The sequence below is a fragment of the Alnus glutinosa genome, chromosome 13 (genome assembly GCF_958979055.1).
Source record: "Alnus glutinosa chromosome 13, dhAlnGlut1.1, whole genome shotgun sequence".
Classification (NCBI taxonomy): Eukaryota; Viridiplantae; Streptophyta; class Magnoliopsida; order Fagales; family Betulaceae; genus Alnus; species Alnus glutinosa.
Genome location: NC_084898.1, coordinates 1,622,590 through 1,765,376, shown reverse-complemented (window position 1 = coordinate 1,765,376; position 142,787 = coordinate 1,622,590). Strand labels below are relative to the sequence as shown.

The 142,787-nt window shown below is 35.3% G+C and overlaps 14 protein-coding genes and 1 non-coding gene across 18 annotated transcripts in view; 10 read left to right on the top strand and 5 right to left on the bottom strand.

Annotated features, from left to right (window-relative positions):
• Positions 1-8,923: 8,923 nt before the first annotated feature.
• On the bottom strand, positions 8,924-9,313 carry LOC133854543 (uncharacterized). The gene has a single exon (XM_062290778.1). It carries the CDS (start codon positions 9,311-9,313, stop codon positions 8,924-8,926), a length of 390 nt encoding a protein of 129 aa, XP_062146762.1.
• A 12,458-nt stretch (positions 9,314-21,771) lies between these two features.
• On the bottom strand, positions 21,772-30,133 carry LOC133854646 (uncharacterized). Its single transcript, XM_062290889.1, has 2 exons — positions 29,823-30,133; positions 21,772-22,330 (listed from the first exon to the last, which is right to left on the bottom strand). The coding sequence occupies exons 1-2, from the start codon at positions 30,033-30,035 to the stop codon at positions 22,097-22,099; spliced, it is 447 nt and encodes a 148-aa protein (XP_062146873.1). The 5' UTR covers positions 30,036-30,133; the 3' UTR covers positions 21,772-22,096.
• A 22,372-nt stretch (positions 30,134-52,505) lies between these two features.
• On the top strand, positions 52,506-56,087 carry LOC133854759 (uncharacterized). The gene is made up of 3 exons (XM_062291029.1): positions 52,506-52,689; positions 55,053-55,204; positions 55,878-56,087. Exons 1-3 carry the CDS (start codon positions 52,614-52,616, stop codon positions 55,893-55,895), a joined length of 246 nt encoding a protein of 81 aa, XP_062147013.1. The 5' UTR covers positions 52,506-52,613; the 3' UTR covers positions 55,896-56,087.
• LOC133854757 (NAD(P)H-quinone oxidoreductase subunit S, chloroplastic) lies at positions 56,053-56,996 on the bottom strand. The gene has a single exon (XM_062291028.1). The coding sequence runs from the start codon at positions 56,933-56,935 to the stop codon at positions 56,213-56,215; it is 723 nt and encodes a 240-aa protein (XP_062147012.1). The 5' UTR covers positions 56,936-56,996; the 3' UTR covers positions 56,053-56,212.
• A 3,428-nt stretch (positions 56,997-60,424) lies between these two features.
• On the top strand, positions 60,425-72,914 carry LOC133854542 (uncharacterized). The gene is made up of 16 exons (XM_062290777.1): positions 60,425-60,523; positions 61,658-61,790; positions 61,887-61,997; positions 62,086-62,168; positions 62,641-62,704; positions 62,822-62,939; positions 63,608-63,762; positions 64,523-64,602; positions 65,231-65,339; positions 68,226-68,526; positions 69,181-69,318; positions 71,170-71,207; positions 71,322-71,372; positions 71,615-71,782; positions 71,883-71,995; positions 72,561-72,914. Exons 1-16 carry the CDS (start codon positions 60,516-60,518, stop codon positions 72,682-72,684), a joined length of 1,794 nt encoding a protein of 597 aa, XP_062146761.1. The 5' UTR covers positions 60,425-60,515; the 3' UTR covers positions 72,685-72,914.
• Positions 72,915-74,324: 1,410 nt separating this feature from the next.
• LOC133854059 (uncharacterized) lies at positions 74,325-79,002 on the top strand. Its single transcript, XM_062290090.1, has 6 exons — positions 74,325-74,492; positions 75,738-75,866; positions 75,979-76,068; positions 76,161-76,300; positions 78,062-78,116; positions 78,544-79,002. Exons 2-6 carry the CDS (start codon positions 75,738-75,740, stop codon positions 78,730-78,732), a joined length of 603 nt encoding a protein of 200 aa, XP_062146074.1. The 5' UTR covers positions 74,325-74,492; the 3' UTR covers positions 78,733-79,002.
• A 3,503-nt stretch (positions 79,003-82,505) lies between these two features.
• Positions 82,506-83,282, top strand: LOC133854541 (uncharacterized). The gene has a single exon (XM_062290776.1). The coding sequence runs from the start codon at positions 82,506-82,508 to the stop codon at positions 83,280-83,282; it is 777 nt and encodes a 258-aa protein (XP_062146760.1).
• A 4,191-nt stretch (positions 83,283-87,473) lies between these two features.
• On the top strand, positions 87,474-88,293 carry LOC133854539 (uncharacterized). The gene has a single exon (XM_062290775.1). The coding sequence runs from the start codon at positions 87,526-87,528 to the stop codon at positions 88,291-88,293; it is 768 nt and encodes a 255-aa protein (XP_062146759.1). The 5' UTR covers positions 87,474-87,525.
• A 6,042-nt stretch (positions 88,294-94,335) lies between these two features.
• Positions 94,336-94,408, top strand: TRNAA-CGC (transfer RNA alanine (anticodon CGC)). Its single transcript has one exon. It is a non-coding gene; the product is annotated as a tRNA-Ala (tRNA).
• A 65-nt stretch (positions 94,409-94,473) lies between these two features.
• On the top strand, positions 94,474-101,804 carry LOC133854029 (uncharacterized). Of its 2 annotated transcripts, none has more exons than XM_062290053.1 (12): positions 94,474-95,037; positions 95,940-96,103; positions 96,441-96,518; positions 96,691-96,770; positions 97,156-97,240; positions 97,575-97,994; positions 98,730-98,837; positions 99,761-99,828; positions 99,976-100,063; positions 100,181-100,252; positions 100,336-100,389; positions 101,521-101,804. In XM_062290053.1, exons 1-12 carry the CDS (start codon positions 94,605-94,607, stop codon positions 101,599-101,601), a joined length of 1,731 nt encoding a protein of 576 aa, XP_062146037.1. In that variant the 5' UTR covers positions 94,474-94,604; the 3' UTR covers positions 101,602-101,804. The 2 variants fall into 2 exon arrangements, with proteins under 2 accessions (XP_062146037.1, XP_062146036.1); XM_062290052.1 differs by having other exon boundaries at positions 96,438-96,518.
• A 115-nt stretch (positions 101,805-101,919) lies between these two features.
• On the bottom strand, positions 101,920-108,578 carry LOC133854030 (RNA pseudouridine synthase 3, mitochondrial). 2 transcript variants are annotated; one of them, XM_062290055.1, is made up of 9 exons: positions 108,091-108,578; positions 106,922-106,984; positions 106,284-106,442; positions 105,923-105,970; positions 105,746-105,826; positions 104,266-104,382; positions 104,029-104,130; positions 103,766-103,924; positions 101,920-102,472 (listed from the first exon to the last, which is right to left on the bottom strand). In XM_062290055.1, exons 1-9 carry the CDS (start codon positions 108,406-108,408, stop codon positions 102,098-102,100), a joined length of 1,422 nt encoding a protein of 473 aa, XP_062146039.1. In that variant the 5' UTR covers positions 108,409-108,578; the 3' UTR covers positions 101,920-102,097. The 2 variants fall into 2 exon arrangements, with proteins under 2 accessions (XP_062146039.1, XP_062146038.1); XM_062290054.1 differs by having other exon boundaries at positions 106,922-106,990; positions 108,091-108,574.
• A 3,680-nt stretch (positions 108,579-112,258) lies between these two features.
• LOC133854765 (ankyrin repeat-containing protein BDA1-like) lies at positions 112,259-114,327 on the top strand. Its single transcript, XM_062291040.1, has 2 exons — positions 112,259-113,050; positions 113,153-114,327. Exons 1-2 carry the CDS (start codon positions 112,400-112,402, stop codon positions 113,849-113,851), a joined length of 1,350 nt encoding a protein of 449 aa, XP_062147024.1. The 5' UTR covers positions 112,259-112,399; the 3' UTR covers positions 113,852-114,327.
• A 3,176-nt stretch (positions 114,328-117,503) lies between these two features.
• Positions 117,504-123,951, bottom strand: LOC133854031 (RNA pseudouridine synthase 3, mitochondrial-like). Of its 2 annotated transcripts, XM_062290057.1 has the most exons (8): positions 123,517-123,951; positions 122,364-122,432; positions 121,726-121,884; positions 121,365-121,412; positions 121,188-121,268; positions 119,753-119,869; positions 119,450-119,617; positions 117,504-118,005 (listed from the first exon to the last, which is right to left on the bottom strand). In XM_062290057.1, exons 1-8 carry the CDS (start codon positions 123,871-123,873, stop codon positions 117,631-117,633), a joined length of 1,374 nt encoding a protein of 457 aa, XP_062146041.1. In that variant the 5' UTR covers positions 123,874-123,951; the 3' UTR covers positions 117,504-117,630. The 2 variants fall into 2 exon arrangements, with proteins under 2 accessions (XP_062146041.1, XP_062146040.1); XM_062290056.1 differs by lacking the exon at positions 119,753-119,869 and having other exon boundaries at positions 123,517-123,950.
• A 4,828-nt stretch (positions 123,952-128,779) lies between these two features.
• On the top strand, positions 128,780-134,326 carry LOC133854288 (UDP-glucose 4-epimerase GEPI48-like). Its single transcript, XM_062290408.1, has 9 exons — positions 128,780-129,209; positions 130,346-130,395; positions 130,840-130,975; positions 131,565-131,666; positions 132,060-132,287; positions 132,516-132,594; positions 133,015-133,097; positions 133,653-133,744; positions 133,973-134,326. The coding sequence occupies exons 1-9, from the start codon at positions 129,027-129,029 to the stop codon at positions 134,064-134,066; spliced, it is 1,047 nt and encodes a 348-aa protein (XP_062146392.1). The 5' UTR covers positions 128,780-129,026; the 3' UTR covers positions 134,067-134,326.
• Positions 134,327-139,067: 4,741 nt separating this feature from the next.
• The window catches only part of LOC133854125 (dynamin-related protein 5A-like), an 8,543-nt gene continuing 4,823 nt past the window's right edge, over positions 139,068-142,787 (top strand). Inside the window, 6 exon segments of the mRNA XM_062290171.1 lie at positions 139,068-139,389; positions 140,306-140,369; positions 140,469-140,576; positions 140,875-140,976; positions 142,032-142,082; positions 142,411-142,472. Coding sequence (XP_062146155.1) covers positions 139,261-139,389; positions 140,306-140,369; positions 140,469-140,576; positions 140,875-140,976; positions 142,032-142,082; positions 142,411-142,472 — 516 coding nt within the window. The 5' untranslated portion in view covers positions 139,068-139,260.

The window sequence follows — 142,787 nt, the reverse complement described above, 5'->3', positions numbered from 1 at the left end:
ATCACATATTTTTAATCGAGCACATACGTGTTCTGACATGTTTGGTTAAAAATACATGTAAAAATTAAAAACGCACATGAAATTAACATCTATTTTCAACATGTGTCAACTTAATAAATTAGGTTAGATGAAATTAGATATAAAAATTAAAAAAAATATATGAAAAATAATTATTCCCTAGAGTCAAATTTCATTCACTGTCTTAACAGATTTCGATAGTGTGACACGTCAAGGCAATAAAATTATGACACATGTCATATTTAAAACAATGTCACATTAACGGAATTGTTAAGTTAGTGGACAAAATTTGACTGTAAAGAGTAAAATATTTTTTTAGCATACCGTAAAACTTTTAAATTTATTTTAATGCCACATGAGGCTAAATGCAAATCAGTAAATCATGGACTAATTTTTATTTTTCCCGACAGTTTAATCATAAAGAACCTTGAGTTTGGACAGACAAGATGTTGGAATTATTGAGGTAGGTGCACTAAAAGCTACGATGAAAACAAAGGATTGTCACACCTAACAGAGAAAAGGAGAAGGTAAAAAAAAAAAATTAAAGTCACATTTTCTCTAATTTTGTTCCTTTCATCCAACATCGTGTTACATCAATGGAGACTTTTCTCTGGTGGGGGCATTAAGAGAGAATTCTGATATTCATGGATCCACCCGACAGGACCCGACCAAATTAATGGACCCATTAGGGCAGGGAGCTAGGCCGAAAACCACAAGCCTCCATGGGCCAAGTGGGTAAGCCCGCCAATGATTTAGAGAACGAAGAAACGTGTGTTGCAGAAAATAACCGCTATGTCTCTATCATATTATTAACTTGGTAGGATGGAGGTGTAGTATTTAACATTACTCTTCTAAGCAAAAAATTAAGCAACGCCCTTAATGCAACTAATAGACACGTAGCACTACCCAGTTTGAAAATAGAAGCTGAAATATTATTTCAAAAACTTAAGATTTACAATGTGTATTGTTGCCTATATATATACAGGCTTGCTAGAGGCACAAAAGGAAATAGTTTAACAATTACAAGATACAAAAGGGAATGATTGAGCTGAGCGATATCTTCATTAGTGTGATGGAATGTTGCCTTGTATGAAATTCTGCATTGTCTGCACTTTCCTTCTAGGACTTAGCATATCACAGGCTGTACATTAGAGTGCTGTACTTTCCTTAGATGCTTTATATGCTGTCTGATCCTCATTATTGGCAGCATGATCTGCTGCTTGAAGCTCTCGGCTGAATGACTTGATTGGCGGAGTGGAGATCATATCAGTATCCTTAACATCCCCCCTCAAGTTGATGGGGAGGGAAGTGACCATTAACTTGCCACGAAGGAGCAGGAATCGGGCTTTAGAGAGACCCTTGGTGAAGATATCTGATGGTTGAGCTGCAGTGGAGATATAATGAGCTTGGATGTCACGATTGAAGATCTTCTCACGGATGAAGTGGTAATCGACTTCAATATGTTTTGTGCGGGCATGGAACACGGGATTAGAGGAGAGGGAGAGAGCACCAAGGTTGTCAACCCATAAACAGGGGACATGCAGTAGAGGAACCCGAAGTTCTTGGAGAAGCATGCGGAGCCAGTACATTTCAGCCACTGCAAGAGCCATCGACCTATATTCAGCTTCGGTGCTGGACTTAGCCACAACAGATTGCTTCTTGGCAGCCCAAGAAATAAGGCAGGGGCCAAGGTACATGCCATAACCGGTGGTAGACCTTCGATCATCAGGGCTGCCAGCCCAATCCGAGTCACAATATCCATTAAGACGCAAGGAACCCCGAGTGTAGCATAGACCAAAGTTGAGAGTACCCTTTAAATAACGTAAGACTCGCTTAGCTGCCGCCATGTGGACAGTAGTGGGCGAGTGCAAAAATTGGCAGAGTTGGTTGACACTATACGCAATATCCGGTCGCGTAAGAGTGCAATATTGTAAGGCGCCGACAATGTGACGGTACTCGGCAGGGTCACCAAGGGGTTCCCCATCAAAGCGAGACAGTTTCCCAGCCGTGGTGCATGGTGTGGAGGCCGGCTTGGCTCCATCCATGTGAGTCCGGTGCAGCAAGTCAGTGACATACTTGCTTTGATTGAGGTAGAGAGATTGGGGCTGCCGAGTTGCTTGAATGCCCAGAAAGTAGGATAATGGCCCCAAATCTTTGACAGCAAAGTCACGATGTAGATGGTTGATGAGACCTGAAACAGCAGCAGGAGAGTTGCTGGAGACTAAAATGTCATCCACATAAATTAGAACAAAAATATGTATTGAGTGCTGGTGAAACAGAAATAAAGATGTGTCCACAAAAGAGTTTGAGAAGCCAAGTTCCAGCAGAGCTTGGGATAGGCGCATGAACCAAGCTCGGGGAGCTTGTTTCAAGCCATAAATCGACTTATGGAGGCGACACACATGATCAGGAAATGTCGGATCTTCGAAGCCTTTAGGTTGTTCCATGAAGACTTCTTCCTCAAGGTAGCCATGTAGGAAAGCATTGGAGATGTCTAGTTGATGGACAACCCAATTGAAATGAACTGCAAGAGCCAGGACTAACCGAATAGTTGCTGGCTTAATAACCGTACTAAAAGTCTCATGAAAGTCCACCCCAGCCTCCTGATCAAAGCCCTTAGCAACGAGGCGAGCTTTGTACCTGTCAATAGTGCCATCAGCCTTCTGCTTAAGTTTGAAGACCCACTTGTTGCGGACAACTTTCTGATGGAGTGGTCGAGGAACCAAGGTCCAAGTGTGGTTGGACAGTAAGGCAGTGAATTCAGCCTGCATTGCATCAAGCCAACATGGATGTTTGGCTGCCTGGAGATAGGTCCGAGGCTCAACAGGGAGGGTGAGAGAGCTTAGGGCCATGAGAGGATACTTGGTGGAGGAAAATAATTTATAGTCAGGGAAGGTTTTGGGAGTGAGGGAATTGGTTTGGGAACGGGTGAGCATTCGGGTAGGGGGCTGTGGAGGAGGTGAAGAGCTAGTGGGAATCTCCGAGGGAACATGAGGAGCTAGTTCAACGGCTAGGGAGGGGTGGTCAGCAGGGGCAGGTTCTATAATGGGGTTGGATGAGGGAAGAGGGGAAGGTGTGTCAGGGGTAGGTCTAGGCTCAGTTGGGGAAGAAGGGAGACCATCAGGAAGAGGGTCCAACAGAAGAGGGGCAGGGGAGGAAGCCTCAAACGCAGGGGGAGAGTCCGGGCAGGGCAGGGGAGAATCTGGAGATAAGATAGCAGTAGGTGGAGAGATGAAAGAAGAGATACCTGAGGGAATGGAGATAGCAACACCAGGACTTTCCACTGCAGCGGGCTTGGAGGCAGGTACTTCTTTTGCTGGAAACTGATTCTCATCAAAGATGACATGGCGAGAAGTGTAGACACGGTTGGTTTGAAGGTCAAGGCACCGATAGCCTTTTTGAGTACTGCTGTAGCCAAGGAAGACACACTTCGAGCTTCTAAAGGACAATTTGTGAGGGATGTAAGGTCGGAGGAGAGGGTAGCATGCACACCCAAAGGTCTTCAAGAATGAGTAATCTGGTTGTTTTTGGAGGAGCTTGAAGTAAGGAGATTGATGCTGTAACACAGGAGTAGGAAGGCGATTGATGAGGTAGACTGCTGTGAGGAATGCATCTACCCAATAGTGAGGAGCTAAGTGGGACTGAGCAAGAAGTGACAGTGCTGTTTCAGTGATGTGTCTGTGTTTGCGTTCGGATATGCCATTCTGTTCGGAGGTGTATGGACAAGTAAACCGATGCAAGATGCCATGAGTAGCAGTGAAATGTTTAAAGGCCATGGAAGCATACTCACCTCCATTATCGGTTTGGAGTTGCTTTATGGAACAGGAAAACAGATTTTCAACAAGGATTTTAAATTGGGCAAAGCATGAGAGAACATCACTTTTAAGCTTCAAAGGATAGAGCCAAGAGAACCTAGAATAATCATCAACAAATAGGACATAATATTTGCAGCCTCCAAGTGACAAAATGGGAGAAGTCCACACATCCGAGTGAATGAACTCAAGTGGATGTGTGGAGATTCTGTGTGAATCAGGAAATGGGAGTTTCTTACTCTTGGCAATTTGACAAGAATCACAAATTTTATTAATTTTATGAGAGCCATTACATGAGATGAGGGCATGCTGTAGCAGCTTATTCATGACAGATTGGGAGGGATGGCCTAATCGGGTATGCCAAATGTCTAGGGGTGCTGTGACTCCAAGGAAGGCAGTGAAGTGAGACAGGAAAGCTGAAGAGGAGAGAAAGGCAGCTCGGTGCTTGACTTTATTGGATTGAAGCTGCTTGAGATAAATCGGGTAGAGACCTGCTTCACTCGGCCCTTGCAGTAGAATGTCCTTGGTCTGCATGTCCTTAATGGTAAAGTGAGTGGATGTGAGAATAAAATAGCAATTGTTATCTCTACAAAATTTCTGTATAGATAATAAATTAGCAGAGGCATTTGGGCAATGTAAAACTTTATGAAGGTAAAATTGAGAGGAAGGTGTAGTGAGAAGAGAGGAACCAGTGTTGGCTATCTGCAGACCGCCGCCATTGCCTACTGTCACCTTGTCATTGCCTTGGTAAGGTTGCTGAAGGCTGAGTTTCTCAAGTTCAGATGTGACATGGTGGTTTGCACCACTATCCAGATACCATGGTTGTTCATCTTCGACAGTTTCAGGGGAATAGGCAGCCATGGCTGCCAGCTGAGCAGGTGGGTGACGCCCTTGGAATGCAAAGTCCATTCTGTGATAACAATCCAGCGCTTGGTGGCTCAGCTTTCCACAGATTTGACAAGGAGGTTTAGTGCTGGGGGAGAAAGGTGCAGAGGCATGTGGAGCTTTCCCATAGGAAGATGTGGTAGGAAACTTGGGCTGCTGAGGTGCGGGTTGCTGTGAGGAGGAATACTGAGGAGGTGGAGGCCTCCTGGGAGATTGCCTACCATGTTGAGGGGCTCGGTACTTCTTTGGAAAATTGTTGGACTTTTGTCTATTGAGGTGAAAAGCAAACTGACCTCCATCAGTGTGCTGAGGTTTCTGATGTGCCTCAAGGAGTTGCTCATAGTTTAGCAATTCTGTTTGAAAATCCTCAAATGGGATTGTTGTGTCTCGGTTGCCATAGCTGAAAGTGGTAACAAATGTATGATAGGAAGGGTGAAGTCCTCCTATGACATATGAGATAAGATCTTCATCATCCACACCTTTGCCAATTGCTGCAAGGTTATCAGCAAGGTTCTTAGCTGTAAGGAGATAATCGGTGCAATTCTTGGAGCCTTGACTGATGGTTTGCAGCTGCCTTCTGAGATTAGAGATCCTGGTTCGAGAGGTTGGAGTGAACCTTTTTGCTAGATGTGCCCACACCTGTTGGGCTGTGGTGAGTCCATAGACCATGGACAGCACTTTTTCAGAAAGGGTGGCATTTAGCCAGGCCAGCACGAACTGGTCCTTCTTCTGCCATACCAGAAAATCTGGATTGATGGTGGAAGTTGATTTGCCCTCTGCATCAACAGTAAATTTAGAGGGACAAATGTCTGAGCCTTCAACAATGCCTAATAGGTCATGTGTGCTCAGAGCTGGTACAAACTGAGAGGTCCAACTCATGTAGTTGGGACCCTCCAGTTTAATTGTCACCAAAGAGGTGATGTTGGGGACAACAAAGTTGGGTGCTGAAGCAGCCGATGAACTTGCAGAAGCCATTGAAACAATGGAGAGGAAGGTTTTGGATCAAGGAGATGGTGTTAGCCGAATAGGCTCTGATACCAAGTTTGAAAATAGAAGCTGAAATATTATTTCAAAAACTTAAGATTTACAATGTGTATTGTTGCCTATATATATACAGGCTTGCTAGAGGCACAAAAGGAAATAGTTTAACAATTACAAGATACAAAAGGGAATGATTGAGCTGAGCGATATCTTCATTAGTGTGATGGAATGTTGCCTTGTATGAAATTCTGCATTGTCTGCACTTTCCTTCTAGGACTTAGCATATCACAGGCTGTACATTAGAGTGCTGTACTTTCCTTAGATGCTTTATATGCTGTCTGATCCTCATTATTGGCAGCATGATCTGCTGCTTGAAGCTCTCAGCTGAATGACTTGATTGGCGGAGTGGAGATCATATCAGTATCCTTAACATGATAAAGTCCATTGAACCTTACTCTTCCACAAAAGGCACCTTAAGGGAAGAGGTTTGCTCAAGGTTTATAAAGCCCACAACCCAAGTATACCTTGGCAATGTGGGACTCTTAACACGCCCCCTCACGTGTGGCACTATTGTCCAAACACGTGTACAACGGGAGGGAAGGCCCAACATTGTCCAAGGCCCTGAAGCTCTGATACCATGATAAAGTCCATTGAACCTTACTCTTCCACAAAAGGCACCTTAAGGGAAGAGGTTTGCTCAAGGTTTATAAAGCCCACAACCCAAGTATACCTTGGCAATGTGGGACTCTTAACACGCCCCCTCACGTGTGGCACTATTGTCCAAACACGTGTTTGGCGCGTAGAGGACACGCTCAGCAAGTAGAGGTGGCGCGTGGAGGCGCGTGGTTGATGCATACCGCGCATGGTTGAGAGGGTTAGATGGATCGGTGGATTCTGATCCCGGAACTGGTCTGTACTGCGGAGGATGAATGGAGAGGTGGCGCGTGGAGCGCGTGAGAAACCTGCAGGAACTTCTGGAGGCGCGTGGATGGTTGGAAGGAGGTTTTCTGGGCATATTTGGGACGAACGGAGGAAGATCTGTCTGATGGAGTGACTTTCGATGTGGTTGGAGGACTGTGGTGGTGCTTGGCTGAACGGACAGAATTTTTTTTTTTTTTTTTTTTTTTTTTTTTTTTTTTTGTTGTTGTTGTTGGGTTCCTCTGATTGAACAGACACCTAATAACGGTTGTAGCAAGTAAATAATTACTGTTTTATTTAATTTTGGCAATATTGTGTGTGGTTGCAATATTTTTGTTGGTTGGAATTATTAGAAAACACATATTCACCTTCTCTGAGTGTTGTTTGGGGCCGGTTGTGGTCCTTGTGGATGGAGGATCCTATTTCTATTTGCAAATATATTTTCACATTATTTAAAATTTTAAATTACATGTAATTATGTATACATTAGTTAGATGCAACAAAACAAAATTTAAACCGATAAAATAAATCCTCCAAAACACACTAGTGACCACGAATTTCTGGGACAACTTAATGGCTACAAACCAATTATCTGTACTGGGAAAGGCAGTTAACAAGATATTTTATTATTATTCTTATTAAAAAAAAAATTAAGTGAACATATTTTCTTGACTAATTCTTGAGCAAGCGAAATCCAAATGCAAAGTCATCCACTAGCTTGGTCAGGTGACTTTAGAACACAACTTTCCTTTGAATTTCAAAGAAAATCACTAGCTATATAAAATATTTCAAACCTTAAAAGGTTCGTAGTTTAGCTTAGAACCACACTTCCAAAAACAAAAGACACTAGGTTGAATATGTCCATCTCCTTTCACTTACCTTTAAAAAAAAAAAAAAAAAAAAAAAAACCTTGTACGGTATAGCTCAAATTGAAAATCACTTGGGAATTGTAACGGGTGTTGATAAGACTATTACAACATTGAGTACAAGTTATTTACAAATTAAAGTAGTACTCTTATGACGTTTATAATGTCAGCTATTAAACTGATATGGTAGTCCATAGGGCACTAGGGCTTCTACTCTGTCCCCACAACTCGCCTTCTGTGTTACTTCTTCTGCACCCGCACCGACAATGTCAACCACCTCATTTTGTCCTCCCCATTTGGGCTATTAAGGTCTCAGAATGGAAAAAAAGGTTTAGAGCAATACATGTGTTTAAATCTAGAGTTAGCGTAAAATATAGTAAATGTTACGTAGACTACCATGTGAGCCTATATAAGGCCTTAGCTTGTCGTCACCTACTTGATTAAGAGATGTTAAAACAAAACTTTTCGTTTAGAAATTGATCAAAAAAGGACTGAAATTTTTTCAAACCTTAAAAGGTACGTAGCTTAGCTTTGAACCATACTTCAAAAATAAAAGTCGCTAGCTAGCTAGTTTGAATATCTTCGTGTCCTTTCCTCTAGGGCTTACTTATTAAAAAGGAAAAGAAAAATAACTTGTAGGTTGTGGCTCAAATTGGAAACCACTTGCGGCTACATCAAATTTAATTCCCTCTAAAGAATAATAAATTATAATAATGATAATTCATCTAAAATTCTTTTGGGATGCTCTTAAGATCAGGATAAGTACTGCTAGTAATTTTTGTCTGTTAATTTTTTTTTTTCTTCTCAAAATAAAAATATTAACAAATAATTTAAAACACAAAATATTTTTTAAATTATTTTTATTTTTATATCACATCAAAATACTTTTTTCAAATAAAAAATTTAAAAAGCATTAACAAATTGAGCTACGTTTTGATAGTAACAAGCTCACACACGACGTCCATGAATTCGAGGGACCCTCCATCTTTGCACTTGGATAGCTTTTGAGTGGACAAAAAACACTTCCACTCACGTAAATATTCTAAAATGAAAATTTAATTATTTAATTAATATTTTAATAGTTCATGTTGATGCTTCATTTAAAATGTTAAATGACCTGACATTTAAATTTAACAAAATAAAAATCTTGACCAATCTTCTTGGTTGAATATATAAGTGATGTTATATATATATATATATTGGAATTTGCCTTAATAAACCGTCAAAAACTTCCTATCTAGCTGATGTTTTGACCAAGGGAGACGAAAGGGTCCATTAATTGTATCATCAAGAGAGCAGCGAAATAGCTAGTATTATGGATTGTTTTATCAGTTCTTTTACTGAAAGAGAAAAGAATAGATTGAAGATCAGGGAAAAAGAAGGGAAAATAAAAGAGAATTCTAGCTTGCAATAGTAAGAATAAGAAAAAAGATTAATACATCTCTAAAGCTCTTCTGGGATGCTCTTAAGCAATACTTGACCATCAATTGTAGCTTGATCAGCTGACACAACAGTAACACGATTTGGTGGTATGAGCACAAGCTCATGCGCTACGTCCTTGAAGTCAAGGAACCCTCCACCTTTGCATTTGGACAACATTCGAGCTGCTTCTTGCTTTGTCATCTTCACCTTTACTGTCATCACCTCCTTCTTATCAATACTACTGCCACCATAGCTTTTCTTCTCTGAATTCTTCTCCACCTTCTTTTTGGATGCATTCTTCTGATCTAACTCATCTCTGTATATGGGTTTTGCATTAAGGGCAGGTTTCCTAGTTTCTTCTACTTCATCGAACCAAAGTTTGTTGAAGGAGGTAACAAAGGATTTCCACATATTTAGAGAGAGAGAGAGAGAGGAGTGTTGGTGTGTATAACTGTGATGAGAGGAAGAGAGAATGGATCGAGTGTGAATTTATAGAAGGTATGTAGAGAAGGGGAATTAGATATAAAGTGATTGGTAGAAAGAGCATGGAGTGTCATCTGGGCATAGAGAAATGAGGTGGTTGATTTTGAGAGGATGATCGAACATGGGCGTCGAATACACGACATGGAAAATCTTTCAAAATTGGCCTATCAGTCAGTCGAGGTCTACGGAGTGACTATAGATATATTGAAAATGACAAATCTTACCCAAGACACATCGGTAGTATTCATGCATGTGGGTCTCTATTCGTGCATGCGGGTGAGACCCACATGCATGAATACCTCTAATCTCACCCACATGCATGAATACCATCGGTAGTATTCATGCATGTGGGTCTCTATTCGTGCATGCGGGTGAGACCCACATGCATGAATACCTCTAATCTCACCCACATGCATGAATACCACCAATGTATCTTGAATTGTGTAACAAACATATTTCCTATATATTAGTGGAGCTAGCCCTTTGTTTGTTGGTTAATTTATTATACTTTTGTTCAGGAAATTACGTTGTCATGGTCAAGGTCACGTGGATGAAAAACGCGAGGGACTAATATAATATAGTTGAACTTAAATTTATAGGCTTATAAGCTTTTAGATTGAGTGGTGTCTCAACATACTATATTATAAGCTTATTAAAAGACTTTTTAATATATCAATTTTTTTAACAAGTAGTAGCAGAGTCGATTATAGCGTGCGGCATGTTGGAATGGCACATGTATAGACAAAGATATTTGGAATAGGAACAAAGGTGCAAAATGCGGGTAAAAATGGGGGTCTTTGGAGTAAGGAGCAAAGGTTCATGGCATAAATACAAATGAAAGTCCCTGAATTAGGGAAAAAGATGTGTAGCTTTGACAAACCCACATAACACACAAGTGATCTTAGAAAAAGTCGGTAAGATTTCGTATGGTGATGAATTCACACGTAAGAGAGAGATTATTAAGCATGCATACACATGTACGTGAATATATAAATATTTGAGTCTTATATTGAAAAAATATCATTAATGTGAGTGATTGATATAACATAGTTGAGCGAATAAACCTATAAACTTAAGCTTTTGATTAGTTAAATGGTATTTCAACAAACTATATCATGGTTCACTAAAAAAAACTTTCCAAAGTATCAATTTTTCTAACAATTTATTTATTATTTTTTCATGAAGAAACTATCAATTCTCTTTCTGTAGGTAGACTTAAAATCTGTCTTTTGTAAAGATGAGGAGTTGAGCAACAATACTTGGTAATTAGCCAACAAAAATGGAATGACCTAATTAACCTGCGATCCTCAGATGCCCTAAGAAATGACGATCATAAGATCAAGGCTAATTCCGGTCCCTGCAGTCTTTTCTCCGGCAAAGTCTAATAATTTCTCTTTTTTGTCTTCCCTTGCTTTTGTCGAAGGTGGTCATTTTCTTTTCGAAAAATGATTGGTGGGAGATAAACAACCGTCTCCCATCACTCTCTTTGTGATTTTTTTTTTATTAAAAAAGTAAAAAAATGGTGATGGGAAACGGAAAACCGTCCCCGTGTATCAGCCCTCTTCCTTTCCTCGATCATGTGGTCCTATCAAGTGTTGTCCTCCAATTAGGTCCTATGTGGGTTGTCAATATATATATATAGAGAGAGAGAGAGAAATTAGGGCATTACTTTTTTACAGCTTTAATCAATAGCTTATTGCTCCAACTTTTCCAAGTAATTAATAATACTTGACCAAACACTCCAACACTTTGATGATTAAATAAAATTTGCTCCTACATAAATATTTTTGGATAAAGTTTTCTTTAACCTAATCTATTAAACTGATATGTGTTTGAAATGAATATAATTATCATATATATTTTTAATTGAGAACATACATTTTCGGTTAAAAATACATGTAAAAATAAAAAATGCACATAAAAATTGTTGGGTCTTGGTGATTTGGTCTCCATCAAGTTAGTGTAGGTCCTAGCACTAGCTGTCCTTGTCTAATTTGTTTTGGAGATGTCTCTCCAATACGTTGTTGTATTGGTTTTATTCACCGGCTTGTATTGTCTTTTTAAGTTGACTGACTCAGCCTTCTTATAAAAGGACATACAACAGCCTTCGGTAAAGAGAGAGAAAAACGTGAGCATCGGGTGAGGAGAGAGCAAAAATGGAGAGAAAAAGAAAAGGTAAGGCTCCATAAAAATAGAGGTTTTTTATTTTTTGTTATTTTTTTGGGGGGTTAAAGTGAGAATTGAATATATTAAGACTTTGGATTTGAGTGATTTTCTCGCCCTGTTACTTTCTTGTACTCACCTTTTGTTAGTAAATTTTATCTGGGGTTTCTTCCGCCGATAAACATACCTCAGATTGAGGGAACCACTTAAATTTTTGTGTCGTGTGTAATTGCTTATCTTTGTTATTTCACATTCTTCTTATTTTTTGCATCTCACATGTCTTGAGAAATAGGATATATTTCCTAACAAAAATAACATCTATTTTGAACATGTGTCAACTTAATAGATTAGATTGGATGAAAATTCCTCCAACTTAATTTGCATAAAAAAAATATTCAATCCAATTTAAGGAAGAAAAAAAACATTATATTTTTGTTTACTTTTATTAAAGTTATTACACAAAAATCTCAAGATTACTTTCACATTTATATCACATGTCATCCTAGCTTCACTCAAGCTCTTGGAAAGTAAGGTCTGTTTGGATGCAAAACAGAATCTGATTTTTTTTTCAAATTCAGATATTTGAATATCAATCCAGTTTCAACTCGAAAAATTACCCATTTCTCATCTGATTTCAAAAACCATCCAAACTCCAAGGCAGGATCCACGTTAGTCTGACGCACGGAGAAAATGGGTTACTTTTGCAACCCATTGGTACAAGTTAATAATTAAATAATAATTATTTAAATTAAATAATATTCATAATTTTTTATAATAAATAATTATTATTTCAATCATTATTTCACACTAATTTTCATAACACCAATTATTATATGCAACTTTTTAAATTTTTAATTATTTCTTACCATGTTTATCTTTGAAACAATAATCCCATATAACTCTCGTTTAAACACAATTTTAAATAGAATTGGAATTCTACTCATTACCTAAATATGTTTTTTTTACCTCAAAATTCGCCAACTAAACACCCAAACAAATGATAAATGTTTTGCCGGCAAATGATGATAAGCTTCTTTACAGTACACGGTAATGCTCCTGGGTCCCACTGCAGAGGGCTGCAGTCGTCTTTATGTCCAGCCCACGTGATGCAGCTTCTTTTGATTTTCTTGCAACTGTCAACCACGAATTGTTCCAACTTTGCCCCTGATTTTGCTGCAACGGCACCAATTGTTCCAATTATTCCACAAGAGAGAGGTTTTGAAATCAGGGGCAAAATTGGAACAATTCGTGGTTGACCGTTGCAGGAAAATTAAAAGAAGCTGCATCACGTGGGGTGGACATGAAGTGGACTGCAACCCTCTACGGTGGGACCCAGGAGCATTACCGTGTAATGTAAACTAACTTAACAAACAAGATAAACACGACAAGTTTATAAGTGTTTTGTTTTTTTTTTTTGGAAAAAACGCCAAGATTATGTTAGCTCTGTCACTTTGATGTACATCGTGACGTAGTTTACTGATAAATAATTTACTTTAATTGATTCACTTTGCCCCGTAAGACCAGAACTCTGTTTGAATTTCGGGACAGTCCAAACATGGTCTAAGAAAACGAAATGGTTGATTTGATAACCAAACTAACCACGCGTTTTGAATTAGTCAATATTATCATTTATTTTTTTTATTTTTTTTATTTTTTATTTTTATACTTCAACCCATCTTGTCATTAGGTATGAAAATCACCCAAATCATGTTCATGCTGAAATCGAAGTATTTTGAAGACTTCAACCCATCTTGCCCATCGGGCTCAAAATCAAGGAAAACATAAACAGAGAAATTGATTGACTCGATTTTGTTTAACAATGCTTTTTACAAGTTTTTGTTGTGAGGTGATCTAATAGTGAAAGTAATTTTAAATATTTTGTCAAGGTTTTATGTTTATAGTTGTTTGTAAATAATTTTGCTTGTTATGCTAAAAAAATAAATAAATAAATCATTTATTTAAATAAGAAAAAAATAAAAACAACAACAACCTAAAAGGCGTATGTGAGACTCGAACTGGTGTTTGGCAATCCACTCTTTCTTGATTTTAATCAAACTCCTTTCTTCAAATTACCAAACAAGTTTTTTGGTTGTGTTTGATAAACCATTCTCATATAGATTTTTTATTTTAGTTATATATGTGTGCATATTATTCTTTATCATCAAGCGTACATGTCATATAATTGTTTTTTAGCCATCAAAAAGCATATGGTTTTAGCTTCCAATAGTCCCAATAGATGATGGAGTGTGACACATACTCGATCTGTATATAAATTACATACGATGTCTTTTTAATATATTGAAATATGTATTTTGGCCTATATATTTTTATTTTGACATAAAGATCACGAAATATAAAGAATAACTTATATAAGATTGGTTAGGGTTTGTATGGGTTTGTAATTTCAAAAAATACGATTTGAAAACGTGATTTTTAAAAGTGAAGTTAAGCGTTTGACAAAATTGCAGTTGAAGCTTTAAAATTGTGCGTTTTCAAAAAAGTAGTCATTGACCTGCGATTTGAAAAGACAGATTTTCTGTGCTTTAAAAAACGTAATTCTAAACAATTCATTTTCTACGATTTGGTCTAAAACCGTACTTTTTATCTATGAAATAGCTTTTCCAAACGTGCCTTTTTTGAGACATTGAGACTGCAACTTTGAATCATAATAAGTTTTCATTTGAAAACTTAATTAAAGAGGGTCAATAATGAATCAGCACAATGCATACTTATCACATTTAAGTGTGCTATTTTCATGTATACTACAATATTATTGGTTAGAGATCCATGTCCACATATAATGGGGTTAATATTTGTAATTGTGGAATGACATGGCAACTTCCGTGTTTGGATGTTGATATTCTTATTGGATCGAATGTTCATGAAACTAAGGTTTTATCATATATATGTGTGTGTGTGACCACATAAGTTAATGTGACTTGAGATTTGTTTTCAAAATAAAATATCTTAAAAATTGATTATGCTACCAATCAAGTGAATCAACTGAGCCGACTATGTGACACCTCTGAAGTTAAGTACCACTTGGGTGTGTGGATTATGATGGTATCATGTATAGGTGCATGTCACTTGTAATTTTGAATTGATATTGCGGATATAGATAAGATAACGTTTTATTCTAATCTTGATAAATGATATCAGAACAATTTAGTAACATCGATCATATGATGCTTGTCTACTGTAGCATGAAACGGACACTAGCCAAGGTGTAAAGAATTTGAGTAAATCAAAAATTGTGGCACCTTGAAAAGTAATCTCACATCAGGTGAATTGATTGTGATGATATTATGTAGGATATCATATATAATATTAAGTTAAGTTGAAATTTATAATTGATTTATGTTAACCATATATAATATTGTCACAGTTGAAAGTAGTATTTCAATTCAGGAAACTTCAATTGTCATTTTTATAATCTGGGTTTCATTGACTGCAAGTCTTTGTTTACCAAAACAGATTTCTCCCATGAGATGAACAGTACTGCAGATCCTTCATTGAGTTTAGCGTTCATCACTTCTCCCACTAAAAAAATAACGAATATGTTCAGAAACAAAAGGGAAAAGAGAAGAATTCTAGCTAGCAATAGCAACAATATTAATACATCTAAAGCTCTTCTGGGATGCTCTCAAGAACTGGACGAATTGAAGCTTCAGAGGACACAAGATTAACACGATTTGGTGGGATGTTCACAAGCTCACGTGCTACGTCTTTGAAGTCAAGGAACCCTCCATCTTTGCACTTTGACAACATTCGAGCCGCTTCTTCCTTTGTCATCCTCAATTTTACTGTTATCACCTTCTTTTTGTCAGCACTACTACTGACGCCATAGCTTTTCTTCTCAAACTCCTTTTTGTCAACAGTACTACTGACATAGCTTTTCTTCTCTACCTTCTTTTTCGATGCCTTCTTCTCTAACTCATCTCTGTATATGGGTTTTGCATTAGGAGCCGGTTTCCTTGGTTCTTCTACTCCATCAAACGAACGTCTGTTTACAAAGGATTTCCACATATTTAGAGAGAGAGAGAGAGAGAGAGAGAGAGGTGTTTGTGAATATGACTGTGAGAAGAGAAGAGGAAGGGAGCTAGGTAGTGATATGGAGAAAAGGCAGTGGATTGTGAATTTATAGAAGAGCGTGGAGTGTCACGTGGGCTGTGGGCACAAACAAGTGACCCACCTTCTCAAGTGGGTTTCTTTGGCGTCTGCTACACGACATTAATTCAATTTCTATTAACTTCTTAACAGTCAAGCTCTCTAGCTATATAGTTGCTGACTGCAATGAGTGGATCCCTTTATTTGTGATTTTAATAGTATTTTTGTGGAGGAAAATTATCATGGTCCTTCCATTTATTTCTTCACGAAGAAACTGTCAAAATGGAGCCTACAAGTGACCACTTGGAGAGACAAAGACTGACACGTCACACGAAGTTGTTTTTTTTTCTCTTGAAAGAGTCAAAATTTTCTTTCTGCATTATGGTTTAATATATGCCTTTCGTAAATGAGATGAGTTGGGGAACCTCAGACGCATTAAGAAATGACGATTGGAAGAGGCTGATCATTCCTCTTACAGGTTAAAGTCTATTATTATGGCATTTTAAGGTTCTATATTTGAGATGATTTTGTGCTTGTATTTTGTTAAATGTTTGGCAATCTTTTTTGCTGAGACACACACACACGCGCGCGTAAGAGGGAGATTATTGAGCATACACATATAAATGTAAAAAGATTTGAGTCTTATATTAAAAGAATATCATAAGTGTGAGTGATTGATATAACATGTTGAACAATTAAGCGATCAAACATATAAACTTAAGCTTTTGATTAGTTAAATGGTATCTCAAGAGATTATATGATGGCTCACTACAAAGAACTTTCCAAAAGTATCAATTTTTCTAACAATTTATTTATTATTTTTCATAAAAAAAAAAAAAAAAAAAAAACTGTCAATTCTCTTTCTGTAGGTAAACTTAAAATCTGTCTTTTGTAAAGGTGATGAGTTGAGCAAAAATACCCGGTAATTAGCCAACAAAAAAGGAATGGCCTAATTAACCCGCAATCCTCATTTGCACTAAGAAATGATAATCGTAAGATTGAGGCTAATTCTCCTGACGTCTTTTCTCCGGCAAAATCTAATAATTCTCCTTTTTTGTTTTGAAAAATGTTAAAAATATAATTAGTGTACAACTCCAAAACACATTGAGATGACCCCCACACACACACATATATATATAGTAGGACCCAATTGGAGGACAACACTTGATAGGACCATACAAGAAAAGCAAATGACCACTTCAACAAAAGCAATGGAAGACCAAAGGGAAATGCTAAAAATACAATTAGTGCACAAACCTAAGATATATTGGGGTGGAAGTGGAACCCATATATAGGTTGTGATATATATATATATATATAGAGAGAGAGAGAGAGAGAGAGAGAGAGAGAGAGAATAGGGCATTACTTTCTTACAGCTTTAGTCAATAGCTTATTGCTCCAACTTTTCCAAGTAATTAATAATAGGGATAATTACATTTTCCCCCCATGAACTACTAAAAAATGCGCGATGCCCCTATGAACTACCAACTCGACCAAAATAGAGCATTCAACTACCAAAGACAACCATTTTCCTCCCTTCCGTCAGTTAGAAGGGTTAAAATAAACAGTCAACGGGTCATGTGCCGTTTTACATGGGGGCATGTTGGAAGATGGTGGTAGTTCATGGGGGGAAAAGATGAAGAAAATGAGGGTAAAACGGCTTGTGACGGTCACGTGACCCGTTGACCGTTTGTTTTAACCCATTTGACTGACGGAATGGGGGAAAAGGGTTGTCTTTGGTAGTTGAATGCTCTATTTTGGTTAAGTTGGTAGTTTGTGGGGGTTTTGCGCAAAAATTGGTAATTCATGAGGGGAAAATGTAATTACCCCTTAATAATACTTGATCAAACACTCCAACATTTTGCTGATTAAATAAAATTTGCTCCTACGTAAATATTTTTGGAGGAAGTTTCCTTTAACTTAGTCTATTAAATCGATATGTGCTCAAAATGCATGTAATTATCGATCACATACATTTTTAATCGAGCACATACGTGTTCTCACATGTTTGGTTAAAAATACATGTAAAAAATAAAAAACCCACATGAAAATAACATCTATTTTGAACATGTGTCAACTTAATAGATTAGGTTGGATGAAAATTCCTCCAACCTAATTTGGATAAAAAAATTCCAACCCAATAAAAAAAAATATATTTTTATTTACTAATTTTATTATAGTTATTATACAAAAATCTCGAAATTACTTTCACATTTATAACACATATCATCCATGGGCGGCTTGAGCCTTAGGCGACTTAGGTGATCGCCTAAGGCCTCAACTAATAATTATACAGTATATTTATATATATATTTAAAAAGAAAATTAAGGCTCAAAAAAACATTTCAAGGCTCTAATATAGTAAAAAGTTAATAAAATACTCTTTAATTAAGGCCACCACTTAATAATTGTACAATACAGGTTATTTCCAAAACAAATTTTAAGACTCTAATATGGTAAAAATTTAATAAATAATTTCTAATTAAGACCCTCAATCATGGTAAAAGTAGTTATAAATTGAAAGTCTCAAAAAAATTCATAAATTATTGGAAAGTCCCACTTATTTACTCTTTTTACAATCCCCGTTTTTACATTCATGAAATTAGTCCAACGTGCATAATTTTTTTTTCCAACGTTTATTTGAATTGAATGTTTAGAAAAATATGAAAAGATTTCAAAATGCATAAATTCTCACTGTTTGTATTGTGCATAATCAGTGGTGGAGCTAGAATTCTTGTTTAGGGGGGCATAATTAAAAAATAAATTTAAATAAAATTTGATTAAAAATATTAAAAAAATATAACTACCAAATGAAAAAAAAAATTAATTATAACAAAAATGAGATATATTCATAAACAAATATATATCGTAAGTTCATTCAATAAATTCATTTTTAAAATAAATAAATTTTGTTTTGTGTAAATTAAATTCTATTATATAAAAAGAATTATATGTAACTCAACATAAAATATGTTATTTGTTGAAATTAAATGTCTAGTGACATAGATGAATTCTGCATATCATTTGGAAAACATCGAAGAAAAAAAAAAAAAAAAAGATAAATCATTTAAAATTAAAATTATTTAATTACTAATTTAAATAAAAAAAAATCACCTAAATTTGTTACCTTAAGCTTTAAAATATATTAAGCTGGCATGATAATAAATGCAAACATAAACATAAGATGTGCAGTCCAAGACAACCCCTGAAGACCGTACCCTACTTTGTGGCACATGAGCCCTCCCTCCATGGCTCCATTTAACATGTAAGAGGTCAGAGGATGAAGCTTTCATTTAGTGGACAATTAGCAGTAAATAAAAGCTGAAATTTTTTAGATGATTTTTATTATTATTATTTTAATGTAAAAAACGAAATTTTGATACCTGCTATATTATTATCATTAACTCCATTAACAACTTTTTAAGTCTGAAGTCTTCCATTGGGAGGACGGACTCCAAGGGCCGGTGAGAATTGTTTTTTCCTCCTAGCCCTTCTGGCTATGGAGGCTTTTGTTCTCTCCTGGTTGTTTTAGGGGAGTTTTGTTCTCCCTAGTTTTTGTCTCCAGTGGAGCTGATCTCCTCCTAGTTCTCTGGGACTATGGAGCTTTTCTTTGGTTTGTTTTCTTTGTTTTTTTAGTTGTTATGGTAGAAAAACTCATCTAGAGTTGGCTCTTGGGGAAGTTTTTCTTCTTGTGTCTCTAGCGTTCCAAGTCAGATCTACAGTTTGTTGCCGGTTTCTTCACGACACGTGCCCCTCCACTGGCCTCCCAGTCTTCTTCCGGTCCAGTCGCCGCCAACCACGGCCGTGTGGGTCCTCCTTGCTCGGCTCGTGGCTTGCACGCGTCAGGGTGGTTTCCGCCTTGGGCCGCTCGTGTGGGCCACGTTCTGCTTTTCCGGCTGTGTTCGGTGCTGTCCGGTGTTCTCTGAAGGTCGGTCGTGCAGGGATAACTCCGGGGATGGCGTGTGGCCTCCACGCACTATCTCTCCGGCGTCGGAATTCCTCCCCGACGGTGGCTTTGTTGTTTTGAGTTTTTTCTGTGCTGTTTGTATATTCCCTTGTCGATTGTGTGTCTCACAGTGTCTTTGTAGTGCACAAATACTTACTGGACTTATTTGTAGTGGTGGTGCTTAAGGGTTGTTCATGTAATATTTGTGTATTGTTTAGATAACTGCTTTGTCAGATTTGTGTCTGACTGAATGTTGGGGTGTCTTGTACCTCACATTCTATCTCTGTAATGCCTCTGGGCTTTTAGAAATGAAAGGAGCACATGCTTCTTTGTTAAAAAAAAAAAAAAAAAAAACAACTTTTTAAGTCTATTTTCTTTAGATGTACGTCAGTCAACACTATTGAGGATCAACTTTTTAAGTCTATTTTCTTTAGATGTACGTCAGTCAACACTATTGAGGATTTTCTCTTTCCACAACTTTTTATTTTTTATTATTTTTAAAAAAATAACTTGAGTATTTGGCTCACATGATGTAACACGTAGTGACGTAGGCTCGTAGCTTAGCATTTTTTTTTGTTTTTTTGTTTTTTTTTTTTATTATTTTTTTGGCAAATCACAACTCTCACGCAAAACTTATTTTTAAAAAATTTATATTATTATTTTTTTATTTTTTATTTTTTATGGTCAACTCAAGCTTGAGGTGAAAAATGAGTTTTTTTTGGAGTTGAGGGGGGGGGGGGGACTTGCCTCCTATCGACCCCCTCCCTCCGCCCCAGTGCATAATAGATAAAATTACACATTTAGTGAGTCTTCAATGCCCAATAATTTGTTTGGCGTTATGTTCTATTACAAATTAATCGTTAAATAACTTATTTTTAATTTTCTCTTTATTTTTCTTTAAGTCTTCTTATTTCATGTCTTTGAATCAAGTGTTAAGTCATTCAATATCTAATAAGTTATAAAAATTAAAAAAATAAAAAAAATAAAAAATAAAAATACATTTTACAAATAAAAGAAAATTGTCTAATTGACATATTAAGTAAAAAAGTCTAATATAAAAATTAAAATAAATTTATTTTAATTAATATTTAAATATAAAAAGAATGATTATATATATTTAAGCTTATCGCTTTAAGCCTCAAAATTTATCGACGCGCCCTATTCTCATCCCGGCTTCATGCCAGCTCTCGGAAAGTAAATGTTTTACCAGCAAATGATGCATCATAAACACGGCAAGATTATATATGTTTTTTTTTTTAAAAAAAAAAAAAGAAAAAAAAGAGAAGAAGTCAAGATTATGTACATCATGACGTAGCTTGTTGATCATAATTTACTTGGATACATTTTGCCCCGAAAGACCAGAAAAATACCACTGGTTGAATTTCGGCACAGTCCAAACATGGTCTAAGAAAACGAAAGGACTAATTTCATAACCAAACTAACTGCTCACGCGTTTTGAATGAGTCAATTATCAACTTTTTAATTTTTTTTTAACTTCAACCCATCTTGTCATTACTTGTGAAAATCACCCAAAACATGACCATGCTGAAATTGATGTATTTTGAAGAATTCAACCAAGCTTGCCCATATATATATATATATATATGGGGCTCAAAATCACAGGAAACATGACCATAGAAATTGATTAATTCGGTTCGTTTCACAGTGCTTTTTACAAATTGTTTTTGTTGTGAAGTGACCATCTAGGTCTATTTAAGTCCCACATTGTCTAGTTATTAGGTGAAAATAGATTTTATAAATGATTCTAGGAAAAGTTTCAAATCGACTAGTCATTTTTAGAATGATAATGTAAATTTGGTTAGCACTTTTTCTTGAGTCGTTACAAAAACAACCTAGTAACATCGATCATATGACACTTGTCCATTGCCGCATGAAAGGGGCTATGACGAAGGCGTCAAGAATTTGAGTGGATCGAAAATTGTGACACCCTAAAAAGTAGTCTCACATTAAGTGGATTAATTGTGATGATATTATATAGGATAGAGGTCCTTCTTTTTAGGTGAAAATGAAATTTATAACTGGTTTATGTTAACCATATATAATATTGTTACAGTTGAAATTATAGTATTTCAGGAAACTTCAATTGTCATTTTTATAATTTGGGTTTCATTGACTGCAAGTCTTTGTTTACTAAAACAGATTTCTCCCATGAGATGAACGCTACAGATCCTTTATTGAGTATAGTGTTCATCACTTTTCCCACTAAACAAATAACGAATATGTTCAGAAACAAAAGGGAAAAGAGATGAATTCTGGCTAGCAATAGCAACAATATTAATACATCTCAAGCTCTTCTGGGATGCTCTCAAGAACTGGACGAATTGTGTAGTAGCTTCGGAGGACACTACAGATCCTTCATTGAGTTTAGTGTTCAATCACTTCTCCCACTAAAAAAATAACGAATATGTTCAGAAACAAAAGGGAAAAGAGAAGAATTCTAGCTAGCAATAGTAACAACATTAATACATCTAAATCTATTCTGGGATGCTCTCAAGAACTGGACGAATTGAAGCTTCAGAGGACACAAGATTAACACGATTTGGTGGGATGTTCACAAGCTCACGTGCTACGTCTTTGAAGTCAAGGAACCCACCATTTTTGCACTTTGACAACATTCGAGCCGCTTCTTCCTTTGTCATCCTCAATTTAACTGTTATCACCTTCTTTTTGTCAGCACTACTACTGACGCCATAGCTTTTCTTCTCAAACTCCTTTTTGTCAACAGTACTACTGACACAGCTCTTCTTCTCTACCTTCTTTTTTGATGCCTTCTTCTCTAACTCATCTCTGTATATGGGTTTTGCATTAAGAGCCGGTTTCCTTGGTTCTTCTACTCCACCACACGAACGTCTGTTTACAAAGGATTTCCACATATTTAGAGAGAGAGAGGTGTTTGTGAATATGACTGTGAGTAGAGAAGAGGAAGGGAAGTAGTGCTATGGAGAAAAAGCAGGGGATTGTGAATTTATAGGAGAGCATGGAGTGTCATGTGGGCACAATTAAACAATGGCTCCACCTTCTCAAGTGGGTTTCTTGGGCGTCTTCTACACGACATTAATTCAATTTCTTTTAAATTCTTAACAGTCAAGCTCTCTAGCTATATAGTTGCTGACTGCAATGAGTGGGGCCCTTTATTTGTGATTTTTATAGTATTTTTGTGGAGGAAAATTTTCATGATCCTTCCGTTTATTTCTTCATGAAGAAACAGTCAAAATGGAGCCTATAAGTGACCTGTTGGAGAGACAAAGACTGACACGTGAACCGAAGTTTTTTTTTTTTTTTTCTTGAAAAATTCAAAATTTTCTTTCTCCATTATGCTTTAATATATGCCTTTTGTAAATGAGATGAGTTGGGGAACCTTAGATGCATTAAGAAATGACGATTGGAAGAGGCTGATCATTCCTCTTGCAAGTTAAAGTCTAATATTATGGCATTTTAAGGTTCTATATATATTTGAGATGATTTTGTGCTTGTATTTTGTTAAATGTTTAGCAATCTTTTGTGCTTAGACCCACACATAAGAGAGAGATTATTCAGCATACACATGTGAACGTAGAAAAATTTGAGTTTTTTATTAAAAAAATGTCGTAAGTATGAGTGATTGATATAACATGATACATAATTAAGCGATCATACCTATATACTTAAGCTTTTTATTAGTTAAATGGTATCTAAACAGACTATATGATTGCTCACTACAAAGAACTTTTCAAAAGTATCAATTTTTCTAACAATTTATTTATTATTTTTTCATAAAGAAACTGTCATTTCTCTTTTTGTAAGCAAACTTAAAATCTGTCTTTTGTAAAGGTGATGAGTTGAAGAACAATACCCGGTAATTAGCCAACAAAAAAGGAATGGCCTAATTAACCCACGATCCTCAGATGCACTAAGAAATGACGATCGTAAAATCAAGGCTAATTCCCCTGATGTCTTTTCTATGGAGAGTCTAATAATTCTCCTTTTTCGTCTTGAGAAATGCTAAAAATACAACTAGTGCACAACCCCAAAACACATTGTGAGGACTCACGTGTGTATATATATATATATTGGCAACCCAAGTAGGACCCAATTGGAGGACAACACTTGATAGGAGGGATCTTAATTCAAGGAAATGACCACCTTCAACAAAAGCAATGGAAGACGAAAGGGAAATGCTAAAAATATAACTAGTGCACAACCCCAAGACACATTGGGGTGAGACCTACATATGGGTTGTGATACACAGAGAGAGAGGGAGAGAGAGAGAGAGAAATTAGGGCATTACTTTCTTACAGCATTAGTCAATAGCTTATTGATCCAACTTTTCCAAGTAACTAATAATACTTGATCAAACACACCAACATTTTGCTGATTAAATAAAATTTGCTCCTACATAAATATTTTTGGAGAAAGTTTCCTTTAACCTAGCCTATTAAACCGATATGTGTTCAAAATGCATGCAATTATCGATCACATACATTTTTAATTGAGCACATATGTGTTCTCACATGTTTGGTTAAAAATACATGTAAAAATTAAAACGCACATGAAAATAACATCTATTTTGAACATGTGTCAACTTAATAGATTAGGTTGGAGGAATTTATTTGGATAAAAAAATTCCAACCCAATTAAAAAAAAATTATATTTTTATTTACTAATTTTATTATAGTTATTACACAAAAATCTAAAAATTACTTTCACATTTATATCACATATCATCTATGGGCAGCTCGAGCCTTAGGCGACTTAGGCGGTCGTCTAAGGCCCCCAACTAGTAATTATACAATATATATATATATATATAGTAAAATACTCTTTAATTAAGGCCCCCACTTAATAATTGTACAATAAATGTTATTTCCAAAACAAATTTTAAGACTCTACTATGGTAAAAATTTAATACATAGTTTCTAATTAAGACCCTTAATCATAGTAAAAGTAATTACAAATTGAAAGTCTAAAAAAAATTCATAAATCCTTGGAAAGTCCCACTTATTTACTCTTTTTACAAGCCCCATTTTTACATTCATGAAATTAGTCTAACGTGCATAATTTTTTTTTCCAACGTTTATTTGAATTGAATGTTTAGAAAAATATGAAAAATCGTCAAAGTACATAAATTCTCATTGTTTGTGTTATGCATAATAGATAGAATTACACCCTCAGTAAGTCTTCAATGTCCAACAATTTTTTCGGCGTCATGTTCTATTACAAATCAATTGTTATATAACTTATTTCTAATTTTCTCTTTATTTTTCTTTATGAAATCTTATTATTTTATATCTTTGAATCAAGTGTTAAGTCATTCTATATCTAATAAGTTAAAAAAAAAAAAATAATTAAAATATTAAAATACATTTTACAAATAAAAAATATTGCTCTAACATATTAAATAAAAAAGTATAGTATAAATATTAAAATGAATTTAATTTAATTAATAAAATAAAAATAAAAAATAAAAACACTAAAATTCACCGCCTTGATCCTCAAAACTTATCAAGTCTCCCTATTATCATCCCGGCTTCACTCAAGCTCTTGGAAATTAATGCTCCGTTTGTTTCGACGTAAAATGGTTTCTGTCGTAAAATATTTTCGACGAAATCATTTTCAAAAAAAATAATTTTCTCGAAAATATTTTCCGGCGTTTGGTTCGCACGAAAAAATTACAAAATGAGAAAATGCAACTATCGCCGGAATCCGGCAACGTCCGGTCGCCGTTGCCGGATTCCGGCAAGCACGTTTGGCCGGATTCCTGCTGGACTCTTCTGGATCCGGTCAGATCCGGCTGGATCACGGCCATTTTGGCCAAATCCGGCCGAATCCACCCAAATCCAGCCGGATCAGTGGATCTGTTCTGGCCGTCCCGACCATTTTGGCCAGATCCAGCCGGATCCCAACCATTTTGGCCAGATTCGGCCGGAATCTGGTCAGCCGGAATCCGGCGACGGTGGCCGAATGTCTCTGGATTCTAGCGCCGACAGTTTTCCGGTGGCCGGATGTTGCCGAATTCCGATGCCGCCTAGATTCCGACATCCGACTATTGCCGGATTCCGACAACCGAACATCAAACGTGCATGCAAGAACGAAGAGTTTAATTTCGAAAACCGATTTACGGTTTTTAAAACCGCAAATCGTTTTCCAAAAATTAAATAAGGTTTTACGGTCAAACCGAAAATGATTTCGTTGACCATTATTTTCGCCCCTACCAAATACCGTAAAATGTCGAAATTATTTTTTAAAAATTATTTTACGCCGAAACAAATGTTTTACCGGCGCGCAAATGATGCAACGTGTTTGCTTTCTTTTTTTAAAAAAAAAAACAGTCAAGATTATGTACATCATGACGTAGCTTGTTGATCATAATTTACTTGGATACATTTTTCCCCGAAAGACCAGAAAAATACCACTGCTTGAATTTCGGCACAGTCCAAACATGGTCTAAGAAAACGAAAGGACTAATTTCATAACCAAACAAACTACTCACGCGTTTTGAATGAGTCAATTTTCAACTTTTAATTTTTTTTTATCTTCAACCCATCTTGTCATTACTTGTGGAAATCACCCAAAACATGACCATGCTGAAATTGATGTATTTTGAAGAATTCAACCTAGCTTGCCCATATATATAGGGCTCAAAATCACAGGAAACATGACCATAGAAATTGATTCTATGGTCATGTTTATTATATGGTAAAAAGAGAAAAAAAAAAACCATTTTAAAAAAAAAATCATACTCTTTTCTTCAAATTACCAAACAACTTTTTTGAGTGTGTTTGATAAACCATTCTCATATATATATATATATTTTATTTTAGTTATATATGTGTGCATATTATTCATTATTCTTTATCACCCAGCACGTCATATAATTGTTTTTTAGCCATGGAAAAGCATACGGTTTTAGCTTCTAATAGTCTTGGCCAATAGATGATAGAGTGTGACACAGGCTCGATTAGTATATAAATTATATACGATGTCTTTTGAATATATTCAAATATGTATTTTGGCCTATATCTTTTTATTATGACATTAATAAAGATCATGAAATATAAAGAATAACTGATATAAGATTAGTTAGAGTCCATATAGGTTTGTGATTTTAAAAAGTATGATTTGAAAAAATGATTTTTAAAAGCGTATGTTAAGCGTTTGACAAAATCGCAGTTTAAGATTTAAAATTATGTGTTTTTCCAAAAAGTACCCCCTGAGCTGCGATTTAAAAATGTAGATTTTCTACGTTTTAAAAAATGCAATTCCAAACAATTAATTTTCTGCGATTTAGTTTAAAATCAAACTTTTTATCTATGAAATAGCTTTTCCAAATGCGTCTTTTTTGAGACATTGGGACTTCAACTTTGATTCATATTAAGTTTTCATTTGAAAATATAATTAAAGAGGGTCGATAATGAATTAGTACAATGCATACTTATCACATGTAAGTGTGCTATTTTCAAGTATACTACAATATTATTGGTTAGAGATCCATGTCCACATATAAGGGGGTTAATATTTGTAATTGTGGAATGACATAGCGACTTCCATGTTTGGATGTTGATATTCTTATTGGATCGAATGTTCATGAAACTAAGGTTTTATCATATATGTATGCGTGACCACATAATTAAGTTGTTCGACTTGGGATTTGTTTTCAAAATAAAATATCTTTAAAATTAATTATGCTACCAATCAACTACACCGACTATGTGACACCTCGGACGTTAAGTACCATCAATAGTTATATGTACTTTAAGAAAGAGATAGCAATTGTAATTTTAAGAAAGAGATAGCAAAAGTGATGAAAGTCTAGGGAGAGCTAAGTAAAGTTTCCCCTTACAATTATTAAGTTAAGGACGGTGATTGAGTGCAATTGTTAATTTGAATTGTTTATTTTAAATGAATAACTTAAAAAACAATAATACATGCATAGAAAAAGGGGATAAAGATGTCTCACATCGCACGCAAATTATGGTGGTCGTTGAAGGTGATCAAACCATTCCTGTGATTAAAGTAAGTGGTTCAGCCACTTCCAATAACCAGTTAAGAGTGGTCGATCTACGGCCATTTCAATCACATAGAAGATTTTACCATCCTTAATAGTCAGGTTGGTGTGATCGAACTTTTCTGTTCAGCAACATGTAACGACAAAGTTTGGATGTATTCGAACAACTTGGGGATCAAAATGAGTGATTAAACTGCCCCTTTAAAGGTCGAATAAAAGTGGCCAAATAACCCTAATGATTAAGAAGATGGTTGAACCACCCACAATGATCACCTTGCTAGCTTTCCCACCACCTATGTGGTCCAAGTCACCTTTTCTTTCCATCTCTGTCTGTGGAACTTAAAACGGCCACAAAAGAGTTATTGGCACGGTTGGACCTCTATAATACCCAACAGATCTCAATCCTATAGATCTATTAATAAGTCCTATATATACACAGGTTTGACATTTGTCCATTAAATCATCTTAAAAGCACGCCACGCTGGAGTACATTTCTCTTCTCTAGCCATTATACTTTTTATTGCATACAAAGCGGGCTACAACCTATATATCTATGAGACTATGAAAGCCCTATAATTAGTAATACAAGTGTCGACATTTCTATTGGATGCCCAAAACGTCCATAAACTCAACGGCTGTCAATGGACCATGGTCTTATTATGCATGTGGCCTAAAAAACAAGCTCGGTTGCTTTCAACCGTGACAGACATAAACAATATATTAAACTAAATGATGCATGTCCCAAGCGTGGATTATGATGGTATCATGTATAGGTGCAAGTTAATTGTAATTTTGAGTTGATATTGCAGATATAGATAAGATAACATTTTCTCTTAATCTTGATAAATTGTATCAAAATTGTAATACTCTAGTTACATGTTGGGAAGATGATCAGTAGCCCACATAGAGTGAGTGGTTTACAAAGATAGTTATGAGTGCTAAGTCCCACATTACCTAGTTATTAGGTAAAACTTGGTTCTATAAGTGATTCTAAGGAAAGCTTCAAATTGACTAGTCCTTTTGGGAGTGATAGCGCAAATCTGGCTAGCGCTTTTTCCTGGATCGTTACAAATGGTATCAGAGCCACCTAGTAACGCCAGGCCATGTGGTACTGGAACGCTGCATAACTTGGCCCTGATGAGGACTACAGGAGTTTAAGAGGGGGAGTTTGTAACACCCTGGTCCCATGTTGGGAAGATGATCAATAGCCCACACAGAGTGTGTGATTTATAAAGATAGTCATGGGTGATGAGTCTCACATTGTCTAGTTATTAGGTAAAATTAGGTTTTATAAGTGATTCTAGAGAAAGCTTTAAATCGACTAGTCATTTTTAAGGTAATAACGCAGATTTAGCTAGCGCTTTTTCTTGGGTCGTTACAAGAATAACCTAGTAACGTCGATCATATGACACTTGTCCATTGCCGCATGAAAGGGGCTCTGACGAGGGCGTCAACAATTTGAGTGGATCGAAAATTATGACACCTGAAAAGTAGTCTCAGATTGAGTGAATTAATTGTGATGAATATTATATAGGATAGAGGTCCTTCTTCTCAGGTGAAATTGAAATTTATAACTGGTTTATGTTAACCATATATAATATTGTTACAGTTGAAATTATAGTATTTCAGGAAACTTCAATTGTCATTTTTATAATTTGGGTTTCATTGACTGCAAGTCTTTGTTTACTAAAACAGATTTCTCCCATGAGATGAACAGTACAGATCCTTCATTGAGTTTAGTGTTCATCACTTCTTCCACTAAAAAAATAACGAATATGTTCAGAAACAAAAGGGAAAAGAGAAGAATTCTGGCTAGCAATAGCAACAATATTAATACATCTAAAGCTCTTCTGGGATGCTCTCAAGAACAGGACGAATTGTATGGTAGCTTCAGAGGACACTACAGATCCTTCATTGAGTTTAGTGTTCAATCACTTCTCCCACTAAAAACATAACGAATATGTTCAAAAACAAAAGGGAAAAGAGAAGAATTCTAGCTAGCAATAGTAACAACATTAATACATCTAAATCTCTTCTGGGATGCTCTCAAGAACTGGACGAATTGAAGCTTCAGAGGACACAAGATTAACACGATTTGGTGGGATGTTCACAAGCTCACGTGCTACGTCTTTGAAGTCAAGGAACCCTCCATCTTTGCACTTCGACAACATTCGAGCCGCCTCTTCCTTTGTCATCCTCAATTTTACTGTTATCACCTTCTTTTTGTCAGCACTACTACTGACGCCATAGCTTTTCTTCTCAAACTCCTTTTTGTCAACAGTACTACTGACACAGCTCTTCTTCTCTACCTTCTTTTTTGATGCCTTCTTCTCTAACTCATCTCTGTATATGGGTTTTGCATTAAGAGCCGGTTTCCTTGTTTCTTCTACTCCATCACACGAACGTCTGTTTACAAAGGATTTCCACATATTTAGAGAGAGAGAGAGAGAGAGAGAGAGAGAGAGAGAGGTGTTTGTGAATATAACTGTGAGAAGAGAAGAGGAAGGGAGGTAGTGATATGGAGAAAAGGCAGTGGATTGTGAATTTATAGAAGAGCATGGAGTGTCATGTGGGCACAATTAATTTCTTAAGTGCGTGAATTCTGGGGCATCTGCTACACGACATTAATTCAGTTTCTTTTAAATTCTGAACAGTCAAGCTCTCTAGCTAGCTAGTTGCTGACTACAATGAGTGGAGCCCTTTATTTGTGATTTTTATAGTATTTTCGTGGAGGAAAATTGTCATGATCCTTGCTTTTGAGTCTGGTTGTAACCTATTCGAAAATTTTCGATTCTCATTTACTTCTCTTAAAAACATCAAATCAAAAACTTTTTAACGTATTTACACTTTTTACATCATACTAATAATTTTTTATTATTATTCAAATAAAAAAATTTACTACAAAACAAAATTTTTTTACTTTTTCATATAACATTCTCAAATTTTATATCACATCAATCACTTTTTACTACTGTTCAAATAAATATTCCAATTCATAATGGAGCGTGAATTGTTGAAGAGACAATAACTTACACGTCACACGAAGTTTGTATGTTTATTTGTTTTTTTTATCTTGGAAAAGTCAAAATTTTCTTTCTGCGTTATGCTTTAATATATGCCTTTTGTAAATGAGATGAGTTGGGAAACCTCATATGCATTAAGAAATGACGATTGGAAGAGGCTGATCATTCCTCTTGCAAGTTATAGTCTAATATTATGGTATTTTAAGGTTCTATATATATTTGAGATGATTTTGTGCTTGTATTTTGTTAAAAGTTTGGCAATCCTTTGTGCTTGGTAGGAAAAAAAAAATGTTAGAATATTAATTAGATAATTAAATTCACATTTTTTTATGCTTAAGTTTTATACTAGAGATAGAGCATACTAGAGCTTGGTGGGAGCCGGTGGTGGCCGCTGGAGGAGGCGTACAATACGATCAAGGGAAAGAGAGAGAGATTGTAAGAGGCCAGAAGGGGAGTGAGTGGTCGGCCGACCGGTGGTTGGGGAGGAGGAGAGAGAGAGAGAGAGAGAGAGGGATCAAGGAGGGTGGGTGAGTGAAATGGGGGGTGCACATGACATTTGCATCTCCCCGACCCCCCCCCCCCCCCCCCCTCCCCCTCCCCCTCCCCCCAACACAATAAAACAAAACAACGTTGTTTTAGCTTCTAAACAACACTAGTTAGTGTTGTTTTGAAAAACGACGCTAACTAGAATGTCACTAACTAGGGTTTTTTTTTAGTAGTGTGATTTCGAATTGTGTCTCTTTCATTCACCTCCGATTTTAATTCAATATTCTATGTTAGACATTACTTAGAGGGAATTAAAATATTAATTAAATAATTAAATTCATTATTTCCTATTAGTTAATCCTTTTATGAAAATTGGTGATTTAATACAAATGAGCAAAAAAAAAAAAATTAGAAGCAAATTACGCCATGACTTTCATACTTCTGATAGCTAAGTATACATCTTGCTTGCAGGGTGTTCAATTTTATGTTAGCATATTTAGTGTCAAAACTAAGTTGATTGTAATTCTAGGGTTAGTGGTTGAGTTGGTTTTAAGTTGATATTCGAAAACTTAAATCAGGGTGCAAGACAAAACACTCTGTTCAAAGGGCATTCGAACGTGAAAACTCTACAAACTTCAAAATTCAAGACAGTATGCTCTGCTCGTATTGATGATTGAAGAAAGTTTGAAAGTAGGAATCAAAGAGCCAAAAATTCAAGTTCCAATGGATGCCGTTTGCAATTACTTTCGTAGAAAGTTCAAACATCAATATCTCAAGTGTTTCACAAAACCTTTCGTTCACAATAACGCTCGAAAAATGTTTGAATGTAGGGCTCAATATATAAGGCAGATGTAGAACCTTTCGGCCACATTCGAAGAATGTTCGAACGCCGCGTGTGAACCCTAGCTAACGTTCAAAAGACACGTACATTCGAATGTTGCTCTCTTTGGAAGTGTTTTTATTAAACCACATTCTCATTAATCCATTTTTTTCCCAAGTCCCTATATAAGCCTTAAAGCACATGATTTTCATAGATTCATAATCTATTTTTCATTGTTCTTGGAGAGGTTTCTAAACAACTTTTGAGCCTAAACATGAGATTTGATTTATCTCTTAGTTTTTCATCAATCAAACCATATAAAAAGCTTCAGCCACCAGAGTTTTAAGTTGTAGCAGACAAAGATATGTTTGTGAAGATTATATATGTAGAAGAAGGCCATAGATTCTAGAGTCATTGCGGTGGAAGGCAAGCGGGTTGTTCGCTAGGGTTACAAATGGGATATTCGGAGTTACAAAAGTTTTGTAAGTAAGAACAATATGTAAACAAGCCTTCTATATTGGATGCCTTTGAGGTTGGCTAACTCTCGAAATAGTTTTACTTTTGAAGAACTCTTCAAAATGTTTTCACTCCTCACAAAAAAACTTTGCGTTTGATCTTTTTATTGCTTTACTTACTTAATTTTGATGATATTGTGTATGGTCCTAGCATTTTGATTGGTTGTGATAATTGAAAAACACCTATTCATCCCCTCCCTCTAGGTATTGTTTAGAGTCGTCGGCCGGGCGTATTTCAGAGAGTTTAAGAAGTAATTAAGTTGGTTTTTTTTTTTTTTTTCCCCGTTGGAGGGGATTGAGGTATGCCACTACATTTTCCGACCATGGTCATCATATATAGTTAATGCAAATTGTAGACCTTAAGTCGACAGTAAACTCAAAACTCATTAGTTTAATGCTTCAGATTAATTTCCCAATTAACCACTCGACAAAACATTTGATATGGCTAATTATGACGTTGAATATAATATTCGTACCAAGGGTTGTTAGAAACTTAAAATATTCGTACCAGGGGTTGTTAGAAACATTTTTTTTCCTAATTAAAAAGGGGGAAAAGGGTTAAGTTAGAAACTTAATATATACATATAACAACAAATTTCTTATGACTTTATTGACTTATAGTACAATTACGAAATTACAAGTTTATTTTATTTTTTATTTGAGTCACGAAGGATGCGACCTACGAGTTTGTGTGGGCCGCCGTAAACGCCAGTTGCGGAGCGTGATGATATGTTACTTAGTAAGTACAAGTTTAACCATGTGTATATAAACGCTCTTGGCACCCTTCTCTTACAAATTGGTTTTTGAGAGTGAGTTCTTCTTCAACTATTTTTAGGTCGACTTATTCAACTATAAATAAGGACATATGTATTGTTGAATAAGTCGACCTATATAAATAAACCTAAATTGACTTATACAATAAAACAAATCGACCTAAACTGTGAAATATAAATCAATAATATTATATTCAGAATACATTTATAATATATTCTGAATATAATATAACAATCAATATTTTTATTTTTTGTTTTCTGTTTCCTAGTTTCAGTCACTAGCAAATACATTAAAAAAAAAACCATTCAAACACACAAAACACTTTTTATAAATCTGTATTTCTCCCTTATTGTAGAAAATATTTGGACAAAACACGTGTTTAACTTTTGCGGAGATAAGAACCAACTTATTATTTAAAAAAATTAAGGTTGCATCATGGCCTTCCCAAACCTTCATTGAGGGTGGCCACACGGCTATTTTTTTTATTTATTTTTTTCACAATTAAAGCTCTACATTTATTTGAATTTCTCAGCATAAAAAAAAAAAAAAAAAAAAAAGAAAAAAAAAAAAAGAAAAAAATGCTCCCTAAAATACGTTAATAAGAGACATAACCAAGAAATTTCAATCAAGCTCTTAGGAAACCAATAATTTGAATAAACACGACAAAATTATGTAAGCTCTGTGACTTTTGACATTATGACCTACTTTGAAATTTGCCTTGATACACATGTTGTCCCCCCCAAAAGACCAGGCATTAATATACTGTCAAAAATAAAAATAATAATAAAAAAAAGATCAGACAATATTATAAAGTCATTTAAAGTAAAATAAATCTGAGGCAGTTTGAATTTTCTGATCCACAGGCAAATTTATTTATGGTTTGAATTGGTCTAATAAAAGTTGAAAACGAAATGATTAAACTAAAGACGCGTTTTGACTAAGACCATCTACTTCTTTTATGCCCTTTCAGTTCATCCTGTCAATTATCATTTTGAACATGACAATGCTGAAATTTATATGTAGTTTTTGAACACTTCAACCCATCTATGGTCATATGGCTGAAAATCACCAAAACACATGAACATAGAAAATAAAAGGAAAAAATATATATTAGTCTCCCAAACTACCATCATTTCTTTGGATGGCCCCACAAACTATCAATGCTTAGATTCTGGCCTCCCAAATTAACTACCACTTTCTGATTTTTTGGCCCCATCCGTCCATTTATGCCGTCAATTCTAAACAGAATTCCAAAAATAACCCTCCTACACTTTGAAATTCTCACGGTTAAGGGAGGAGTATTTTCGGGTTTTTGGCCAATTTCTGTTAGAATTAACGGTATAAATAGACGGATGGGGCCAAAAAATCAGAAAGTGGTAGTTTGGGGGGTCGGCGTGCAAGTACTGGTAGTTCGGGGTATCATCCGGAGAAATGGTGGTAGTTTGGGGGGCTAATATATATTTTTTCCAAAATAAAAACATTAATCCAAGATAGTTTCTCTGCCTCATCTGACGAAAAAGTCATCGATCGTGATCCCTTCAAATTTTTTATTCGAATTGAACAATACAGAACAACAACTGTTGGAGAGACAAAGACCTGACACATGAACCGAAGTTTTTTTTTTTTTTTTTTCTTGAAAAAGTCAAAATTTTCTTTCTACATTATGCTTTAATATATGCCTTTTGTAAATGAGATGAGTTGGGGAACCTTAGATGCATTAAGAAATGACGATTGGAAGAGGCTGATCATTCCTCTTGCAAGTTAAAGTCTAATATTATGGCATTTTAAGGTTCTATATATATTTGAGATGATTTTGTGCTTGTATTTTGTTAAATGTTTGGCAATCCTTTGTGCATAATTAGTAGGGAAAAAAAATGTTAGAATATTAATTAGATAATTAAATTCACTTTTCTTTTTATGCTTAAGTTTTTATGCTAGAGAGAGAGCATACTAGAGCTTGGTGGGAGCCAATGGTGGCCGCGGGAGGAGGCATACGGTACGATCAAGGGAGAGAGGGAGAGGGAGAGAGAGAGGGAGATCAAGGAGGGTGGGTGAGTGAAATGGGGAGTGCACGGGACATTTGCATGCCTCCCCCCTCCCCCCACACAATTAAATAAAACTACGTTATTTGGGATCTAAATGATGTCATTTCCCAATAACGTCGTTTTAGCTTCTAGATGACGCTAGTTAGGGTCGTTTTGAAAAACGACGTTAGCTAAAATGTAACTAATTGACTTCGAATTCTGTCTTTTTCATTTACCTCCTATTTTAATTCAATATTCTATGTTAGACCTTACTTAGAGGCAGTTAAAATATTAATTAAATAATTAAATTTACTATTTCCTATTAGTTAATCCTTTTATGGAAAGTGGTGATTTAACACAAATGATCAAAAAAAAAAAATTAGAAGCAAATTACGCCATGACATTCATACTTCTGATAGCTAAGTATACTCCTTGCTTGCAGAGTGTTCAGTTTTATGTTGGCATATTCAGTGTCAAAACTAAGTTGATTGTAATTCTAGGGTTAGTGGTTGAGTTGGTTTTAAGTTGATATTCAAAAACTTAAACCAGGGTGCAAGACAGAACACTCTGTTCTAAGGGCGTTCGAACGTGAAAACTCTACAGACTTCAAAATTCAAGATAGTATGCTCTGCTCGTATTGATGTTTGAAGAAAGTTCGAAAGTAGGAATCAAGGAGCCAAAAATTCAAGTTCCAATGGATGCCGTTTGCAATTACTTTCATAGAAAGTTCAAACATCAATATCTTAAGTGTTTCACAAAACCTTTTGTTCACAATAACGTTCGAAAAATGTTTGAACGTAGGGCTCAATATATAAGGCAGATGTAGAACCTTCTGGCCGCAACGACATTCGAAGAATGTTCGAATGCCGCATGTAAACCCTAGCTAACATTCAAAAGACACTTACTCACATTCGAATGTTGCCGTCTGTAGAAGTGTTTCTATTAAACAACATTCTCATTAATCCATTTTTTTCCCAGAGTCTCTATATAAGCCTTGAAGCATATGATTTTCATAAACTCATAATCTATTTTTCACTGTTCTTGGAGAGGTTTTTAAACACCTTTTGAGACTAAACATGAGATTTGATTTATCTCTTAGTTTTTCATCAATCAAACCATATAGAAAGCTTCGGCCACTAGAGTTCTAGGTTTTAACAGACAAAGATATATTTGAAATTATATATGTAGAAGAAGGTCATAGGTTCTAGAGTCATTGTGGTGGAAGGCAAACGGGTCGTTCACTAGAGTTACAAATGGGGTATTTGGAGTTACAAAAGTTTTGTAAGTAAGAACAATATGTAAACAAGTCTTCTATATTGAATGCCTTTGAGGTTGGCTGACTCTCGAAATAGTTTTACTTTTGAAAAACTCTTCAAAAGGTTTTCACTTTCTCACAAAAAAAACATTTGTGTTTGATCTTTTTATTGCTTTACTTAATTTTGATGATATTGTGTATGGTCCTAGCATTTTGATTGGTTGTGATTATTGAAAAACACCTATTCATCCCCTTCCTTCTCTAGGTATTGTTTAAAGTCGTCGGCCAGGCGTATTTCAGAGAGTTTAAGAAGTAATTAAGTTGGTTTTTTTTTTTTTCACGTTGGAGGGGGATGAGGTATGCCACTACATTTTCTGACCATGGTCATCATATATAGTTAATGCAAATTGTCGACCTTAAGTCAACAGTAAACTCAAAATTCATTAGTTTAATGCTTCAGATTGATTTCCCAATTAACCACTCGACAAAACACTTGATATGGCTAATTTTGAAGTTGAATATAATATTCGTACCAAGGGTTGTTAGAAACTTAAAATATTCGAAGCAAGGGTTGTTAGAATCATTTTTTTTTTCCTAATAAAAAAGGGGGGAAAGGGTTGAGTTAGAAACTTAATATATACATATAACAACAAATTTCTTCTGACTTTATTGACTTATAGTACAATTACGAAATTACAAGTTTATTTTATTTTTTATTTGAGTCACGGAGGATGCGACCTATGAGTTAGAATGGGCCGCTGTGGACGTCAATTGCGGAGCATGATGATATGTTAATTAAGAAGTACAAGCTTAACCATGTGTATATAAGAACTCTTAGCACCTTTCTCTTGCAAGTTGGTTTTCGAGAGTAAGTTCTTCTTAAACTATTTATAGGTCGATTTATTCAACTATAAATAGAAACATATGTAATGTTGAATAAGTCAACTTATACAAGTAAACATAAATTGACTTATACAAGAAAACACAAATCGACCTAGATTATAAAATATAAATTAACAATATTATATTCAGAATATATTTATAATATATTCTAACAATCAATATTTTTGTTTTCTGTTTTCTGTTTCCAGTTTCGGTCACTAGCAAATACATTAAAAAAACCATTCAAACACACAAAACACTTTTTATAAATATGTATTCCTCCCTTATTGTAGAAAATATTTGGACAAAACACGTGTTTAACTTTTGCGGAGATAAGAACCAACTTATTATTTAAAAAAATTAAAATTGCATCATGGCCTCCTCAAACCTCCATCGAGGGTGGCCACACTGCTATTTTTTTTATTTATTTTTTTCACAATTAAAGCTCTACATTTATTTGAATTTCTCAGCATAAATAGGTGTACTAAAAGGCATTTTCTGAATGTAGTCCCACCAAAAAAAAAAATACTTTTAAAATAATTTTCACATTAAAATAATTTTTTTTTAAAAAAAAAGAAAAAGAAAAAGAAAAAGAAAAAAATGCTCCCAAAAATACGTTAATAAGAGACATAACCAAGAAATTTCAATCAAGCTTTTAGGAAACCAATAATTTGAATAAACACGACAAAATTATGTAAGCTCTGTGACTTTTGACATTATGACCTACTTTGAAATTTGCCTTGATACACATGTTGTCCCCCCAAAAGACCAGACATTAATATACTGTCAAAAATAAAAATAATAATAATAAAAGACCAGACAATATTATAAAGTCATTTAAAGTAAAATAAATCTGAGTCAGTTTGAATTTTCTGATCCACAGGCGAATTTAATTTATGGTTTGAATTGGTCTAAGAAAACGAAAGTGATTAAACTAACGACGCGTTTTGACTAAGACCCTCACTTGTTTTATGCCATTTGAGTTATAATCCTGTCAATTATCATTTTGAACACGAGTCATGACCATAACCATGCTGATGAAATTTATATTCATATTTTGAACACTTCAACCCATCTAGTCATATGGCTGAAAATCACTAAAAACACCAACATAGAAAATAAAAACATTACTCCGAGGTAATTTCTCCGACGAAAAAGTCATCGATTGATCAAGATTCCTTCAAATTTTTTATTTGAATTGAAATTCGAACAGAGAAGATAAGTGCAGGTCTACTTAATTATCCTACGTAAAAAATAATGCAAGATGGTTGACCCACTTATGGAGGACAATGAGCTACTTGTCCTCTTCATTTCCCTATCGAATTGCAGGTGTTGAGATTTATGCATAAATCCAAAATAGAATAAAAATGGAATAATAGCAAAAGTAAAAGAGAGAAAAGATATAGAATTTACGTGGTTTGGTTTATAACCTTCATCCACAAGGTAAAGCTCAAAAGGTTACATTGTGCTCAATAACTTGATTGTTTACAATACATAAGTCCTTATTTATAGTTGAATAAGTTCGATCTATACAAGTAAACCTAAATCGACTTATACAAAGAAACACAAATCGACCTAAACTAGAAAATATAAAACAATAATATTATATTCAGAATATATTTAGAACAACAGAGAGCCTTGTAACGCTAAGACCCAAAAGAGCCTAACTCGTTAGCCTTAAAGCTTCAGAGGCGCAAGGTTACATATTAGGACGCCAAAGCACTTGTAAAATACTACCATGCATACCATGAGAAAATAATATTTTTGCAGAAGTACAAACTCTTAACATAAAAAATAAAAAATAAAAACATAATAACACGACTTAACAAGTTAAGTGATCCGTTTTTTTTTTGGAAAGTACACTTTACTCCCTTGATGTATCTACCTATTGGCAATTTGACGCCCAATATAAGTTTAATTTTTGGTAGATAACCCCCCTGAAGTTGTAGCCGTGTTCCACAATAGACCTTTCGTCCACATGATCTGTCAGAAGTGATGGAAAAGAGGTCACATGTGTTGCACATGACTTTTTAAAGCCCCATTTTCTTATTTTGCCCCACTCAAAACGGTGTGCAGCGACTCAATATACTCGTGCTACCCTGAGGCCCTCTTCAAGCTGTCTCCACACATTGCCATCAACGAGTGCCAACGACCTACCGGCGAAGCTCATCGCTGGCACCAACATTCGGTCCCAGTTCCCACTAACTGTCTGGCATAGTTCCCAGAAGAGCTTGTCGGCCTCCGGGGACCTAAGTTGGTAGCCGAGCAAGATGACGCCGTCGTCGGCCACCAGGGCCTCCATGGTGGACATGAGCGGTGAGGTGCTTGGGCTTGTTTTGTCAGTACTTGTTTATGTTTTGTGCTTGTTTCTGTGCGGTGAGGTGTGGAGGAGTTGGCACTGGTGGTGCCGGAGACCGACAACCCATCACTGCTGGTGATGACTTCCAAGTATGGCCGCCTTTTTGAATTTTATTTTTCCTGAACCACCTTCTTGCATTTTTTTCCCAACCCCTCCACTGCTACGAGCATCGACCTCTGCATCCTTCCTCTTGCCCGACCAAATGGTAGCATCACCACTACTAATGTTCGTAGATCCTCCCGCTCTAACTCAACACTGCATTGTTTCATTTAATAGCTAACTTTGACTCTTTGACTTAGTAAATAGAAGCCCAGAACCAATAGCACTGCCGCGGCCCCATGAGAGCACTTGCACAGGGAAGAACAGAGGAAACTAATAACACATACACAATGCCTATGCATGCATGCACCTGCTTCTTCAATGATCTACAACGTTAGTCCACAAGCAAGAAAGCTCAAAATGGAACTAGCTGGCTACTGCTTGAAAGCGGGGAGGAGGAGCAGCAGCTTCTCTGTTGCAGCGATTGCTCAGTTGCATCTTTTGTTAGAAATAATCAACATATTATTTAATCTAACATGCGCAGCGGAAAACGAATAAACAGGATTCAGGCTTACCTCTAGCCATGTTTGCTCAAGCGTCTCCACGATCCATCTGAAGAACAAGAAAGATTATTTGAGGGATCTTCTAACCTATGCCTATTGCTTGATGGTTGTACTGATGGTGTACACATGCACTCTATTTATAGGCAAGGTTAGGGACCCTCAAAATGGTAAACACCGTATTTGTTTCCTTCCATCAAGGAAACAATATCGTTAATTGATTTTAAAATCAATTAACCGATTCCATATTTACGGTAATCTAAATTAATAGAAATAACCATAATACCGATTCCATATTTACGGTAATCTAAATTAATGGAAATATCCATAATGCCGTATATGTTTATTGAAAAAATAATAAACATAGTAAATACCGTAAATGTGATATAAAGGCCACAACCAAAAATGAATAATATATTACATTCTCCCACTTGGACTTTATAACACATGACCATATGGTATTAGGTTCTTTAGTTTTGGCCAATCTTTTATGGAATCCTTCAACTTAGTTAAGAAATGTTTCACACGAATCATGGCGGTAAAACCATTATAAAATTAGGTCGTCCCTTCCATGTATCACGATGTAAAACACTCCTTACATGAGTACCTTATGGATAATCAAGCTTTATGAATGAACTTCCTATAAGTCATTCGGGTCCAACTTTATTTATCCTCATGGATAAAATAACAAATGTGCACAAAAAATCTTTATTACAATAACTTTATGTCTATAGACCAAAAAGAGACAAACAAAGCGAAAATGAATTAATGAGTCTCATATATTCCGCATGACTTTATTCTTTCTTTACCGGTAAACTTTAAGTCATGGGATCCGCAATCATTAATTCAGTACTTATATGCTCAATAGACCCTTTATGTCTCTTAATGTTATCTCTCGTACTGAGATACTTAATGTCGATTTACTTCTGCTTCTACTCTTTATTCTTATAAAAGAAGATTATAGTAGAATTACCGCAGAGTATCTTTATGGTCTAACTGTAAAATCGACAAGATTGAGACTTTCAACAAATGTCTCAACCATCATGCCTGTGTACCAAATTCATAGCACGCTAGACTTTTAGCTTTCTTGGTAGACGTAGCAACTATAGTCTGCAAACTGCATCTCTAGGATCTATCATTCAATAAAAAGATATATACCTTAGAGTAGACTTTCTACTATCTACACAATCAGCAAACTCAAATCTAAACAACTAACCACCTTCAAATGGAAAGTGTATCCTTAGGTTAAGTTGTTCTTCTTGGTTCCTTGCATATACCGCAAGGCTTTATTTGCAGCACTTTATTGACTCAATATACTTATTGTCAGTCATATGGTTATGTATAATGCAGACGCTTAAAACTTTTCATCTGCCCTTATTCCAATACCTTTTGGGACATTAATCTGTATTTAATTAGTCCCTCTTAATTGCTACTGAAGGTGCAAATCCTTCATTCTAATTTTTTTTTTTTTTTTCTTTTTTTTTTTCAAAACTTTTTTCAATGTAGGCCTTCCGAGACAATGTTAATATTCTTTATGTCTCTGTGAATCTCTATGTCAAAAGACATAAGAGGTTTCACCCAAATCCTTCATTTCAAAGTTTTGTGAACTTTATGTAGCAAACCTAAATCACCACTTGCAAATATAGGACTAGAAAGATTACTGTACTCCCACTGACCTTAAGGTATATATACTAATCAACAAGGTTTTCTATAAACAATAACCTTGTAAAAAGTATCTTACCATTGAGAGATCTATCACAGCCCATAAATAGAATTCTTTAATTTGCAAGCTTTCTGACTGTTATTTATAAAACCTTTTGATTGTTTCATGTAAACCTCGTCCTTAAGATCCCTATTCAGAAAAGTTGTTTTCGCATCCACTTGATGTAGCTCTGGATCAAAAATAAGCTACTAAGCTATGATCATCTTGATGAACCATCCTTAGACACTGGAGAGAATGTTTCACGATAATCAATGCCTTCCTTATGAGTAAAACCATTGTCTACGAGTCTAGCTCGACCCTTCAGCCATGGACTTAACTCTCACTTCATGGCACTGAATCTCAATGAGGAATTTTCTCCATTCATAGCATGTGAAAACAAATTTGGATCATCTTTATGTCCAACGTCAACATCAGACTCTGGGAGATATACAACATAATCACTAAGAATTGTTAATCTACTTATTCTATAGGATTTTCTTAATTCTACTTCCTCTGCATTTTGCAATGGGAGAATAGATTTTGAACCTGTTCTGTATGAGTTGGTTGTTCTAGAAGTGATTGTGGCTCAGGATAATCAATCTGATTTTCCTGAATACAATCAATCATCCTCTATGAGGAGGAGATTTGGTCAACTCTAGTGCTTCCTCAAATTCCAATTTATGTGAATGAGCACTCCCACTAGGTTCCGTATCCTCTAGAAATTTTACAATCAACAACTCTAGGCTTATATGAAGGATAATAAAACATAAAACCCTTTAAAGTTTACTAGATAGCTTATAAAAGATCCGCTGATTGTCCTTGAATCTAATTTCCTTAGGCGAGGATTATAAATCCTCTTTTTAGCAAGGCAACCCCATATGTGTAAATAATTTAAACTAAGCTTCCATCTATTTCATACTTTAAAAGGTGTCTTATGGACAACCTTAGATGGAATACTGTTTAACATATACACAATGGTCTTCAAAGCTTTACTCTATAAGGGTAATAGCAGATTAGTATTACTAATCATTTCCCTTTGTGTGTACCTACCTTAATACTCTATGCCTATATTAGATCTTATGATCTTCATATTGTTTCTCTTCTTCTTCCTTATAGATATTGAAAGCATTCAATACCCCAGCTTTAATATTTAGAAGATAGACATACATAAACTTTATATGGTCATCACTGAAAGAGATAAAAATATCTATGACCATTTAGGCAATGAGTATGGAAAGGTTAACATATTTCAATGTACATGATCTCAAGAATTTTAAAAGGCTCTCTTTGGCACCTCTAATGGTCTTGTTGGTATGCTTTCCCTTATGCAATCCACACAAGTACCAAAGTCAGTAAATCACCGACTTTTATTTTCTGTATGGAGATATATTTCAATCTCCAAAGCCATAACAAGAGCATTTTTAAATTCTTAAAGACTCTACTTTACGTCAACATCACTATGCAGAAATAAACAAATAATTTTGTTTCAAAAATTGGGACGTAGGTCAATTTTAAATAGACTTTAAATAAACCCCAACCAATATTCCACCAAAAAATAAGAAAAATTTCAAGTTTAAAATAAAATTGAAATTTTTAATAAGCCAAACTAGAAAATAGATTTCAAAAAGATTATGGAATATAAATCATTTTTTGAGGTCAAAATTATAACTGAATTTTAAAATTAACCTATAGATCCCAACAAGCTCAAATTATAAACACGTGTTATCCATTTTAAAAAGGACTCTGCATTTGTGTTGACAATGTGGATTGTTAAACCATAATCAATCCACAATATATTTGATTGAGTCACTAAAAGAGATTCACGACATACTAGATATGGAGATTATCTTTATTTTAAGTCATTTCTTATACTTCATGCAATCTTTCTTTATATGCCCTTAATTTTCCTTATTTCATGAGAAATATGTATCTTGATTGCCATAATACTTTATTGGCACCTTATTCTCATGCTTTAAGTGTTGGACATGATTGCATTTATTGGTCCTTCCTTTGACATGAATAATCATGTGAACACTTTATAAATTCTCTCATATCCTTGAACACACATGGTTAGAAGTTTATTTACTAACTATTTATCCTTACGTGTGTTACAAGATAAAATTCTACACTTAGAAGAGAGAATTCAAAAAATTGAAATAGACCAACAATGACTCAAAAATCTCAATCTTTAGGGACTTAAGCTAATCTATAATATCCTTCATTCCCATAATGAGATTATAAACACTTCAGAAACTGTAAAAGGTTTGTCTTTAAAGCTTTTTCTATTAAGGTGCTGGCCAAGTTTTGTTTGAACTTACTAAATGTTCATAAACAACCTTTATAAAACTTTGGCTCTAAAACATTCAGGAATAAATCCCTGATGACTTTAGTGACATGAGATTTCATGAACATCTAACTTAAGTGATTAAATCACTCCCACCGTTCATGCTTAATAATCTCACGTGGCGTACTTAATTCCGCGGGAGTAGGTGGTTTGTCCACACGGAGTACCAAAATTTTTAACACCCCAAATGAAAAAGCATATCAATCATTTTTCCAGTCAGAAAAATATTATCATAATGTATTGGAATATAAAACCACCAAAAGGTAGAGTAACAGGAATAGCTGCAATAACCCAAAATTAAAATAAATACTTTAATGCTATGAAGTAACTTTATTTTAAATTAGCCAATGCCAATTTAAATAGTAAATTTCAACCTACCTTTGGGCAAAGGTTGCATCACGCATGAAATTTACTCTTTATTGATAAGACTAATAAATTTAAATATTAATAAATAAAATTCTTCGTACCTTTGGGCAACCGAAAGAAATTTTACTTTTAATACTAAATTTGTTATCTCATTCTAATTAAGTCATAAAAATAAAAACTTCCCTTTGGGGATAGGTAATTAAATTTATGAGTTAATTACAATACGATGTTAATTTTTCTATATGAAGTTCATGTGTACGATCCTTATGCAATTATTACAAAATTATGATGCTTTGGCTCTCCCAAAATCATAATAATCACGCTGTAATTCATGAACATCTAATAAATCTTTATGAGGTTCATGCGTGTGATCCTGATGTAATTATCATACAAAAATGGGATGCTTTGACTCTCCCATAATTATTATGATAATTACGTGTGTGTAATCTTGATGCAATTGTCATTCAAAATTGGGATGCTGTGGCTCTCCCAAAATTATCATGATAATTGCTACTTCATTAACATCTAACAACTTTATAGATGCCCCCTTAATGGCCTTAGGAATATAACAAACTAATACTTAAATGGGGTAAACAGCATTTTCCAAGGTGCAAGCAGATGAGCTCCCAGGAAAGTGAGGGGGGTCACACCGGACACACTTAAATCCCAAGACTTTCCTTGCCAGAACTTTCCCCGACATTGCATTCTTAGATATTACTGTAAACACACCAGTATATATGGTATTGTTAATTATTCTTAGGTCTAGGCATCAAACAATTTATATTTAAACAATATAAATTTAAAATATATATTCCTCAATTCATGTATTAAATAAACAATAATTTTAATACACAGTACTGTAAATAATAAAGGGAATAAAACTTTAATATGAGGACATAATAAAACACATGGCCTAATGGTTTAGTAAGTGGCCAAGGCTCTTTACACCTGGTGAACCCAGGTTCTAAACACCATAAGGCCTAAATTCCCCTTTTAAAAAGAACTTGATAGGTTACTGAAAAGGGTTGCTGTATTGGGCTGACCCAATTGGGTTAACCCACTTAATTTGGGTTGGGTATCTGTATTGGGCTACTATATTGGGTTGGGCTTTTGGGTCACAAGACTCCAAATGGGCTACTGTATTTAGCAATTAGGTCAACCCACTTAATCGGGTCAGGCCTCTGGGTCTATGTATAGTGCTGGCCCAAACTAGGTCAGCCCACTTAAATGGCCCAAAACTGCATGGGTTTTAAAAAACCCTACCCGAAAATATATCAAACCCAAAAACTTTAATGGGTCGAAACCCTACCCAGTCACCAACCAACCCGACCTGTAATGTTCCAGATGGGTTGAAAACCCTAAAAATGGAACCCTAGCCGCCACCCCTTTATGAAAATACCCATATCAAGATTACAACAACTCAAAATTAGGCAGTATATCACAATACACAGAATAGTGATAAAACAAAAAATAGTTATATCAAATTTATGGGTTTTCACAAACAGTACGTGAACAACAAATATTCACAAAATAATCGCTAATGCGTTTCTATCATGTCACAAAAGACGAAATATTGCTCAAACAATATTGACAAACAGAAGTGAACAATACCAAATAGAATATACTTGATTCAATATTGATAACCAATAAAAAATACTTGATTCAATATTGATAACGCATAGTAAAATTATATGCTGAGCAAAATAGCACAGAGGCTGGCTCTGATACCACATGTTAGAAATAATCAACATATTATTTAATCTAACATGCGCAGCGGAAAACGAATAAACAGGATTCAGGCTTACCTCTAGCCATGTTTGCTCAAGCATCTCCACGATCCATCTGAAGAACAAGAAAAATTATTTGAGGGATCTTCTAACCTATGCCTATTGCTTGATGGCTGTACTGATGGTGTACACAGGCACTCTATTTATAGGCTAGATTAGGGACCCTCAAAATGGTAAACACCGTATTTGTTTCCTTCCATCAAGGAAACAATATCGTTAATTGATTTTAAAATCAATTAACCGATTCCATATTTACGGTAATCTAAATTAATAGAAATAACCATAATACCGATTCCATATTTACGGTAATCTAAATTAATGGAAATATCCATAATGCCGTATATGTTTATTGAAAAAATAATAAACATAGTAAATACCGTAAATATGATATAAAGGCCACAACCAAAAAGGAATAATATATTACATCTTTAACTCAAAAAGTCTACGGTTTTGGGTCTAATTAAGTCACCGAAGTGTTTTAATTCTCCTTAAGGTAGGATTTTCAATCAGGGGAAGCCCATTTCTCTTGCTTCTTTTTACGTCTCCAAATTATAATAAGGGGAAGCAACTCAAAAAATACAAAGGGCTACCATTAGTTCTCTTAACAGCACGACACTACTCATTACCACTTGCTTTATTCATGCTAGCAAAAAACAGGGGCTAACAGAGTTAAAATTTTGGAAAGCTTTGATTTGGTTGCTTACCAAAGGCAAAGTAGTGGATCGTATTTATAGTCAAAATGCATAAAGTCTTTTACAATGAGCTTAGAGAACTAAAGCAACAAAGCCAAAAGGCTTTTCATACAGGCTTACACGTAACTACAAAGAAGGAAAAAAGGAAAGGCTTGAGCTGCTAGTCTTTACATAAAACATGGGTGTCAATGGGCTGTTATGCTTGATTTATGGAGTGATTGGCTGCTACCGTCTGGCATGAAATCAGCTTCAGTGTGGGCTTGAATGAGCTACTCTCAGGTTGTGAATCAGTGTTGATCAAGGGACTAAGTGGCTCCTGTTGGGCGTGATATTTAGAGTAGAGGTGGCTGGCAGAGGTGGCTTGAATGAGTTGCCATTAATGGAGGTTTTGAGAAACTCAGCACGTCGAACCCGTCTTCGTACTGCCACAGGATCGATGCTCCAGCACCAGCTGATAGTTCACCCAGCGCCACCACCATTAGGGGGTCTGGTACTGAAAAAATTTGTCTGGTGGGGACATTAGGCGTTGTTCGGCAGTGAGTGACAATTTCCGGTAGATGACCTCTTTTCCGTCTCTTTGGACGGACTAAGTGGACGGAAGGTCCAACGTGGAACAAGTGAACAACATCAGGGGGCCATCTACCAAAAATTAAACATTGGGCGTCAAATTGCTAATAAGTGGATATATCAGGGGGTAAAGTGTACTTTCCTCACCATGCATATCATGAGAAAATAATATTTTTGCAGAAGCACAAGTTCTTAACATAAAAAAATAATTAAAAAAAAAAAAAAACATAATAACACGACTTAACAAATTAAGTGATCCATTTATTTTTTTGTCTGTGCGCGATGCACTTACTAACATATCACATAGTTTAACAAAATAGAAATGCAATAAAGTAACATAGTGGGTGATATGATGACCCCCCCAAAAGCCAAAAGCCTAAGCATTCCGGCCACCTACCCATCTGTCTCAAAACCTGAAAAGGGGAGAAAATAAGGGGTGAGCGAAAGGCTCAGTAAGTAATATTCCCAACTAAGTTTAAACGGTTGAGGTTGAGACTTTTTAAAATAAAGTAACATTAAAATTTGAAGGTGAGACTTAAGCATATAACATAAAGTAATTACTTGATTTAAACTCCATTTATCTATCCTCAAAACTTTTTCTTTTCTCTTGTCATTTATGGCCTTGCATACTATTACGCCCCGTATGCGTGGGGTTGTGCGATCTAATCTTCGAGGATCAGGCATTACCCGCGGCCTCGGGGTGCCCTGATCAACTGATTAACTTCTGGGTGCACTCAGCATGACATTAGTGATGGCCACACTTTTCCAAAACCGTACTTCAGTGTGGTGCACTCCATCTAGCCCGGTACCGTGCTTCTTTTCTTAAGGCCAAGTGTCTTAAAACCTTCATTTACGTAATTTGATTTCACTTTACACATGCTCATTCTTTACTTCCTTAAACTTTCAATAATCATTTAACTTAGCACGTGAAAAGGGGTACCACTTCGTCCCGTAAAACTTTCTTTATTTGGAAAGTTTCCTAAAATAGAAACTTTCCTTAATTAGAAACTTTCTATAAATGAAAACTTTTCTTCATTTGGGAAAAATCACTAAAATGGAAGCTCCCCTTGTTTGAAATCATCATTTTTTATACGAAGCATATATACCCACTTTTGAGTGACAACTTAGTTATAAATCATTCTAATGCAATGAGCTTTTTAAATCATATAATGATAAAAAAAAAGAACATATATAAAACACTAACAAATTAAGATAAATTCCATAACAAATACATGTCATTAAAATATTTAAGATAATAATAAAGCATTACTTTGCAGGGTAATTAAACTTTCAAAATAATCCATCATAATATGTATAGTAAAAAGAGTTGAGAATCCTTAGAATTGAAATACATTTGGAAGAGGTAAGGAGTACCACTTACCTCGCTACTGCGATAAGGTTTGCGAGGATCTGCTAAAACTTAACAATAAAGTTCATCGGGGTTAGCCCAGAGCTAGCTACTCAAATACCTTAATTAGGAGTGTGTCGTCTCTTACACAACCTCCCTGACCCTTCCCCCTATTAAAAGAATTTTTTTAAATTTTTTTAATAATAATTAATTAATTAATTAACTTTTTCCTCTTTTTTTAAATAAATAATTATTTATTTTTTTATTTTTTTATTTTTTTATTTTTTATGGGGGCTTGGGTCAAGAATGGCCCATTTGGACATCCTCCTAACTAGGTTAAGCACTAAGGCCTAAAACTCACTAAATGGGTCTAAACTAGTGTTATTCACTTAACCTACTTGGCCCATGGGCCCAAAACACACCTAAAGCTATTCACATAATAAATTTTGGATCAACACCCTCAAACATGCCATGGAACTAAATTTTTCAGATTTAATTCAAAACCTTTTTTTTTTTTGTTATAAAAGATTATGACCCAATCTAAAATCCAAACTCATTACTCATTTTTAAAACCATTTTTTACTTCATTTTACAACTATGGACATTTGGTATAAATTCTATGTCATTTCCATAAAGAATATTATTAAAGGGTCATTATGAAGTTTTCTTTATAGTAAGGTGGTGTTCATGAACTCATACATTTGGTCATTTACAAAACTCTTGGTCATCTAAGATAAGGTAGATGTGATTTAAGAAAAGTAAAACATAAGGTACATAGGTTTGGGTACAACACATGCTTTTATGAGATCTTTTTAACATGTGTTTTCATAATATAAAAGAAATTTGACAATATATAGGTTAAGTTACCTAATAAAATAGTTCAGTCACATTTTCATGGTTTAAACAAATATTTATACAACATAGGCAAAATATATCATCTAGGTTGAAGCATGATAACACATGGTTTTAAATATCCAATTAAAATATAACATACAAGTTAAAGCATAACATAAATGGTAGCTTGAAAAATGAGAGAATGAGTTACTTACAAGTTTAAGGCAAAATCACATTAGGGCTTAAAGGTTTCTCTAATGGAGGAGTGGGATGTGCTTTTAGAGAAGTTGAGAGATGAGGAAAAATGAAAAAGTTGATAGAGTGAAATGGGAGGGAGATGGGCGTGTAGATGAGGAATTGGAAGGAAAGAAACAATCTTCCTTATTTTGGGGAAGTCAAAAGGGAGCTTTGCTCTTCCAAATGAATAAAAATTGCTCTTATTAACTAGTCAATTCCATGTAAAGGTCACTTTTCTTTTTACCTAGGTGGTCTTATGCATGGAGTGGTTTGTGATTTCAAGACCACTTAATTAATAAGAATCATCTATAATTAAGTATAATTTGAAGATAGTTAATTCACATAATTAAAATAAGTCATGTTACATTAAAATCACAAGGTTTTATTTCATATTGTTCTATATGGCATATGTTATAAATTAATCCTTAATTTATGAAATCAAGTATTTTCCATTATCTTCTTTAGAGGGTTTGATCCAATCTTTATTAAGCTTACTATGCCTAATGATATGGTTCATAAGTTTAGGCTCAAGACCTTGGTCAAATTCCTAAGTATAAACATGAGGGTGTTACAATCCTAATTTGGAAGTTACGTGCTAACCTTTTTTTTTTTTTTTTTTTTTTGAATAAATAGCATGTGCTATTATAAATTATGAAAAGCCCTAAGGCTTACATCTTGAGAAATAGAGGGATAGGACCCCTTACACTCTAAACTAAAAGAATCTGACTTAAAAAACAGCTGCTTGAGCAAAAATAACAAACCTTACCAGAATTATATTTGAGCATTTCTTTCATTTACGCTCACTCTCAAATAAAAGAGGGTCGATCTAACATCTAGCCAACAAAAAATTCAACAAAAGTTGAGCAATACACAGGCAGACTGTACAGGAGAAATAATGGGAATACACAATAAAAAGCAGAAAAAACCCAAAAAACAGGCTACTGGCAGTAGAGACAACAGCGGATTCCATCGAAGACAGCGGTGCGTGTCCTCACTGGTACCACCCAGTCGTAGATCGACCACCGTAGACCCTATCAAACACCGTGCACGGTCAGAACAGGCGGAGCGTGGTTGTCACGTGCGCCAAAGAGCAAAAGGCTCTCTGGTGCATGCAGGCCACGAGCTGGACACTGATGATCGATGTGGCCTGTGCTTCTGGCGGCTGGAGCGGACGACGACGGGAAACGCAGCTGAGGGGCGCGTGTCTTGAAAAAAGCAATGGAGTTGTGTAGATTTGGCTCCAAAGTTGAAGACGAAAATTTGAAAAAACCGACCAAACAACCACTGTTAAACAATACAACCACCGCCACACCCACAAGCTGGAACACCTAAATTTGAGCATTCCTACCAGAAACAAAAGGGCTATAGAAGAAAGATAGTCACTACCGGATCTACCGAAGAAACAAAAACTCCACAATCATAATAGCCGGGAGAAATCTAACCTCCACTAAAAAAAACTCAGGGAGGAAAAAAAAAGACTTTAGTCCAAGAGGACTAAGGGACAAGATAAGAGCCGATAGAGCCTCCCTCCCCCGGCAACAGCAAGCTCTCTCTCTCTCTCTCTCTCTCTCTCTCTCTCTCTCTCTCTCTCTCTCTCTCTCTCTCTCTCTCTCTCTCTCTCTCTCTCTCTCTCTCTCTCTCTCTCTCCCCCCTATGTGGGTGCACTAATATATACGTGCAAACTAACCTTGTTTTAAGCGTGAGGCTTGAGAAACTATCCAATTTGCCCCACTGTTTTTTGAGGGGTGCTATATATGCACCCTTCATCCCCCCTTCATGCCCCCTTTTCATTAAACAAATTAATTTTAATGAAAAAATAGTCTCTGATGTTTTTAGCATTTCTCCTGTTTTTAACCTCTTGATAAAATCAAAATTTTCTTTTCTTACCAGCTTCAACGGTCTAAAGTTTGGTGTCTGATCAACTAATTATTCAATAATAATTATTTTGAAATTAAATGATTGAGATTTTGCTACATCAATATTTATCAATTTTCTTAATTCAATATTTATTACTTCAAACTATATCATATTTTATCACATTTTATATGTAATAAATATTAATATGATTACTTACAAAAATATATATATATATATATATTAATATGATACAATTTTAATAAAACAATTAATTTTTTTAAAAAAAGTATATGTAATAAAATATTTTAAAATTTTACTTAGAAAAAGAATCGAAAGCTTTCAGTGGGACCATGATCGACGGCAGAGATGGTTCATGGATCCATGAAACACACTAACACAGTGCGCGATAGCACACCTTAATCATATTTTCCATAACTAAGACAGGTCTCACAAAACTCGCCGTCAACTCCTCCAGAAGTCTCTGTCCGATTCGTGTACGCAGACAGACCGAAGATCAAAGAGACAGGGACAAAGAGATGGGTGGAACCCAGGTGATGAAGAGAATCCCACGCATCCAATTCCCTCAAAGACGTCCCAAGCCCACTGCCACTGGTCTCTCTCTCTCTCTCTCTCTCTGTTTAGTTCTATGTGTGGAACCTGAACATATAAGTTTTATGTTACTGTCTTTGTTTGAGTCTTGAGTTTTGTTTACATATTGATTTTGATATGTTTTCTGGGTTCTAGCTATTTAAGGTACCAGCTGATTCTAGACCATAATAGTTATGCTAAAGGTCCAATTTTTAGAGCATCTTACTTCTCTTTGGTATTAGTTTAACCCCATAACGTTATTACGTTTTGTTTGATATTGCTGACTCAGATCTTCTTTGCTGTAGTGTCTGGGAGATGGCCTGCAATGTTATCCGATCTGGGGTTTAACCACTCAAGTCGTGTATACTGTTAAAATACTAACTAAATAGTTCACAATTTTCTATCAGCTGGGTATCAGAGCAGAGGTGTTTGAATCTGTTTCAGTTAAATATTTATCTATTCTATGGTTTAACCTTATTTCAGTTAAATATATTTTACATGTTAGACCTTACTTGTTGAGAAGAGTATTAAAGTATACAATCTCGTAACTCCAGTAAACGACATGTTCACCTCCTATCATAGTGGTTCCAGAACTTCTGGCTTTCTTTTATATAAATCACTTTCCCCAGGACAACAATTTCATTGGACCGGTGGGGGCATGCCTTGGCCCACTTGTTCAACATTTTAAGCCATTTTTTATCAACTTAAATTTTTGGGATAAGCGGTGATTTATCATCCTCTAACTTATGGTTATGAAATTATTAGTGTCTTTGGTCTCAACTCTCAAGTTACCATAATTGAGTTTCTAGATTGGTTTTTGGGGGCTTTTGGTTATTGTATCTGTGTATGTAGTGTGTGTACTAATGCAATGTCAAAATATGGGATTCATCTTAAATGAGATATAAGGAGGAATTTAATCTTTCTTTGCTTTGTTCGTGGATGGGAATGAAGCCTAATTTTTGGATAAATTCTGTGCAAAACTCAGTATCTAGTTTATAAGTGTTGACCAATGGGTTGGCCTAAATATAAGTGTCATAGTATGGTAAGCTGGTGCAGGGTGACCAAAAACATAATGAAGAATTAGTTTTTTTTTTTTAAAACTTTTTTTGGGGCAAATATGAAAGAATTAAGGGGGGATCAAGGTGAGTCTTTGCCAATTCTGATTGAGTTACAAAGGTTGCGAGAAGGGAGAGGGGAAGAGTTCCAAGTTGTTAGAATATAAATTAAATGATTAAATTCATTCATTTTTATAAGCTTAAACTTTTGGGATAAGTAATGATTTAACATAGTATCAGATCAAAAGTCTTAAGTTTGAACCTTGTCTCTGTCATTTACCTCCCATTTTAATTAAATATTCACGTGTTAGACCTCACTTATTAAAGGGGAGTTTGAACCCACAAATGAGAGGGAGTGTTAGAATATAAATTAAATGATTAAATTTATTCCTTCGTATAAGCTTAAGCTTTTGGGATAAGTGATGATTTAACATAGTTAAATTGCGAAAGGCAGCCCATTCTCCAAGTTTTGGGCAACGTGGTTTTTAAGTAGTTGTGGCAGTTCCCGTGTTGGTTTGTCTACAAAGAGGGAAGATGTTTATGTTATTCCACAATGCAGCGCCTGATAATGTGTGGTCATGACTTGTGGAGAACAATGGTTGTGTTTTTTTACTAAAAGTAACCAAAGGAATCTGATATTTCTCTCTCTCGGCAAATGATATCAGCTCCACTGAAATGGTGGGGAAGTTCAATATTTTCTTCTAAAGTTTATCTGGTGTTTAGACATGTATTTGGAGATTTTGGGATCCAGCAACTAAGCTTTAGAATGGATCTTTTTTTTTTTTGGGCGAAATGTAAGACTTTGGAAACTCAAGAAGTGGAAGAATAAGAAGAAGATGGACATGGAGAAGATGAAGTGCAATGTAATTATTGTTATCATGGTTTTAAGAACTTTAGTCTAAAGCTCAATCATGTAAAGCATTTTTCTTTTTTCTGATTAGTGAAATCATGTAAAACATTGCAAATAAGCATGAAAATTATTTCTTGCTGACATGCTTTGTGTATCTGTATGTGTATGGTATATTATACCCCTTCATGATTTTGCTCATTTGTTTCAATTTTTATGCTCCTTTTGATCCATCATTCAGTACTTTTGCCATTTGAATTAGATGTGTGAACTTTTGTTTTTGATGTAGATTATACTTCTTTTAACTAGTCTTGCATTTCCATTTCTTTGATGCTATGTGAGAATTCTATAACATCTTATCCTGCAAGCAAAGGGGTGCTTCAACATGTGTTCTTTTACATGATAACCTTACTAGACGCCATTTTGTTTATATTACACATAATTTAGTTAGAGTATGACGTGGTGATTACGGAAAGCTCTTGCAGATTCTGCATCCCAGAGTCAAACAACATCTACAGCTGGTGATGCTGGCCAAACTTTCTTCTTTGTTTCAAAGGTCTCAACAACTGTGGGAGGGAAAGCTTCTCTTCAGCCCAAACGAACACCCATGTCCAATGAGGAGATTGAGGCTATTTTGGTACGTAGAAACCTCTTTGTCATGTTGTTGCATGGATTCTTACATTTATCGGCTGATTTCTCCACCTTCTTATGGAATGAATGTGCCACTTTAATCCAGTCTCATGATATGGTTACTAACTAAAGCATAGGAAGAGATTGAACTAGATAATAACTACTCTGTGTGGTGGTTGTGTGTTCTGTTTTATTTGTGAATCACAACGTAGTGAAATTGGAATACCTTCTATTTATTGTTTATATGATCACTCATTGAAGTTTGAAGTTCATCATTTCAATCAGAAAAAAATTAAAAAAAAAAAAAAAAAAATACTCACTTTACATGTGTACATTGGTTAACCAGTTCTTGAAGATGTGTGATTGCTCAAAGTCGGTCTTATTGTTGGAGTGAATGAATCGATAATCAATCCATCTTATTATCCATTTTAGTTGCTAGGAAACTAATGATTTAATGTTTAGGCAACTCGTTTGGTTTGTAATACATCTAATTTGAGTATCTACCTAACAGATAACTCTGCATGTGCACTAAATCATTGAACCATGATTTGGTGATTCAGAGAGTTAAAAAGAATTAAAGCTTCTCAGCTTTTGCCTCTTATTGTTTTCTTTCTTTCTATAAATTCTGTCTTTTCTATTCAGTTGTTATGTACTAATTTGTTTTGATAATCTTTTGCCAGTTGGGTGGCTGCTTCTGATCATGTTATAGAAGCTTTGAGAAGGGATGATGCTTTTTCCCCGCCACTCTTTTGTTTTTGAAATACTCAAAAGTTGACTTTCTACAAATGTTGTGATGGTTTTTAGAGGAATAATTTCCTAATTTACAATTTCAAAGACAGAATATACAAACAGCTATGAATTTAAAAGCTGTCCTTGACATACTTTCTCCAGTTTTGTTTTTTTGAACACTGATATTGAAAGAAAGTGTTTACAGATGGGAGTTGTGCTACCTAAGTTGTAAAAACCTATGGCATATAGATATGAACATGCATGCTACAGATATGAAAAGAACGAATCATTGTGAATCCTTTTTCTCAAGAAAAGGTTCGAGGATGGCAGACTTGGGGTTCTTCATTGGAGGGCCCTTTTCCCTGCGTTGCAGCTCTTCTAATCGAAAAGTAACTAATTTGTCCCAGTTTCCTCCTTCAAAAAGAACCCCAGCCTTTCCATCTGTGATTCGCTGAACAATGCCACAGTACATGTAAAATGGGTTGTCTGGGTTTTTCACAATGGCAATCATACCAGGCATTAACAGTGGCAATTCTGGTGGTTTTGGCTTCTTTGAGCTGGTAATTTCTACTTGATTTCCTGAATCTGCAACTGTTGCTTTCTTTGGAGGTGGGTTTTTGTCTATGAATGTTTGCAAACCCACTTCACCACCAGGAAATCCCCCAGTTAGCCCCATCAGCTCCTTCTCAAAAGCGTTTTCTGGAACACTGTCAGGTGTCGATATTGCTAAACTGCTTGATTTTTCTTGCTCTGCATCGGCTGCTGCTGCTGCTTCTTCCTCAATGTTTCTCTTTAGTTCCTGTTCTAGACCTTGTTCTCCATTGCAGAGTCCTCTGCCTCCCATGATCTGGAATAGGTCAAATTTGGCACATGTTTTTAGCTGTTGGGTTGATGGGTGTTTCTGAATGGTGAAAGAGGGTTTGTGGAGACGATTAAAGAGGTGGTTTCTCCCAAGAAAATGGGATTTTAGAGGGCCTGGAATGGTTGGGAGATTGATTGAAGAAGCCATGCTTTTTTTCTTGGCTGCCTAGCAAGAAATGAGAAAGTAAAAAGCATCCTCTTTCAATCCTAGCCACATGGGAGATTTTGTTAGATAATCCTATCTTCAATTATTTGCTTCCTTATCTGCTTTGTCACTTTCAATTGTTACATAGTCGTAAGTCTTAACTATCACTGGCTGCCCTGTGAAACTCTGATCCATTGCATCAGCTCATGCCTTTGAGTAATAAATATCCATTGATCATTCTGTTATTTATTTTCTTTGTAAATTTGGGGCAGCAAGTTATATCCATCTGAAGGTGATTGATGGGGAAAAGAATTAAGCTAACATAATCCATACGGTACTAAGGGTCCTTTTGTTTTAGCGATTTCAAAATACAGTTAATGAAACATATTTAGACGTTTGGCAAAATTGCAATTTTAACTTCTAAAATTGTACGTTTTCTTTAAAACTCATCTTCTTACATGTTATTTGAAAACGTTAATTTTTTTTTTCTTCATATTTTCAAACCGTCATTTATTTTTTTTAAAAAAAACGCAGTCAATATAAATATCAGAGAACTAGTTATTTCCCTGAGCTTTAAGCCAAACCATGTTTTGGGTGGTTTAGCTTGGTTTAGGTCCGGGCCAAAGCAGTCAAAGTAATAACGCCTGTTGCACATTGGCAGTTTTTTTTTTTTTTTTTTTTTGAAGTATAATGAGAAAAAGAGAACAAAGTTAAGGAAAATAGAAGCAAGAGTAAGGGCATAATTTCTGCCTTTTAATTTAATTTAAATAGTATTTTCCCTGCTTAATGAATAACCATTTGCTCCCAACGGAAAATTCTTTCTAATCTTAAATTGAAAATTGAGACGATTGGATAAGGATTTACACCAATACAAACCATAAAATTTGATACACAACAGTTGTTTATAGCCTATTACACATGAAGAGTATTTAGAGTACTACGGCCCTATTTGGTAACCCTTGTGTAGAGATTTTTTTTTTTTTTTAATAGGAATAAAATGTGATTGATGTGAGATAAAGTAAAAATAAGTTTTATTTAGAAAAGTGAAAAAAATTTGTTTTGTAGTGAGTTTTATTATTTGAATCGTAATAAAAAATAGGGATAATTACATCATTGATCTTTGAGGTATGTCATAATTACAAATTATTCCCTATGATTTTACAAATTATTCCCTATGATTTTAAACTATAATTACAAATCGATCCTTGGAGTCAAATTCTGTTAAAAATTTTGACAGATTCTGTTTAATGTCATTTCAGCACCATGTCAAACCATGACACGTGTATATCTAAATAAAAATAAAATTATTAAAAAATAAATAAATAAACTTATCTTCTTTTTTTTTAAAACAAAAAAAGAACGAAAAAAGGGGAGGGGTGGCGCGCGGCCACCCCTAGTGGCCTGGGGGTGGCTGCACGCCTCCCCCAGCCACCCCTCCCCTTTTTTGTTTTTTATAAACGATAAAGAGTGATTTGTAATTATGGCATACCCTAGGAATCAATAGTACAATTATCCCTAAAAAATAATTGATGTGTTATAAAAAGTTTAAAAGGTTAAAATATTTTGATGTGGCTTTTTTTGGGAGAAGTATAAAAAACATAAAAATAAAAATAAAAAGCGTGGGGAGAAGGGGGGGGGGAGGGGAGAGAGTTTTATAACTCTTTTACAAATTGAAGTGGCAATATTAAAAAATGAATGTCGAGTAAACTAACATGTGACGGTCCATATATTAATTAGTTGATATGGTAATATTCACATGAATTATCATGTCTAGTGTAACATAATAAATGTCGTGTGAATTGTTACTAGGCCAACTTCATTTTAATGATGACAAAGTAAGTGTCATGTGACTGTCAGACAAATGTCATCAACAAATTCATGGTGGAAAGTGAGTCAGCAACCCTTAGGAAGCTGGAAGCCAACTAGGCATCCCATTCCAAGAGGCAATATGATATAATTTACCACCAACCTAGCTAATCTCACCATCATTGCAACATAGAAATCACCATTTTAAGTGATATATATGGGTTACCTTTTCGTTTTCAGTTTGTTGTTGTTTTGTAATTAAGTTGCACCATCACATCCTCCTTACTTGATATTTGGTTGAATAACAGAAATGATCCATCAATATAATCTTGGGTTTTTTTTTTTTTCTTACCAATAAATAAATAAAAACCCTATCACCAACTTTTGAACAATGTTTTTATCCAATTCAGTCTTTTTAAACTGGCATATTTTCTTAGAACAAGGAATTCTCATATGTATTTTTAATAATATTAATAAATCATATGATTCTCACATGCATTTTTAAAAATAAATATAACAATCACGTATTTTAAGAATATATATCAATTTAATAGACTTAATTTAAAGAAATTTTTTGTCATAATTCTTGTATTTTATGCATCCAAAGGCAAAAATGGAAGGATTAGGGATAGCCCCCAGAATATGGAATAGAATCATTTTCATTTGAAGTGAAACGGAGAAAACCTATATTAATATCTAAATTTTATTTTGTTGTATCTCACAATGTATATGGTGTTACGTTATTTAAAAATTTTAAATGACATGACAATATATTAACTATTATATCTATGATATCTAATATTGACCAGAAAACAGTTTCTCGAGATTTTTTTTTTTCTCTGTTTTTATTCGCTTGTACTTTGAAGTCTTGTGAAGCCAAATAACTCATAAACAATTATACCGGAAACTTCACTTATAACTTCTAATTTTTCATCACTTTTGCAATTAAGTATTAAAACTTTAAAAAGTGTCAATTTAGAGTATCTATATTTCAATTTTAACATTCCGTTAGAATTTTTCGTTAAATCCTATCAAAATTCTCAAAATACCAATTTTTTAAGGAAAAAAAATTCCAAGGGTTTAGGTGTTGGTTAAAATTTAACAAAATTTGCAAAAACACCATGCTTGAATATTTGAAAATTTTTATAAATTTTTTGAAAAAAAAAAACAAGAGTATTTTGAAAATTTTAATATGATTTTAACGGAAAATTCTGACGGATGGTTAAAATTGAAAAATTGACAATATATATTGACTTTTTTTTAAAAAAAAGTTTGAATACTTAATTACAAAAATGAGAAAGATAAAAAATTATAAATAGAGTTTTTCCAACTATAATTAATCCCCGACATAATATATAAACAAGTAAAAAAAAATCATCATTTTCATTAATATAATATTTAATACATTACTATTATAATAATAATAAAAAAAAATCATACAGTAAGCGGTAAGCCATCCATCCATGTGCATGCGTATACCATGGGCACATTCACCCACCGCCACATAATAGGATAAAACAGTCTTTTCACGATAACCACCACGGATAAAACCAAACTGTTCCAAGACTCTATTACCGAACAGTCATACGTACGTATTACATTACTACTATGTTTCCTGTTCGTGGGGTCAAAGGCTTTCCGTGAAGAAAAACACCTCCGTTAATCTCCTTTTTCGTAAAGTTTCTTTTCTGGGTACGAACTTCTCCTTATAATATTCTTCTCAAACTGTTGTCTTTTTGTTTTCTTTGGAATCAAATACTCAATCTTTCTGCAAGTTATGCTATGGTATGGATAAACTCTATGATTAATCTAAGTACTGTTGTTATTAGAGAATTCTAGCGAGACATGAAGTTTATTGGATTCATCGACTATGATTTTTGTCTGCTATAGTTTAATCTTTGATCTGGGCATAAGCTTGTTCTTCTCAACAAATCTTATTCAAGTACTTTGTAGTGGTTTTCTTGTTTTTGTTTTTGTTTTTGAGCTCGAGGGAGTAATTTTTTTTTGGTTAATTTTGAGATTTGAATGGAGAATCTTGGGGTTGATTTATCTACTTTAATGGGTCCAGATTTGTGTGCGTATTTATGTTCCTTAAACATTGTTGCATCTTGGGGATTTATATTTTGGTTTGTAATTAGGGATCATGGGAAGTTTTAAGTTCCTTTTGGTGTAAAATTCGATGTAATTTAATAGTGCAAGAAGATTATTAGGGTCATGAAGGGGGCAATAGGAACTATGCTGGAAATTGTGAAGTTATGCACAAAAGGATTTTTTGTGCAGATTGCTTAGGATTAGAATGGGGGAAAAGGGGTTTGTGTAGCTGACTGAAGGAGTTAGGGAAGATGCTTTCTGGAGTTAGGTTGAGTTTTATCTTTTCGGGAGTATTCTTCATCCAAGTATGTAATACCTAAGCATGCACCTGAACTTCTGCATTAAGGGGTAGTGACATAGTCAGGTGGTGGGATTATAGAATCTCCTTGGTGTTCATTTGATGCAATTTTTGGAGTATAGAATTTTCTATTTAAATGCAGACACTATTGAAAGAATCAACGAATTAGCATGATCTCATTTCATCTATTAGACTGAACTACTTTCTTGTGACTCATTGATGAAGCAGACACACCGTTTATGCTCTTTTACCATTGCCGTTAATTTAGAGACTCAAGTGCGGATAAAGGTTATATATCAAAAGATAAAACATCTATACACCATCTTTATTTTTCACTGTGGTTATTACGAAAGAAATATTTGTCTGTCACTCCATCAATATATAGTCCTACTCAGAAAGTGTAGCAAATGGTGCATTGCTAATTATTGTATGCTGATTTGAAGTTATTTGTTTGGAGATTGGTCATCCAATACATTCTCCTTTCTTATTTTGTTCTGATTTAATCTTGCACTGTCTTGTGGAACATAAAGTTATAGCTTCATGGATGATGCTATTGGGAAGATAAAGGTTATCCCGGATCACTTTAAAGCTTCAACAACTAGTGTGGATTCTCATCAGAACAGAACTTCATCTTTGTCACAACAATCTGATAAATTCTTGGAGGTATTTTATTTTGTTGGAAAAAAAAGTATTAGAAACTAAACAAAGAACTTTGAGATTTTTATTTCATAATGATTTAGTCTTCTTTATCTGGTTTAGCATAGCTCTCATAGCTGGACTCGAAGACAATTAAGGAGTGCTGCATTCATGTTGAATATGTTTTCTTTCAAAGGGCTGGCATGGGGTTCTAGCACCAATGGTCAGGAAAAGGTTGATTGAACAGATTTTTAGCAGTTGCCAGTTTATAAAGGTGAATTTTCCACGTTTCCTTACCATCACAGTTTTTTTCTGGTTGCAGGTTGAGCTATCTAAGGCAGAAGTAGAGTCACTTAGATCAGAACTTGCTGATTTAGAAGAGAGGGAAGCTCACTTGAAAGCTCAGTAAGGACGACTTCATACTTGAGTTTGGAACTATGATCTGCCTTTTTGCTAAGAAATAAGTATGTACAATTCCACTTGGCCTTGTCTTGGGTGGTAAACTGGTGGATAGAGGTTAGGACAAGTCTTTAGATTCTAATGTTGCCAAGAAAGTGAAATTTGTACGATTTGATTGATTCATTGCAATCTTACTTAACTTTGCTTGGTCCTTGATTGTGTCTTTACTAAAGAAGTCACAGTGACACAACCGAAACATAATGATATGGCCTTATGTGTTTGGGTTCATTAGTTTTGGACTTTGAGTGATATGTATGTATGTGTAACAGCTTCTATTGGAAGCAATTCTTTCTTTAATTTCTTCTTCTAGTTTCTGACTGTTGACTTTTCTCAGTGAAATAGACAATAAGGTTGCATTTTTTCAGTAAAATATTCTGTTTTCTTTGTATTTACACTGGAATTGTTCTAACTTATGCAGGTTGGAACATGTTGATGAAATCTTGCGGTCTGCTCGTCTGTCTGGTTATTTGTACATTCGAACTGTAATGACTATTTTCACTTCACAAATGTTGCTTTGCATCTTTTCATAACGTACTATTTTGTCCACCTCACCATCTTAATTAACGACTGGCCTATTATTTTTATTTTTTATCAAACAGAGGTGGACAGCACTTCCAGGAGAACCTCCCCCTTTAGATGATACTGATGTTGATGACTGGCTTCCTCGCTTTACGGTCCTTCATGGACCGTGTATATTCTTCTATCTTTTATCCACAGGTTTTTATCGATATTCCCTTTTTTCTTGACTTTTTGATTTATTGCTAATTGGTATGTTATTGTTATGAAAGCTCTGTCGTGCAGTTGTGCTTGCAATATGTCAGGGCAACTAATACTTCTTGTCCAATGACTTCCTTTGCAAAATTTTTATTTCATGAACTGGGTTGACCATTAAGATATTGTAGCTTTGGAAAACCTCAGTGGTTTAAATAGTATATATAGCATTGAAAACCTCCTTTTGTAAGAAAGATGTTATAAGATGTTTTAAATTTTTAATTGTCATAACTTGCTCAAAAGAAATTATGCTTATATGTTAACTACTTTAGCTCTCGGTTGCTCTGCTTATTTTGGTGATGTGTACTAAAAGTATCGTCTACCCTTATCTAAGTTCACTTTAATTTACTCATTTGAGAGCAAAACTAACTTTCATTTATTAGATTGTTAGGATTATCTGATATGATTAATCATGATAGATTTTGATCTAGGTAGTGAATAGCCTTGCATGGGACATCGATTTGGAGTTTGAGATGAATTTTTTGATAAGCATTAATTTCATTGAAAAAGCCCCTTCAGTGAGCTAAAAATCAAATGCAGACTAAAATATGATGTCCAACCTTATCCAGAACAATATATGATTTCCTTGCTGATTACAAATAACTTTTATGCAGATCTGAGCCCTCAAGACTCCACCCTCCTATCTGACATTGTTGAAATAGGTCCTCTACCAAGCTTTACACGAGAAGATGAGGGGACACGATATGCCTTTTATGTCTTAACTCGTCAAGGACTGAGATATGAGTGCTCAAGTATTTCTAAGACTCAGGTATGCCAAGTAATTTGAGTAAGTCTGGTAATTTGTTGTTTGCTTTGCTGAGTTGAGTGATATTTAGCATCATCTACAAGCCATTGTCCACAAAAATATTTGTAAATTGTTTTGTGGTCGTAAAAGTATTCTGTCCTTGAATGATTATTGGAAATTTAAGTTTTAGAGTGTGTAAACGGTGAATTAGCTTTGGAAAACTCGTCTCCCTAGGTTCTGTTAAATGCTATTGCAGACAATTAAGACAACCAAAACGTAGTTTTGATTATCATGTTACTGTTTACCTTTCTTCATGATAAAGTGCTACGCCATGCGAGGGAGGGGGCATAACATTTAATTGGAATTGAGTTACAAAACATGTTTATATGTGTTGCATATGCACAGGTATACTTGCATCTATTTGATCCTTCATACATGCTTGTGCTTGCAGGCATATTTTTGTCCGGTTTCGTTTGATATTTATCCATAGTCAAGTGTGAATGTCAAATGTGATTGCTTCCACAATCTCAATATTATGAAAAATTGGTTTTCTTTAATGTGGATAATCTGTATTATGTAATTATTTGAAGCCCATGGAAATGGAATCGTAATTTCTAAGTGACCAGGGAAAAAACTCCCTGATTTTAATTCTCTTCATTTTAATAGATATTGAATTATGAAGTACCTGTTGCATAGCGGCATCTAGTGCGTCTTGCAAATTTCACTCTGATAATCATTTTTTTTTCATTCTAATTTGAATTTACTCCCCGCACTCTTTATTCAGGTGGACTCTTGGTTGTCAGCATTACAAACTGACTGCAAATCGGGTTCTGGTACAACAGCTCCCAATGGTTTGACTGAGACGTAACATCATCTACGCATTTGTAGCAGTAAGTTGTACATAGCTAGAAATTAAATTCATACCTTGACTTCATACAAATTTGGATGTAATGTCTGGAAATATATTCATTACTTTTCTGTACATAAGATACATAGATTTTACTTGAATAACAGACAATATTTTACTTTTGGTTTCTGACACTTTTGTTTCACTAGTTATACAGACTCATAACTGAAGTGAACTTGCATTTGCTAGACATCTGTACTGGGTTTCTTTGCCATGTAATGAAACCATATTGTAAATATATATTCAAAACATATTGTAAATGGCCTGAGGAATTGGTCTGTGACTTGGTCATGACTCATGGGTTCTTAGGTTTTCTCTTTAGTTCTGAAGCAGTACTTTGAGAAGAGATGCTTGGTTTCCTTTTTTTTTTTTTTTCCTTATATATATATTTTTTTAAATAAAACTTTTGTAAATTTTGAAACATCAAGTGAATGAATTGGGGTAGCAGAATCGTTCAACTTTATCCTGAGTGTCGTTAAAGCAAATCAGATTGTGGGATAAAGGGCTTCTCTAGAACCTTTTCTGACAAACGCTGCAAGTTGTCCACACTATTTGATTATGGTTGATATTATTCCTTTTCACAAGAAAGGTCATGCAAGAACTTCTTGAACAGAAGGATGGTATAAATTATGCCATTCCAGAGGAGCAAGCTCTTCTGGGATTTTCCTTTTTGTCTGTCAATGACCAAACAACTGTATAATCATAATGTCTCTACTTTTCCTTTCTCTTGTTGAGTAAAGAATGACTATGGCAACTTCATATTTTACCACTGGTGATGCACAAATAGCATAAACACCATTTCACCATTCCCCCTTTATTGACACCAAAGTTAATATCACATTTGCATAGAACAACCTATGCAAAAGGCAAAACGCAAAATATTGGCTTATGGGGTTATTAGAATTTAATTTTAAGAGTCACTGACTCCACTGGTATTGTCTTTGACAATTTAATATATAGGCGATTATCCTAGAGTATTCTAATAAATGGTTGTTTTCCTAGATTATGTTAGGTAAGTCAATAAATGGGTGTTGCCTTAGGGTTAGTCACGAGTCTATTTAAGCATGATTTGTATTCCAATGAAATGAGATTTGATGGAATATAATTATGATAAAGTGATTTTCTCTCTCATTCTCCTACTCTTCTCCCCTCTTCTCTCTCTCTCTCTCTCTCTCTCTCCCCCTAGCTTTTCTCTCTTTCTAGCTTCCTTCTCTCTCATCTCTTAGCTTTTTTGCCCTAATTTTACCCTAATTCCTCTGTGTATTTTCGTGACTATTATTTGTCCCGCATCAGCAACCTTTTGGCAAAGCTATTCTTTGTCTTTTACATTTCAAGTGAACGTCGAACGAGGTTCATTGCCTACTTCTAAATCTCATCCAAGTTTTGGTATTTTCGTAAAGTTCATTGTAGTGTCAATTGGTCTGCGTATAACCTAGTTAGATTGGATGTCTATATTGACCAAAGTGTGGTTAGCTTTGCCCCTTTTCTCTTTTTGGTTGCTTCTCTTTCTCTATCATTTGCTCAGGAAAAAGAAAAAGAAAGATTGTGTAGGTTATGAAAGGAAGCTATCAAAGCATCAAAAATTGCATGCAAAAAGTGGAATAGCAATGCTTTTCTTCTCTTGGAGGGAGTAAAATGACAAAATATATAGCTTGTTTATAGCTCGAATCAATAAGAGAATCATTACAAACTATAGTTAATCTCAAGCTTAACAAACACGATGTTGTTTTTCAAGGTAAAGCTTTAGATTTCCTTGTCTGTAAAGGGTGACAACCATGTTTCCAGGCTGAAGTCTCATTCTACTTTGGAGAGCAAAAGTTTCTCAGCCTCTCAGCCAATCGAATGGTCCACGCTTTATATACCTCGTGGATCACAAAGTATAGAGTGAGTTGCACAATGTTTGAAATGGAAGGATCCGGATCCGGATCCGTTCCAATTAATTAGTCATATTTCATGCAATACAAACAGCCCGACGAAAAAAGCAGATGTGGGGTTCATCTGTTCCGAACAGGTTAGCCCTGCACTCCAGATTATTGAGGACAAGTGAGCCTTGTACTTGTCATTTATGTAGAAAAGTCCTTCTACACATGAGTCTCTCATCCTCCCTTCATCCCCCTTTGATGATAAAAAAATTGATTTTTATTAAAAAGTTGTCTCTGATGTGACATCAGAGACAACTTTTTTCTTAAAATTAATTTTTTTAAGGAAAAGAGGGTGATGAAGGGAGGATGAGAGACTCATCTTTAGCATTCTCCTATGTAGAGATAGCAAAAGCAGGGTTTCTCTGTCCCGAGCAACTGAACCATACACCTGTCCGCTTTATGAGATTGCCCATATTGTATACAGCTAATTGTACGCCCTTTTTTTTTTTTCGAAATAGAAAATGAAAAACAAAAATTCTACATTTGCTCTCACAATTAATAGTGACTCCTGATTATTTTTACAATATATTCTCAAAATTTTGATAGTTATTTTTAAATTAAATAATTTAGATTTTACTATCTCAACCTTTAATTACTTTTTATGATTGTAAGTACCTGAAAGTATGAAAATTCAAGTTCATGTAATATTTTTCTGACTAAAATATTTTTCTCATCCTCGAGGAAAACAGCAACTGTCATAATTTTTTTCTTAGAAACTCATCCAAGTATCAAAATTACAATCATAAAAAGTATTTAAAGGGTTAAGGCAGGGAATAGGTGCTTTTTGTCTACTCTACTTGACCTTCAAGTGTTTTTGTTTTTTTTTTTTTACATGTTCACATAAGAGGGGGAATGAGAATTCGAACTAGAGACCTCCGCTTCATGAGGCGTGGTCCCTAACCGATTGAGCTACCATTTGAAGACAACCTTCAAGTGTTTATAAATAGAAAGAAGCTTCCTAATTGCCTTTCTATTGACAATGTTGCCAAAAATGAGAAGTTTCCTCCACGAGAATATGGCTTACATCCAGATATATAAATGACTTAAATATCTCCGGTTAAAAATTTAGACAGTAAAGATTTAGGGTTCGTTTGGGTTTGTAATTTTAAAATGTGCGATTTAAAATAATGATTTTAAAACGTGCGATTTGAAAAAGTGATTTTTAAAAATGCAATTAAGTGTTTGACAAAATCGCAAATTATCCTTTAAAATTATGCATTTTTAAGAAAGCATCATATTATCTGCGATTTGAAAAAACAGATTTTCTGCGTTTCTAAATCGCAATTTTTAAAAACGCAGTTCTCAAATGATTTATGTTCTGCGATTTGGTTTAAAATCGCATTTATTATCTACGAAATCACAATCTCAAACGCACCCTTAATGATAAACAACATCGTCAGCCACCAAAAGCATAACAGACGTTGTGGTCGTCAACAACCAAAGATGCCGCTTTTTTTTCAAGATTTTCAAATTTAAATGGCCTAGATTAAATTTTATAAATTTAATGGTGTATACTATCACATTATTTAAAAGTAATCATATTTAAATTAAATTATTAAATTTCTTTCACATCAATATTGATCACTCTTAAAATATTATAACATATAAGTACCGAAGTTGTTAAATATTAAATTGATTCAAATGATAAATTAACATAGTTTTCTCAATCAACCAAAAAAATCCGTTTACGGACGGTTTCGGACTTTCGGGTAGGGTTTGACCTGACCACCAAAAAGGAAACCCAATCTCCATCTCACACGTCGTACCTCTTTCTCTCTCTCTCTCTCTCTCGTTTTCACTCGTTCCTCACTTCCCTCTTATCATTTCAGCGTCGCACTTCCATCCCAGAGCTCCAAGTTATTCCTAAGCTACCGAAAATGACGTCCCAGATTCTCCGATCTGTTTCCAAAGCCACCCGGTCGCTCCTCTCTGCCTCTAAGGGCTCTCGTTTCTACTCCGGTAAAATTTCTCAGCTTCACAGCCTGTTTCCATTTCTTTTTCTTTTTTCTTTTTCGAAGCATTTCTACGAATCTCTACTCAGACTACTCTCCATGAATTTTGGAGCTGAATCTCCGATCTGTGAAACCGTTATCGGTCTATATCGGAGTTTTACGCGTTATAGAATCCCGCTAATCATGACAACAAAAGTGGGTGGTTAGTATAACGTTGTTTGGTCCGAACATCGGAACACGTAGGTTGTCCCAACGTCTAATCTCGAGGGGCCAAACGGGCTCTATGTCTCATTAGGAGAAAGAAAGTAGACCCAGTTATTTTTTATTTTTTTTCAATAAAGTCGTTAAGGAAAAGTTTACCTGAATGTTTTTTTTTTTTTTTTGTTTTTAGTGGATCCTCATCATCATTTCGCGGGAAAAACTTTATCAGGAATTGATTTCCATGAAAATCAATTGGTATAGTGGCCAAAAATAATAAAATTTAGAAAGGACAAAAAATAGTGCTTTTGAAGAGAGCTTAGTAGTTGGTAAAGTGCTTTTGATATTCTTTGAAGTTGAAGTTCTTGAAGTACGTGACTGCTTTTTGGATATTTGTAATTTTGACGTATTTGTGTGTGCAAGATTTCTCTTTGACGATACTGAGTTGTTGTCGTATTGGCAGAGGGGCGAGCCGTAGCGGCTGTGGCGGCAATGTCGTTGAGAGGGACGGTGCCGTTTCTAGCTTCGAATTATGGGAAGGCCGGTTCTGAGAATATGACTAGGGAATGGATTTCAGGAGCCCTTGCTGTTTCTGCAGCAGGTTCTGACAACGATACCCGTCTTTTTTCTGATTTTCGATGCCTTTGTTTGTGGATAGTGGTACTTTCAATTGGGTATAATCCCTTTTGAATTGATTTTAAGAATGTGACTGCATACATGTGTGTTTGCATTTGCGTATATATGCTTGAAGGTATAATAAAAATACTTTCAATGTGGGATTTGGGTTGTTTTGTTAGTGGATAATTGACGATTGTATATTTCGTGGGATTGAAACGAAACCCATCCTTTCTGGTTTTCGATCCGTTAGTGATACTTTTAATTGATTATGATCAATCCCTTGTACATGTATGTGTTTGTGCATGCGAATTTGTTTGAAAGTATAATGATGGTCCTTCTTTTTGGATTTGGGTTGTTTTGTTAGTGGATAATCAACGACTGTATTTTTCATGGGAATAAAACATATGATGGCTTGAATGTAGAAGCTATGAGCAGAGGATCAGTGTTTGTAAGTTCGTATATTTTTTTGAAGGTATAGTAATGTTAGGACTTAGATTGTTTTGTCAGTGGATAATTGACAATTTTACTTTTCATGGGCGTGAGCAGAGGCTCAGTATTTGTAAGTTGGGGTGGAAGGAAGAGGAACATTGTCCCTTGCTAAAGTTTAGCATTGTTGCTTCTGGGACCTCATCTAGAGCAATTATACCGTGCTTGAGCATGGTAATGGGTCGAAATCTTTTGCTTGGATGTAGCCTAGACTTGACTACCTTCCTGAATTTCCCGACATTATAATTTATACCGGTATCCCCTCACTCTGAACATTTTTCAGCTACTATTGTTTGTACTTCTGCATTGATCAAATTTCATGTTCATCCTTTTATGGACTGTGTGTGTGTGTGTGTGTGATGCATGCCAACATACTGGCATGCGCGTTTAAACATTCCTTTATTCTTATGTGGAATCTTGAGAGAATATCCAACAAGAGTTATGGGTCACTTTTACTACCAGCACATCATTATCTTACAGCTTGTGTGTGTGTGTGTGTGTGCACATCATTATCTTACAGCTTGTGTGTGTGTGTGTGTGTGTGTGTGTGATGCATGCCAACATACTGGCATGCGCGTTTAAACATTCCTTTATTCTTATGTGGAATCTTGTGTGTGTGTGTGATGCATGCCAACATACTGGCATGCGCGTTTAAACATTCCTTTATTCTTATGTGGAATCTTGAGAGAATATCCAACAAGAGTTATGGGTCACTTTTACTACCAGCACATCATTATCTTACAGCTTAACTTTGTAAAGTGGGACTACTGTTACATATCAGTCATGTATATCACTGACTGGTTAAGATTTCAGCAATTGAAGATTTAAGGGGAGTATCTGGTAGGGACACCAAACACAAGCCACCGATCACATGTATTGATGTCGACGTCAAAGGATGGCCCAACCCATGAATTTGTGGTTGGGTGATTGAGAGCTAGAGATATCATTTTGGGCATCTTTGCTATTTTCACATTTTATTTGTTTTACAGACTGGTTATGTTATTTTAGTGAGCTGTCATCTCAAGTCTCACTAGGATCAAGGGTTGGGCTTTAATCTCTAGTCTATTTAAGCATAATTTTGTGCTGGGATTATTAGCTTTGGATGAATTAAAATTTGATCGACTGTTTGTTGTTTTCTCCCTTGTGTCTTCTCTCTCTCATTGCTTCTTTCTTGTCTCCTCTTCTCTAATCTACTTTTCTCTCTTCAACTTTTCTTCTCAATTTCTTGTCGTTGTCTTTGTGTTCTTTTGATTGCATGATCTTGTGTTTAGTTTTTCCCTTTTTCTCTCTTTTCCAATTTTGGATCATAATTTTTCCTTTGTTGTTTTTCTTTTCTTTCTAATTGTAGCTTACATGCTCCAGGAGCAGGAGGCACATGCTGCAGAGGTGCTTTACTATCCATTTTATTTCTTATCTATTTTACAGTTACCCCTACTCTATAATTCCTTTAATTTTCGCTGTGCTTAATGAAAAATTATGTTAATTTTCTTCTCTATTCAGAATGAGCGCACTTTCATTGCTATCAAGCCTGATGGAGTGCAAAGAGGGCTGGTAAGATACCATTAGACTTGTTGCATACTTTTTTAATAACCTGTTCAGATTGCATAAAATGAATTTTTTTCTTTTGTAAGGCAACATGTTGATACTGGTTTCTATATCTCTACACCCGCTTTCTCCCTCTTTGCCTACCCCAACTTCCCTCCTATCCCTCCTCCCCTTGTGGAGTTGTTGTGTTGGTCTTTTTAAGATGGGGGCTGGATATCTATCTCATTTGTGACATTGTTGTATTCCAGATTGCAGAAATCATATCTCGTTTCGAGCGGAAAGGGTTTAAGCTCGTGGCCATTAAAATAGTGGTTCCTTCAAAGGGATTTGCAGAGAAGCATTATCATGATCTGAAGGAAAGACCTTTCTTCAATGGCCTGTGCGACTTTCTTAGCTCTGGCCCTGTTATTGCAATGGTTAGAAGAACTATAAGTTTATAACTCTCTCATCTTAATAGACAATAAGTACTACAACTTTGAGCTAGCTAAACTCCGATTCTTCTGACTCCCTCTACAGGTCTGGGAAGGAGAGGGAGTGATTAAGTATGGTCGAAAGCTGATTGGAGCTACAGATCCACAGAAATCTGAACCTGGAACCATCAGAGGTGATCTAGCTGTTGTAGTTGGAAGGTACTGGTTTGAACGATTCACAGTTTTTGGTTTCTTCAATTTCACTATTTAGTCTTTCATATCTTGATTCTTTACTTTGCCTATCTGCATTCTGTTTTTGCCACTTCTGAATATTCCATTTAATTTACTACTTCTTACTTTAAAGTAGCAAAGTATCAACCACCGAAGGTGGTGGCTTGTTGGTGGAGGGTAGGTCCTGAGGTCGAATCCCTAAATGGGAAGCACTTGGGATTATTGTCACACTGCCAGCCGGGTATTTATTAGTGCCTTAGTGGGGCTGGGTCAGGAATATGATTCAACTGGTTTGAGAGAGTGCCTGCAGGCCCCCTGCTGTGCGGGCCCCTTTAAGGTCCTCTTGTAATTGGTTCCCAGTGGCTAGGTGTTATCTTGATCACGTCCAAATAGAAAAGCCACTCCGGACACCCGGTCCTACCATTTTTACTCTGAAAAAAATAAAAAAAAGTAGCAAAGCATCAAGGGCCTGCTGCAGTTCTTTTGCTTTCCACATGTGTACAATGCTCATTACTCTTTTGTCATGATCCAACTGTTGTTGTTTGCCATGTAGAAACATCATCCATGGGAGTGACGGTCTAGAGACTGCCAAGGATGAAATCAATTTGTGGTTCAAACCAGAGGAGTTGGTTACTTACACAAGCAACTCAGAGAAGTGGGTCTATGGAGCCAACTGATAATGGATTTTTTTTGCCTTTTCTTTTCTTCTATTGAGTTAGGTCCCCCATGAAGAGTGGGGTTCGAAGCATAATTGATAAAACAATAATGTTTTTTTCTCTTGAGGTGAGAGTCATAGCACCGATTTGCTTCAAACAATTGGCAGATCTGAATTTTAGCAATAATTAGTTTCACCTCCTTTTGATTGGACTCCAATGATCAAATAAAGTAGTTTTACTCGTGTTCTTCATATGCAAGTTAATGTATGGAATTGATTAATTTTGCATGCATGTTATGCATATAATTTGGCGCCTTATGCCGGAGTATTATAAGTTTTACTACAAATATTTTACAAATTTGACGTGGCTACTCATATTTGGTGAAATGTTTAAGCTTTTTTGTTATTCGCTTTTCACATGGGTATAAAAGCTTAATCGATTCATCAATTATGGACCGCTACATTAAGTTTGTTACGAATTTATAATAAAAGTTATAATACTTCAAATATTTTCTTAATGAGTAGGTTAAGCTCTTAAATAAAAGTATCGATAAGCAAATCAGATTTTATTTCTACCAATATCATATTTAAAAATGCAAAGACATCAATTTAATAAATTAAGTCGGAAGAGTTGAGGACTTTCTTTCGACCTAATTTGAAAGAAGGCTTTTGTCATTAGCCTATACTTCTTCCTTTTTTATTATTAAAAAAATATATATATATTATCCCCTTGACTACTATGGATTTGAAGATTGAGTTAAAAATTTGGGATAATTGCACCGTTGGTCCCTGTGGTATACCATAATTATTTTTCACTTCCTATGGTTTAAAAATTTCATGGGAGGTCCTCGTGATATGCAATAATTACAAATTGATCCCTAGCGTCAAATTCTGTTAAAATTTTTAACAGATTCCGTCAAATGCCACGTCAGCGACACGTGTCCACAGTTAAAAAAAATAAAAATACTTAATTTTTAAAAAAAAAATTCAAAAAAAAAACAAAAACAAAAAAAAAAATGCTGAAGGGGCCGGCCACCCCTTTGGGGGTGGCCTGGCCGCCCCCAGCCACTGGGGGCGGCGCGCGGCCACCCCCAGTGGCTGGGGGCGGTTTGGGGGTGGCCGGCCCCTTCAGCATTTTTTTTTTTTGTTTTTTTGAATTTTTTTTTGAATTTTTTTTTTTCAAAATAAGTATTTTTATTTTTTTTAATAATTTTTTATTTTTTTATTACAGTGGACACGTGTCGCCATCTTATTGGCGACACGTGTCGCTGACGTGGCATTTGACGGAATCTGTTAAAATTTTTAACAGAATTTGACGTCAGGGATCGATTTGTAATTATTGCATATCACGAGGACCTCCCATGAACTTTTTAAACCATAGGGAGTGAAAAATAATTATGGTATACCACAGGGACCAACGGTGCAATTATCCCTAAAAATTTTCATATATTTAATTAAAAATGTATATGAAGATGACACGTGCTAAAAAGACAATAGACGAAGACAAATGGTCTATAAAAATGTATAAGCTCGAGTGAGCCTCACGCATATACGCGGTATCTCCAGCTAAGCGGACTCGAAACCCTATTATCAAATACGGTTTAAATATTGGTTCCCGATTCGCAATTGAAATCCGACGCTCACACGGCCTTCACACGTGCACACGCGCTTTCCCCATTTATAATCAGTAGCTTCGTGCGGAAGCTTTTCTGCGATCCGAAATTGTTTTCCGTGCTTTGGAAATCGTAACCCTAAATTTCACTCAAACCCTTCCTCTAGATTCCACTCAAAATCTCCGCTTGGAACTTCGAAGTTTTGCTCTCTAAATCGGTGAGTTTTGCTCCGGAGTTCTCTGTCTTTAAAACCCTAGCCCTAATTTTGTGTTTGATAATCAGGTTTTGATGTTTCTGCTTGTTATTTGTAACAATCGCATGTGAATGATGTGTTTGTCTTGGTGGGAAAGTGTTGAATGAAGAGCACAGAGTTTTGATTTTGATGTTCTTTCATTTCGTTTAGAATGTTCTGTTGAGGTTAAAGTCTTTAGCGCTTTAGGTTTCAGAAGGCGGCGAAGAATATGAGATGAGAGTATACTGCTTTTTTGTTTGATTCTGTGGTAGGCGATGGTTGGTTTAGCCTTAATTTTTAGTTAATCGGGAAATATGATTGATTTTTGTAAGTCAAGGACAAAATTTTTGCTTACTTAACGGGTGAGTTTTGCTCTGTAATTCTGTCTTTGAAACCCTAGCTCTAATTTTGTGTTTGATAAATTTTGTTTTAATATATATTTATGCTTGATGTTTGTAATAATGGTATGTGAATTCTTTGTTTGCTTTGTGACAAAACGTGGAATAAAGATGATAGAGTTTTGGTTCTAATGTTCTTGTTGTTTTGGTTTAGCATCGAAGATTCAATTCAGGTCAGAGTCTTTGGTGCTTGAGGGTCAGAAAACGGGGAAGAATGTGAGATTAGAATATATCGCTTTTTTTGTTCTTTTCTGTTTGATTTTGCGGTAGGCGAGGCTTGGTTTAGCCTTAATCAGTTTTTAGATATTTGAGAAATATGCTTGATTTTTCAAAGTCCAGGACAGAAAAATTATTCTCTAAATCGGTGACTTTTGCTCTATAATTCTCCGTTTTTGAAACTGTAGCCCTAATTTTTATGTTCAATATTTTATTTTTAATGTTTCTGCTTCTTGTTTGTGATAATTGTATGTGAATCCTCTGTTTGCTTGGTGTGAAAATGTGGAATATGAAGATGATAGAATTTTGATTTTGATATTCTTGTTGATTTGGTTTCTCATTAAATATTCAGTCCAGCCTAAAGTCTTTCAGAAAGCGGTGAAGAATATGATATTAGAATATATTTCTTTTTTATTTTATTGTTTGATTTCGTGGTAGGCCATGCTTGGTTTTGCCGTAATCAATTTTTAGATAATTGGGAGATATGGTTATTTTTGTAAATATGGGAAATTGATCAAAATAGCTATTCTTCTTGGTTCTGGTTAAGACTACATGTTAAATTTTGATTTGTTATTTTATTTTTTCATGAGTGACTGACTTCTGTATTCTCTATCAGATGGCGACTAAACCTCTTACAAGTGAGGCAATTGCTATTACAGAGAAGAAAATGGACATGGCATTAGAAGACATTATCAAACTATCTAAAAACACCAAAACTAAACCTAAAAAGCAGCGTAGAGCTCCGGTAAGAAGCTTGTTTTGCGAAAGTGTGCTTACCACTCTTGATATCGTATGTCATTAAAGCTATATTGGGTGTCATGTTGTTAGCATAATAAATGAATCCTATGTCCATGCAGAACAAAAATCAGAAATCGTCAAATAATCTTCCTCAAGATAAATCAATGAAGGTGAAACGTTTTATGGACACAAGATCCTCACTTAGACAGGTATGTGGAGATTGCTGCTGAAGTGTGTTATTGGTTTATGTATATTTCCAGTGATCTCATGTTTCGTTGTTTAATTCAAATATGCTAATCAGGGGTTTTTAGCTCAGAGAAGGTCAAATTTCCAGGGGAACCATTTTCCTCTGGCAACTGAGGTTGCAAGAAAGGCTGCAGCTGCTCCACTTCGTAATAGAGCTTTCGGTCGTAACAGGGTGGCTAATTGGAATAAAGCAAGGTATTTCTTCTCAGTTGTAATTATTCTTCTATATAGCAAACACAAGGCTTGAACCTCAATTCTAGTGGCGATAATAACCATTTGTGATTTATCTAATGGGATTATTTAATTCTGGAATTATTGCAGGTAAATCATGGTTCTTCTATAGTATTGATCGCATCTGCCATGTGCTCTTGGTTAATGTTTATCAAATCGCATAATGTTGTGGAAGTCCTGCATATGATTTGTTTTCGACAGGAATCAGCCAATTTGGGAATGTTTCCAACTGTTGACTGTTTCCATTATGCCATCCAGGATGGCATGCCTGCATCATAACCTATATACATGTTGGGTGCAAAGTGCATCATAGTTTGAGTTGTGGACGCCTAATATGATTGTGGATATGCTTATTTGGAAGTTGGAATTTTGTTACTTGGATTGGTTGTTGAAGTGGTGGATTACAAGTGATAAACAGGGATATGACTGAAAGTAGATGGGTTAATGAAATTGTGAAATAAAGTCTGATAAGTGGAAGTTCATGCAACTGTTATGCAAAGATTGCTATCACACACTGGACAAGTTAACTTTATGCATGTTAAGTGGCTCATTGCTTTATTGGAAAAACTTTACATGTTTTGCGGTGTCAAATGGATGTTTTATAGTTACTGTAGTGAATGCAGCAGTCTCTACATTTCGTGGTTGTGACTCTGAGTGTATCTGGCGGTTATAGTTGTATCATGACATATATGGTTGTTCTTCCATGTGCTCCATGATTGAGATGTGATAGGTAGTGTTGGCCAATCCAATTTGCTCTGATCCTCTAACCAAGGAGTATTTTTGGCCTACAGACATTTTGATCATTTATCTGAATTGGGAAGATAATGCTGTGGGATGGACACCCTTCATTCATAGGGTCACTTGTTCGGGAGGTTTCTGCTTTCTGGAACGTTTCTGCCTTTTCTAGTCCAACTGACTAACACTTCTTCCCTGCTTTTCTTGTTCTTTCTTGCCTGCTACCCCGGTGATTGGGTTTTCACCTGGCTTTATGCCACAGGATATATAACTAGAATGGAAACAAGAGTTGTATGTTTCTGGTTTTTGGGTAGAGCAAATTTGTTTGTTTGAGATAGCCAACTTGGGAGTTTGGGGTAGCTGAATGTCAAAGAGCATAGAGTTTGCCCGTTATTTATTTTCAAATTCCTTTAGCGGTTGGCAGCTGTGTTGGCAGTGTAGTTTGGTTTTCTTATAGTTTTACAAGGTGTGGAAATTGGATAACTCATCATCCTGCAAAAACTCTCATCGGTTCTGTGCGTGATTAGTTCACTTAATCTTCAAGACTTGATTTGGAAGTTTCCACGGCAAAGTCTCCTGTTTATTGAACTTAATGGAGAATAAGCCCCCTGTGGTTTGTCCCCAGTTCAGCTGTCATGTGGTTGTCTTTCTTTTCATTTCTGCTCGATCAGGGTCCAAGTTCTGAATCCAGATCGTGCTTTGTGATTGGAAAGAGCTTTTGCACAATATACTGCAGATCTCCACTTCTTGAAGTCACTTTTTTTCTGAAATGGTTTGTCTTAACTTTCTGTTAGTTGGAAATAATAGAATCTATGATGGTAAGTCACTTTACTCTCAACCAAGTAAACGTAAATCTGATGGCGGTGGTATAATTATTAGTCTGTATTGGTACGGGGCATCCTGAATACAACCTATTTCCCTTGTGGGACTCGGTTCTTGAAGGTAATTCCTTTTTAAGTCTTCAATCATTGTTTCTATTTCTGGGTGCAGGATTGGTGCTCCACCGGTCCAGAGGAGGGCTGCAAATGGAGACTTTGCTGCAAAGGTATTCCTTCTTAGTTCCATAGGAATTCCTCTCCTTGAGAATGATTTTTATGATATCATTGAGTTGGATCAGCAAGCTTTGGTAATTATAATATTTAAAATTGCACTATATACGGTTTGCCATTGAAGTAAAAGTCTTAAATCTCTCTTTATTTCCATTTTTTGCTACTAAATAAGATGGGAAAGAGGAGGGAAGAAAATAATTCAAAATTTTCCTCAATGGTTCACGAAAATTTTCTTTTCAAAATAGGTAAGGTTTGGAGAGTAAGTTGGTAGTGCGAACATAATTATCAAAAACAGAGAATATACTTTCTATTCTTTTATTTTTTATTTTCTTTACTTTCTCCCTGGCTTTAGTTCAAGGCCTCTGCGAGTTGCGTGGCCTTATGAGTAGCTTCATGTTGATGAGATTCATATGTTGTGTGCAGTCACCCAGGCGGCAACAGCAGCAGCAAGCGAATGCAGTGCTCAAGCCGAGATCTCAAACGCTGGACTCTCTGTTTGCAAACATGAAGGAGCAGAGGATGAGGATCATGTCACGCCAGAATAATGCTCCGCCACGGAATGTAGGTGGCTCGAGAATACCACCATGGGCAAGAGGTCGAGTGGGCAACTAATTCAATCTAGTGTGCCAGTTAGAATGGGTATCTTGGTGGAAGGACAAGTTCCAGTGATCATGTATATTTGGTCTGCTTGCATAACCCAGTTGATACAAGAGTTGGAGTTAGCCGAGAGTGTACCCAAATGCAGAATCTAGGGCTTCTCTCTTTTTCAAGTTATTTTTATTTTCATTTTCTACTCTCTTTTTAAAGTTGGTTCCTTTTCACTGTCAATGTATAGCACTTCTACGGTTTGTTGATGGTAATCCATGCTTTTGTTTTTTTGCACATTGATTTCGTAGCAATCTTTCTAGTTGACTTTGACAGCATCTGTACTTCCATATGGTCGGTCTTTTGCCTTTTACTGAGATGAATAGGTTTTGATTGTTTTCACTATCTTTCTTGTTTTTGCCTGGGTTTGACAAGTCCAGTGGATGACTGGACTTGGCTTCATTGCTTACTCCAACGGTCACCGATGGGTATTCTGCAGTGCTCATGGGTTGTAATGACAGGGGGCTATTGCAGATCGTCAAATCATGCTGTGGCAATCCAAGGTCTCTCCATGCTTCATTTGGCGGCTGGTTATGCCATGTGACGGCAGTTTATTTTGGTATTACTGCTGCAACGGGTAGAATTTGAGACTACCCATTAACAATGTTTCTATATCTTTTGAGATTAAGGTCCCATGTAATTTTAAAAATTGAGACCCGTCATTCAAAATGAATGGTCTGGAATTCGTGACGGAAGTCATAAAAATTAGTTTATTTAAAAAAATAAAAACAAAATAAGTAGATCAGTTTTTATTATTATTATTATTATTATTATTGTTAGTTGAAGTGGGGAAAAGGGGGAAAGAGAAAAATTATAGAGGACGGTCTTTACCACTCTTAAGAGTCTTAATCTTTAAAGCAAAAAAGAAATGAGAGTTTTTGGGAATGCCTTTAAACACCAAGTGGAAAGCGGCTTATTTTGCAATCGAATGTGCTTGAGAATTGGTATACCTAGAGACCTTAGAAGCCGTCTAGGAGGAAAACAGAGTTTTTGCCGGCAATCAGCAATTACAAGGGCATCAATTGCCAGTCACTTATCACTATTTTATACTTAGGTAGAGGCTAGTAACCCCAAGTGCCATGAAGATGGTCGCAACCATTCTAGATGGCTCCAAAACCACTACCGATAGCTTAGGGGCATTGTTGCAACCATTCCCGATGGCTTGAGGCTCTCTAAAGGAGTGGTTGGCCCCTCTTATGGAAGTGGCTGGCATAGTCTAACCACTCATTTGATAGAGTTAAGCACTAACCCCTGCGGATGGAGATTAGCTCTAATTCGCTACCATATCCGCCTCCAATGATGGCAGATTTCACCATCTAATCGCCCATCAATTGGAGGCGGAGTCTGCCCGTATCCACACACGGGTGGACGAATAATTTTTGAGGTTTCATTTGTTTAAATAACCACAAAATCAAAACATAATAAAATAGACCCATGACCACAAAATCAGAACAACAAAAAGTAGATATACAAAAATTGCAATCAAATCATTTTTTATGAGGCCACATGCAATGTGGTTAAAAGTGCGAGAAAATCCATTTTTAATGGTTCTCAATATTATTTGATTGTCAAACTCTTCTTGGGTGAGTTGTCTCAGACAGTTGTTGAGGATGAGCCAGTGAGAGTGAGACCTCGGCATGGTATTATTGACGAAGGTTGTTCCATTTGAGAGAATATCATTGTGGAGTATTTCATTGTCATAATTGGTGAGAGAACTCAAAAAGATGAGAATGAGAGAGTTGATAGGGAGAATATGAGAGAAGTGTCCAAGGGGTGTATAACATAACAAATATGTAATATTATATGGTATGCAAGCAAGCGGATAATTATCTGCCCCTTATACCTCATACCCGGTATCCGCTAGTATAACGGCGAATTTTTTAAACCCTATCCACCCACCGAAGTAATGGGTGCAAAATCCACCTATTATGCTCACAGGTGGGCTGGTTAAACATTGCTCACCCCCTACATTCGGGGTGGTTGATGGTCCCTCTAAAGGTTCTTGCCTCTCTTTGTGCCCCTTCTTGCCACTTTATGCGGTCCTTATCTTGGCTTTTATACAAGAACTAGAGGATCAGGTCTTTTTTTTTGGCCAATTTTCTATTATTTGGTTGTAATTTCTACATTGTGTTTTCGTTTTAAGTTTGTTATTGGGAGCCCATCCATATTTCAGTTTTTAATTACATGTAATTTCCCTATTTGCGTAGAAAATAATATAGATTTTACATTCATTTTCATTTCTTTTGTAGAATAAAATAGCTATTCCCTTTTATATATAGATTTTATGTTTATTTTCATTTTTTAAATAAAATAAATCCTCACTTTTATATATAAATTTTACAAATTGTCAAAGTCAAACCTTAAAAGTAGCATTAATAAAATAACAAAATTATTAGGTAGTGTAACTTTTCTTATAGAATCATCACAGTGTCCAATTATTAAAAAAAAAAAAAAGCAAAAAACAAATAGTAGCATAAAAAGTTAAAAACATATAGAATGTGAGCATTATTGTCATTTACAAGAAATAAAACATTTTCAAGGCCAAAGGAATTTGGATTCCCAACTCTCAAGAATGGAATCCAATCAATCCATTTTCTAAGCAAAATGGGCCAATGGGGTTCGGAGTTAGTCCATATTTAACCTTAGGTATATGGATTCTTTTTAGGGAAAAATCATATTATTCCTCTTAGGTTTTCAATTGATTTAATTTAGATTTAGTCTTTGAGTTTTAAATTTTAAAAATATGATTCTTAAGTTTTGCCAAAGTTTAAAATAAGTCTATCTATCACTGTACTATCAAAGTTTTCCCCACGCCAACACCCCAATTCAATGCCACATTAGCAAGTACCAAGTCGTTCAAAAAAATAATAATAAATAAAAAAGACGCACAAAAACTAATCAATATAACATGTGACACTTAAAAAAACACAAAATCTAAGACCTTAAGAGCAACCTCACAATAACTTCTTTTTTTCATGAATGATTTTGACACATGCTAACGTGACATTGCATTCGGAGGTTAACATGAGTGCTAGCGTGTCAAATAAGACACATGTGTCACATTAACTTTGACGAGAAAATAATAGGATGACCTATTTTAAATTTGGGCAAAACTTAAGAACCGTATTTTTGAAATTAAAAACTTAATGACTAAATCCAAATCAAATGAAAATTTAGAAACCAGATACAATTTTTCCCATCTTTTTACCTAGGTACAATCAAACGATATATTGTCTTACAATTTCCAAAAATTCTTAAAATAAAAAAATAAAAAATAAAAAATAAAAATAAAATTATCTATATGCAAAGAAACGCCCAACAAATACAGTGTCAATATAGAGAAATGATTCTTTACCACCTAAATATATAACTTTTCACCACCTTGTCTATGTGGCAAGGTGGTCCCCTACTTTATTTTATTTTTTAAAAATAAAAAAACTCTAAAGTTAGTAGGGGACCACCTTGCCACATAGACAAAGTGGTGAAAAGCTATATATTTAGGTGGTAGTGAATCATTACTCGTCAATATATATATTACATTTATTCCCGTGCCCAAAAAAAAAAACCAAAAAGAACTAGGAAACCCAGTACGAGGAGAACTCGAAAACCAGAGTGAAAAGGAAACGAATCCTTATATATATATATATACACCACATGATCGTTATCTTATATTCTTTATACTCTAATCAACCTCTCTGTTTCTGGGTTTTTCGATCTAGTCGGTAGTGTACGTTCCAGAGATGATAGCCATGTTGACATTCACGAGAGGTACCGAAGTAGAGGTGCTGAGCAAGAGGGTGGTTGAAGAAGGCGCGTGGGTTTCCGCAGAAGTCTTAAAGACTACTGCGTATACGTGCACGGTCAAGTACGGTGGCGGCGACGAAATTGTAGAGGAGACAGTTCCAAGAATGGCCGTCAGGCCTCTTCCACCGCCTTTGGAGGAGGGTGCGGCTAAGTTGACGGCCGGTGATCTTGTCGAGTGCTATCACAACTTTTGTTGGAAAACAGCAAGAATCTTGAACTCTGTAACTGATAATATCTTCTTGGTTCTGCTTCTCGGAGACTCCGACGTCGGATTCACTGTCCACAAATCTTTTCTCAGGGTCCGACAGCGTTGGACAGGCGGCGGGTGGCGTGTTCTTGAAAAAAACTCCCCGGCTGGATACATGGAAAAGAGGATGAACGCATGCGCAAAGAGGAAGCCGTGTGGGGATTATTCTCCGATCAAGGAAGATACCAGAAAAAATTTAACAGATGTATACATGGAAAAGATCAGGAAGTACAAATGCTCAAAGAGGAAGCCGTGTGAAGATTACTCTCCGATCAAGAAAGATACCGCAGGTCGTTTGGATGAAGAGTCTGTTGGTAGCTGTAGTTCTACTGGGAAAGTCGGTGATTTTTCTGAAACATGCAGTCCTGAAGGCAATGAGAGTGACGCTGAATCAGTTTGCACAGAAAGGAGGATTACTAGTGTTGATCTTAATATAAAGTTGTTATCAGATGATGAAGAATTTTGAGTCCATAATATATAATGAACACAGATTTGTTGTTTAGTTTTGTGCTCTGTTTTGAGGGCTCTGTAACAGAGCCTTCTTGTTTTCCTGTTTTGTGGTTTTCCTGTTGTGTTTCAGCTTTAATTAATGCTGTTTTGTGTGTATTGGTTTACTCCATTTGTTGATCAGTTCAATGTAATTTGTGCTTTTGTTAAGAGGAATTGAAGGCAATCTTAAGAAAAAAGAAAATCCATTCATTCAAAGTTAATAACATTATAGTAATAATTATAATGCCTATATATGCTTTACAAATTTGGTTTTGTCGCCTGCAATTTTTATTTTTTATTTTTGGGTAAATATAAAATAAATTACTGAATTTTTGCAAAAATTCTGAAAGCCCCTCACTTTTTTTTTTTCAACATTAAATCTTTTAGTGTTTTGCGAATTTAAAAAAAGGTCTCTCTATGAGTTTTCCGACCATTTTTTTAAAGCTCCGTTAATGCCACGTCAACATTTTCGTCACCTCATCTTAAAATATTATTTTATTTAATTTTTTTATTAAAAAAAAAAAAGAAAAAAAGAAAAAGGAAATGGTGGGGTTTGGGGGTGGCTCGCAGGCCACCCACCTCCTTAAGGGGGTGGCTGCCCCAAACCCCCTCTTTCCTTTTTTTTAAAAAAATAAAAATAAAATAAATTTTAATTAAAAAATAATATAATATAATAAAAAATATATATTTTAAGAGGAGGTAACAAAAATGTTGACGTAGCACTGACGGAGCTTAGAAACATGGATGGAATATTCACGAAAGGACATGTTTTAAATTCCTGAAAAACTAAAGGATTCAATGTTGAGTAAAGGGTTTTCAAGATTTTTGCGAAAATTTAGGAATTTATTTTATATTTACCTTTTTTTTAAAAAAAAAAAAAATTAATGACAATAAACCTTTTCAAGGCAAGAGTATTCTGTGTACCCAGTTCTATTAGATAAACCCTGATCCATGCAAAACGCTATCTTCACACGGATCCGATAGAACTCCAGTTCTAACCTTAAATTCTGTTTTTCAATGTAAGTTGTTATCATTCTGGTTGTTTTGCCCCACCAGTGATTTCAAAGGACGATCTTCTCTTGATTCAATTATATCCGGAAATAATTTCTTAATTATCAAGATCCTCTCTTGATTAATGGCTCCAGTGGGCATTCCATGCAAGGCAAAACTGCCCGTACGTTGGTTTGTCTTGAAGGGAATCAAGCTTAAGCAGCTCATGTTCATAATCTACCAATGTTTCTAATATCATAACGACTAAAGAAAGATAATTGTTAGTGATGGCTAATTAGAGATATTTGTGGGAAAGTTTAAATTGTCACAAACGTTAAAATTAAATTTAAATGATTAATTAAATCCGCTATTTCTTATAATTTTAGGCTTTTACGACGATTAGTTTAACCTTAATTAACTCTATTGTTTATCCACAATTTCAATGAAAGTAGTTTACATGTTGTCTTGTCTAATTGTCCTACATGTGAAAGGAAGTGTTAAAATAAACGGTTAAGTCCACTCTTTTTTATCTCTTTAATTTGGGAGGGACGACAAATTTTATAATTCCGGATGATTAAGCATATCACATTGAAAACAAGTCGGTATTTTACTTTGGGTTACTTGAAAATATTTTGAACAACTTATTTAGTGAAATGTTGAATTTTTTACGAATTCCAAACTTTATTTCGTTTACAATTTATCTATAGAACACAATTTAATACAGATTTTTCTTTTATTTTGATATATTTTGTTTCTAATTTTTTTTTTACAAGCATGAATAATTACTCATTAGGGCCTTCTTTAGCTGGGTTAATAAGTCCAATTGCTGAAATTGAGTAAAAAACATGGCAGAAAAACAGAAAATAATTCAGAGGGTGGAAGTTTTGGTGAAGGCCATGGGCCCATGGTGACAACATATGCAACTCTCCCCTACTAACATGTCCATATGCAACTCTTTGACCAATGAAGAAATAAGGTTTTTTTTTTTTTTTTTTTTTTTTGGTCGAGGGGTGAAAGAGGAGGTCCAATCTGGTGTTTTCGCAACAAAATCCTTTGGTGTTTTGGGCTGAAGTGTCATTTTCTTATTGGAGGCACAAAAGGCTTGTTTTGTGCCAAGACCTTATAGGAGTTATTCTCATACCAAAATAAAACTTTATTCGAAATAATTTTTCACTTTTTTTTGAAATAATATATCTGATTTTATTCATAAAACCAAGAGAGCAAAAGCACTCTACAAAAAACAGAGTTCTAAACTTTGAGGATATAGATTCCCGGAAAACAAACTAGCCATACACCTAAAATTTCTCCATAAACATTCTCCATGCTGGAAGTTTACAATAACCGTTTTATCCCCAAAACTTGGGAAGAAACAGCTCATGTATGATCACGTCTTTTGCAATTATACCCGATTTTCCCGAAAAAGTTAAGAGTAGTTTCCTTTGCCACATAACTGATGCTCCCTCCTTTGCCTGCCGTCACGGGCTTGACCAGCCATCCCTCGTCGCTTCATGCCGCCATTGTAGGAATACCCCCTGGACAAACCCTGAGATTACACCACATTGGAACAAAACCGATTTCACCCAGAACCGTGAAAGCATTCATCCCATATTGGTTTCCATTCCTAGATCAAGGTGGACTTTATGGCAATCTTACCCATAATACGAACTGCAAATGTAAAAATAAACTCTAAAGAAAACAAAAATCTACTTCTCAATCCCATAACAGAACAAGAAAAAATTACCTTTCTCCTCAAACACGAGGCAATTTTCTTTTCACGCTCTGAGGCAGTTCTCTTTTAAAACTATACGTGAAGTTTATCTGAACAAGTTTTTCACTTTTATAGAATAAAATAGTTCTTTCCTTATATATATATATATATATATATATATATATATATATATATATATATATATTACTTCATTTTCATTTTTTAAATAAAATAGTTGCTCACATTTGTATAAAAATTCGACAAATAGTCACAATTAAACCAAAAAAGTAGCATTAATAAAATAACCGTAACAAAATTATTGTGCAGTACAACCTTTTTTTGTACAATCATAACAATGTCCAATAAAAAAAACATAGCACCATCATAAAGTTAAAAACTTATGAGATGTGAGCATTATTGTCTTCACTAATGTTAAAAATTACATTTTTATTTTATAGTTATTTTTATAATGCTGATGTAACTGTTTTAACCAATTATTTGATCAATCATTATGAAAAAGAAAAAGAAAAAAATTAAGGATTGATTAGGATTGTTACATTAATGTTACGATCGAGATAAAAATATAGTATATAGAATTATTATATTATCATTTAAAAGAAAGAAAACACCAAGCAGTCGGGTCAGCTTCTCGGGTTGCTTCAAACACCGCTTTTGTGGTGCATTTTCTTGGTCCAAGATGTAGAAGACCGAATCTTTTTTTTCTTTTTTTTTTCTGGACAATTTCTTTTATTTTCTAAATTAGATTTTTATTTTAGATTTGTTGTTGGGAGCTCGGTTTTTTTATTTTTATTTTTATTATTATTCATTGTAACCCTTTTCCTATTTGCTTAGAAGAAAACAACCTTTAAGAAAATTAAAAAATGAAAAAATAAAGAAAACATTTCCAAGGACGAGAATTATTTGGATTCCACCTCTCTCCCTGAAAGGGAATTCACATTCTTGAACACCAAAAAGGAGTTGGGATTCCCAAATGAGTAATGTTACACATCATCCTCTTATCCACCTTTTATCCTCTCAAAATTGATGTGGCTCTTAAAATTACCATTGGATTAAAATTCAATAATGATCTATCATAAATTCAATGGTGATTTTAAGAGCCACATCAAATTTAGGAGGATAAAAGGAAGACAAGGGGATGATGTGTAGCATTACTCTTCCTAAATACAATTAACCAATCGAGATAATTTTTTAGAATTTTCAAAAATCCATTAAAAAAATTACCTTTATCCAAACGCCCATAAATATAAAAAGAAACACCTTAACAAACAAATATAGAAGTTGTTTGGTAAGTTAATGGGAATTATTTGATTTTTTTTGGGTTACCAAACAGGCTCTACAGTGTCAATATAGTCCGAGGAGAACTCGAAAACCAGAGAGAAAAGGAAACGAATCCTTATATATACACAACACATGATCGTTATCTCAGATTCTTTATACTCTAAACAATCTCTCTGTTTCTGGGTTTTTCGATCTAGTCGGTAGTGTTCCAGAAATAAGAGCCATGTTTACACTCACGAGAGGTACCGAAGTGGAGGTGCTGAGCAAGAGGGTGGTTGAAGAAGGCGCGTGGGTTTCCGCAGAAGTCTTAAAGACTACTGCGTATACGTGCACGGTCAAGTACGGTAGCGGCGACGGAATTGTAGAGGAGACAGTTCCAAGAATGGCCGTCAGGCCTCTTCCACCGCCTTTGGAGGAGGGTGCGGCCAAGTTGACGGCCGGTGATCTTGTCGAGTGCTGTCACAACTATTCTTGGAAAACAGCAAGAATCTTGAACTCTGTAACTGATAATATCTTCTTGGTTCTGCTTCTCGGAGACTCCGACGTCGGATTCACTGTCCACAAATCTTTTCTCAGGGTCCGACAGCGTTGGACAGGCGGCGGGTGGCGTGTTCTTGAAAAAAACTCCCCGGCTGGATACATGGAAAAGAGGATGAACGCATGCGCAAAGAGGAAGCCGTGTGGGGATTATTCTCCGATCAAGGAAGATACCAGAAAAAATTTAACAGATTTATACATGGAAAAGATCAGGAAGTGCAAATGCTCAAAGAGGAAGCCGTGTGAAGATTACTCTCCGATCAAGAAAGATACCGCAGGTCGTTTGGATGAAGATTCTGTTGGTAGCTGTAGTTCTACTGGGAAAGTTGGTGATTTTTCTGTAACATGCCGTCCTGAAGGCAATGAGAGTGACGCTGAATCAATTTGCACAGAAAGGAGGATTACTAGTGTTGATCTTAATATAACCTTGTTATCAGATGATGAAGAATTTTGAGTCCATAATATATAATGCATACAGATTTTTGTTTTACGTTATGTTTTGGTTCATTAAGGAGGATTTGTTGGTTGGTTTTGTGCTCTGTTTTGAGGGCTCTGTAACAGAGCCTTGTTTTTCTGTTTTGTGGTTTTCCTGTTGTGTTTCAGCTTTAATGCTGTTTTGTTTGTATTGGTTTACTCTATTTGATTAAATTTAAATGTTTAAATCCACTATTTCTTATAATTTTAGGCTTTTAGAACGATTAATAATTTAATACGGTATAAAATAAATAAATAAATAAATTTACTGATTATCCACAATTTTAATTTAAGTAGTTTATATGTTGTCTTGCCCTACATTTGAAACGAAGTATAAAATAAAAATTAAGTCTACTATTTTTTATAAGGTAAAACTTTTAAGATGAATAGTAATTCAATAGCCTATAAATATCTATTTAATTTGTTACCATACTGACACAAATATTGGCAATAAAGAATTGCACATGATATTTGGACTATTATGACTCTAGCATGTCATAGATTTGGACTTTACAGAGGGTAGCCATTTTTCCCCTTTAATTTGGGAGGGTAGATTAGAGTACTATTTATGGGGTGGCCAAGTTGGCCAACCATCCCTTTAAGGATGACGGCCGACCCTCCTAAGACGAGAGGGGGTGGTTGGACTATCCTGTCAAAACCTTTTGTAGGTGGTTCGACCACTCTCGAGCCTTATAGGGGCAGCTGACCACCTCCTTAAGAGTGGCTAATCACCCGTCAAAATTAGAGCAGACCACCCCATAATGCCTAGGGGTGTGCAGATTCGACCCGTACCCGCGAACCCGCCCCGCCCCGCCAATAACGGATATAAAACATTTTTAGAAAAGTGTGGATCCTAAATATGTCAACCCGTGATTTATGGGGCGGGTTGCGGTATTAAATTTTTTCTCACCCGCACATCCGCCCTGCCCCGCATCCCTTTATACTCATACCATCAAATTTTCTCCAAAAAAAATTATAAGAGTCACGACTAGGAGTGTGCCTTTGATTTCATCAAATTTTCCCCAAAAAAATTATAAGAGTCACGGCTAGAGTTACGATTAATTGCCTAGATCGTGTACATTTGATTTCATTTAATACAGTTTTGAAATGGACAGTTCTGCACTATCCATTTCATCTCTATTCTTATTCCATTCTCATATACACTTCAATCTCTACATTCTCTCACATACACATACCCATTCAATCTACAATCAAAGAAAATAATAAAAAAGTCCTTTACAATTGGATTTTGAATTGGGTTAGCAAGATTGTGAATTATTTTTCTGGTTTTGGGTCCAAGGAATAAAAAAATAAAAAAGAAAAAGAATACCCGAACCCGCATGAACCCGTCCCAATCCGTGCTACCCGAAGCCTAACGGGTTGACCATTCATTATGCGGGTTGCAGATTTCGATTTTCAAACCCGTTCAATGCGGGGTGGGTTGTAAAAAACATGCAAATCCGGCCCAATTCAGCCCTCGCCCACCCCTAATAATGCCAACCACCCCAAGCCTTTTATACATATAAAAGACTATATACAAGGATGCAGTGGCAGAACCAAAAACTAATAACACAAATCAAAATAGAAATAAAAGTATTTTGTACCACACAATATGTACGTCACAAAAAGTATATTTATCAAATTTCATAAATACGTGTCAAAATTAATATATCAATAAGGTAACATGTGTCATGTAGGCACTGGTTCAAAAAGAAACAAAATTACAAAAACAAAGTTAAAATTGTAGACTACAACTAAAATCATCAAGTATCGAGTATGAATTGAAGTTGTTAGCAAATTCTCTTTCAATATAGACAGTTAAATTTAAATTTGCAAGAAACTCTTTTTCATTTTGATTTTGCAAAGTCTCGTTTTAAGAATTTTCATTATTAAAAATGCTTGATACAGTAATGATTGTATTTGAAAAGTCAAAATAAGACAAATCAATCTATTAATAAGATGGTATGCCTTTAAATTATTATTATTATTATTATTATTTTTTGTCTCTATCAATCATTGACATAATTTTACAAGGAAGACAAATTTTATAATTCCGGATTCACATTGAAAACAATAACATATTTTGCTTTGGGTTACTTGAAAATATTTTGAACAACTTGCTTAGTGAAATGTCGAATTTTTTACGAATTCCAAACTTCGTTTCGTTTACAATCTATCTACTGAACACAATTTAGTACATATTTTTCTTTGGGTAACTTGAAAATATTTTGATATATTTTGGTTCTAATTTTTTTTTTTTTTTTATCTTTTGCAAGCATGAATAATTACTCATTAGGGCCTTCTTCTTTAGCAGGGGTAATAAGTCCAATTGCTGAAATTGAGTAAAAAAACATGGCAGCAAAACAATAAATATTTCAGAGGGTGGAAGTTTTGGTGAAGGCCATGGTGACAACATATGCAACTCTCCCCTACTAACATGTCCATATGCAACTCTTTGACCAACGAAGAAATAAGGTTTTTTTTTTTTTTTTTTTTTTGTGTCGATGGGTGGAAGAGGAGGTCCAATCCGGTGTTTTTTCATAACAAAGTCCTTTTGGCGTTTCAAGATGAAGTGTCATTTTCTTATTGGATGGCACAAAATGCTTAGTTTGTGTCAAAACCTTATAGAAGTTATTCTCGTAACAAAATAAAACTTTATTTGAAATAGTTTTTCACTTTTATATATAGATTTTGTGTGCATTTCAGTCTTTTGTAGAATAAAATAGTTCTTTCCTTTTATATATATACATAATAGTTCCTCACATTTGTATAAAAATTCTACAAATGGTCACAATTAAACCAAAAAAGTAGCATTAATAAAAAAGGGTTGATACACTTGCACCCACTTTTTTACGCTCATTTTTTACACCCTGATGTGGCAAGAGATACATCACATATTTTTACTGTTTTTTTTTTATATTTTTTAAGAAAAAGAGGCACATCACCGGAGGAAAAAAAAAAAAAACAAACAAGAAAGAGGAAGAAGAAGGTGGCGAGGGGGGAGCGGCGGCCCAAAAGATGGGGTGGCGCTGGCGGTGGGAGGAGAGGCCGGAAACCACACACACCAACCGACCACCTCGACCCTACCAGAAACTCGAGCGTCAACGTCGCAGCCCAAGTGAACCCAACCTGAGCAAATCTCTCCGGCCATCCCAAGCGTCCCAGGCCGTCCCGAGAGTCCCCGCCTCCCTCCCTTTTGTTCTCTTCACCATTTTCGACAGATTCACCGGCCGAAAACCCCTGCATTCCAGAAACCCGCACACACGCCGAAAACCCGACCCGCCTCTCTCAGTCATTCTCTCCAATAGATCCGGCCGTCCCAAGCGTCCCTGTCACTTTCTCCCCTCTTGCCGACCGTCCAACAAGTCTGGCACTCTCTTCTCCAGTCGTCCCGAGCGCCGGCGATCCCCTCTTGTTTTTTTTTTTCCCCGCCTTTTTCTTCCTTCTTCCGATTAAAGCCCTTGCCTCCTTTCTTAAAATATATGAGAAATGATCCCTACACTCATTTCTCACAACAGCTCCACAACAAGCTGACGTGGCTGGTAATATTTTATTATATTTTTACAAAAAGAAAAGCAAACAAAACAAAAAAAATAATAAAATATTACTAGCCACGTCAGCTTATTGTGGGGCTGTTGTGAAAAATGAGTGTAGGGATCATTTCTCAATATATATATATATATATATATATATGTGTGTGTGTGTGTGTGCGCGCGCGCGCGCGCGCATTTCCTTAATAAAATAACCATAACAAAATTATTGTGCAGTATAACCTTTTTTCGTATAATCATAACAATGTCCAACAACCAAAAAAAAATAGTACCATCATAAAGTTAAAACTTATGAGATGCGAGCATTATTGTCATAAGTAATGCTAAAAATTACATTTTTATCTTACAACTATTTCATAATGTTGATGTGGCCGTCTTAACCAACCATTTGATCTATCATTATGAAAAAAGAAAATAAAAATAAGAGTTAGTTGAAATTTCTACATTAACATTGCAAGATAAAAATATAGTATATAAAATTACTATATTGTCATTTAAAAGAAAGAAAACACCAAGCAGTCGGGTCAGCTTCTTGGTTTACTTCAAACACCACTTTTGTGGTACATTTTCATGGTCCAAGATCTAGAGGACCGAATCTTTTTTCTTTTCTTTTCTTTTTCTCTTTTTTTGGACTATTTCTTATTATTTATTTTTGTTTTTTACATTAAATTTTTATTTTGGATTTGTTGTTGGGAGCCCATTTTTTTTATTTATTTTTTTATTCATTGTAACCTTTTCCTATTTGCTTAGGGAAAAAAATTAAAAAACTAAACAATTAAAAAATTAAAAAATAAAGAAAACATTACCAAGGACGAGAATTTAAAAACATTTCCAAAAACTAAACAATTAAAAATTAAAAAATAAACAATTAAAAATCGTCTAGAATTAAATTTTTACAGACAGTTTTTTAAAAACCGTCTATAAAAAAATAAATTACAACAGTTTCAATAAAATCGTCTATAAATTGACAAACGGTTTAGATGAATCGTCTGAAAATGTAAATTTCCATAAGGTTTTAATGAAACCGTCTATAAATTTACAGACGATTTTATTTAAAACTGTCTGGAAATTATTTTAGACGGTTTAAATGAAACCGTCTGTAAATTTAAAGACGGTTTCATTTAAATCGTCTGCAATTTGGTTTTTAAAAAGAAGAGTAATAAAATCAAATTGTAAACGCCTCCTCGAAAATACCACTCATCCATATTCCTTTTTTTTTTATAGAAACACTCATCCATATTCCATGTCATCGATCTGCACCACAAAATAAAGTTCACATCTCAACCGTCTCTTTCAAATTTATCTACAACTCATAACACCCTACAATCACACAATTTCTCTTTACTTTATTCACAAACTGGGCCAAAGAATTCCCAAGAGGTAGGGCGTGCAAGTCCCATTCTTCTTCTTCTCTCTCCGACCGACGACTGAAGACAGGCGACGGAATGGCAGGAGAGAGTGCTGGAAATGGAGTGCCAAATCTATCAAACCCACTCCAGTGTGCGTGGGTTTTCGGCCGAAACCTGCTCTGGGTCGTTTTGGGTTGGAGCTAACGGGTTGGTAATTGGGGTGGGTTTCGGTGTTTTTGGGTTGTTTTTATAATTTCAACGGTTATTTGATTTGGGTTATGGAGATTTGAAATTCATTATCGATTGATTGAGGTACACCTTTTGTTTGTTTTGATTGTTTGAGGTACTATATGTTTTGGTTGATTGGTGAAAAGGGGTGTTTAGCCATGGCTGTGGTTGTTAGGTTGTGCAATGAGGGAGGAGATATGGGCTGCGACTTGTCTCTCTTAGTTTCTCTCAGAGTGGAAGAGAAACAGAGGAAGTCGTCTAGCTTCGATGGAAGTTTGGTGCGGCTGAACAGCTGGATTGTGGATGGTGGTAACCTGTTGCTGGATTGTGAACAGCGTGACGACGCTATTTCTGTCGTCGACCCAAAAACACCATTGACGAAAATAAATCGAGACAGAAAATAATAATAATAATAATAATAATTGTGGACCAAACCATCCGTAACCCGGATTAGCAACCCATTTTTCTGAACCGTCTTGACTTCTTTCCATAAGGTTTTTTGCAATTTCTGGACGATTTAATTCCAAATTTTTTTGTAGCTGTAGTCCCACTTATCTCTAAAGGGAATTCACAATATCGAACAACAAAAAGGAGTTGGGATTACCAATAATCATTCATTTCTTTTTTTTTTTTTTAAAAAATAAAATCTAAAGTTGGTTTATATTGACATATCGCATTACTTCTTACTAAATAGTCTTACAATGAAGAGCTCGCAATGCAACATATTACACTCTTATCCTATTATATCGATATGACAGTGCAAATCAATGACTGCGATATCAGTCAAATGAATTGAGAGTATAGTATTTGGAATTTCTATGCAATTAAAGCAATATGTTCAGTCTATTTAATTAAGGCTTGTTAATTAATTCCTTTAGTGGCTTTTATAACATCGGGGGTGTAGCTCATATGGTAGAGCGCTCGCTTCGCATGCGAGAGGCACGGGGTTCGATTCCCCGCACCTCCACATTCTATTTTTTCCCTATATTTCCATCCCGTACACCAGCATGCACGCAATCTCTCACACCCCATCTCGTCCCCTCCAATCGTCCTCTGACAACCTCTCGTTCCTCATCTTCATCCGCCAAAAGAAAACCAGAAAAACACAAACAAATTCCCTCCAAGCTTCTTCCTCTTTTGCTCAACCAAAAATCCCCACAAAAATGACACTCAACTTGGGCTCCCCGTGGCTCTCTCGCCTCTCTCACCCTCCCCTCCCCAGGCTCGCCGAAACCGTTGCCAACAACAACAGTTCTTCTTCTCTCTTACCTCTCTTACTATTCACCAACAGTTCGTCGACTCTTGCCAACTTCTCCAAGACCCTCAAGGCCAGAGCTTCTTTGAGCGAGAGCGAAAGTGGGGTGGCTGGGAACTCGGTGGTAGCGCGCCTGTTGGACGAGGAGTTGCTTGGTAAAGTCTCCGCTGCTAAGGACGCCAATGAAGCGTTGGAGATGATTGCTGACAAGTCTGGGACCAGTGGAGGTGTTGTGGGAGTTGATGACTGTTGCTTGATCATAACGGCCGCGCTTCAGCGCAACAATGCGGGGTTGGCCTTGTCGGTTTTCTATGCCATGCGCGCGAGCTTCGACCAAGGTGGTAAGTACGAGGTTTATTGTTACAGCTTGTTGTATAGAGGTATACCCTTTTGGCTGTTTCTTTGAATTGTTGAATTACAGTAAGTGCTTAGAACTTGTGATGTATATGATTGATTTCGATGTTTGGGACGTTCTTGGATTTGAAGAGTTGAATAAAGTATATTCAATGGAGTTGCATGGACAAGAGGATGGCCAAAGTAATTGGGAAGCACAGATTTGCTGTTATTGTTTTCGTATGAGTTTTGATAAATGAGATGACATGGTGAATAATTGAGATTTCGTTCTGTAAACGAAATCACACAATGTTTTTGATGAGAAGCCTCAACCAGTTAATTGGATTCGTGAGATTGCTGTCTATTTTTATTTTAGTGTTTTACATCAATTCATTTTGTACAACTTTACACCATATACAACCAAATAGAATTCTACTCATTCTACTCTCAGGAGTTATGTCTTGGCTTGGGTCTCCTCTGTTTATTCAAACTCAAACTCTGTTGGTGCTGTTTATCTTCGGAAGATCTTCTTAACGTTTCTAATTGCTTCAGCTCCATGACTGATGGGACTTCAACCTTATCTTTAATAATCTGGTACCCCAACTCCAAGATTCCTTTTCGGATCACAGAAAGGATGGGGGTTGTAGGAGGTTGTTGGATTTATCCATTATGTTCATCTTTGCAGTTTTTATCAGCCTTGGATTATCTTTTGAATAAAACTAAAATATGTTGACTTGGAGCTAGTCTAAGTGATGTTATTGGATTATAGTAGTATATGTGGTGAATTCAGGTTGCTATAAGAAATTCCAGTGCCAAATTTCATTTTAAGATTTCCTGCTCTGACATATCTTAAAACTTTTTTTGCATGATTTATATGCATTTATGTTGCTGATAACTTATACACGGGCAGGTGCTAGTGAAAATAGACCTTCTCTTGAGAGATGGAGGTGGACCAGGCCAGACGTACATGTTTACACATCATTAGTTCAGGGTCTTGCAGCATCATTGAGGGTTTCTGACGCTCTTAGGATAATTGAAGACATTTGCCAAGTGGGAGTATCTCCTGGGGAGGAGGTATGAAGCCAATTTTACTTACTTTCTTTTCTTTTCTTTTTTTGTTTCCTATTGCTTGTATATTTTTCTCTTCTCTTCTCTCTCTCTCTCTCGGCAGTCTACCTTGCCACAAAAAACTAGTGAATTTTTTCCCTAGGTACCTTATCTAATTCTAATTGCTGGCTGTGCCCATCTCTCTGCAGTATGTTTTGTATTCTACTGGGTTCTGGGTATATCCATTTTGATAAGTTCAGCTCCAAAATATGACCTTCCCTGTTTGTAGTCTGGAAATGGGACATCTCAGTTACTGTAATGTTATTGACTTTACAATGTTTGCAATTTTATGGATGTTTAGCAGGTCCCTTTTGGAAAGGTCGTGAGATGTCCAAGTTGTATGATAGCTGTTACTGTTGCACAACCCCAACATGGCATTCAGGTATAGACAGAAAAGCTCTGGTAATGATCTGGTCTATTACTAACTTTGTGGGGAATACCTATGATTAGTTTGTAGAAACTAATGCTACTCATGCCACAGATGTGGTGCACCCAAAATGCTAGAGTTGATAATGAATGATACTTGTTAATGAGTTTAGAGTACTTCTATGCAGATTGTATCTTGTGCAAAGTGCTGCTACCAGTACGAACTTATTTCTGGTGACATAGTTAGTATTGAGTCGGAAGAAATCAGGTTGGTTCCATCTGGTTTGTTCATTTATTGCAAATTTTATGCTGTTTGTTTAGTATTCTATTGCTATTATTGCTTTTGTTAGTGATTATTACAGTTTCCATTTATCTATCACAAATTTACACAATTGGTCTGGTATTTCATGGATTAGCAATGGCAGTAACCAGTGAAATTTTTCAGCTTGCTTCCATTTATTTGTGAGGACAATAACTTTTCTTTTCCAGCCTATCCATATTGGCTTGTAAACCATATAACTCTTGGAATATAAAATTGAAGTACTAGATATATTAGCAGATTTTAATTATCTATTGATCACAGAATATATTTGTGTATGATGTTGATCCTGGGATATTCACTTCTTCTAAGGATCTCCTCCTGCCGAACGCAGCATGGATGTTCCAGCATGGAAAAGAGGGCTAAGATTACTGCAAATAATGAAGCAGAGAACTCCTTCTGCTGTTCACTCTATTGTGGTATAGATTCTTGATTTAGAATGTTTAACTGCAGATTCTTTCCCTTTTGTGTATTGGTAGGTTATACGTGCCTTATTTCCAGTATGCTCTTACAAGCATGACTCATCAGATACTTTCTATTGCATGCCTATCTGTTGTTTGCAAGTTGCAAGAGGCTAAGCCAAAAGGAAAGTTTGTTCTGATAAAATAACATCTGAGCCCGTCTCTATCTCATTACATATTTTTCTGAAAAGTTAGTATACCCATCAATGACACCCTTAGCTGCCACTTCCTTGTTAGTGTACTCTCAGCTCCATGCCTCGTTTAATAATTCCTTTACCCTTCCAAATTTCAGGTAGAGACTCCTTCTGGTATGGCACGCACACACAGATTTGCCACTGAAACAGTTGATCTCCCAGCACAACAAGGAGAAAGGGTTTCCATTGCTGTAGCAGCTCCATCAAACGTTTATAGAGAGGTAGGTCCTTTCAAATTCAGTCCAAAGGCCCCCAATTTCTACCCTGGAGAGCCCATGTGCCTGACCAACCACAAAGATGGCCGGGAATCACTATTGTTAAGAGCCCCACAAAAAGAAGGAAGCTCATCGTTACTTAAACCCTCCATCCTCTTTCCACTTCTGGCTGTGTTGGCCACGGGCGATGCTGCCTCTGGGATTATTGACCCAAGCTTGCCCCAGTTCCTCTCAGCTGCTGCAGTTGCGTCTCTTGCCGTGGGAGCCACTTTAAATGCTTTCGTTTTTCCTCAGTTGAATAAAGTAAGATACTCTTATGTTGTCTTCAGTATCAGATTTCCCTCTCAAATGATTGTCGTCATTGAGATTTCAAGTTCCTCTGAAGACCGCTGTTTGGCTCTTTCAGTCTCTTCAGGGCATTAATAATCTCTAAGTTGTGTATATTTCTGCTTTCCTTTCACCTATTCCTGTATTTGGCATTGAAGTATATTAAGAAATGATCATACACAACTCCATATTACTTGTCTGTTTGCAGTGAAAGAACATTAATGCTACGATACAAATTCAGTATTCTTTAATTTGACAAAAAGCCGTTCTGTATATCTTTGTTCATCCGTTACTTTTACTTGTAGTCTGGAATGCATGCCTCATTAATATCATGTTGTACAAATATGTTTAAAAAATTGCATTATAACCCTCACAAATCATGGGTGATAGCTGATTCCGTTAAATATACTCATCTGTCTCCGATTTCACATTCTATCGAATCATATGGAGCATAACATTAACCAGAAACACATAATTTCTTGAATATTTAAAATCCAGCTAGCCAAGCTTTTCTAGATTGTATAATTTTTAAGCTAATGTATTAGTCTAAATCCTAAACTAAACATTGCCATCAGTGAACCTAGATAAATATCAGGATGGTTTCATTTTACTTTTGCGATATGATCTTACTCTTTATTTTGATCCATTTAAGATTTTTCCCTTGGAATGAATTTATGCGTATCCATTTATCCATTTCTTCATTTGTGTCAGCTTCCTCAAAGATCCGTGGATATAATTGCTATCAAGCAGCAACTTTTATCTCAATATGACATGCTTCAGTCTCGCATCAAGGAACTAAAGGACGCTGCTGAAAAAGAGGTATGCTCCCATGCAAGTAAATGATTGCACGGTAAACCTTTTTTTTTTCTTTTATTAAATGAGTTTGAGCCAGTAAGATGTGTGGAGGATACCCCTCAAAGCTTTTGACATACGTTTCATGATGTGAATTGGGATGTCAATGTCAGAACAGTATCTCTACAAATGCCCTGGCAAGCCTGATGATACAATCATTTCAAGTCAATTTTTATTCAATAATTTTATTGACAAAAAAATAAAAAATAAAAAATAATCTGAAAAGTACAAAATGAAGGATGTGTCTAGGTCTATAAATATGCCTCCTTTTCTATTAAGCAAGCTAAATTAACATCTTTTCAAACACTCCTCACTAAATTAGTCTTCAAATCACAACTGAAACACTAGGAGATATATCAAGATTATGCTTTAGACACACGTGTGAAACTCAGCTTTCTATAAACAAATTGACTGCTCTTAATTTTTCCGTAATTATAGACTTGAAACTTAAAAGGATCATCACATGTTACTTATGAATCTTCTCATGGATCACCATATTACTTACTAATGAATTTTCTCACAGAGCATGATTTATATGTCTATAGTTGGTGCCAGTGGTGCGACAAGATAGAATTTATGTGCTTGAAGAACCATTCAAACTACTAACAAATCTGCTCATTTAAAAATAACTAAATAAATAAAAACACTAATAAATCTATAAAATCATCTGGACAATCTATGATAAGTCATGGTCGAATAAAATTTTAAAAAAATGTTGTTATCATCCTCTTGGAATCTTTTATATTGGGTTCATCGGGGATCCTGAATGGTTAGGATATTATATTGCAAAGCATACAATAACAGTAACATATTCCACCACAGTATTTCGTACATTAGCTACTAAAGTAGCCTGAAGTTTCATATGAGAAATTCATTTGCTTTCTGTGTAGGTTTGGATGTTGGCTCGGATGTGCCAACTGGAGAACAAAATATTCGCTGTAGGAGAACCTTCTTATCGGTGAAACCCTCCTTACATTATTAGTACTCCTTGCTTAATTTTTGTATAGTTGCTAGACTTATTATTTCTTGAAGTGTAGTAGAAGGTTTGGAGATTTCTTTTGTTTTAAGTTCACTCTCTGAAAGTATCCTTTGGTTATTTTTTTAGTGCTCGAAGAAGTAGAGTCAAAAGAGTTCGAGAAGGCTTGGAAAACTCCCTTAGGGGAAGGATTGAACTGATTGACAGCTATGCAAGAGTATGTTTCCTACATGACAGACACCATTAACTCCACCCCCACCCTTCTAAAGAAATTCTCTGTAAATTTTGTTTTTCCAAAGCATAAATTGGTGTGGTGATGCCATCCATTTGACAGATTTCTTCAATGATTGAAATCGAAGTAGAATTGGACTCTGATGTTCTTGCTGCTGAAGCAGCAAGCAATGTGGTGCGCACATCCTGATTATCAATTTCTTCTCCTACACTATCTAACATGCATATAAGCTTATCTAACTCGGTCATTGCTTACAGGAAAGAATTGCTGAACAGATAGAACAAATAATGGAGCTAGAAAATCTTGAAGAGGCAAGTTCTTTTCACTTGGAAGTACTTTTTATGACTTGGAACTCAGAATTGGAAACGACTGTAGATATTGTCCAAACAGAGTTTGCCATAAATTTATTTTATAAAGAGAAAATAAATCTTGGATTTTCTGATATGAGAAACTAGAATTACCATCAAGGTTTTGCTTATTGGCTATAATATTTAGTAGGGGTGTAAACTGCACTATATGGGCAGATAATGCCCTTATTCCACATCCACCCATAACCGCACACAGGTGGGCGGTTTTTTTGTACTAACCACCTGTGACATTTGCTTTGCATTTTGGACTCTTTTTCTGGGCTCTGTTTTTTTTTTTGGGGGGGGGGGGGGGGGGGGGGGGGTAACTATGGGCTTTTTTTGAAAAACACAAAAAAAAAAAAAGCTTTTTATGAGCTATTTTGGATGGCCTTAATCTAATTTTTGAACTAAATACACATGTAAATTGTAACATGAAAATACAAATTGAATTATAAACATTAGGAAATACAAGTATTTATAAACTGGGATCAGAGTCTTCTTTGATACTTGTTTCATGAGATCAAGGTCTTCTTTGATGAGACAGAGCGCTCCAAACAGAGAGAGAGAGAGAGAGAGAGGAGTTGCAGCAGTAAATGAGAGAGGGTTTCATTTTCTACTCATTTCCTAAATGACGTTTTAGTTGTAAAAGACAAAACTATATTTATACATGCAGAGGTAAATATTATCCGGCTTTGTCCACCCATATTCCGCTATCCACCCGCATATGTGTGGATATTGGATATGGTATCTACCCACCTGGAGATAGGGCCTAAAAATCTGCTTGTAACCCATGAAGACGTGCGGATACTGAATGCGGAGCGGTTATTAACCACCCACCTGAACACTCATAATATTTAGGTCCTTTCTTTTATAGGAAATTGGGATACTCAAGTCCAAAGGCACTTATCAGTAGTTTCTCGTCAGCTAGGGGTTGGGATGAAGTGGAGTAGAATAGACTAGGATTGTGAGTGATCTTGTAATCTGAGAGAAGATAAAGAGAATAAACTTTTCTTATCAGCCACTGAGCTGACCTACCTTGATTTTTTGTTCTAACATGCATGTATTTATCCTTACTAATGTCTATTTTCTTTGCAGAGATGGAGAATACGAGCAGAAGCAAACGACGAGGCAGAAAGACTCCTTAGTTCACAATCCATAACCACGGAACTGATTTAAACATATATGGTTGGTTATTTGACCCAAGTAGTCTATTCATTACTTGTGTGCATTGTTCTATCCATTGAATGGCTCAGCTCCAAGAGATCATTTTGCTTGGACCAATCAAGCAGCAGTCACCATTCCTCTGACATATTACCCACAGGATGTCAAACAGTGTACTCTGTTTAACAATCAGAACATACCATTACCATACCACAAGAAGAATTTAGTCTATGCAAGTTGTGGAAATGGAGGATGGTGGCAACAGAAGGTTGGGGTTTGGTTGTCTCACACAGCTGAAGACTGTCCCGGCGGCTCACTCAAAGACAAAAGGCGTTATGATGTAAATTTTAAATCACTTGTATTGTTCATTGCAATTTTTATATTGACCATCAAATTCATACCGTGTAGTACAATTGCTTTTAAAAATTACAATAAACGTTAAACTGCACCCCCAAAATTGATCGACAGCAACATGAATCGGGCTCTACAGAACACAAACTTTCCTGCATTCTTATACCAAATAGGAGGACATAAGATTCCAACTAATTTTCATGTGGGAAGGCATCGATCCCACAAACCGAAGTAGATCTGGCTTCAAGCTAACCTCCGGATGCAGGTTTTCTGACTTTTGATCCAAAACTTGAAGGAACTTCGAGATGTTGGGAAGTACAAGCTCCCTACAGTGCAGATGTAACAAAGGGACCTTAGATAAAACACTTCCTTTCTGAACATCCAGACCTTCCGGCCTTCGCAACTTGTAAGGTTGACCAGTTGTTGGCTCAATATCAACCCTAGGCATTTGCTTCCATCTCTGGTGAATAAACCAACCATACTTGTAGTCACCCACAATTGGTGTGCCAAGAGCTTCGGCACAATGGACGCGGAGCTGTAATAAGATGATTGAAATTAGATATACGTGGATATAAAAGGGAAGAGCCCATTAGCTTACACCAGCCTTGCACATGAGAGAGAGAGAGAGAGAGAGAGAGGGATTTACATAAGGTAGGTGAGAGGGCAAGTGCTTGCTTATGGAGAATTGGTTAATTATTATTTTTTTTTTTAATATAAGTAATGTATATTCAATCAAAGCGCGGAGGGGCGCAACCCTAATATACAGAGTATAAAAAAGAACCCCTAAATTATAGAGAAAGAAGAACATAATTCTAAGAACTCAGAAAAACAGGCACACTACGTCATGCCACTCTCTATATTTACAAGGTGTGTAGCATTATCTTCTTCGATTATAACAATCCATTTTCACGATCATCAAAGCTTCTTGCGAGGCATAACCCAATCAACTGAAAAATCGCACTCCACAACTCTGTGGCAACCTCACAATGAAGGAGTAAATAATCTATAGACTTTCCACAAATCTAGTTCCACTCCATCACAATAATATTCATCTTTCGTAAATTATCCAACGTTAATATTTTTCCTAAAGCCGTCGTCCACACAAAGAACGCCTCTCGGGAGAGCCTAAACTTTCCAGATACTATTCCAAGGAAAAATGGAAAGGCAGGAGAATGCCCATAAACTCTCTTAAGCTTTATCTTAACTTAACTCTAAAACATGTTTTGAACAATTGGGGAGACTTTTTAGTCTCTAAAATGTCAAAGCCAAAGGATGGTTTCACCACAACCCCAAATCTTTTTATATTACATTTGTAGCATGTACCATGTGGGTACATGCAATAATTTTAAACTCCCTAAATGACTTTTTCACAGTTCATCACCATGAACTGTAGCTGCTTTTTACCAGTTCATAATAACGCAAATGTCATGTACTACTTTGAAAAAATTAGGGACTAATAAGTTTTGCAAGTTGGACTTGTACGTCCATCGACATATTAAAGAATCAGATATATTGCATCTTCAATATCAAAAGTCTATATGAACATCCTCTAGAAAAGCATGTGATATAAAAGAAAAACATTGCATAAACAATTTGAACCAAAGCAGATGTTAAAACCTTTTAGTCTTAGTTCTTTGATGAGATTGACCTTTTCGATAATGAGCATAAGGTGTGTAAATGCAATTAAGGTAAGACTCACACTGACAAGGGGTTTCACCAAAGAGGAATTGAGACTAAGATTTGATCTTTGACATTTAATATTGACTTGGCAAATAAGAACACTGGCCTGCATGTGCATGAGAGAGACAGAGAGAACACAACATGGTACCTGATGCTTCCGACTAGTAACTGGTCGTAGCTCAATCCACGAGCATCCACTTATCATAGGACCAAGAACCCGATATTCAGTTATGGCCTCTTGAGAAGCTTCTAAACCTGATTGATGAGCCAAGATGACCCTCTCAGTCTTCCCATCATTAAGGAGCACCTGCAAATGATAGCGAGAGAAATACATTCAAGTTGTTATCTCTTTCGGACGAATCCATTGTTGGAAGGTAATATTCACTGCTAATACAAAGACAGACAGAGAACCTTTGTAAGAGGAGCACAAATTAACCCTTCCTTTTCCCTGGGAGAGCCTATGACCAAAGCCCAATACCTCCGATATGTTGCTTGACATGCATCATTCCAAGCCTAAGATTACATATAAACATATCAGTCTTAAGACTAAAAAATTGAAGCGTTCCACTATTTTTGCCGTTGTGTTCTAGAATTTGCGTTCACTGCCCCTGCTGTACCCAGAGCAATGAGCAGTGTGGGTATGAGTACCTTGCAGGAGGGATTTCCTTTATTTATGTCACTAAATAACCACTGAAGATGATCTACACTTTCTTTTGTTCTCCCCATCAAGAGGAGGCCGCTGCTCTCTCGGTCAAGTCGATGAACCTAAGAAAATAGGTCTATGAGAACAGCAACCACAAAAGCTCCTAAAGAGAACTAACGATTTCAGGTAGCTACTGGTATTAATAGTGGAATCACAAGTAGCGTGCAATAAACATTCAAAAAGAACCCAGAGAGGTATTACAGCAGAAAAACTTTTCAGGTATAAAAGAAGGCATTTATTAAAAACTCAAGAAACTATACTGCAAACCATAGACTCCTCCATCCCAATTTAAATGTCTTGCTTTGAAATGGCATGATTTAATAAAAAATGAAATATAGTAATCTTTATAAAATGTCTCTTCTACTTTAAATCAACTGTGACACAAATTTTGCTAGGAAACTTGTTTGCTTTTTTCAAAAATATTAAAAATAAATAAAGGAAAATTAAAAAAATACTCCACAGGTTTTAACTTGATTAAAAATAGCTATCTCAGTTCTGAAAAAAATAAAAATAAAAATTGTAGGTTTTCAAAATTTTAAAAATTACTCCGTGTCACTTTTTTTTTCGTTTAACATAAGCATGTTGCCAAGTCATTGCAGCCATGTATTAAAATTGACACGTCATAACCATTACTCTTTGTGAAATTTCAATTATATCATGAATAATAATAAAATGACCAAAAACCAAAAAAATATAAGAAGAAAAAAATCTTTGTGAGGCGACCTCCACCCCTCAGAGGGAAGAAGGATGGAGACCGGCCTCCATCTCCCACAAATAGGAGTGGGCCTCACCGGGGATTTTTTTGTTTTTTTATTTTTTCTCTGTTTTTTGTAATTTTATTATTTTTCAGGATATAATTGAAATTTCATACAGGTGATAGGTATGAGTGTTAATTTGTATGCGTGGCATCTATGACCTAGCAAGCAATTTTTAATCGAGTTAAAACCCAGGGAGTAATTTCCAAATTTCTATTTAAAAAAAGTAATAGCGATATGAAAAATTAAAGAAGCAAATACCTCTATTCTTAGAAAATGGGCATGTTGAACTTTCCAAAAAGTAAAGCAAGACATTTATGACAGAGGGAGTGTCATGTTGAACATATGACACTTGCCCTCCAAATATCTGCATGCAACTACACAAATTTAAACATTGGACACATGCTTGTTCCTACACATCAAAATTTTTTTTTATAAGTATGTTCCTACACATCAAATTAACCGATATAGCAAGTATCTTCTTTCTCAACTTGTCCCTGCCCTGTTTAACTATCTTCTTGATGCCACTGAGCAATCACACACGGACAATAATCTCAGACAGAAAAGGCAACAAAACTAAAAAATTATTTTTCTAATTTTCTGGACAACATCATCACATAACAATCCTTTTTGATAAGTACAAAGAGATCATCTAAAACTAAAACCTTACCAACTTAGGGCCCTCATCGTAATCGTAAGACAAAGCTGCAGCTGCCAAAGCATCCATGCTGTTATGAACTGGCAGATTCCCCTGAGAACATTGTTATACATATAAAGAATCAGTGGCAAGGCAATATGCTGACATGACGGTCTAGCACCACGAAGAATGGTATCACAGGATACTAACCTTGACTGGCACTCTTGGGGGCTTATTTAGCACCATTATAGCTGAGTCCTGAAATTTCAACCACCAAATAAGTTATAGCAATACGAGCACAAACAACACAATCAAACGAAGAATATAGCCATACAGCATTTCCAAGCAGAAATTGAAGCAAGCGCACAAAGTTGGATACAACATAGTACCTCACCAATGAGAAAAGGAAGACAAGATGATAAACACAACAAATAAACCCACAAAAACATCTATACCCATCCATACATAACCAGTGAGCATCAGGGATTGAAAATTCAAACTTCAAAACTACTCATAAATCAACTCAAATAACATGAAAGGGGACAAGATAGGAGTCAAATGTAAAACATGCCTTGTACTTGACAAGCCTTTGCAAGTACTGTATCTCATCAGCATTTGGATATAGTGTCCCACTTGGTATAGTGTCATATCTCTTGGAAATCCTTGTCTCCGCAACAGATACAGGTATATAAACTCGTGCCCCAGCCTCCATGACCTCATTAGGCCGAATCTGTAGGTCAGCTGTATGATTGTAGATTAAGTAAAACCCCATGAAATCAAATACAGCCAACAAATAGAGGTAGAAATAAAGGGTGGAGAGAGAGAAAATCTTCATACATCCTTCTCATGGGTGTGTAAAATAAAGTTGCCAATGAACTCTTTCTCAAATGAAACTTCCTCCCTTTAAGAATGGGAGTAGAGCATGAGACCGTGAATTCTATATCGATTGGATGCATGTGTAACTTACCAATAAAAAGAACTGTTAATAATTATCGGAGAATACATGTGTGAGTTTGTAAGCAGTTAAGTCCACACCTGGTAGTAGTGATAAGCGTGAACAGTTGATATAATATAATTTGGCTAATGTCCGAACATGTTATATCATAGTTATATTATTATCACTTCCCCAGGTGGTTATCTTCCCATCATGAAATTCATAATTAAAATGTTGAAACTAAGATAGTAGGCTCTATGTGCTAGCATCAGTACCTTTCTCATGGGCTTCATTTGCTCCTTGTCAACATAGGAGTCTTCCGAACTTGGGCATGCCATCTGGACCTAAAGAAGAAGAAAATATACAATTTTGTAAATATGTTTGTGTTAAAATCGTAAAAGAGTCCATATACCCATTCTATTACAACTCCAACTTAATATGAATAAAACCTTCATTGAATCAAAATAATTACAGATAAACTTGATATGATTTTAAATAACACCACAAGTACAAACCCCAAACCGAATTAATTCCGTTGTCAAATATTCAAAACCAAACCAAAATGGCACTCCACATTTTCTTATCTTATTCTTTTTTATCAATTCAATTTGCATACTTTTTGATGAATAGATCTTTGCATGCTTATCTAAGTCTAATGCATAAGCAAAAAACACATTGAACCATAAAGTTGACAACTTTATCCAGATTCTTCACAACTCAGAACAATAAGCCACACAAACATAATAACCATCCGCACACACAAAAAACCAAAAAAAAAAAAAAAAAAAAAAAACAACAAATGAAAAAAGTTTACAAATAATCATAAAACTCACAAGGTCAAATATCAAAAACCAAACCCAAATGGCACTACACATTTCTCTGTATCATTCTTTTTCACTAATTTGCTTCGCAAGCTTATCTGAGCCTAATGCACAAGCAAAAAACACATTGATCCATAAAGTTGACAACTTCATCGAGATTCTTCAAAACTCAGAACAATAAGCCACATAAACATAATAACCAACCACAAAAAATTCAAAAAAAAAAAAAAAATACCAGTGGAAAAAGTTAACAAATAATAATAAAACTCACAATGTAAAAAATTCAAAACCAAACCCAAATGGCACTACACATTTCTCTGTCTCATTCTTTTTCACCAATTTGGTTCGCATATCAGAGCCTAAAGCATAAGCAAAAAACATACTGAACCATAAGTCACACAAACAAAATAACCAACCACAAAAAATTAAAAAGTTTGCATACTTATCTGAGCCTAAAGAATAAGCTAAAAACACATTGAACCACAAATTTGACAACTTTATCCACATTATTCATAACCCAAAACACTAACCCACACAAATACAATAACCAACCACAAAAAATTAAAAATAGAAAAATAAAACCAACCCAATTTAAAAACTTTCATAACAATCATAACACTCACAAGGCCTTTGTTGAAATGGGACTGAATCACAGGGTCGGCAATCTCATCGAAGTAATACTTGACCCAACTGATGGCGGTGACCCGACCGGGCTTACCACTGCCCGAGTTCTTGCCGGGCAAAGGGTGGCCAGGAAAGGGAGGTAGAGATAGGAGCTGCCGAGGCTTTGGGCCCTTCTTTGGACCGCCCAGATGGGCTATGTTGGTTTTGGAGACCCGGATTACCGGGTCGGAACAAGCGGGTGGTGGTGGAGAAATCCGAGAGTAGTGTCTGATGATAGCAAGCAACGTGTGTTGCCGACGGACTCTGTTTTTCCACATCCTTTCACGAGCTAAGCACCGTGAGAGAGAGTATATATAATTTCTACGACCAGTTTTCTTATAGCGGCGCTAAAAGCTTTTTGCTACATCTCTATGGATTTTACTTGTTGCGGCGGTGAGTACTCTGGCTTTAAAAAGAACGGTGCAAATCTCCGAGCAGGAGCGACGAGAGTTTCCACCATTTAAACCCTTTATGTGTGGCTCCAACGTACGGGTGTTATTATTGTCGCACCCAGATCGATATAAGAGCACTAGTAGCAGTTACCCTATATTGGTTCCCTTCCCTATATTTAGGGAAAATTTCATGAAAAACATCAAAAAACCTCCCACAGCAGATGCCCTATATTTAGATGAGGGGGTTGGGAATGAATAGTGATTCCCAATGTATACATGTCTACTATTCATTCCCTATGTATTATTTTAATATAAAAGAAGTATAATTAATTGATATAGGGAAGAGAGAAAAAGTAGGAAAGAAAGAAAAAGAATAAAATAAGAATAAAAAATAATATTTAATTGATATAGGGAAAGGTAAGGGAATCTATTGTGGGGTATTTTTTTATAGGGAAGCAAAAAGTAGTTTTGTTCCCTAAACATAGGGAAAATGGTTGGGAATCTACTGCTAGTGCTCTAATAGTCACATTTCATCTTCTCCGCTTACCTATATGAAAAAAATAAATAAAATAAAATAAAAATTGGGATAGAGTGCTTCGGATATTAGTGAGGACCGACCAAATTTTTAGTTCTAATAGTTGAGATTAATTACAAATTGCTTTGATAACTATTAGTAAGTTTTTCATGGAATATAATTAGCGACAGACCTACACACAAAACTTTAAAGTATTTTTATCAGAATTATATAAATTTTTGTATTTAGACCGTCTAAAATTAAATTTTAACCTTTCCGAAAAATCTAGTTTTGTTTTATGTTATCAAAATGGTTACAACAAACTGATACATGATTGCAAAAATTGTTTTGATGGCCGTGTTAAAATTAAGCTTATAGAAATTGGCCAATGGGAGGGAGGGACATCTAACTTTGTTTGATTGCTTCATTACAACAGTTGACCACGCTGAATGATACTTCTTTGAAGAATTTTGACTAGATTGGATAGTTAATGCAATCTTAGAGTGCAACAACTCAAAATTGTTCTACCTTGGCTTGTTCCCAAACGTCCACCTTCTTTCTAAAACCGATGAACCCTTCTGTGAGCAACTCCATGGAAATGAAGCTTTATGCTTCCCTCCCCAATACCCTTATCCGTTTCCTGCCATCTCCATCCACCCCACCACAAAACTAACCATATTCTTCCCCTTCTGCCATATTTCTCTCCACACTTTCTACAGTTTTTCAATATTTTTAGCCATTGAAGTTAAGGCCCAATCTCCAGCTATCCACTTATCTTTATAGTAATTTTCTTATCTTTTCGTGGTTCGAGTCTTCACAACAGCAGTACTAGACCTCTGCCTTCCATCGTGTCCTTTGTAAATTTTGGGTAAGAGTTTTGTTTCAATTTTTCAGTTCTAGATCTATGCTCTTCTACCAACCTCTGTATGGCACGCACCTTACCACTAGGTTCATCAACATCTCCGACATCTACTGACGATCTTCATTCACTCCACTGCCTTCTGCAAAGCTGCGCATGGAACACACGCTTCAGAGAGTTCTATGCTCTCATCGGTGTGTGGATGCCATGGTTAGTCTCCTCGCTTTCTACCACGACAACCACAGGTGTTTCATGGGTTCACCGTCAAGGAAGATTCCCACTCGGCCCTCTGCTGCTGGACCTCTGTTGTGCTTGTTTTTGTGTTATTGTTCTTTTGGACTTATTTGTTGTTTCTCTCTCCTCATATTCACTCATGTAATAGTGTTTGGGTCATTGTGATTCAATATACTTTTCGAATCACCTTCAATGGTGACCCTGACTTTGTGACATCCGTACCTCGAGCTAAAGAGTCCGCATCTTCAGAAGCATTGCCCCCGCGTACTTTCGTTCTTAGGATTATTCTTGAGTTGCCTAACCCTTTCGCTTTTATTTTTTGATGTAATCTATTTCTTATTAAAAAAAAAAAAAAAAAAAAAACTCAAAATTGTTAATGAATCAAATTGGTATTAATGCAAGTAGATTAAAAACCATGTTGGCTGGGATAGGCATGATCATTAATCATTAGGGCCAAAACCAACCCAACCTGACTTATGGATCGAATTCATTTGAAAAGCTCAAAAACAATCTAGAAGTTGGGTTTGAAAAACGAAACCCTGTTAGTGCTATTTCAGTAATTCTGGCAGTGCACTCCATTGCCGGGAGGAAGAAGAAATATCTGGAGAATCACATGAAACAACATTTAATTGCAGTGCAAGCGAGGTACTGTTTTATTCCGTTGTGCATTTCAATTTTCTAACGAGTAAAATGGTAATTTTGGTTTAATTTTCTCACCACGAGCAATGCTTGCATTATGTGTCTTGTGTGCACACAATATAAGTTAAAAGTGTCATGTCAATAATTGAGAACGTGTGGTAACCCGACTCTTGTGTGCATGGAAAGAGGATACAAACTAAAGCATCATAACACTACGTTCCAAGTAAATGTTGCACGTACGTAAAAGTGCTGGATGGTGAATATAGTTAATACCTATTTGATGTCATTTTTCTAATGATTTTGAACGCAGCTTGCAAAATTTTCAATCCAATTACTTGAATAAGTTGATGTACCTTGAACTCGACTTTAACGTGTTGAAAGCTTGAATAAATAAAATAAAATCAATAATAAATCAATAACAAAAAAACAACATGTTGAAAGCTTGGCTTTGAAAAAGATGGGAGAAAAAGGTATAACATACGTTTCAATAACGTTGTGTACAAAAGGTCCGTGGTGACTACACAGCCCAATTAATTAAAATATTCAAATTTTTTTAATATATATATATATTAAAAAAATTTGAATATTTTAATTAATTGGGCTGTGTAGTCACCACGGACCTTTTGTACACAAGAGCTCATTCTAATTTAATTTTTTTTAATAAAAATAAGAGATTTTCAACTTTCAAGCATCAAAGGATTTTCCCGCGTCAATTCTCACGTGTCGCGTCAATGATGTGAAAAAGAGACAAAAGAGATAGAGAAAAAGGATGAGAAATGATAAGGAGAGCCATGTCTCGCCTTGAGAGTGGCTGAGAGCAGATGGAGTCTCTTAGCCATTCATGTGTCAGATAGAATAATCTTCTTTTATCTTTTCTTAGCCATTCAGGTGTCAGATAGAGTAGTCTTCTCTTAGTCATTCATGTGTCAGATGGAGTAATTTTCTTTTATCTTCTCTTAACCATTCAGGTGTCAGATGGAGTAATCTTCTCTTAACCATTCAGGTAATGACACGTGACAGGATTGGATTCTTTTTATTTAAAGCTCTGGCTTATATAAATTATAGTAGGACCACATTTTATTAAAACTCTGTGACTTAACAATTAATATTATTTGGTCCCATATTTATTTAAACTACACATTTACTAATGTGATTAATTATATATTCAATTAGGACCTACTATAATAATTATCTATCTTAATTCCGTTGTATTTTATTTTCACAACATAAATATTATTACCTATGATATAATTATTACTTCAATTTCCATTGTTTTATATTAGACTTTTTTTTATTTCAATTACATAAATATAACCACTAAAAATATAAGACTAATTACATCTTATTTAATAAATGCGATTGTTTAATTGCTAGACTTCTATTTAATTTATTGGTCTCTATAGTTTTTCTCATCATATCCCTATATCCATACATCCTAGCATCATATATATGCATGTTCACTCTCAGCCAATCCTATAAAAGGAGGACGAGCTAATCTTCTCAATTACCAAACAACTCAGAACTTTTCCTCATCTCCTCACATATAGTAGCTGAGTCGTTAGTTTCAACATTTTTACTGCTTAACTCATTTTCTTTGATATTGCCTGACTATCACTCTCTTCTGAATTCTAATGAATTCGAGTTTGAGGGATGCTGCTCGTCAAGGAAGCATCGATGCCTTATACGCATCGATACAAAGTGATCCAGAGGTTTTGGATAGGATCGACAAGATTCCATTTGTTGAGACTCCTTTACACATAGCTGCATTTGCAGGGCACACCCAGTTTGCCATGGAGATCATGATGTTAAAGCCCTCATTTGCTAGGAAGCTTAACCAAGATGGTTTTACTCCCTTGCACCTTGCTTTGCAAAAGCTCCGTGCACTTGAAAATGACCAAGCTATGCAAAAAAAGAAGCAAACCCAATTGGTATGCCGACTAGTTTCTGTTGATAAAGACCTTATCCGGGTCCAAGGAAGGGAGGGTGTGACTCCTTTGCATTACGTTGCTCAAATAGGAAATCTGGATCTTTTGACCAAATTTCTAAAAGTTTGTCCAACGTCTATAGAAGATGTAACAATTCGAGGAGAGAATGTACTGCATATAGCCCTGAAGAATAACATGCCCAAGCTCAAAGCTTTTTCGTACCTGTTACAATTGGTTCTCAGGGCTTATTCTAAAGATGCCAAATTGTTAGAGGAGAAACTGCTGAATTACACGGATGATGAAGGCAACACTCTGTCTCTGTTGGAAGTTGCAGTATCCAGAATTAATCAACAGGAGGCAAGTAGTCCTTAATTTAATTTCCAGTACTACTGATCGATCAAGTTAATTAATTATCTAAAAATATTAATTACTACTTTTGTCTACGTACATCTCTTGCAGGCCAATAGTGATGAGGTAATGCGGTGGATACTGGGTCATGAACCAATAGTGTTGAGGTTACTCATGAATATGCGATCAGATCAAAGAAAGAATTTGGAAAGCCAAACGTCAAGACTACGGGGGGACAACCCACGGATCAAAGATATTCTCGGACCACGACGTAAATATCACTTCGGAACTTCTTCAGTTTTGGTGGACCACATTTACGTAAAATTTCGCCGTCTGCAAACACTTATAACGGAGGAGAGGCGGAATGCGCTGTTGGTTGTTGCTACACTGCTAATAACGGTCACCTACCCAGTAGCACTCAGCCCTGATCAACCCAATGAGTTAAACTGCACAGTCCTGAATCCGTTCAACGGTACCGGTGCCAATCACTTCAACTGCACAGCCCGGTTCAACCCTAGCAGTGAAGCTAATCCATCTCGAGACCAATATTCCAGTATCATTTACTGTTTAAGTACTGCCGTCTTTTTCCTAACAAACATTACACTTTTCTTCCTCGTCCCTTCTGATTTTCTTGGATGGTTGCTCACCCTACTCGTTGGACTCCTCTTTCTTTGCTATTGCCTTTCAACTCCATTATTATCCAATGCTCGTATTATAGCCTGGTTTGGCTTCTATGGTGAGTTCTTGGTGATGTATCTTGTTTCAGTTACCGTCCTCCACAATTATTTGGTCAAACTTCACAATTATTAGGAGAAGAATTTTGAATTCAGGCAGGTGATCGTGATATACTTTTTATGAGACTCACTTGATTAAATAAAAATTGAGCTGTCCAACCACTTATTCAGCCAGGTGGGTCTCATAAATAGTCTCTCACAATCACCTACCCGAATTCTCTCAAATTCGAACAAATAATTGTAAAGAATCTTCATCCGATTTTCGCACCTAGTAATTAATAATTCATTGCTACCTTTTTATATAACTTTTCACCACTTTACCTATGTATGCCACCGCCACCAATCTTCTCTTTCTTGTTCACCAGCCATCCTTTTCCTCTAATTATTCTAGGTCGTTGCTTTCTTTCTACACTTTTATTGTTGTGTGAACTATTCCATCTTAATTGTGAGAGTGGATTTTTTTTTTTTTTCTTTCTGTTTTCTCTATTTGTACTTGTGTTTTGTATAAGCTAGTAAGCTTAAATATATGAATGTTTCTTGGGTTTCTCGTGAGCTAAGCAGTTATTTTAATTCTTTTGTGTCAAAAGCTAATCTCCGTCTCAATATATATTTTACAATCTAAAGATAAACCTAAATGGGGGCCGTCCCTAGCTACATTGCATTACAAGACTGAGTACTAATGACATCTTATGGTTTGAAAGTTCCTTTCCTCATGAAAATATGGCAGCATGCATAAAAAATAAAAATGTAGAAAATAAGCTGACAAACAAAACATGCAAAAGTTTAATTATTAGCTTTCTAGACCAAGTGTGGTAGTGTACATCTGGTTTCATAGGAAAGGGAAAAATTAATTAAAGAAGTAACATCAACCACTTTATCCTAATTATTATGTCATTTTTATCTTAAAATAATGTAGCAGGAAACGATAAACGTGAAAGAGAAGTTGTGTTATCAATACACATACAATTAACACTCGCATTGATAGAATAATTAACTTGACAATGTTATTGATGGGAAAAACTGCATCTTCCATTACAAATGAACTTAATTTATAATAAAACCCTAAAACTACAAAAGGATAAAATTTTCTAAAAGTAAATTTTTTTTTTTAAAAAAAAAAAATGTATTTTTATTACCGATTATATGGACTAAGTATACGTTTAGTATGCATAATGACTATTCCATTATCTTTATTAAGAATGAAAGAACGTGAAATAAAATAATTTTTGGTGTTAAAGTATACAAATTATACTCTAACACTTGGAATAGACATTCAAATGACCCATGAGGGAATTATGACTATTCCATTTCACATTCTTCAATTTCTAATAAGAGCTATTCATTTTTTTTCTTAAGGGAATAGTCATTCCACGTACCAACTTAACATAAATTTGATATTATACTACACAAACAATGGGCATTAAAACGTTGCTGATAACATGCCCATCAGCCAGTGAAATTCCTTGAGAATATAAGAGAACTGTTTTCAAAAGCTAATGTATAACTTTAACTTGTAATTCATGCCCTATATATATATATATATATAATTTTTATTTCATAATCCAAATCACTTTAGAGCATCTTCAACAAATGCTCTAAAACCTCTATATTATGTATATTTAGTTAATATGAGACAAAAATCATATCCAACATCCTTTCTACTCCTTATTTAAAAAAAAAAAAAAAAAAAAAAAGAAGAAGAAGAGAATTTTGCTTTTTGATTAGATACTTTAAGGCAATCACTGTAACTTATGTATTCTTTTCTTAATAATTTCTCTCTCTATCTCGATCTCTTAGCTATAGTCATTTCTTTCTCTTGTTTCTTGGTGGTTGAAGAAAATAATAATAAAATACTGAAAAATAATATTTAAAACAATAAGCAATTAATGAAATAGAAAATATGTTCGGGCTTGTATTGAAAAAGTAGTAAGTAGAAAATAGTGATTTTTGATGAACTAGAATGCATTACATTGTTGAAGATACTTTAATAACAATAGGAAAATAAATAATGAGGTTATGTGAAATAAAAGTTACCGTGGAATTCTTATGAATTTTTTCACCCTACCTACTTTTATTTTCTTTTTTTCTTTCATTTTTATATATCTCTAACACAATTCTTATGAATTTTTTGTGGCCAATGAATTTATTTGTTGAAGTCAGGAAAAGTGCTTGAATTGTCTTTTTGACTAAATCTCCCGCCCCTTCCTTTTTGGGCAAATTAATAATTCATTTTTCATTTAACCTATTATCACTCCAAGTTAGAGGTACTCTATTTATTTCTTTTTTGTTTTTGTTTTTTTCATTTAACTTTAAGAAAAAATTACACCGTTGGTCCCTGTGGTATACCATAATTGTTTTTCACTCCCTAAGGTTTAAAAAGTTAACGAGAGATCCCTGTGGTATCCAATAATTACGTTTTACTTCCTAGGTCGATTTTCCGTCCACAATTTTGTCGGAATCTGTTAGCCCTACACGTCAGCGACACTTGTCGCCATCTTATTGGTGACACGTGTCCATCTTAATAAAAAAATAAATTTTTTTAAAAAAATAAATAAAAATACTTATTTTTTTAAAAAAAAATTAAAATTAAAATTAAAAAAAAAAACAAAAACAAAAAACAAAAAAGGGAAAGGGGGTGGCCAGGCCACCCCCAGCCAATGGGGGTGGCGCGCGGCCACCCCTTGTTTTTTTTTTTTTTTTAAATTTTAAATTTTTTTTTTTTAAAATAAGTATTTTTATTTATTTTTTAATAATTTTTTTTTATTAAGATTAGACATGTCAACGCCACGTGTCACCAATAAGATGACGACACGTGGCGCTGACATAGCATTTGACGGAATCTGTTAAAAGTTTTAACAGAATTTGACGCCAGGGATCGATTTGTAATTATTGCATACTATAGGGATCTCTCATTAACTTTTTAAACCATATGGAGTAAAAAATAATTATGGCATACCACAGAGACCAACGGTGCAATTTTTCCTAACTTTAATTAACACCATGTTTGAACTTTATTTTATCGTGGTTGCAACCGAACATATATATATTTGTATTCGAATGTAGTTCCTTGTGAAACATTTTGTTCAAACTGTCTTCGACCGAGATTGTGATTGAGGTTGTCGGAGGTATCTTTTAAAACTCAGTTATTCAGTTTGGTTCAAACTTTATTCAACTATCCTTGCAACTGAACCTCTTTGGAGCTTGAGCTTTAAACCACTTGAAGTCCCTCGTTTGACCAACCTTCAACTACCACTGCAATCGAGCATCTTGGGAACTCAGTTCTAAGATGCACCATGCAAGTTTCCACCGGCCACTTCTAATCTTCAGTTTTCAATAAGATTTGGACTCCAACATAAGAATAAACTTGACAACTTAACTTAGACTTACAACCAAATTTGTTCCGACACTGAATTTACAGTATAAAACCTAATAGAAATCAATATACACAATTGTAAGAGCAATATTAATTTTTGAAATTATCTTTAAAAGGTTGCCTCTTAAGAAAGAAACAATTCAAGAATAATTTTAAAAACTTGTGCTTTTTTATATAAACATAACATACGATAAGAAGTCGCATTGAACATTGGGATTTGGAACATAGAGGAAGTCTTATATATAACGAGGTGAAAAGCAACTAAAAGGCACTTGCATACTCCTATAAGAAGCTGCATCAATTGTTAAAAGGACCAAAGGAAACTTGAGCATGAAATATGCATGAAACAGACTACTAAAACATGATATACTAAAATTCATAATATTAACCGATAAAATTAGAATAAATGTTAAACTGCACCCCCAAAATTGATCTACAGCAACATGAATCGGGCTCTACAGAACACAAACTTTCCTGCATTCTTATACCAAATAGGAGGACATAAGATTCCAACTAATTTTCATGTGGGAAGGCATCAATCCCACAAACCGAAGTAGATCTGGCTTCGAGCTAACCGCCGGATGCAGGTTTTCTGACTTTTGATCCAAAACTTGAAGGAACTTGGAGATGTTGGGAAGTACAAGCTCCCTACAGTGAAGATGTAACAAAGTGACCTTAGATAAAACACTTCCTTTCTGAACATCCAGACCTTCTGGCCTTTGCAACTTGTACGGTTGACCAGTTGTTGGCTCAATATCAACCCTAGGCATTTGCTTCCATCTCTGGTGAACAAACCAACCATACTTGAAGTCACCCACAATTGGAGTGCCAAGAGCTTCGGCACAATGGACACAGAGCTGTAATAAGGTGATTGAAATTAGATAGATATATGCGGATATAAAAGGGAAGAGCCCCATTAGCTTACACCAACCTCACACATGAGAGAGAGAGAGAGAGAGAGAGAGAGCGCGAGAGATTTACATAAGTTAGGTGAGAGGGCAAGTGCTTGCTTATGGAGAATGGTTAATTATTTTATTTTTATTTTTACAAATAATGTATATTGAATCAAAGCACAGAGGGGGCACAACCTTAGTACACAGAGTATACAAAAGAACTCCTAAATCATAGAAAAATAAGAACATAATTCTAAGAACTCAGAAAAATTAGAAACAGGCACACCATGTCATGCCACTCTCTCCATATTTACAAGCTGTGTAGCATTATCTTCTTCGATTATAACAATTCATTCTCACGATCATCAAAGCTTCTTGCGTTCCACTCTCTCCAAAGACACCATATCAAAGACAAAGGAGCCAACATTCATATGTTCAAAACAGGCAATTGCCCAATTGTCCCCTCCAACTCCCCAACAAATTGCTCACCTTACAAGGCATAACCCAATCAACTGAAAAATCGCACTCCACAACTTTGTGGCAACCTCACAATGAAGGAGTAAATGATCTATAGACTCTCCACAAATCTTGCATAGACAAAACCACTCTATCGCAATAATATTCATCTTTCGTAAATTATCCAAAGTTAATATTTTTCCTAAAGCCGTCGTTCACACAAAAAACACCTCTTGGGAGAGCCTTAACTTTCCAGATACTATTCCAAGGAAAAATTTAAGGTAGGAGAATGCCCATAAACTCTCTTAAGCTTTATCTTAAATTAACTCTTAAACATGTTTTGAACAATTGGGGAGACTTTTTAGTCTCTAAAATGTCAAAGCCAAAGGATGGTTTCACCACAACCCCAAATCTTTTTATATTACATTTGTACCATGTACCATGTGCCATGTGGGTACATGCAATAATTTTTAACTCCCCAAATGACTTTTTCACAGTTCGTTACAGTGAACTGTAGATGCTTTTTACCAGTTCATAATAACGCAAATGTCATGTACTACTTTGAAAAAAATTAGGGACTAATAAGTTTTGCAAGTTAGACTTGTACGTCCATCAACATATTAAAGAATCAGATATATTGCATCTTCAATATCAAAAGTCTATATGAACATCCTCTAGAAAAGCATGTGATATAAAAGTAAAACATTGCAAAAACAATTTGAACCAAAGCAGATGTTAAAACCTTTTAGTCTTAGTTCTTTGATGAGATTGACCTTTTCGATAATGAGCATAAGGTGTGTAAATGCAATTAAGGTAAGACTCACACTGACAAGGGGTTTCACCAAAGAGGAATTGAGACTAAGATTTGACCTTTGCATTTAATATTGACTTGGCAAATAAGAACACTGCCCTGCATGTGCATGAGAGAGACAGAGAGGACACAACATGGTACCTGATGCTTCCGACTAGTAACTGGTCGTAGTTCAATCCACGAGCATCCACTTATCATAGGACCAAGAACCCGAAATTCAGTTATTGCCTCTTGAGAAGTTTCCCTGGGAGAGCCTATGACCAAAGCCCAATACCTCCGATATGTTGCTTGACATGCATCATTCCAAGCCTAAGATTACATATAAACATATCAGTCTTAAGACTGAAAAATTGAAGCGTTCAACTATTTTCATTGTCGTGTTCTAGAATTTGCGTTCACTGCCCCTGCTGGACCTAGAGCAATGAGCAGTGTGGGCATGAGTACCTTGCAGGAGGGATTTCCTTTATTTATGTCACTAAATAACCACTGAAGATGATCTACACTTTCTTTTGTTCTCCCCATCAAGAGGAGGCCGCTGCTCTCTCGGTCGAGTCGATGAACATATGAAAATAGGTCTATGAGAACAGCAATCACAAAGGCTCCTAAAGAGAACTAACGATTTAAGGTAGCTACTGGTAATAATAGTGGAATCACATGTAGCGTGCAATAAACATTCAAAAAGAACCCAGAGAGGTATTACAGCAGAAAAACTTTTCAGGTATAAAAGAAGGCATTTATTAAAAAATCAAGAAACTATACTGCAAATCATAGATTCCTCCATCCCAATTTAAATGTCTTGCTTTGAAATGGCATGATTTAATAAAAAATGAAATATAGTAATCTTTATAAAATGTCTCTTCTACTTTAAAATTAACCGTGACACAAATTTTGCTAGGAAACTTGTTTGCTTTTTTTAAAAAAATTAAAAATACTCCATAGGTTTTAACTTGATTAAAAATAGCTATCTCAGTTCTGAAAAAAAAAATCGTAGGTTTTCAAAATTTTAAGAATTACTCCCTCCGTCACTTTTTTTTCGTTTAAATTGCTAATGGAGTTGCTACCACATAAGCATGTTGCCAGGTTACGGCAGCCATGTATGAAAATTGACACGTCATACCCATTACTCTTTGTGAAATTTCATATCTTGAATAATAATAAAATGACCAAAAACCAAAAAATATAAGAAGAAAAAAATCTTTGTGAGGCGATCTCCACCCCTCATAGAGGGGCGAAGGATGGAGACCGGCCTCCATCTCCCACAAATAGGAGTGGGCCTCACCGAGGAATTTTTTTGTTTTTTGTTTTTTCTCTGTTTCTTGAAATTTTATTATTTTTCAGGATATAATTGAAATTTCATACAGGTGATAGGTAAGAGTGTTAATTTGTATGCGTGGCATCTATGACCTAGCAAGCAATTTTTAATCGAGTTAAAACCCAGGGAGTAATTTCCAATTTTGTATTTAAAAAAAGTAATAGCAATATGAAAAATTAAAGAAGTAAATACTTCTATTCTTAGAAAATGGGCATGTTGAACATTCCAAAAAGTAAAGCAAGACATTTATGACAGAGGGAGAGTCATGTTAAACATATGATACTTGCCCTCCAAATATCTGCATACAACTACACAAATTTAAACATTGGACACATGCTTGTTCCTACACATCAAATTAACTGATATAGCAAGCATCTTCTTTCTCAACTTGTCACTACCCTGTTCAACTATCTTCTTGATGTCACTGAGCAATCACACACAGACAATAATCTCAGACAGAAAAGGCAACAAAACTAAAAAATTATTTTTCTAATTTTCTGGACAACTTCATCACATAACAATCCTTTTTGATAAGTACAAAGCGATCATCTAAAACTAAAACCTTACCAACTTAGGGCCCTCATCATAATCGTAAGACAAAGCTGCAGCTGCCAAAGCATCCATGCTGTTATGAACTGGCAGATTCCCCTGAGAACATTGTTATACATATAAACAATCAGTGGCAAGGCAATATGCTGACATGACGGTCTAGCACCACAAAGAATGGTATCACAGGATACTAACCTTGACTGGCACTCTTGGGGGCTTATTTAGCACCATTATAGCTGAGTCCTGAAATTTCAACCACCAAATAAGTTATAGCAATACGAGCACAAACAACACAATCAAACGAAGAATATAGCCATACAGCATTTCCGAGCAGAAATTGAAGCAAGCGCACAAAGTTGGATACAACATAGTACCTCACCAATGAGAAAAGGAAGACAAGATGACAAACACAACAAATAAACCCACGAAAACATCTATACCCATCCATACATAACCAGTGAGCATCAGGGATTGAAAATTCAAACTTCAAAACAACTCATAAATCAACTCAAATAACATGAAAGGGGACAAGATAGGAGTCAAATGTAAAACATGCCTTGTACTTGACAAGCCTTTGCAAGTACTGTATCTCATCAGCATTTGGATATAGTGTCCCACTTGGTATAGTGTCATATCTCTTGGAAATCCTTGTCTCCGCAACAGATACAGGTATATAAACTCGTGCCCCAGCCTCCATGACCTCATTAGGCCGAATCTGTAGGTCAGCTGTATGATTGTAGATTAAGTAAAACCCCATGAAATCAAATACAGCCAACAAATAGAGGTAGAAATAAAGGGTGGAGAGAGAGAAAATCTTCATACATCCTTCTCATGGGTGTGTAAAATAAAGTTGCCAATGAACTCTTTCTCAAATGAAACTTCCTCCCTTTAAGAATGGGAGTAGAGCATGAGACCGTGAATTCTATATCGATTGGATGCATGTGTAACTTACCAATAAAAACAACTGTTAATAATTATCGGCGAATACATGTGTGAGTTTGTAAGCAGTTAAGTCCACACCTGGTAGTAGTGATAAGCGTGAACAGTTGATATAATATAATTTGGCTAATGTCCGAACATGTTATATCATAGTTATATTATTATCACTTCCCCAGGTGGTTATCTTCCCATCATGAAATTCATAATTAAAATGTCGAAACTAAGATAGTAGGCTCTATGTGCTAGCATCAGTACCTTTCTCATGGGCTTCATTTGCTCCTTGTCAACATAGGAGTCTTCCGAACTTGGGCATGCCATCTGGACCTAAAGAAGAAGAAAATATACAATTTTGTAAATATGTTTGTGTTAAAATCGTAAAAGAGTCCATATACCCATTCTATTACAACTCCAACTTCATATGAATAAAACCTTCATTGAATCAAAATAATTACAGATAAACTTGATATGATTTTAAATAACACCACAAGTACAAATCCCAAACCGAATTAATTCCGTTGTCAAATATTCAAAACCAAACCAAAATGGCACTCCACATTTTCCTATCTAATTCTTTTTTATCAATTCAATTTGCATACTTTTTGATAAATAGATCTTTGCATGCTTACCTGAGCCTAATGCATAAGCAAAAAACACATTGAACCATAAAGTTGACAACTTTATCCAGATTCTTCACAACTCAGAACAATAAGCCACACAAACATAATAACCAACCACACACACAAAAACAACAAAAAAAAACAACAAAAAAAAAAGTTTACAAATAATCATAAAACTCACAAGGTCAAATATTAAAAACCAAACCCAAATGGCACTACACATTTCTCTGTCTCATTCTTTTTCACTAATTTGCTTCTCAAGCTTATCTGAGCCTAATGCACAAGCAAAAAACACATTGATCCATATAGTTGACAACTTCATCCAGATTCTTCACAACTCAGAACAATAAGCCACATAAACATAATAACCAACCACAAAAAATTCAAAAAAAAAAAAAAATACCAGTGGAAAAAGTTAACAAATAATAATAAAACTCACAATGTAAAAAATTCAAAACCAAAGCCAAATGGCACTACACATTTCTCTGTCTCATTCTTTTTCACCAATTTGGCTCGCATATCAGAGCCTAAAGCATAAGCAAAAAACATACTGAACCATAAGCCACATAAACATAATAACCAACCACAAAAAATTAAAAAGTTTGCATACTTATCTGAGCCTAAAGCATAAGCTAAAAACACATTGAACCACAAATTTGACAAATTTATCCACATTCTTCATAACCCAAAACACTAAGCCACACAAATACAACAACCAACCACAAAAAATTAAAAATAGAAAAATAAAACCAACCCAATTTAAAAACTTTCATAACAATCATAACACTCACAAGGCCTTTGTTGAAATGGGACTGAATCACAGGGTCGGCAATCTCATCGAAGTAATACTTGACCCAACTGATGGCGGTGACTCGACCGGGCTTACCACTGCCCGAGTTCTTGCCGGGCAAAGGGTGGCCAGGAAAGGGAGGCAGAGATAGGAGCTGCCGAGGCTTTGGGCCCTTCTTTGGACCGCCCAGATGGGCTATGTTGGTTTTGGAGACCCGGATTACCGGGTCGGCATAAGCGGGTGGTGGTGGAGAAATCCGAGAGTAGTGTCTGATGATAGCAAGCAACGTTTGTTGCCGACGATGGACTCTGCTTTTCCACATCCTTTCACGAGCTAAGCACCGTGAGAGAGAGTACATATAATTTCTATGACCAGTTTTCTTATAGCGGCGCTAAAAGCTTGTTGCCATATCTCTATGGATTTTACTTGTTACGGCGGTGAGAAATCTCGCTTTAAAAAGAGCGGTGCAAATCTCCGAGCGGGAGCGACAACGGTTTCCACCATTTAAACCCTTTTTATGTGACTCCAACGTTCAGATGCTACTATTGTCAATCACATTTGATCTTCTTCGCTTACATATTTGCTAATAAAAAATAAAAAATAACTTGTTTAATATAAATGGATTGAATTAACACAAATATGTTCATTAGCTTTCTAATTTATTTATTTTTTAAAAAAAAATGGTATAGAATGCTTCGGATATTAGTGATGACAGGCCAAATTTTTAGTTCTTATAGTTGAGATTAATTATAAATTGCTTGGATAACGATTAATAAGTTTTTCATAGAGTATAATCAGGGATAGACCTACACACAAAACTTCAAAGTTTTTTTTATCAAAATTATATAAATTTTTGTATTTAGACCCACTAAAATTAATTTTTTACCTTTCCGAAAAATCTAGTCTTGTTTTATGTTATCAAAAATGGCTACAACAAACTGATACAGGATTGCAAAAATTGTTTTGATAGCCATGTTAAAATGAAGCTTATAGAAATTGGCCAATGGGAGGAGGGACATTTAGGTTTGTTTGATTGCTTCATTACTATAGTTGACCAAGCTGAATGATATACTTCTTTGAAGAATATTGACTAGATTGGATAGTTAATGCAATCTTAGAGTGCATCAACTCAAAAATGAATTTCTTTGGTATTAATGCAAGTAGATTAAAAACCGTGTGGGCTGAGCTGGGTTTGATCATTTATCATTAGGGCCGAAAACCAACCGATCTGACTTATGAATCGAATTCATTTCAAAAGCCCTAAAACAATCTTGAATATGGGTTTGAAAAACAAAACCCAAATGAGAAATGAGTTTGGCGGCCCAAACAAGGCCTAGTGTTTAGATTGTTATTTTAGTAATTCTGACAGTATACTCCATCGTCGAGAGGAAGAAAAAATCACTAGAGAATCACATGAAACAACATTTGATTGCAGTGCAAGCGAGGTACTGTTTTATTTCGTTATGTATTTCAATTTTCTAACGAGTAATGGTTTCAATTTTCTCACTACGAGCAATACTTGCATTATGTGTCTTGTGTGCACATGATGCAAGTTGAAAATGTCGTGTCAATAATTGAGGACGTGTGGCACCCTGAATCTTGTGTGCATGGAAAGAGGATACAAACTAGAGCATTATAACACTATAAAGTGCTGGATAGTGAATAGTTAATACCTATTCGATGTCATTTTTCTAATTATTTTGAACGAAGCATGCAAAACTTCCAATCCAATTATTTGAATAAGTTGATGTACCTTGAACTCGACTTTAACGTGTTGAAAGCTTGAATATAAAAAATAAAATACAAAAAAAATATTAAAAAAAAAAAAACAACGTGTTGAAAGCTTGGCTATGAAAAAGATGAGAGAAAAAGGTGTAACATACGTTTCAATAACGTTATGTGCAAAAGGTGCGTGGTGACTAGACAGCCCAATTAATATATTCAAATATTTCTATATATATATATATTTTATAATCAAAATGTCATCATGTCTATCCTAATATTTGTACCCAAACTTGATTTTTTATGATAAAAATTAATTTTAATTAGAGATATTTTGAGATCATCGTCTTGTGTATCTCTTATCTCTTATCGTCTATTTTTTAATGATAGATTTACACATCTTTTATATAGAGATAGACAAACGATGTGCATAATAATGAAATCAAACATTTATCTTTTAATTAAAAAAAATTATTACACATCCATCTTTTTTATAAATCTACCGTTAAATATGTCACATATTTGCCCATATCTTGTACGTACATAAACAAGATAAAGGCAAAAGATTTTTTGTTAATCTTTATAATAATTTGTACCTTTTGCCTTTGCTAATTCAAGCATCAAAGGATTTTCTTGCAACAATTCTCACATGTCACGTCAACGGTGTGAAATATGTCTGATAAAATTATTGTGAAGTGTAACATTACTGTTTCTTTTAAAATAAATATATTTTTACATCTACTTTACACCGACTAACTTGGCATGATGGAGAGGAATAGCCACTTAAAAAAACAGAATTTTATATCTCCGTTCAACCCATGTCACGTTAATGATTCAAAGTATGATAAGATGGACTTAAAATGTTTTATTATTATTTTAATTATTCTTTGAGGAGTAATGCTACATATCATTCATTTGTCCTCTTTTTATCCTCCTAAAATTAATGTGGCTCTTAAAATCACCATTGAATTTATGATAGATCATTATTGAATTTTGATCTAATGGTAATTTTAAGAATCACATCAATTTTAAGAGGATAAAAAGAGAACAAAAGAATAATATGAAGTATTACTCTTCTTTTAGTCATTGAGATGGGCGGTGGGTGGTGGGGCGGCGTTCCAGGGCTTTCACGAGAGGACAACGTTTATGGAATTGCGTGTTAGCCATGTCCACCAGTCCACGTAAAGGGAAAAGTGGCTTTTTTGTTCTAAAAAGGTGAACCATTTATGAGATCCGATTTTTATTTTATTGTTTATCAACTACCAAAAAGAGGTTGATGGAGAGAATATATTCTTCAAACAATCTTTTTTTGTTTTTTTTCAATTTTTTTTTTTTTTTGGCTTTTTTCTATGCTTTTATGAGAATATGATTTGATTCGTTGGCTTTATGTAGTTTCCATAGCAATAATGGGATTCAAACTTGGTCCAAAAAGGACACGCATCATGAAGTGATTCATTGCTATCCTCTGTTTGAGGACATTCATTGTCATTTGATTAGACAAGGAATAAATGGAAATTATTAATTTTTTTTTAATAAGTTAAATGGAAATTAATTAAAAGAGAAATAAATTTGTTATAGCCTGCAAGTAGTACTACATCTATATGCATATACGACTTTATTCCCCTACTTTAATCCGTGCGTCCATTATGTCATGAATGCTATACAATATATATATATATATATATATATATTTAATAATTTAAGTCGGGTTTTAATACATTTATTTTAAAATATTGCAATAAGGAGTTTAAAACAAAATTTTAAAATATAAAAAGTTGTATCAAGTAAAAATTGGTCAGTTTAGTAAAAAATTTTAAAAAACACTTTTTTAATTTTATTTATTTTTTTACTATAAAAAATGCTCATAACTATGTTTTGAGATAAGCTAGAAAATGACTTCTTTTTTTTTTTTTTTTTTTTTTAGGACAAAAACTGTATTTCTCAATACAATCCAAAACAGGATTTTTAAACCTCGTTTGGAACGCAAAATAAGTATTCCATTAAGAAAAATAATAGTTATTATTGAGAATGAATAATGGTTGAATGAAATAGTTATTTATATTTTTTTAAATTGGTGATAACATATATACCACAATTGGAATTAAACCAAAATTACTAAAAATATTCACATGATTTCTTATTTTTCTAAAATTCAAGTATATTAAAAAAAAAAAAAAACCAAAACACCTTCATTCTATGGCCGGCCACCCATAGATTCAACATGTTTCAATTTTATTTTATTTTTCTTTAAGTTTAGTTTGAAAGAAATTAATGAAAAATATGGTTTTTTTTTTTTTAAAAGGTTGTCTATTTTTCTTCCTAAATGAATAATTATTCCCATGAGAATAGCTATTCCTAAGAACAGGTTCCTACTAATAAAAGAAAGATCAATTGTTTAAAAGAAATAGTCACTCCATTCAAATGGCATATTCCACGAACCAAATCAAAGGCTCTCAAATCTGTTTTCTCCAACTAGATTAGTCAAGCGTATATCTAGTATATTAATTTATCCATTAAAAAAAAAAGTACATTACTTTATGTAATGACTTAAAAAAAAAAAAAACAAGAAAAAAAAACAAAAACAAAGATTATATCTTAAATGTGCTTGTTATGAAAATATAACAACTCTATTATGGTTCATTCTAAAAATCACCTTAAGATTGAATTTTGTGTTTATGAAAATAAAACAACTTCACTTTTATTTCTTTAAAGCTATTAATTGAGAAAAAAATATTATATCTTACCTATCACGTGCTTGTTACATGCCAGAAATCGAAACAAAGAATAATGGCTATTTTATTTTACTCGAAAGTTATAAAAAAAAAAAAAAAAAAAAAAAGCATTTTAACCTCGTTTGTTAACGTTTTTCATTTTCAATTAATAAAAATTTAAAACATATGTCATTAAAATATTTTTTTTTTCTAAAAATAAAAAATAAAAAATCTAAAACACATTAATGGTGCATTTGAGATTGCGATTTCATAGACAAAAAGTGCGATTTTAAATCAAATTGTAAAAAATAAATCATTTAGAAATTGCGTTTTTAAAACATTGCGATTTAAAAATTGGTGTTTTTTTTTAAAACGTATAATTTTAAAGGCTAACATGCGATTTTAACAAACGCTTAACTGAATTTTTAAAAATCACTTTTATAAATCACACATTTTAAATCACATTTTTTAAAATTTCAAACCCAACAAACCCTTCCAAAACAAAGCTAAATCTCAAATCTACTTTCAATTCAAAACACAAAAGCACTTTCAAAACTCAAAGACACTTTTTTTCAAATCTACAAACAACTAATTCAAAACAAAAAACACTTTTTAAATATAAACCCAACCACCATCCCTTCTCAAACTTATATCATATCAAAACAAATTTTTAAACAAAAATCCAAAAATAAAATAAAATAAAATTTAAAACAATTATAAAAAAAGAAAGTACACAGAAATTCCCGTTGATCCGTGCGTCCCAAGAAGTGGACCTGGCAGTCAAAACCCGAATCTGAAGTTCTTCCAACTGAAACAGACGAGGTTACGTACAATCCATGTCCAACTTCACCACGTGGCACATCTCTCTCTCAATCTCATTCCTATCTTTTATTCGTTTCCTTTAAGAAACCAAAATTTTAGCGTTTAATTTGTTCTGTTACCAAAAACGACAACGGTGGCGACAGCTACAATCCTTCCTATAAATCGGCCTCCTCCTCTTCTTGTTGCGACCAGAAGGCTTTCGAAGCTTTGTTGTTATTGCAACGGTCTTGGTTTTTGCAGCGGTGTTTCGGTTATTATGGCGAAGAGCATCTTGGTCACCGGCGGAGCCGGTTATATTGGGAGCCACACGGTGCTCCAGCTCCTGCTGGGCGGGTTCAGGACCGTCGTCGTTGACAACCTCGACAACTCCTCGGCCGTCGCGCTCGACCGAGTCAAACTGCTCGCCGGTGATCTCGGCGACAACCTTCTCTTTCACAAGGTTTTTTTTTCTTTCTGTTTTTCGACGATTGTCGTAGTAATAAGCCGTACAAATGAGAACTTGATGTTCTTTTTTGTGAATTTTGAACAAAGATGTTCTTTTTCTTTTCTTTGGGTTTGAATTGGTTAGTTTGCTATTTTGGTTCAGAAAAGTTTGAGCATTAATGATTGGTTTTATTGGCAGATTGCTTTAAATTGCGGTTTTGTGCCTGTTTATCAAAAAAGAAAAAGAAAAAAGAGGGTTGAGGCATTGAATTTTCATTTTACGTACATATACATATACATGTATACATATACGTATATGTACGTATGTATGGGTGTATGTACATGATTTTGTTTGAATTAGACTGTTTTTATTGAATTTTTGTTCTGAGTAGATGCATAGAGCTAACGATTTTACGCGTTTAATCTTATTCTGGACCTGGGTTTTTGTGAAGTCGTGTTCTGATTGTGCAGAGGGGATCTAAGGGAGACCATGCCTTTGATATATTAAATCTTAGGGTTCGATAATTTTGTGTGTTCATTGCCAAATTTATTGTTTTTAGTCATTGATGGCGTTTTCCTTTTGTTTTTCATTCAAATTTATTCATAATTGTAGATCTTATGCCAACGGTCTATGCTTGGAATCGTGAGTTGTGTGTATACCTGCCAAAGACAATGAAATAGATCTCATATTACTGGACTTAAAACTTCATAGTTGCAAATGAAATTAGCGGAAAGAATGGACATGTGCCATTGCTATCTTAGTGAGCTAATGTGTGATATATATTCACTAGGGATCCGGCTTAAGTGATGTAGAAAAAACTAATCTCTTGTAAAAAAAACTAACTGCCCAGTTTTAATTCCACTCTCTTTGGACCATTGGTTTTTCTTTTCCCTCCATCTGGGCCGTTGGTTTTTTTTTTTAATAGGAGATCTCTTATAGTTTTTTTGCAGCAAGAAAGTTGAATCCAATGAACTAGAGCTTTGCCTTTGAAATTTTTATGTAGTGGTCAAAGTGTTATTTAGTAACATCTAATGTGAGTAAATATATGTGGTTATGTTGATGGTGCTGTTCTCTGTAATGTCTAATATGAGTAAAATATATGTGGTTATGTTGATGGTGTTGTTCTTTACATTTTCTGTTTTCGATCGCAGGTGGACCTCCGGGACAAACCAGCACTTGAACAAATTTTTGCTTCAACACAGTGAGTACTATCTCTATGACATAACTCAGTTTTACAATCTGTTGAAACGTTCTTTTTAATAGGACCGCAGATGGATAGGTCCTTTTTATCTGCTTGTTTTGTGCATTTTCTTGTGACTTTGACGGTCATCTCTTCTTGCCCCCATCCCAATTCATCTTATTCAAATGTCGTCAAATATTGTTGTATTCTCCAAAACATCTTTATAATTCAATCTCTTTGGCTTCTGGTGGTTTTCCTTTTGGCAACAAATTTTCAAGAGTAAGTACTAGTTTCTACTCTAAAGACAAATATAACCATACACGTTAAGGGCTTGAGTGAGATCTTCACACCTAAGAAGCAACCCTTTTTTGAATCATAAAAAACCATTTTAATAAAACTGCAGATTTTAAAATTATAATATTGTATCTTAATGGGATCCTCATGCTTAATTATTTTGTACTGCAGATTTGATGCTGTCATACACTTCGCTGGGCTGAAGGCAGTTGGTGAAAGTGTGAAAAAACCATTGCTCTACTATAACAACAATTTAATTGGGACAATTACTTTGTTAGAAGTCATGGCTGCACATGGATGCAAAAAGGTATTCCCCAATTTTTGCTATAAAATATTGGCACCCTAGTTGTTTTTACTGTTTTTGTGTATGCACAAGGTTCAATTTTCTAAAAAATCACTTAACACAGAATTTTTCCGCTTCCTTTCTGTCTGTTATTATGTTTTTAGTTTTATGGATATTTAGGTAGTCTGCAAAAGAAACTATTTTTTGTTATCTTGTGTCATCGTTTTCTATTTAGAGTGTCCTCCACCAAATCCCTGGCAACAGTTGGCCTTGTTAGGTTTCTTTTCTTTAAATTGTTAGCTTTTGTGTTGTTTTACTTCTGCTACTGCACTGTTAATGCTTTTATTATCTTGCCTTCTTCAACTTGTCTCCAGTTGAATTGATGCATAGCAGTGTCCAACCTGCTTATATTCTTTGCATGTCTTGAACCTCATTTCCATCATTTTAAAAGGGGAAAAAAAGAAGAAGTGTGACATGCTATTCACTTTGTTAATAATGACAGTTGAAGTAAAAACTTTGAGCCATTCCTATTGTTCTATTTATGTTATAAATGATGATTTGATTGTGCATTGTACATTACTTGACTGATTTCCATATTCTTGAATTATTTCAGCTTGTGTTCTCATCTTCAGCTACTGTCTATGGTTGGCCAAAGGAGGTCCCATGTACAGAAGAGTTTCCCCTTTCTGGTGCAAACCCATATGGACGAACCAAGGTATGTAGTAAACATTTATTAGGCGGCATACTAGACATGCATCTGATAACTATTGAACAATAAAAGAATAACTTTTTGTAATCAATAAAACTTGAAAGACTTGAGGGTCCTTTGAGGGGGCCCAAGGGCACCCTCTTGTTTCCATCCCTGGCAACACAAATTTATGGATGTTTAGGGCGTTTGGAGTTTGTACCGAGTGTGGATTTCACGGAAAAAAACAAGGTAAAACTTTTGAGTTTTTTCACATAACCGAATCCTAAATTTGCATATGAACTTGTATTGAAAACAAAAACAAGAACAAAGTTGCTTCCAAACAAGGCCTTAAAAGTTTAATTAAGAAGCATCTTCTTACTTAGAATTTACTAGCGATATCTGATGAACATCATATTTCAGCTTTTCATTGAAGAAATTTGTCGTGATGTATACGGCTCAGACACTGAATGGAAGATCATGTTGCTAAGATACTTCAATCCAGTTGGCGCACATCCTAGTGGTGATATTGGTGAGGATCCCCGTGGAATTCCAAACAACCTCATGCCCTTCGTGCAGCAAGTTGCTGTTGGCAGGCGACCAGCCTTAACAGTTTATGGAAATGATTATTCAACTAAGGATGGTACCGGGGTATGCTATTTTAATTTGATCCAATTTTCCCATTGCTGGCTGGGCATCCATTTTCTTTTATCTGTTAAGCTTAGTTTATGAATGTTAAGTTATATTTTGTGGATTAATCATGCGGTGTTGTAGAAATATTTAGGGTTATTGAAACTGCATGTATTATTTTTCCTTCGCAGTATCTAGTCCTTACTTTTGATAGAATATCCATTATGATAGTGCTTATCTCTTTTTCAGGTACGTGACTACATTCACGTTGTTGATTTAGCTGATGGGCACATTGCTGCTTTGTGCAAGCTGGATGAGCCTGGCATAGGTATGTGCTATGAAATTGACTCGTTCTTTCTTTTCTATGCTTATCTTGTGCTTGTTGAATTTCTTCAAAATCCTTCTCTGTGTGTTAAATGGTTGGTTGTATTACAATATTAAGGGCTTGGGTTTATATTTCTATATTGTCATATACCAGCTTGTCTTGAACGTGTACTATGCATTGCAAATGTCCTTAGATTCTGCAACTTACTGTCTGCCATTCCTTCCCCACATTTGTTAATCTTGCCCTTGCTCCAAGTATTGTAGGAATATATTTAGTGGTAGATATATAAAAAGGTCATAACCTGACAAGTTGTTGATGAATTGTTTGTAATTCATGAACTAAATTCCATATGATGTTTATTCCTTGAGGATAGAGTTTTTTCTGTAGTCTTTTATGTATCTGATTTGTAATATGTCTCTACAGGTTGTGAGGTTTACAACTTGGGTACTGGAAAAGGTACATCAGTTCTGGAGATGGTTGCTGCATTTGAAAAGGCATCTGGAAAGGTAAAAAGAAAGAAAAAATTTCCTGTATCCAGCCGCCCCAATTCTTGTACTTTTTACCCCAAAAAAGAAAGAATTAGTTTCCATAGAATAGTTGCTTGAGGGTTCATTTTGCTGAACCCACGGAGTTCATGTGAATCAATTATCACTTGTACTCTGTTTTTGAGTTGGGTGTCTATTATATTTGGTTGTCTGCATATACGATATGAAGATTTGTGAAAAGATGTGAAGCATAGAACAAAGCTGACATGAATGAGATTCTTGTGCAAACGCCCATCCATTATGGCATTAATATAGCCACCTTATGGATGAGTGCTGTTGGCCCATCTAATTATAGTTCTGATTGTGAAAATTTTAAACCTTAGATATTTTAATTTGGTAGAGTTGGAATTGGCCTTGCCATGAACATGGATTTTTCTGTAGGCCTTTGTTAATTCTCTTATTGCACAGACATTGGAAGAACCTAGGGCGTCATTCCTCACTCTTTTTTTTTCTTGATTCTGCTCGACCTTTACTTTCAAATTGGCTCTTAATGTGTTAAATATTTTACGGTTCCAGAAACTTCCACTCGTAATGGCTGGGCGGCGACCTGGTGACGCTGAAACTGTTTATGCATCAACAGAGAAAGCAGAAAAGGAATTGAATTGGAAGTAAGTGCTAATTTACGAGCAAATAAGTATTCAATATGTAGCTAATGGGATTCTCGATAACCATATGCTACCTTCTTGAATTAGTTAATCTCATAAATTTTGAAACTCTTATGTTTTATGAATCAAAATTGACCTTTCCTAAGCTTGGAAATTACTTGTGATGACTTTAGCTTTCAGGCCTTTTGGTGTTGCATTGCATCTTTCTTATAAGCTTGATGTCCCTTGCAGGGCAAAATATGGCATCAACGAGATGTGCCGGGATCAATGGAACTGGGCCAGCAAAAACCCTTATGGCTATGAATCTCCGGACTCCACGAACTAGAACTTTGTTTTTATTTAGTTTTGCAGTTGTCTGTCACCCGTGGTGTCATGCTTTTGCGGCCTTCTGAGATTAGGGCTTCCCTGAACTTTGTTGGCGGATTTTAAGCTGATAATCATTGTGGTGTTAACATTCTAGGTTACCTGCCAAGCAATCTTGGTTTCTTTGTTCCATCATAAAAGGTTTAGTATGTCTCCCCAATTAGACATTAGTGGGACATAACCATTTTTATCTAATATAATTGCAACCTTTTCTTCCCTGAATATTTTGCTTCATCACTAGCTTGATTGTGGATTGGTGATGTTCAATAGACATTAGAACTATTCTTCATTTGAATATGTGATTGGCATTGATATGGGTGAGATAATAGTTGGATAAAAGTGTGTTTCTAACATTACTCCAATATAATTGGCCATGTTCGCAACAGCATCTCTATGCCAAGTGATGGGAGTCCCATGAGCTTGCTGCCATTTCATGATGCAAGGGAGGGACCCTTTTGAGAACCAGTAAAGGAACATCAGCTATTTGTTCTTCTTGTCTTAAATGTTGCATCCTTTAGAATTCTTATTATTTTTTAGGTATTCTATTGTGTAGAGTTTTTAAATTCCAACCATTGATTTCAAATTAATTGTTAAGATTTTGTCGCATCAATTGATCCGAATAGAAAATAAGCCTAGGCCCAAGCCCCCATGGGAGTCTAAAATAGATTATCCCTCTGAAAAACTCAGGTACGTCTCTTCTCTCATAAGAATTCTCTCAATTCCATTTTCTCCTTCTTGAGAAAAAAAAAATGCTGACTTGACCGTTGGAGGCTCCGTCGCTAGCTACAAGCTGGCGTCACTCCAGTGATTCTCTTCTTGTTTTGCAGGTGTCCCGCACTACAATCCGGTCGTGCGGAATTTGGTATCGTCATCAATATTTGTCATTTTTATCAATTATGTACTATATCCGCATTAAATTTATTTTATCACATTTTAAAAGTGATAAATGTTAATGTGGTAAAACTTCAACAGTTTAATTGGAAATCATTTATTGAAATTTAATTAGTTTTTCATGATCAAATGTTCTAAAATTTTAGATAAGAATTCTAGACCATGTGGATAAATTCTCTTCAGGATTAGAAATAGTTGTTTAGCGGATCGACATCTCTTTTACAACTTACAAGTTAACAATGGATATTGCAAGGGCTTACAATTCTTAAATTATGGTCGTTCGTTTACAATTGAACGGTGAGATCATGCCATGTCATCGATCCAAGTAAAAAAAAAAAAATCACTTTCCCTTCCTCCTCCATGACCCACGGGCCACGACCATGGAGGTTGTCGTGGGTCTCCATGGCTGGCTTCCCCTCCTCTTTTCTTCATGACCCTTTTAATGAGTCATGATCCACTGTCATGACCATGGTCGTGGGTCTCCATGATCACAGTCGTAGCTAAGACTACGGGCGTAAAGTTGTCCCGTTATAACCGGTCGATAATCAAGTATTAACTGTTTATCGACCAACCGGTTTGATACCCAATTGAAAATAACCGATAACCGGCTTTACTTGAGCGATTACCAATTTTAAAAAATATTGAAATCGATTATAACCAGTAATTGGGTGTGTATATATATATATAAATAAAAATAATAAACTAAAATAATAAAATTTAGTCTCCGAGAGTTTTGTTCCGGGGGGGAAAGGTTCCACGCCTCCCTCCCCCAGAGGTGTTTTTTCCCCCTCCCCCTTTTCGGTTGGGGATGGTCTTTTGTTCCTCTTTGGCTAGTGCCAGTGGAGTGTTTGTTTTCCTCCAGCCATTGGTTTTTGGAGTTTTTGTTATCCCGGGTTAGATTTGGTAGTGGTTGTTGTTCCCTGACAGAAGACTAAACGGGATTTGGGTTGTGAAGCGACTATCTGATGTGCTTCTCCGACGGAATCTCTAACCTGGTTTTCTTTATTTGGGTTTCATTCTTTGGTGTCAGATTTGCTCTTTTCGGTGGCTTCTTCCAAGACATGAGCCTCATCACAGTTGTCGCCGGCTTCTTTTGGTCCAGCAGCCTCCAGCCACGGCCATGTCGGTCATTCACGCTCGACGCGTGGCCTACACGCGCCAGGGAAGTCTTTACCTGGATCGGCGCGTGTGGGTCACTGCTTGTCTTCCAAGGCGAGGTTGGGAGTTTTAAGGTGGATCCGAGATCTTCTGGTAGATTTATGCTGTTGAGGAGGTCTCCAGTGGCGGCGCCACCCGACGCCTGTCCCGATTTGTGCTTCTAGTTTAAGGTGTTTTATTTTTTTAAGTGTTTTGTTCACAATTTGCCTTTGAGATACTGAAAAGTTACTAGACTATTTGTTGGCCTAAGTGCTAGATCTGCCATCTTCTATTTGTGAATTGTGCTGTACATGTAAAGAGTGGCTCATTGTTGTCCCTGTAACGATTTTGTATTGTTTAGGTTGCTGTATCAAGTAAGATTTATCTGGCTTAAGGTATTAGGGGTCTTGAATCTCTTGTTTTATCCTTGCCCTGTGACTTTATTCCGTAATATATGATGGCATATGCCATTTGTTCCAAAAAAAAAAAAAAAATTGGGGCACAAAAGGTTGATTTTTTTTTTTTTTTTTTTTTTTTTTTTTTTTTTAAAAATGGCTAAAAAAGTTTAAATTAAGCCAAAAAAGTAAACCTAATATCTAAATTATGCTCAAAAGACCCATTTTTTAAAAATCTTAGTTATCGATCCGAATAATCGGGTACCAATCGGCTCTCTCGGTTACAATTATTAGTTTTAGCCAATAACTGATAATCGTAACCAGATTTTCATTCCTAATTGGAGACCTACAATCGTAGGTCTTTAGCTATTGAGACAAAATTACGACGTTGAAGCTTGGGAGAATCTTTAAGAATGTATTTTTCAATTTTATTTATTTTTTTGAGAAAAAAACATCTATAACCTTTTTAATTTTCACCCCATACTTAAAATTCTAATTTCATCGTACTTGGGTGGCCGTGGTAACGGAGGAGAGGAGGGGATTCGGCCGCGGAAGAAGTAAGGGAAAAGGAATTAAATTTTTGTTAGAGTGATGACATGGCATGATCTTGGCCGTTAATTGCAGGGGATCTTCCTCCTTGTTTAGCAATTAGTTTCTGCAGTGAAAACATCACATCATGAACTGTACAATGGGCGGTGGGCTTGGTCTTAATTTGACAATTGCTTCCAGTTTGAATATGGGGAGGTACACAATTCTTCTCCTTTTTGAATTGCCATCATTTTAAATGCTCTGGTGGGCCATGCTTGCTTTTAAAGAATGGTTCAAAACTTCCATGGAGGGAGACAGAATTGAAATAATTTCACCAACCTCAACAGCATTGCTTATTGCATAGAAGAATAGTTTCTTCAGTTACAATTATATACCCCAATAGGGGTTTTTGAACCACCCGAAAGATCAATACATGATCGAAGAATTAGAGCTATTTTTCTTGTATCAACACTAATTTGATGGTAATTATTTCTCTTTCGGTGGCTCTATTGTGATAAATAACTTGACATTTTATACCCATACATATAGTAACCAAGACATTTTAATCCAGTTTATATAAGTCAAGCTCCTTCCGTGGCTCGACAACAAGGCCGCAACTCATTCAATTACAATGTTCATGTATAGTAAAAAGACATTTTAATCCGGTCTATAAGTCGTTCACGTCGTAACTTGATCACAAAGTCAAAATCCGTTCGATCACATACTCGAAGTAAAAGTTGATTCTGATACCAAATGATACAAATTTTCGGTAAAACTTACTATTAAAAACTGACATGCAGAGGAAAGGTGTCGAAAAACTTATCCTGCAGGGAAGTGAAGGTAATGGTGTCAACTGGTGCTTATCTTTTGTCATTATGAAAACTTCAATAATGACGCCGACTTTGGATCGTCCAACTAGTATCATCCACTCGATAAAGTGCCGTTTCTGCCACTCATTCAACCTCCTTCTTTTTTCTTTTATTTTATATATATATATATATATATTATTTTTATGCAATGGCTAAAGGAATGTCTAAGGAGAGAAAAAGTGGCACTAGAAGAATAAGAAAAAATAGTTTTAAACGGAGTTTACAAAAATATATATCTCATTTAATTGTTAACTAAAAAGAATTCCATAAAGCTTAAGAACACATCTAACTCTCGCTCTTTGGCTGATGTGCTAATAAAAAATCCATAAAGCTCAATAAAGTGTTTTTTGCCAAACAAATTGCCTGCAAGCATGATTTGTGCTGCATGCTGCACAATTCCCATTTCAAAAGATGGTAGGCCATATATGTGTTTAAAAATTGGTTCATATTTTGTGGGGGCGGAGGCACCAACTACTTTACTATCGAGTTGAATAAACAAAGAAATCACAAATTTGAATCTTTGAAATTAGGGAAGGGTCAAAGTATAATTAAATAATTTTTATTTTTTAATAAACTTTAAGTTTTAAGATAATTTATAATTTTAATATAGTATTAGAGCAGAAACTTTTTGTTCTAACCCATGATTATATTTCAATTAAGATTGCGTTTGGCTTGCGATTTTGTAGGCCAAACACGCATTTTAAAACAATATTAAAAAAAAATATTTTATTTGAGAGTATGTTAAAAAAAAAAGATTTTAAAATGTGAAAATTGTGCTTTCAAACTACAAGCGAAAGTTGTGTTTTAAAAAATGTGTTTTATGCACTTTAAAAAAGAAAGAAAGAAAAAAAAAAAAAGCGCTAGCCACTTCTATTTATTATATTAAAACTATTAAAGATTTCATTTAAGAGAAAAAACTATAAATTATAAAGATACTCTCCATGCAGTGAAAACAAAGCAACACCTAACCCAAAGCGTTTATCTCTTCTCCTAATATTCGAATATATAAATATAGAGACAGATTTTTAAAATTATTACAAATTACATTAAAATTTTAAAATTATTACAAATTTAATAAATTTTAAAAATTACAGCTGGCCGGTCTAGTCTCTTCTTTCTTCTTTGTGAACTCCAAATTCCAAATCCAATACGCGCTTCATTCGCTACCTTATTCACAAACTTCAAACACACAGACACGCAAAACTCTCTCTCTCTCTCTCTCTCTCTCCGTCTCTCTCTGTGAGTCGGTATCAGATTCTCAGATCTCTCTCTCTGGCCGTCGGATCCGGTGGATCTGAATCTGACGCCTAAGTGAGAGGCTCAGCTCCGATCGGAAATGGAGAACCTGATCTCTTTGGTGAACAAAATCCAGAGAGCTTGTACCGCGCTCGGTGACCACGGAGAAGGCAGTACGTTGCCAACTCTATGGGACTCGCTTCCCTCGATCGCCGTCGTCGGTGGCCAGGTCAGCTCCGATCCCTCCCTATCTCTCGCTTTCTCTCAAGAGCGAGCTGAAGCTTGTTCGTGTGTTCTATAAGCATTGAGCTTATATTTTTTCAATATCTGTAGTATTTTTTGGAAAGCTACCTGTCCGGCAATTCTTTTTTAAGGATTCGATATCGGTTTGCACAAGCGTGTTCGTATTGTTTAATTTCGTAACGATCTTATTAGAAAATTTTCGATTTATCAAGCTGCTTGAAATTACAACTGTTGATCCCCCCCCCCTCTCTCTCTCTCCAATAACATTGAGAGAGCTGAAGCTTGTTCGTATTCAATAAGCTTCGTGCTGATATTTTTCAATCTTTGTAGAATTTGTGGAAGCTACTTGTTTCGGTAGTTGTTTTTGAAAGTGTGTTCATATTATTGGATTTTGTAGCGATCTTATTAGAGATTTAGTTCGATTTATCAAGATGTGTAAATAGAATTGAAGAATCAATGTGACTAACAAGTTCATAGTTATGGTGATTTTCTGCTCATTACTATGGTTTTGAATTTTCAAAGCTTTCGAGAGATGCTATTTATCTACCACTCAATCTTGATGCTTTTATCATTTGAAATGTCATTGAGCTGTAGATGAGGTTTGGTGGCTCAATTCAAACATCTAGTTTATGTCTATGGTTACTGAGTTCTATTTGATTCCGTACTCAAATGCGCTTGATAATCACATTGTAAGTATTGTGTGAAATATGATGAATTGGCATTTTGACTAGTTTATATCTAGTTTATGCATTCAGGGCACTTTAGATGCCATTATGAAGTTTTTGAAAAGGGAAAAATCTTGATGATCTGTCAAAATATATCACTTTTAACATTACTTGTTGCTTTCTATCCATGCCCGAGCAAAAATTTATTGTTTTGTTCTCTTCTTTGTTGTCTCACAGAGCTCTGGGAAGTCATCAGTGTTGGAGAGCGTTGTTGGAAAGGACTTCTTACCTCGTGGATCTGGTAAATTATGGCATTCATATGCTTGGATATACTTTTTTTTTTTTTTTCCTGATTCTTCTTGTTGAATATTGGCAAAATAGTGATGCAAATTTTATGCAGGGATTGTTACTCGAAGGCCACTTGTCTTGCAGCTACATAAGAGCGAGGAAGGAAGCAGAGAATATGCAGAGTTTCTCCACCTTCCAAGGAAAAGATTCACTGATTTTGGTATATCTCTTTATCTTCATTGAAGTTTTTAAATATCTGGATTGATTCTGATATATGAAAATGCCATTTATGTTCTCTTTTTATTTATTAGGCTCCTATAAAGAGATTGTGTAATCATCACATATAATATCTTGTCGTATCAATCACGTAGAGACATCAGTGGCCAATATAATTTATTTTGGTCAGTCTGAAAATTCATGAAAGCACATGGCCAGAAACCACTTCTGGGGAGGGAGAGAATGCGTCTATTGACGAGATTGTTTCATTTGACACTGTATCATTAATTATATTTGTACAGCTGCTGTAAGGAAGGAGATTCAAGATGAGACTGATCGAGAGACTGGCCGCAGCAAGCAAATATCTAGTGTTCCGATTCATCTTAGTATATATTCTCCTAATGGTAAGACCAGGATCGAAATTTTGTTTGGTTATTTTTTGGTTGAATCTACTTGAAGTTAGATTTATCTTTTATGTTTATGCATGAAACTTTTTTACTTGATGTGGTCTTTCATGATTTTCTAGATCTTTTCTATTTTTTTTCGTTAGGTGTTTCTCTTATGTACTTGGGTTGCACCTTTGATCTTAATAATGAATTCCATTTACTTATAAAAAAAAATAAAATTTGATGTCGTTTTGCTATGGATCTAGATTCACATTTTGGACCATTAATTCGAACTTGGGGCATGTCTTAATTCTTTTGTGCATGATAATATGATGTAATGAAGGCCACGTTGTTGAATAGAATAGGAAGTGCTTTTTATTGGGAATGAAGTTATGGAAATCTTTTGGGTGCTATAGCTGCCCTTTGTAAGAATGCACTTGCACTCGAGAAATTTTTTAAGACAATTTCATGTTGGAATGAAGTTTGAAGTTGTGGTTTCCTTAAAATTTTTGGTGGCCGTTGCAACCACTATATTTATTTTTGTGTAGTGTCATCTCAAGTTTTTATTTAGAATTTCTCTTCAGTTTTGTCGTCTGGGGCAATGCAATTATTCAAGTCTTCTGAAGAAAGCTTTATTACAAAAAACCTGAGTTTCGTTATTCCTTTTGCCTGTATGCTCCATCCATGTTTATGTCCTCTGTTGAATCACGGTCCGTCATCTATATTTTCCTAATCTCACAAAATGTTTCCTGACTTGCTCTTATCCTTATTATATAGCACCCTCAATTTGAAGCATAACACTCTTTACCACCATTGAATCTCAATTTTGAACTTTTGGTATTTATAGCTAATTGTTAATTTATTTTCTTCATATCTCAACGTTTGATAGTGAAGCAGAACGTGCTAAAACCTGTTTTTTGGGGGTTGGGGAGAGAGGGGGGGTGGGGGGGAAGATCTGTTGCAAACCTTCTTTAACTCATGAATATTTAGTGGCACTATAGTACAAATTACATCTTTTCAATTTTTTTTAATTTCTTGATTTTTATGATTTTTTTTTTTTGTGTGTGTGGCAGTTGTCAACTTGACGCTCATTGACCTTCCCGGGCTTACGAAAGTAGCTGTTGGTAAGTTACACGTGTCTCTTAATTTGGCATGCGAGTCATTACTGACATTATTCTCTGTTACTTTCTGTTTCGTTGCTGAGAAGCAGAAGGAAATGAAAGAAAATCAAATTTGAAACTCTAAATCCTCATTACGTAGGTTCTGACTTTTGGAAAAAATGAAAAGCACCTACTCACTGAGTATTGTACAATTGTTTGGCTGGTTCTTCTTTTTGTTGGAACCTGTTAGCTTTCATTTCTTTTTCTTTGCTTTCCTTGCAACAAAACAAGTGTCATTTCTTCATCATTATTTTGTAATATTGTAACTAACGCTTTGTTTTGGGTAATATAGAGGGTCAACCAGACAGTATCGTTCACGACATAGAGAATATGGTTCGCTCCTATATTGAGAAGGTAATATCTGTAACAAGTATTGGAATTTTTTTTTTTCTCTATGGAAATAATCAATTAACTTCAGTATTAAAATTTTGGAATATTCCAAACTCTGGAAAATTTCTTGAAGAGGTTTGATAGATTAGATTTATGCTTAGTATTTGAATGATAGATTAGATTTTTGTTTTATTAATATGTGAATTTCTTTGTATTCCAGTATGGAGTCTGAGAAACTTTTAACAAAAGTCTTCCAGGCCCTCAAAACTGTGAAATATGTCTTTGGGGACCAGTTTCTTTCCTCCCTCCTTTAGTTTTGCCTTCATTTCTAATCTTAGA

Bases quoted from the DNA above. Each gene is read 5' to 3' on its own strand.
- LOC133854543 (XM_062290778.1), bottom strand. From the start codon at position 9,313: ATGTGGAAATCCTTTGTTACCTCCTTCAACAAACTTTGGTTCGATGAA.
- LOC133854646 (XM_062290889.1), bottom strand. From the start codon at position 30,035: ATGTGGAAATCCTTTGTAAACAGACGTTCGTGTGATGGAGTAGAAGAA. The intron at 22,331-29,822 runs GTGATAACAGTA...GACAAAAAGGAG, and splicing joins GTAGTGCTGACAAAAAGAAG to TTTGAGAAGAAAAGCTATGG.
- LOC133854759 (XM_062291029.1), top strand. From the start codon at position 52,614: ATGGGTGGAACCCAGGTGATGAAGAGAATCCCACGCATCCAATTCCCT. The intron at 52,690-55,052 runs GTCTCTCTCTCT...AAGCTCTTGCAG, and splicing joins TCCCAAGCCCACTGCCACTG to ATTCTGCATCCCAGAGTCAA.
- LOC133854757 (XM_062291028.1), bottom strand. From the start codon at position 56,935: ATGGCTTCTTCAATCAATCTCCCAACCATTCCAGGCCCTCTAAAATCC.
- LOC133854542 (XM_062290777.1), top strand. The intron at 61,791-61,886 runs GTATTTTATTTT...TATCTGGTTTAG, and splicing joins AATCTGATAAATTCTTGGAG to CATAGCTCTCATAGCTGGAC. The intron at 69,319-71,169 runs GTTCTGACAACG...TTCTAATTGTAG, and splicing joins CCTTGCTGTTTCTGCAGCAG to CTTACATGCTCCAGGAGCAG.
- LOC133854059 (XM_062290090.1), top strand. From the start codon at position 75,738: ATGGCGACTAAACCTCTTACAAGTGAGGCAATTGCTATTACAGAGAAG. The intron at 76,069-76,160 runs GTATGTGGAGAT...TATGCTAATCAG, and splicing joins CAAGATCCTCACTTAGACAG to GGGTTTTTAGCTCAGAGAAG. The intron at 78,117-78,543 runs GTATTCCTTCTT...TGTTGTGTGCAG, and splicing joins ATGGAGACTTTGCTGCAAAG to TCACCCAGGCGGCAACAGCA.
- LOC133854541 (XM_062290776.1), top strand. From the start codon at position 82,506: ATGATAGCCATGTTGACATTCACGAGAGGTACCGAAGTAGAGGTGCTG.
- LOC133854539 (XM_062290775.1), top strand. From the start codon at position 87,526: ATGTTTACACTCACGAGAGGTACCGAAGTGGAGGTGCTGAGCAAGAGG.
- LOC133854029 (XM_062290052.1), top strand. From the start codon at position 94,605: ATGACACTCAACTTGGGCTCCCCGTGGCTCTCTCGCCTCTCTCACCCT. The intron at 98,838-99,760 runs GTATGCTCCCAT...CTTTCTGTGTAG, and splicing joins AGGACGCTGCTGAAAAAGAG to GTTTGGATGTTGGCTCGGAT. The intron at 100,253-100,335 runs GTGCGCACATCC...CATTGCTTACAG, and splicing joins CTGAAGCAGCAAGCAATGTG to GAAAGAATTGCTGAACAGAT.
- LOC133854030 (XM_062290054.1), bottom strand. From the start codon at position 108,408: ATGTGGAAAAACAGAGTCCGTCGGCAACACACGTTGCTTGCTATCATC. The intron at 106,443-106,921 runs GTACTGATGCTA...GCTGACCTACAG, and splicing joins AAATGAAGCCCATGAGAAAG to ATTCGGCCTAATGAGGTCAT. The intron at 104,131-104,265 runs GTACTCATACCC...ATGTAATCTTAG, and splicing joins AAGGAAATCCCTCCTGCAAG to GCTTGGAATGATGCATGTCA.
- LOC133854765 (XM_062291040.1), top strand. From the start codon at position 112,400: ATGAATTCGAGTTTGAGGGATGCTGCTCGTCAAGGAAGCATCGATGCC. The intron at 113,051-113,152 runs GCAAGTAGTCCT...CATCTCTTGCAG, and splicing joins CCAGAATTAATCAACAGGAG to GCCAATAGTGATGAGGTAAT.
- LOC133854031 (XM_062290057.1), bottom strand. From the start codon at position 123,873: ATGTACTCTCTCTCACGGTGCTTAGCTCGTGAAAGGATGTGGAAAAGC. The intron at 122,433-123,516 runs GTGAGTGTTATG...CTTCTTCTTTAG, and splicing joins CCCATTTCAACAAAGGCCTT to GTCCAGATGGCATGCCCAAG. The intron at 119,870-121,187 runs GTAAGGTTTTAG...CTATTTTCATAT, and splicing joins ATGATGAGGGCCCTAAGTTG to GTTCATCGACTCGACCGAGA.
- LOC133854288 (XM_062290408.1), top strand. From the start codon at position 129,027: ATGGCGAAGAGCATCTTGGTCACCGGCGGAGCCGGTTATATTGGGAGC. The intron at 129,210-130,345 runs GTTTTTTTTTCT...TTTCGATCGCAG, and splicing joins ACAACCTTCTCTTTCACAAG to GTGGACCTCCGGGACAAACC. The intron at 133,745-133,972 runs GTAAGTGCTAAT...TGTCCCTTGCAG, and splicing joins GAAAAGGAATTGAATTGGAA to GGCAAAATATGGCATCAACG.